This window comes from Mustela putorius, unplaced genomic scaffold, assembly GCF_011764305.1.
Source record: "Mustela putorius furo isolate JIRA1106 unplaced genomic scaffold, ASM1176430v1.1 tig00002160_pilon_pilon_pilon, whole genome shotgun sequence".
NCBI lineage: Eukaryota > Metazoa > Chordata > Mammalia > Carnivora > Mustelidae > Mustela > Mustela putorius.
The window spans coordinates 70,695-214,873 of NW_025421958.1; the positions used below are offsets into that span (position 1 = coordinate 70,695).

At 40.1% G+C, this 144,179-nt stretch overlaps 1 protein-coding gene and 1 pseudogene across 3 annotated transcripts; both read right to left on the reverse strand.

The window, feature by feature from the left end:
* Positions 1-11,190: 11,190 nt before the first annotated feature.
* LOC123394275 (DNA primase large subunit-like) lies at positions 11,191-76,402 on the reverse strand. Of its 3 annotated transcripts, none has more exons than XM_045088027.1 (7): positions 76,290-76,402; positions 75,398-75,559; positions 73,266-73,369; positions 70,480-70,559; positions 68,994-69,114; positions 14,344-14,445; positions 11,191-11,785 (listed from the first exon to the last, which is right to left on the reverse strand). In XM_045088027.1, the coding sequence occupies exons 2-7, from the start codon at positions 75,549-75,551 to the stop codon at positions 11,603-11,605; spliced, it is 744 nt and encodes a 247-aa protein (XP_044943962.1). In that variant the 5' UTR covers positions 75,552-75,559; positions 76,290-76,402; the 3' UTR covers positions 11,191-11,602. The 3 variants fall into 3 exon arrangements, with proteins under 3 accessions (XP_044943962.1, XP_044943961.1, XP_044943963.1); XM_045088026.1 differs by lacking the exon at positions 76,290-76,402 and adding an exon at positions 75,738-75,963; XM_045088028.1 differs by lacking the exons at positions 11,191-11,785; positions 14,344-14,445; positions 76,290-76,402 and adding exons at positions 56,977-57,115; positions 75,738-75,963.
* On the reverse strand, positions 35,833-37,511 carry LOC106003758 (annotated as a pseudogene).
* Positions 76,403-144,179: the final 67,777 nt, after the last annotated feature.

The following is a 144,179-nucleotide window of genomic DNA, read 5'->3' on the forward strand; positions in this document are numbered from 1 at the left end:
AATTGAACACACCTAATACCAAAATCACTTTCTATCCCAAATAGCTCTGTCTCATATCCCTATTGCTAAAACACATATCCAACGGTAACACAAGCAGTTTTATTCAAAATGGTTTCCAAAATAAAAGCCAAGATGCTCTTCAACAGACAAATGGATAAAGATATGGTTCATATATACAATGGAATATTACTCAGCCATCAGAAGGGATGAATACCCAACTTTTGTATCAGCATGGATAGGACTGGAGGAGAGTATGCTCAGTGAAATAAGACAAACAGAAAAAATCAATTATCATAAGGTTTTGCTTACTTGTGGAGCATAAGGAATAACATGGAGGACATTAGGAGAAGGAAAGGAAAAGTGAATTGGGGGAAATCAGAGGGGGAGATGAACCATGAGAGACTGTGGACTCTGAGAAACAAACTGAGGGTTTTGGAGGGGAGAAGGGTGGAGGGATGGGTGAGCCCAGTGGCAGGTATTACAGAGGGCCCGTACTGCATGGAGTACTGGGTGTGATGCACAGACAATGAATCTTGGAACACTGAAAAAAAAAAAAAATTAAATTTTTAAAAAATGGTTTCCAAAATAGATATATACAAGATGATCTACAGAGATAGAGAAAGAAATTAACTATCTATTCCCTTTTTTCTTCTTTTTTAAAACTACTTTCTAATATCTACATCTGTACATTGAAGATGTATGATATTTTAAGTAAGGGAGCACAATCAAAAAGTCTGGAAACCACTAACATATGACTAAAACTCAAACTCATAAGCCTGGTAATATCCACTGTTACAAACTGATCTACTATTCTTCATAGACATTAAATCCAAGCAAAGATACCACTAACCAGTCTCTAAATACAGCCCAGGCATTCCAGCACCCCAATCATTCAGCTCTACTACTCTGCAAACTGTTCATCTCTCCATCTAGCAAATGACTTAAAGCCAAGGTCAACTCCATTCTCAAAATTCCCTCAGTTGAGGTGACACAACTCTCAGGACAATGCCCATTTCAACCTAGTCATTAAGTCTTCAGTGTACATTTTAGCTCTCCCTACTAGATAAAAGGGATTTTGAGGGTCAAAGTTCCGTCTCATAAATGTCCCATCTCCCATCCTAACCTAGGCACTATATAGTAAACCTAATATGTTAAAGAAATGCTTGGTGAATGGACACAATTGTAAGCTGGACATTATAGAAGGTTGAATAAACCACTATCTCACATACCAAGTAACGATCAAGTTCAGGTTAGCATCCTCAGTCAACTAGTGTGTCTCAAAATAGAAGGAGGATGTTTACTTCTTCCCACAAAATGATTCTTTCCATTAGTTTCATGGCTTTCAACTGCAACGTTTTGTTTCCTACAGATCAGTACCATGAGAGAATAAATGGGCCGGTGTCGGATACTAAATATAAAGGTGCAGGTGAAGCATTAGCTGCAGCACTGATTGATTCATTGTAACCGCCTTAAAATGACATTATATAATCAGGAAGAAATATTAGAAAAGACACAGTAATCAATCTAAAACCCAAGAAAAACAAAAATTCTTGTGTAATTACAAATTAAGTAACCATTCAAGAAAATTAATTATATTTAACCACAATTTAACAAACTAAACTGAATACAGCTCTTTAAAAGAGGATAAAAGATTTAAGAGGATTGTAAACTCTTTAGAAACAAAAATTACTTGATCAAGTGCTTATAAAGAACATTTTTCCAAAGTAGCAAAACATGGTGAGCCACAAACTTAACTAGTATTCTAAAAATGTGAAAAGGAAACCCTTTTCAAAAAAAGAAAATCTTTCCTTTCGCTGTGACTTTGAGAAAGGGCTTCTTATTTGCCTGCCATTATTTCTTTGGGAACTTATCAAAGTCCTTCTTTCTATATCTAAATTAGAAGTGTGTAAATAATACTTTCTGAAAGTCTATATTTTTAATTTGTACCAGCACCTTCTAATGATGAATCTCACAAAGAGAAAGTGAAATTAGTCACACTATGCCAGAAAAAAAAAGATAATTTACTTTAAGGAAATTCAGCTACAATTTAAGAAGCTGTTGCATTTTTTTTTTAATAATTAAAAAAAAAAAAACATAGCTTTAAGAAGTCTGTAGAAGATACTGACAAGAAACAGTAAAGACTGAAATCCATCATGGTCTATGCAACATTCCAACACATGTGATCCTTGCAGCCAACTTCCCTAGGAAACGGTCCCCGGTTGTGTTTTAATTCAATCGGGTCGGCCGGCTCCCAGGGGAGGTCTCGCGGCCAGAAGTGGCTAGACCAGGAATGTGGAAGGGATCACATTAGATCAATCAGGAGGAAACCTCACACGGGAGTCTTAAGATTGGCAGCCGTCCTGGCGACTTAGGTGGCTGTCCCGTGCCCAAGAGAGACAATTTTATATAAGAACAGGAATAAAGAGAGGGTATCAAGTTTCTGGGTCTATTGCCATTCCGGCCAGGATACTAACTTACAGCCAAGAGACAGACGCTCTCCTCCCCATAGAGTAGCCACGGGCTAGAGGATTACACCCTGAGCTACTGACATGCAAGTGTTCCAATAAAACCATACCCCTTGAAAAGCCCCTGAAATGAGAGTAAAGGAAGAAAAGAGAAAAAACTCACCAATTTTGCACCGACGCTCAGAGTCCAAATATAAAGACTCACAGCCCTACGTTGGGTGCCATATGATGAAGTTCTAGAACCTAGGTGAGGTTCAGTGGGCTGAGGTCTGGAGCCGATGACCAAGAAAGAATTCTTGAGACATCTTTGGTGCAAAATAATGGTTTATTAAAGCACGGGGACAGGACCCGTGGGCAGGAAGAGCTGCTGCCGAAGCTGTTGCATTTTTTCAAAACAAAGCATATTCTACTGCTTCATGACACAGAGTAAAGGTTGTATGGAAACTCATGCTCAGTTGTGCGCCCTCCTTGGCTCTCCACTGAAGAGCCACTCTCTCCTATGTGATCTCATGTAATCTCATGGCCTCACCTTCTCCTCCCCAGAAATCTAACTTCTAAATCCAACTTCATAGCTGCCATCTCCAATTGGATGACTAATAAAGCACCTCCCACTTGACCTAGTCAAAACAGAACTCTTGGTTTTATTCTACGTACTTCTCTCACAGGCCTCCCCATTTTGGTAAAAGGCATCACCCCCTAATTAGTTATTTAGGACAAAAGTCTAGGCAGTGTAACACAGTGGTCCAGAATACAGACTCCAAGTCCCGATCACATGGATTCAAATATTGCCTCTGCTCCTCTCTACCTATGCAGAGATGTCATAAGCCTCTGAATAGTGACAGCACCCACCTGATACAGTTACCATGAAGATTAATATGCTAATTCATATAAAGCATTTAGAAATGCACCTGGCAAATATTAAATCCAGTTCCAGCTATCATTATGATTATCTATTTCCTCTTTCCTCTCACACCCAGTCTGTCATCACAGCCTCATGCAATCACCCATTTCAAGCCACCATCTAGACAGCAATAAACTTCCCAACTACTTTTCATGTTTCCATTCTTACTTGCCCCTCAAAGTGCTTTACAAGCAGGAGTCACAGTAATCTATTTAAAATATAAATCAGATCATATCACTCCCACATTCAAAACCATCCAGTGGTTTTCTACTGAGTTAAATCAAACTCTCAACCCTGGTTTATCCAAAGTCCTGTATTGAGCAGGCCCATCTTGTACTACCCTCTGCTGCCTCACTACACTCCAGCCACACGGGCCTTTTACATTCTGCAAAAATGCCAAGATTCTCTTCTGCCTGAAACACTTTCCTCTGTATTTGTTCAGCTGGCTCCCTCGTGTTAGATACAATAGTGTTATTATTTATTTCTTTGGTAATTGTCTACCTCCAGTACAATTTGAGATTAAAAAAAAGAAAAAAAACTCATCTATCTCAAGTACTGTGTCTCTAGTACCCAAAACAATATGTGGGTGAACAAAAAGTTATTTAAAAAAATAAACTATTGGGATGCCAATAGTTTATTGGGTGGCTTAGTCCGTTAATTGTTCTGCCTTCGGCTCAGGTCGTGATCCCAGGGTCCTGGGATCAAGTCCCACATTAGGCCCCCTGCTCAGTGGGGAGCCTGCTTCTCCCTCTGCCTGCTCTGCCTGCTGCTACTCCTGCTTATGCCCTCTCTCTGACAAATAAATAAATAAAATCTTTTAAATAAATAAATAAATAAACCATTAACTGGAAATAACTGGCCAAAGCTTCTAAAATTGTTATGTGAGGCAAATAAATACATCTTCCCCTCATTCTTTCCCCTAACTGGTTATCGATTTATTGCAACTCAGCTCCTAATTCAACTTTTTTGCCTGTTCTATAACTGGATCCTAATATAATTTTTAGTATTTCCTCAATTTTTAAAAATCTAAATCCTCAATACTCTAACTCCTTATAAAGATCCAGTTCTCAGTGGGGCCTGGGTGGCTCGGTAAGTTAAAGCCTTTGCTTTCAGCTCGGGTCATGGTCCCAGGGTCCTGGGATCAAGCCCCACATCGGGCTCTCTGCTCAGCAGGGACCCTGCTTCCTCCTCTCTTTCTGCCTGTTTCTCTGCCTACTTGTGATCTGTCTGTCAAATAAATAAATAAAATATTAAAAAAAAAAAAGATCCAGTTCTCATCAAAAGATTCTAAAAATTAAAATTAGAAAACCTGAAATTTAGAGCTCCAGCAATTGCTAGCCAATTACTTAGCCTCTTGGAGCTACATTTTCCTCACTGTATAATGCAGACAGTAGTCCCTGTCTACCTCAGAGGACTGTGGTAAAGGTCCAGTGAGGCAGCAAATAATAAACTCTACACAAGTGGAGGCTATTATAATCTACCAGAGCTCAGTAAAACTTTACCGGGTACTTGCTAGACGTTAAATAACAAATAACAAATTTTAATTAAGACAAGAGCCCCTACTCTCACAGAACTTACATTTTTGTTGAGAGAAAAAAACACATAATGAGCATAACTTCATCATAGTTTGGTATTTTCTTCAGAAGTAAAAAAAGTCATGAAAGTCCAACAGAAACGAAGAACCTGCTCCAGACTGAAGGAGACTAAAAAAACGTAACACATCTGATACAGAATTGAATCCTTCTGAAATTAAGGACATAATTCAACTGTGAAACTGTGAAACTTGAATGAGAACTAAGGATTAGATGGTACTCATGTATTGATGCTAATTTGCTTATTCTCAAAGTTGAACTGTCGTTATACAGGAAAATATCTTTGTTTATAAATGCTCACTTCGGCAGCACATATACTAAAATTGGAACAATATAAAAATTACAACCTATAGTACTGGGGGCAATGAGGCATCAGGTTGGAAACTTATTTTCAGAAGCCTATGGCAAAATGCTATTGTTTACTTGCAACTTTTTTGTAAGTATGTATTTCAAAATTTTAAAACATTATTACAAAGTTACTTTGTTTTCATTTTAAGTAGCATGGAGCCCAATTCATGACTTGAACTCACAACCTTGAGATGAAGACCTAAGCTGAGATCAAGAGTCAGGCGCTTAACCAACTAAGCCACCCAGGCGCCGCTTTTTTTTTTTTTTTTTTTTTTTAGATTTTTTATTTATTTATTTGACAGAGATCACAAACAGGCAGAGAGACAGGCAGAGAGAAAAGCAGAAGCAGGCTCCCCACTGAGCAGAGAGCCCAATGGCAGGGCTCCATCCCAGGACCCTGAGATCATGACCTGAGCCAAAGGCAGAGGCTTAACCCACTGAGCCACCCAGGTGCCCCTTTAAAGTTACTATGGAGGGAGGAAAGAATGAGCAGGAGGGAAAAACGAGAAAAGAATTTCCCAATAGGGTACAAAACTTAAATGAAATTTGATTAAAAAATGAAAGTGTTACTAACATAGGAACTTATATAAAAGTTTATCTTTAATATCCAATTTATAAAGTTTGCTAAAAACTACATATCCTTCTTTGCACATAGATTATTAGAAAGATAAACTGAAGAGCAAATATGCATGTGCTCATTTTTACTGGCACCCAAACAACTTCTCACATTTTTCAGCCACAATTATTATATTATGTGCACAGATTAACAATTAGGAAAGAGAAGGAAAAAGACCAAAATCAGCACAGGAGTGGTACCAATACTCTAGAAGCTTTCTGAAATGCATGATGACATTTTTGTTTTTCGTGGGACCTGGGAGGTCATTCAGTAAATGAGAAATGCCTAATTAGAAATGCCTAATGTCCTAAATGCCTAATTAGAAATGCCTAATGTCCTAAAAAGTATACAGTTGATTCACACAAAGAAGTGCTATCCAAAATGTCAGCAGAGAAAATGGGTGAATAAAACCAGTAGTTTTATTTGCCAACTAGTAGGCAAACATCAGTGTCCATCACAGAGATTTACTGTACTGAAAGACGCTATCTTCATCCGTAAATAGATACGGTTCAAGGTAAGTCACAAACTACTAAAGAAATTATTTAAAAACATTAACTTTGGGGTGCTTGGGTGACTCAGTCGGTTAAGCATCTGCCTTCAACTCAGGGCATGACTCCAGATCCTAGAATGGATTCCTGCATTGGGTTCCCTCTGGTTGTATGTGTGCGCGTGCTCTTTCTTCCTCTCAAATAAAATCTTTTAAAAACTTAAAACATAAGAACATTAACTTTACTGATGATGATTTTTTTAAGTAAAAAATACAGAATTAGGGAAGGAGGAAAAATATTAATAGTAAATACCTATTGTACTGGTGCTTTCATAAAGTGCCTTATTAATAAAACTAGTTAATATTTTAGTCTTCCCAAATACTGAAATAATTGAATTATACATGTTTAAGTAACCCTGGACAGTCAGTAATAAAAATTATTTAAATGAGAAAATATTATAATTTTTAACTCAATTGAAAAGGTTGGCCTATGCTTCTGCTGGTATTAGTATAGCCTAACAAGAGCCATATCACAACTTTGAAGTTCTCTTTTGCTTGGAGTAACACAAAGTTATTTAAAAAAACTAGACTCATTTTAAAAGGCAAAGGTACTACAAAATGTATTTTTATTCAAGTATAGTTAACATACATATTAGTTTCAGGTGTACAATGTAACAACTCAACAATTCTATACATTACTCATCTGGACAAGTGCACTCTTAATCTTCACCTATTTCACCCATCCCCTGCCAGCCTCCCCTCTAGGAACCATCAATTTGTTCTCTGTATTTAAGTCTTTTCGTCTCTTTTTTTCTGTATTTCTTAAATTCCACATGAGTGAAATCATGGCTTTCTCTGACTTATTTCACTTAGCATTATACCCTCTAGATCCATCTATGTTATTATTACAAATGCCAAGATTTCATTCTTTATAGGTAATTTTCTTGTGTATGTGTGTGTGTGCGTACATCTTCTTATCCATTCATCTGTTGATGGACACTTGGATTATTTCCATATTTTGGCTATTATAAGTAATACTGCAATAAATATATGGGTACATATATCTCTTTGCATTAACACGTTAGTATTCTTTGTGTAAATAGCCAGTAGTGGAATTGCTAGGTCATATGATAGTTCTATTTTTAATTTTTTGAGGAACCTCCATACCATTCTCCACAATGACTACACCACCTTGAATTTCCGTAACAGGGCACAGGGGTTCCTTCTTCTCCACATCCTTGCCATTCTGACATATGTGAGATGATAACTCATTGTCATTTTGATTTGCATTTCCTTGATGATGAGTGATGTTGAGCATCTTTTCATGTGTCTTTTGGCTATCTCTAGGTCTTCTTTGGAAAAATGTCTATTCAGACCCTTTGTCCATTTTTTTTATCAGATTTTTTTTTGGTGTTGAGTTGTAGTAAGTTAATACCTTTGGACATTAACTCCTTATGAGATACATCACTTGCAAATACCGTTTCTCATTCAGTAGGCTCTTTTAGTTTTGTTGATGTTTACTTTGCTGTGGAGAAACTTTTTATTTTGATGTATTCCCAACAATTTAATTTTACTTTTGTTTCCCTTGACAAAGGAAACATATCTAGCAAAATGGTCCTATACCTCATGTCCAAGAGACTAATGTCTATGTTTTCTTCCAGGATTTCTATGGCTTCACATTTCACACTTAGGTTCTTAATCTATTTTGAGTTATTATAGTCTAAGAAAGTGGCCCGGTTTCATTCTTTTGCATGTAGCTGTCCAGTTTTCCCAACACCAATTGTTGAGGAGACTTTTTCCCATTGTATATTCTTACCTCCTTTGTCGTAGATTAATTGATCATCAAAAGCATGAATTCATTTCTGGACTCATTCTGTTCGACTGATCTGTTTTATATTTCTATGCCAGAACCATACTGTTTTGATTACTACAGCTTGACACTCTATTTTGAAATTTGAGATTGTGATACCACCAGTTTTGGCTATTTGGGCTCTTCTGTGGTTCCATAAAAATTTTGGAGTTATTTGTTCTAGTTCTCTGAAAAATGCTCTTGGTATTTTGACACGGATTGCACTAAATCTGTAGACTGCTTTGGGTGGTATAGACATTTTAACAATATTGGTCTCCCAATCCACGAACATGAAATATCTTTCCCTTTGTTAGTGTCATCTTCAATTTCTTTCATCATTGTTTTACAGTTTTCAGAGTACAGGTCTTTCACTTCCTGGCTTAAGTTTATTCCTAAGCATTCTATTAGATTTGCACGCTTGGTACTTGATTCAGAACTTCAAGGTTATGTGATGTGGCTCTTTTAAGCTATACTGATTCCAGTCAGAAGTACAGGCCAATCTTTCCTTCAGAGTTAAAAAGGGTAATATTTTCTTGTATAAATAATTTTGATTACTGATTAGGGTTACCAAAATATGTATAATTCAGCTCTATCAGCATTTTGTATACTTATAAACAGAACTGTTTTCTTAATTTCTTCCTGCTACTTCATTATTAGTGTATAAAAATGCAAGATTTGGGGGTGCCTGGGTGGCTCAGTCTCTTAAGTATCTGCCTTCAGCTCAGGTCATGGTCCCAGTGTCCTGGGATGGAGCCCTGCATCAGGTTCCTTGGTCAGTGGAGAGTCTGCTTCTCCATCCCTCCTTCCGACTCCTGCTTATTCTCTCTACCTCTCTGAAGTAAATAAATAAAATCTTAAAAAAAAAAAAAAGAAAGAAAAAAGAAATGCAAAATTCCTATTATTAATTGTGTAATCTGTGACCTTACTGAATTCGTTTGTCAATTCTAGTAGTTTTTAGTGGAGTCTTTCAGATGTTCTATATATATTATGTCATATGCAGATAGTAAAAGTGACTTCTTCCTTACCAATTTGGATCTCTTCCGTCTCTTTTTTCCTATAGGACTACTGTGGCTAGGATTTCCAGTAATGCATTAAATAAAGGCAGGAGAGTGGACATCCTTGTCTTATTCCTGATCTTAAGGTAAAACCTCTCAGTTTTTCACCATGGAGTATGATGTTAGTCTGTAGGTCTTTCATATATGGCCTTTATTGTGTTGAGGTACATTCCCTCTAAACCTATTTTGCTCAGAGTTTTATCATGAATGGACATTGTATTTTGTCAAATGCTTTTTCCACATTTACTGAAATGATCATAAGGCTTTTACCTCCTTGTTGATGAGATTTATCATACTGATCAATTTGTGAATACTGAACCACCCTTGCATCCCTGGAAGGAATCCCACTTTAATGAATTGTTGAATTTAGTTTGTTAATATTTTGTTTAAGATTTTTACAACTGTGTTCAGATACTGGCCTATAGTTCTTTTTTGTAGTACCTTTTAGTATTAGGGTAATGCTGACTTACAGAATGAATCTGGAAGCTTTCTCTCTGCTCCTGTTTTTTGGAATAGTTTGAAAAGAGTATTAACTCTTCTTTAAAATTTGGTAGAATTTGCCTGGAAGCCATCTAATCCTGGACTTTTGTTTGTTGGAAGGTTTTAATCACCAATTCAATTTCATTGCTACTAATCAGTCTGCTCAAATTTTCTTTTTATTACTAATTCAGTTTTGGAAGCTCAAATATTTCTAGGAATTTACTCATTTCTTCTTGGTTGTCCAATTGCCTGGCATATAATTGTCCATAACATTCTTTTATAATCCTTTATATTTCTGTGGTATCAGCAGTTATTTCTCCTCTTTCATTTCTGATTTTTATGAGTCCTTTTTTTTTTTGGATGAGTCTGGGCAAAGGTTTAACAATTTTATTGATCTTTTCAGAGAACCAACTTTTGGCTCCATTGATCTATTCTATTGTTTCTTCAGTCTCTATTTCATTTATTTCTACTCTAATCTTTATTATTTCCTTCCTTCTACTGGCTCCAAGCTTTGGTTCTTTTTCCAGTTCCTTTAGGTGTAAGGTTTGGTTCTTAATTTGTGATTTTCCTTGCTTCTTAAGGTAGGCCTATACTGCTATTATCCTCCCTCTTAGAACCGCTTTTGCTGCATCTCCAAAATTTTGTCATTGTATCTTCATTTGTTTCCAAGTATCTTTTAATTTCCTCTTTGACTTTTCTTGATTGGCCCATTCATCATTTAGAAGTGTGTTATTTAACCTCCATATATTTGTGTTCTTTCCAAAGTTTTCTTGTGACTTGATTTCTAGTTTCATACTATTGTAGTCGCCAAAGATGCATGATATGATTTCAATCTTTGGGAATTTGTTGAAACTTGTTTTGTGGCCCACCATGTGATCTATTCTGAAGAAAGTCCCATGTGCACTTGAAAAGAATGCGTATTCAGCTGTTTGGGGATGGAATGTTCTAAATATATCTCTTAGATCCATCTGGTTCAGTGTGTCAAACAAAGCCACTGTTTCCTTGTTGATTTTCTATCTGGATGGTCAACTCATTAATGTTAAGTAGGGTATTCAAGTCTCCTACCAAAACATGTATTTTTAAGATGTTATCACTTAAGTGTAACTCTTTGAACAAATCCACTGAAAAGCACTCATCATGTTTTGTTTTGTTAAAGATTTTATTTATTTATTTGACATAAAGAGAGAGAAAGAATACATAGGCATGGAGAGCAGCAGGCAGAGAGAGAAAGAATACATAGGCATTGAGAGCAGCAGGCTCCCCACCGAGCAAGAAGCCCCACGTGGGACTCAATCTCCAGACGCTGGGATCATGACCTGAGCTGAAGGCAGACTCTTAACCAACTGAGCCACCCAGGCATCCCTGATCATATTATTTATTCAAACAGCTACTACCACTTTCACTTAGCAATAGGTTGTTTATTGAAGCAGTAGCGTATCAGCATTTTTATAAAGGTTTTCTTCTATATCGCCCTCTACAGATACAAAATACCAATTCAGAACAGAAATCTAGGGACCATATATACCATAGGCAACAACAATTGTGAAGGGCCTCATAAGAAATCCATCTCCAAGGAAAAAAGGCACAACCTTGAAGACACAACTCACAGAAGCCTCTCACAAAATTAATCAGCTCACTATTAGTATTACTATAAGAAAGATAACTAAGGAAACTAACCATGGGCAGTAACAAAAAAAACCTAGTGGCTCTAGAATTACCAATATCATAAGCAATTAAAGTATCATTATAAAAATCATTTCTTAAGAAGTACAGAACAAAACTACCAAAAGTATATAATTGAAAATGTGACTATGCAGAAATAAGGTAAATACAGAAATAAAGTGAAACACTTACTGCCAAAGCCTTGGACAGTTTGGCTCTGAATTCATTCAGGACGATTGCCACAATATCTTTAAGTGGTACATAAGCAAAACCACTTTCCAAATAGACTTTTCTTCCTCGGAATAAATCCAGAGCATCAGCAAAAGGGATCTGAATTCATAGTGAAACAGGGAAAACAAGTCAGTACGTGTCATGAAATCTCCCTAAATCTTCCTAAGTACTAAATCTAAACAAAATTCTTCCTGTAAGAATTTGTCCCAGCAGATCAAAAATAAACAAACAAAAAACCAATATATAATCCTTAAAACTAAATGACAAACATTAGGAAGAAATGACAGTCCAAAAATGTGCTCATTTCAGAGTACATGCTTTGAAAAATAATAATAAGCCAAGTTAGAATGCGTTATTTTTATTCTTAACTCATGAATTTACAAATTATAATCTTTACAATTTTAAACACTCAAGTCAAGCCCACTAAGCATGTTGCATTCCCCTCATATGACATATTCCACAATTTTACTCTGTATCAATTATGTATATACAGTATGTTCGATGACAAAAATTACTAGTAATTCTAAATTTCATCTGTTTCCATTATTTCACTAGAAAAATACATTAGAAAAGTTAATCTCAACACCAAGAAATAAAAATAAAAACTGCTCAGTTCCACTAGTGAAGTATTTACCAGTAAATACCATTTAAAACACAATATTCCACTTGCATTTTTTTTAAATCCTGAGAACTACCCTAAAATTTTATGATATGAGAACACAGTATGAGTAAACTGAAAATCATCCTTACTCTCCAATACAGTTTTTCTTAAATGTGCTAAAAAATTTAGTGAAAGAAATGACCCCCAAATTACCTAGTCACCCAAGTTTTAGAGAAGAGTTAAATCTATATGCCTGGGGCGCCTAGGTGGCTCAGTGGGTTAAGCTTTTACCTTCAGCTCAGGTTATGGTCTCGGGGGTCTTGGGATTGAGCCCCTCGTCCGGCTCCCTGCTCAGCCAGGAGCCTGCTTCCCCCTCTCCCTCTGCCTGCCTCTCTGCCTACCTATGATCTCTTTCTCTGTCAAATAAACAAATAAAATCTTTAAGAAAAATAAAAAATAAATAAATCTATATGCCTAAGAGGCACCTGAAGAGCTCACTTGGTTAAGCATCTAGCTCTTAGTTTCAGTTCAGATCATAATCTCATGGATCATGGGACTGAGGTGAGTTGGGGTCCATGCTTAGCGGGAGTACGCTTGAAGATTCTCTCCCTCTGCCCCCCCCACACACACTCTCTCTCTCTCTCAAATAAATAAATAAATAATATGTTTATATATATGTATTTTATATATATATATAATATATATATCTCTAAGATTTTTCTACATATCCAATAATACCACCCAATAAACATATTATGTTTTTTAAACAAAAAACATATCTATGACTACAACAGAGTCCTAAAGAAGTTCATCACTTAATTGAGAAAAGAAGACAGACACACGTGGAAAGTCAAACTGTTCTGCAGGGTGGTATGTGTATGACACGGCACTACACAGAACATACTGGAGGAGGCGGTTAGAGGGTTTATTTCAATGATCCAGGCAAGAGATGGGGATAATTTGTAAGTAAGAGTTCTAGTCCAGACTCAGTGACTGACCAGACTTATAATTTCTATAGATTTAATGAATGCTTCTAAATTTCAGCAAGGAAGGGGAGAGAGATGGTATAAATGACCCTTAGGTGTTCTTTAGCTCTAATATTCCATGATCCTAGCTTATTAAGGTGGTCACAGTGGAAACAAAAACGCTCAAGGAGAAGCAAAAAAATTATGTGAAGAGAGAGCAATAGGAAATGCTTGGTGTGGGGAGAATAAATATTGATTCCCATACTCTACATCTGGAAAGCTGACTGAATGATGGCCTAAATGGTAGAAACAGGGAAGTCAAAATAGGGAGCTAATGTGGAAGCAGGATTTTAAATTACTGGCACTCACTGACAATAATCAGTACATGCTTTTCAAAGGAAACTGTGGTGTTGCAGCTTTCAAATTTTTGAAATTAATTTCAGCTCCACCCCTTCCCCTTCTGGAATTATTCAATCCAAAAGCTATTCAATGGGTTCAAGCAGAGTAGATATCTGTGCTGAGGAAAAGAGGGCAGCAGAGATGGCCCACTTCAAGATGCCAGAACCTGAGTAGTTGTTAAAGAAGGTTTGTCAGGGGAGAGCAAAAGGGCAGAAAATGCCAGGACCCAAATGGAATAAGGAAGAATCTAGGTGGGGAAAATAGTCCAAGCATGGCATCAGAGCCCAAGAGTGATGAAAAGGCTAGCATGCAGAGCAGTGATCCAGAACAAGGTATTGAAGCCCAGTGGGTGAAGAGTGTCCCTGCAGGGGCAGCTCAGCATGGGGAGTCGAAGCCTATGTATTTTGAGAAGAGTATTCCTTTAAGAGAATGGCCTGCTTTGGTTGGGTCAGAGTCTAGCCTAACCAGTCTAGTCTAACCAAATAAGGTTAGACAGTGTGTAGACTCTGTGGGACAGCCCAGCAGACTGTTGGCACACCCTCAGCGGGGGTGAAGATGAATTCTGCACAGGAGAGGGAGAAGAAGAGGGAGTAGTTACCAGAGGCTATACGATTGGTTTTATTAACTATGTATAAAAAGCTCAGTGGGATATATTTAATAAAACTTAGGATGTATTTTAAAAGTTTACATACCTTATAAACTGACTCCGACTCCCAGTCTACCTTAGATCCACTCAAACTGGGTGATGAAGCAAGAATCTCTGGTTCTCGGAGCTTCTTCTCGTCATCACTTATCTAAAAGGAAATATATTTTATACAATTTAAAAAATTAAAGTTCTTAAAAAAAAGAAATTAAAAATCTACATTCAGTTTCAATAAAATACTTTCCTGTTCTAGTAAGGATTCAATACTTTTATAAAATTTTAAAGTCCTGGTATCTCAAATCATTCCTAATATGAGTAATAACTCATTACTATCATTAAGAGAGCCAAAATATGAAAGAAAATTTAAATTCAATATACATTAAAATTTCTACTCCACCATTTTCTGAGAACATATGATAAACAAACAAAAAAACCCGAAAAGTATTACAACAGGTAATTTTTTTTTTAATATTTATTTATTTGACAGGCAGAGATCACAAGTAGGCAGAGAGGCAGGAAGAAAGAGAGGAGGAAGCAGTCTCCCTGCTGAGCAGAGAGCCCGATGCGGAGCTCGATCCCAGGACTCTGGGATCATGACCTGAGCCAAAGGCAGAGGCTTAACCCACTGAGCCACCCAGGTGCCCCACAATAGGTAATTATAATAAAAACGCAGATTAGGGGTGTCTGGGTGGCTCCATTGTTAAGTGGCTGCCTTCAGCTCAGGTCATGATCCCAGGATCGAGCCCCGTCTCAGGCTCCCTGCTCCATGGGAAGCCTGCTTCTCCCTCTCCCGCTCTCCCTGCTTGTGTTCCCTCTTTCGCTGTGTATCTCTCTATCAAATAAATAAATAAAATCTTTTTAAAAATAAATAAATAAATAAAAATTTAAAAACAAAAAAAACTCAGGTTACCATAGACTAAAAATAGTCTATGAGAGCATAACAGTCTAACTGGGAACATGATTCCAATTCAAGAGTTATATTAATTTATTACAATATATTATTTGCAATTAAAACAATTTCAAATTTAAAACACCAGCTTTTCTAGAAATATCTGTAGATCTACTATCTCAGACTGATTACATCTTTAAAAATAAAAAGATTGATCTGACTAGATAAAAATTTCAAAATTCTAGAGAAAAAAAGATCTGTAAATGAAGATAAAATATAAATCAAATATTGAGGGGAATACTTAGATCATTTAACATCCAGGTTACACTCAATAAGCCCCAAGATAATAGGAGGATATAAGTACTAGTAATCTAAAAGCAAAATACACACAATAATCATGTAAGTGACAATAAAAGTAAATTAAAATTATACTCTTTTATAATTGTTAAGATGATCAGAGAAAAGCTTTGTAGCTTTTCTGATCACTTTTTTTTTTAAGATTTTATTTATTTGACAGAGAGACAGTGAGTAAGGGAACACAAGTAATGAAAGTAGGAGAGGGAGAAGCGGGCTTCCTGCCAAGCAGGGAGCCCAATGCAGGGCTCGATCCTGGGATCATGACCTAGCCAAAGGCAGACACTTGACTGAGCCACCCAGGTGCCCCTTCTGATCACTTTTATAGTCATCTATGTTAGTTAGGATTGGCTAAGTTATGGTGCAATAACAAAGAATTTATAAATTTCAGTGGCTTAACAAAAAATGGTATTTCCTGCTTTTCTCCATGTTCAGGAGGAATGGTGGGGAGGCAGCGGCAGGAGCAGGAATGCTTCACTATCAGTGGTTCTGACCAAGCAACCAGATGCCTGAGGGAGGCTCCAATCTCCTGCATGATAAGCAGAAGGAACAAAAAATGGCAAACTCGTTCTTCTTAAGAGTCATATAGGTCAATTCCACTTACATCTCATTGACAAAAGCGTATCATTTTTTTGCATGCTATCCTCAAAGGAGCAGGAAAGTAATTTTATTACTTGCCCAAAAAGAAGAGAACCCAAATTTACTGGTGAACAGTATCAATGAATACAGCAATCCACTCTTCTAGTCACCAATTTACAGTTCACTCAACTTATGATATAAAATACATTCACTCCTATCAAAAGTGAGACAATCTAAAAGTTCTATACAGTAACGGCATTAATCTCAAAGTTCGGTATCCATGGGTGATGCTTGATAGTCCCTATATAAGAAGGTAAAGCTGCTCATGTCCTCTCCACTTAGACACACACACACAACACCCTCCTCACAAACACTCAATAAATAGTGCTACAATAGGGACAGAATAACCATGGTAAACATTCCTACTTAGAAAGGGGAAGATGGGGTGCTTGGGTGGCTCAGTGAGTTAAGCATCCCATCATTGATTCTAGCTCAGGTCATGATCTCAGGGTCCTGAGACTGAGCTCCACCACTGGGTTTTGAGCTGAGCATGGAGCCTGCTTAAGATTTTTCTCTCTCCCCCTCTCCTGTTGCTCTTCCCCTCTCGCAAGCATGAATTCTCTCTTTTAAAAAAGGAGGGGGTGAAGAATGGGGAGAAGAGTAAATTAAAATAATAATGCAGTATTAGTTTATACCTATTAAAATGCAAAAAGTTCAAAGATTTAGAAAATACAGTGTGTGGAGGGCACTTTGACAATACATATCAAAAGACTTCAAATGAGCAGACCCTAACAATTTCACTTCCAGCATCAATCTGAAGTAACAGGAGAAATACATACATGGGAACAATTTCTTTTCATCACAATGTTATTTACAATAAGAAGAGAAAAAAAAACCCAATGTCCAAGAACAGGTATGTAGGTAAGTAAATTTCAGTAGAACTTTAAGTTTCAGTAAAGCAAGCTATATTATTCAAATCAACCTCTCACAAAAAATCAAAGAAATAACAATGAGAAAAAAAGATTTTTAAAGATTTTATTTATTTGACAGACAGAGATCACAAGCAGGCAGAGAGGCAGACAGAGAGAGAGTGAGGGAGGAAGCAGGCTCCCTGCTGAGCAGAGAGCCTGATGTGGGCCTCGATCCCGGACCCTGATATCATGACCTGAGCCGAAGGCAGAGGCTTAACCCACTAAGCCACCCAGGCGCCCCAACAATGAGAAAATCTTTAAATGCATCTTCTTTAGGGGAAACTGGGTGGCTCAGTTGGAGCCACTCAGGAAACTGGCTGGCTGGGCCTACAGCGCAGGTTATGATTCCAGGGTCCTGGGATCAAGCCCTGCAATGAAGTCCCTACTCAACAGAGAACCTGCTACTCCTTCTCCCTCTGCCCCTCCCCCTGCTCATGATTGCTCTCACTCTCTTTCTCTCAAACAAAATCTTTTAATTAGTAAATAAATAAAAGCATCTTCTTTAAAGCATAGATATATATATATATATATATATATATATATATATATATATACACACACACACACACACACACACTCAAGCTCTGAGTGAGTTTGTATATATGGAGTGGAATCTAACAAGAAATCCTCCTGCTCAAATGTCATCAGTGAAATCCCAAGCCTTGAACTTCTTTTAAGGTGGTCTCTGAATCTAATACCCCCAGACAGCTGGCATAAGCAAACTCATATCCTCTATGAAGAAAAGCACATTCCAGTATGCCTCAAAGGATTCCTGAAAACTCATCTTCAAATACAATGTCAAGCATATTGTATTTTATAACAAGGCTCACAATAAAACATCACTTCATAACTAACAATAAGACTCAAAATATATAGATAATAACTATATTAATATGTATAAAGAAATAAAAGACAAATATGATGGTAGCTGGGGCTCTTGGGTGGCTCAGCTGGTTGACCAACTGCCTTCAGTTTGGGTCATAGTTAGTCTCGGAGTCCTGGAATCAAGCCCTGCATTGGGCTTCCTGCTCAGTGGAAAATCTGCCTCTCTCTCTCTCTCTCTCCCTCTGCCCTTTCCCCCTGCTTGTTCTCAATCCCTCACATAAATAAATAAAATCTTTTTTAAAAAAATGATTTTTAAAAAAGATTTGAGGGGCACCTGGGTGGCGCAGTTAATGGTTAGGCGACTGTCTTCAGCTCAAGTCATAATCCTGGAGTCCCTGGATCAAATCCCACATCAGGCTCCCTGCCCAGCAGGGAGTCTGCTTCTCCAGCTGACCTCTCTCCTCTCATCCTCTCTCTCTCTAATAATAAGAAAAATACTTAAAAAAATAAATAAATAGGGATGCCTGGGTGGCTCAGTGGGTTAAGCCTCTGCCTTCCTTCAGCTCAGGTCATGATCTCAGAGTCCTGGGATAAAGCCCCGCATCAGGCTCTCTGCTCAGCAAGGAGCCTGCTTCCTCCTCTCTCTCTCTGCCTGCCTCTCTGCCTACTTGTGATCTCTGTCAAATAAATAAATAAAATCTTTTATAAATAAATAAAGATTTGAATAGTGGTTGCCTTTTGGAGAGCAGGAACAGGGATTTTCTGTAGCATGAGGAGACTCTCAGGGTTGAAAGTAATGTTCTATATCTTGCCAAGTTTGAGTTGCACACACACATTTGTCAAAATTCATGAATGGTATACTTAAGAGTTGTGCCTTTCATTGTATGTAAGCTTTACCTTAAATAAAGAGAACTGTTAACAAACATTGAACTCTAGCTTTCTTTCTGTGCCAGTAGCACTCTTGCAAACATGGTAAACATTCCTAAAACCTGCTGTACCTTCCGCAAGAACTGTGGTAAGCACCAACTCCACAAAGTGACACAGAAGAAGAAAGGCAAAGATTCTTTTTATGCCCAGGGAAAGCAGCTTTACGATAGGAAGCAGAGTGGGTTAAGTGGGCAGATTTTCCAGAAAAAGGCTAACTACAAAGACTGTGCTGAGGCTTGAATGTGTTGAGCCAAACAGCAGTTCTAAAAGAATGCCAGTAAGTGATGCAAGTGGGAGGAGATAAGAGAAAGGGCCAAGTGATCCAGTTCTAAGCTTCATTCTTTGTTATATATGAAGACAATAAAAGCTTGAGGTTATATTCAAACAAACAAACAAGCATTAAACTCTAGTTAAGGGCATGCAGGCTACAGTATCTGGTGGGAACTGTACCAATTTTGAAAGAGACTTACTCTGAAATGGATAAATACAGTAATGGAAAGTAAGTGATAAAACAAGTACACTAAAATGTAAACTATAGAACCTAGATAGTGAGTACATACAGATATTCACTGTAAGATTCTTTCAACTTTCCCGTATGTTTGGAATTTTTCATATTACAATTTTGGGAACAAAATAACACAATGAAGATACTATTACATACTCACCAGAACTAAAATTCAGTTGGACAACACAGATGAGTGTGTAGAGCAATGGGACTCTCATACTGACAGGAACACCAATTTGTATAAACATTTCAGAAAATCTGGCATTACTTCATAAGTTGAAGGTAAACATATCCCATAACCTGGCAATTAACCCACTGAGCCACCCACATGCCATAAAACATTTTAAAGAAGTAAACAAAAGTGAACTGTGTTGTAATGAAATATAATAGTAAAATGCTTAAAATTATGAATACTTAAGATTACTGTTAAAGAAAGATATCCATGAACACTGTTAGGTAAAAGTAAATTAATACAACTAGGTGAGGACAAATTAAAATAAACCTTTAAGAGATTCCATGTCCGTGTTTGTGTGCCTAAGTTTACGGGTGGCAGAAAAGTTTAGACCGAAGTAAAACTGTGTAACTCTGGATAAAGGGACTACAGATCAGGATGTCTGGGTGGCTCAGTAGGTCAAGCGTCTGCCTTCGGCCAAATCATGGAATCAAGCCCCTCATCGGGCTCCCTGCTCAGCAGAGAGCCTGCTCTCCCTCTCCATCTGCCTGCCACTCTGCCTACTTGTGTGCATTCGTGCACGCTCATTCTCTCTCTCTCTCTCTCTCTCTCTCTCTGTCAAATAAATAAATAAATAAAATCCTTTAAAACAAAAGGGGGAGGACTAGAGATCAATTTTATTTTCTTCCTTACACTTGCACATACTTTATTAAATTTATTCCTTGTGTATTTCATGAATGTTATTCTAATGGTGTTTTTTTATTCCAATTTCTACATGTTCACTGCCTTCTTGCATATCCTTTTTACTTTGTTCTTTTACTTCAAAATTTAAAAAACTGTTGGCGAGGGATGCTGGCTGGCTCAGTTGGTTAAGCATCTGCCTTCAGCTCAGGTCATGGTCCCAGGGTTCTGGGATCGAGTGCTGTATTGGTCTCCCTGCTCAGTGGAGAGGCTGCTTTTCCCTCTCCCTCTGCCTGCCACTCCCCCTGCCTGTGCTCACACACTCACTCTCTCTCTCTCTCTCTGACAAATAAATAAATAAAATCTTTAAGTGGCACTACAGAATCACCACTTTAGGCATGCCTAATGATTTCTATATTTATCCAAATCTGTTAAGGCTAAGACTATTGCTGCTTAACTACTAACATTAGTTAAGCTTCTCTTTCTGTTTATTTCACTGAAAGATAAAAATCCAGCATACTTTGAAAGCCTCCTTGAAAGGAAATCTTACCTAGAAGGGTATTATGTTGCAGAAATCAGGGGGGAAAAAAAAAAAAACCAACACCACTCTGATAGAAGTGAGGCTGGTCCCAAAGCATACCCATCCAACCCAACATCACTCCCTTCCTGCCCTTTTGTGGTCGGTTTCTAAAGAGCACAGGCAGAGAACGCCTACAAAATAGTTAAGTAATTACACAAATCATACTATGAAAAGAATGATGGCAATACTACTGAAATAGAATCACAGGCTGGTGGACAGCTATCCCACCACCATGTAATGGCTTAAAGTATTTGCTCATAAGTGTTATATGAAAGTCGAAATACAGCAGAGAGAAAGGCAGTCTAGTTGTGTCCACCAGATTATTTAAAAAGACAATGGAGGTTGAGACCCAAGCATTACCATCTACTTGTTACACTAGTTGATACTATTTCATTTAATCTGCAGGAGAGTTAGACAAACATGTAACATCAAAAGGAAGTTATCAATTAAAATTTTCACTGCAATTCTTCTTTGGTAATGAACAGGATAAAAACACAGAAACTAAAAATATCACATAACTAGATGTCATGCTATAAGTCTTATAGGTAAAAATTTTAAAGGGTGTCACAGCACAAATTATATATAATCAACACTCATTCTACAGTGTTTTAAGTTGAGGCTTAGCAATAGCAAATATTTTCCTAAGAGGTAATACCAGATTACTCCACTTCAGCATTTGTTTTCTTCATCTATCTCTCTATTTAATTGCCTATCTACCTTTTCCTTTGCACATCATAAGAGAAATCCTTCAAAACGCAAATGCATGACCAGATATATACCACAGAGAAAATCTGAGCAAATGTACCTATAGTTTAGACCAGTTTTAGAGTCAAACTGTAATTCTCACACAGCAACTGATAGAGAAACTCATCAGGGAGACATGAAAGGAGAAGAAATCTTAATGTCTTCTTGAAAGTTTTCATTATTTTTTAAGTGAATTTACAACTGGAAATATAAAAAGATAAATAGAAAATTGGACTTTGAATTTGCCTAATGAACACTTATATGGATTTAAATAAAACCCTAGTATACATGCCTACTCTCCCCACCATTAATGAAAGTAACTATAACTGGTGGCATATTCTTCTTTACCCAAATAGTTTTGACTGAATTGGCTGACAAAACTGAAGTTCAGGTATGTTAATCCATCAGGGCCCTTTTATAATCACTTATTACAGCAACAAAGAAAAAAATATGCATCTTTGAACATACAGACACTTTTCCTAATACTCTTTTGGGTTCCAACTAAACAAATCCCACATCAATATATAATGCTAATACTTCTCCAGGGTAATATAGTATCTCCCCTTTCCCTAAACTCAGCTCAAATATTTGTATTAACAATACCACAGGTAGTTTATAAGCAGTTAACTGCTTGCCTAGTAAATATGAGGGAAGCAGTGGAAGCACACATCACCTTACTGGTCATACAACATAATAAATTATAAGACTTTACTTGTCTAAATAGTCTTTTGCCTTAGAAACAGAGTCAAGACTAACTTTTTTTCTTCGAAAGTTTTTGAAGAAAACTAGAATAATAAAGAATGTAATAAAGGGCACCTGGCTAGCTCAGCTGGTAGAATATGCTACTTTTGATCTTGGGGTCATGAGTTCAAGCCCCACACTGGGTATAGGGCTTACTTAAAAAAAATAGCAATTAGGGGCACCTGGGTGGCTCAGTGGGTTAAAGCCTCTGTCTTCGGCTCAGGTCGTGGTTCCAGGGTCCTGGGATCGAGCCCCACATCGGGCTTTCTGCTCAGCAGGGAGCCTGCTTCCCCCTCTCTCTCTGCCTGCCTCTCTGCCTACTTGTGATCTCTGTCTCTATCAAATAGAGAAATAAAATCTTAAAAAAAAAATAGCAATTAGTTCTTTCACTGAAATGAACTTCCCAGGGATGCCTGGGTGGCACAGTCCATTAAGCGTCTCACTCTTGGTTTCAGCTCAGGTCATGATCTCAAGGTCATGAGATTGAACCCTACATTGGGCCCTGAGCTCAGCATGGAATCTGCTTGAGAATCTTTCCCCTTTCTTTCCCTCCTCTTTGCTCCTCCCCATGCTCACGCTCCCACATGCTCTAAAATAAATAAAATCTTAAATTTTTAATTAAAAAAAAATGTACCCTCCCAAAAACTAGGAAAAAAATTGCCTAGTCTTGATTAGATTAGAAATGACAAATAAAATTCTAAGGAATTCAATGTGTTCCTAAATCATTCACCCAAAAGTAGCCCAGTGCATTCCAAATCACACAATACTCTTATCTAAAATTCAGGTTGTTGCTTGTGTTACAGCCTTTCAGTAAATACTGTTTTTCCCTGGTGAATTTAAAAAGTTCATCCATTTGTCACACACATTCTAAATTGTCATTTATCAATTTAGTTATAACCAAAATTTAAAAGGCCAAAGAAAATTCTCAGTGAAAATATATGATTTTACAAAACTTTATTAATTAGTATAAACTGCTACTGACTTGATTATCTCAAATACCTAAATTGGAGTGCCTGGGTGGCTCAGTTAGTTAAGCGACTGCCTTCAACTCTGGTCATGATCCTAGAGTCCTGGGATCGAACCCCGTACCGCCCTATCTGCTTAGCCGGGGGCCTGCTTCTCCCTCTCTCTCTGCCTGCAGCTCTGCCTACTTGTTCTCTTTCGGTCAAATAAATAAAATCTTTAAAAAAAAAATCTAAAATAACCTTGAGTATTCTCAACATCTTCCTGAAAAGAGGTATATAAGCAAACTGTTCTAAATGGAATCACATTTCCTGAGTAACTTAAATTACTATTCCAGAGATGCTCAACCTTCACTCTGATTAATTTTCAATTAGCAAAGGCCCTGAACATTTGATCTCTGAAGCTCTTCTCTTTCCACCACTATTCACAGTTCCCCACAGCTCAATCCCTATTATGCATACGCAGTCACCAAATAGTCAGTACCTCTATGTTTCAAATGGCATATTGTATAATGGTATATGTCTTTTTGTCAAGCAAAAATTAATGGGCTTTAACAATTTGTGTAAAGCTTTATTTTTATGTCTTATAATTATACTGTTATAATTACACTGTTTTACATGCTGCCTTACTAACAGAATTAAGGACTCGGGCTTTGTGGATCCTTCTCCTTTTGATACTCTCCACCAAACCAGGAAGTGGGAGAGCAATTTCGCTCTGCCGGCACGCCTAAGAGGAGATTAAAATAGAGCTCTGGTGAGGCAAATGCTCCACACAGTAAACAAGTAAGAGGCTGTCTGTGTATACTGCATTGCTATTCACCCTATGCAGACTCCTTCCCTGACAGACAGTTGTACATCCCCCACCTGCTGGACTCATGCATTGCCATGTGACTTGCTTGGGCCAGTGAAATCTAAGTGACATGTGTCACACCCAAGCAAAAACTTCATAAGCATGTGCTTTCCCCAGTTCTCTCCTCCCTCTGCCATAGCAACTAGTGAAATTTCAGATAAAAGCTGCTCGATCAATCTGAGTCACAGCATCAATATGACAGAGCAAGGCTGAAGATGAACCACAGGAGACACAGAGCGTGAACAAGAAACAAACCTTTTTAGTAGTCACGGAGATTTAGGGATCATTTGTTATTACCACCGCACAATCTACCTGACTGGCAGAGTGATCTCTAATGCCCTTTGGATCCCACATTTTGATCAATAAAATATTGAGCACATACTTCTACATGTATTTTTATAAATTACATACATTACTGTATATTATGTATTCATAACATGCCTTACCCCCCACTCCAAAATGTAAAAAGAATGAGATTAAAACTATATGAGCTGAATTATTTATTTCCTTCCCACACTCCCAAATGATCATCTTAAGCACACAACTTTGGAATCACTAGTCTATTACAATGGCCTCTAGAGTAAAGATATAAATAAGGCTTCCCAGAGATCTTATTCATAAACTTCACATCAACAATATTCAAATGTTTATAAATATTTGGCCAGAAGTTTTCTATTTGCATCCACATAGCTTTCTCTCTCTCAGACCCTGGTCCTTAAACAAGGATGTAAATCAGATTTGCAGTGGAGCTTTCCAAAATTAGATTCCTGGTGCCTCCTAATCTCAGAATGAAGCCCAGGTGTGTATTTTTCTTAAAGACCCATCAGTGATTCTGATGTATATTACCAGTCTAAAGAATAAGTCCCAGAGAAACAATGTTTGTTTGTTTTTTTAAACCTTCATTTGTAAGTAATCTCTATAACCAACATGGGGCTCAAACTCACATACCTGAGATCAAGAGTCAGTCACATGCTCTACCAGTCAACTGAGCCAGTGAGGCATTCTTTTTTTAGAAAAGAATCATCTTTTCTAAAATAAATCTATCACATCCTGGAAATACCACTACCAGTTCTAAACTTTGGGTTTTTTTATGTAGAATTCTTTCTAAAAACACTGAGAACTTACGTACACCAAACACCATTTCCAAGATGGGATCCAGCTACAAACAAGCAAAACAGAACAAAACTGCTCTCATGAAGCTTACATTTTAATGAAATAGACAATACACAATAAACAAGAAACTATCAGGCAGCCATTTATGATGAAAATAAAACAAAAGACACGCTGTGAATGGGCGGATTTATACTTTCAGTTGCATGGCCAATCAGTCTCTCTGAAGAAATGGCATTTTAAATGGAAACATGACTGAAAACAAGTCAACCATGCAAAACCTGTGGCAAGAGCATCTCAACCAGAGGAAGGAGCTAGTGCAAAGGTCCTCATAGGTTCTTTTTCCAGGGAGGAAAAGGACTGGCAGGTTGCAATAACAGAAAGAAGGTCAATGGAGAGCAGTGACAGGCAGGATGGTGTGAGAGGTGCTGAGAGGCAGAAAGAGCCCTCAGACCAAGGTGAGATAGACTTTATACTAAGAATTGGTCATTAAACAGACATGTTAAGTACAGGAAAATCAAGATCTGATTTACACTGTAATTTTTTTAAGACCATTTTTGTGCTGAACAGAGAAGGAATGGTAAAATGGACCAGAGAGGAAGAAAGGGAACTAAGGGAAAAGATGATGATGGCCCAAACTAGAGAAGCACTGGTAGAAAAAACAAGTGGACAGATTTGGAATATATTTTGTAGTAACATAGATGGACAGATTATAGATGAAGAGGATAAAGAAAAAGACTCCTAGGTTTAGGTTTTAGCCACTAGGCAGATGGTGATGCCATTTATTAACTGTTTTGTTTGATCCTCATTATCCACTGTTATTTATATGTTACTTCGATACATATTTGTCCTCTGTGTCTTGTTGCAAGTCATCTCAAATCCTTTGTGGAAAGGGGCATGACATCAATACATGTAAATAAATTATTTAAAGTATTAAAAATGAAACACACCTGCACAAGCAGGTAAAAAGACATGTTAACAATTCCAACAATATTAATACAATTATTAATAAAGATTGGTTAATATATCCAGTGTACAGGGGCACCTGGGTGGCTCAGTGGGTTAAGCCTCTGCCTTTGGCTCAGGTCATGATCTCTGAGTCCTGGGATTGAGTCCCGCATCGGGCTCTCTGCTCAGCAGGGAGCCTGCTTCCCCTTCTCTCTTTCTGCCTGCCTCTCCCCCTACTTGTGATCTCTGTCAAATAAATAAATAAAATATTTTTTTTAAAAATCCAGTGTACAATGAAACAATTAAGAATCATTTCTTTTACAATGAAATAAAAAGTGTGTGGATAAAACAAGTAGCGAAGGCAAACATCCTGGTTTTTAATATTGCTATCATGCTTTCCTTTTTTTTTTTTTTTTTTTTTTTTTAATTTGAGAGAAAGGGACAGAGGGCACAAGTTGGGGGGAAGAGCCGAAAGAGAGAGAGAAGAAAACTCCCCACTGAGCAGGGAGCCTGATTTGGGGCTTGATCCCAGGAACCTGAGATCATGACCAGGCTTAACCAACTGAGCCACCCAGGTGCCCAGTATTGCTATCACTATTTCTAGTCAATATTGTTCTACATTGGTAGTAAGTATTAAAATCTATAAAGGGCACTTTGTTTCTCAAATGCGCAGTGACCTATTAATTAACCTTACTGTGGGGTTTAAAAATGGCTGCAAATTCTTTGACATTCCCATTAAGCTCTAAGCATTAAAAACTGAGATCTGTTCGTCCTCCCTTTGATCTGGGCTGGACTATGACTGCTTTGACTAAAAATATGGCATGAGTGATGCCATGACAGTCCCATGCCTGATCTTTGAGAGGACTGATAGCTTCTGCCTTGCTCTCTTGAACTCCTGGGTCACCAAAGAAGTCTAATCTCCTGCCTTCAGGATCACATGAAGAGATCCCAGCAGAGTCCAGCCTTCTAGAAGTCCTCACCTCAATACTGAGTGAGCATGTGAGTAAAGCTGCCTTGGACATCCCTACAACCAAACTAGCTGCCAACCAAATAACCCCAAATGATATCATGTGGGCAGAAAAACTGCCCTGTGGAGTACCCAGTATGAATCCCTATCCCTCAAAATTGTGAAATATTATAAACTGGTTATTGTTTTAGATTTAGATTTTGGTTTTGATTTTAAGTTTTGCTATTAGCTTTTAGAATTGTTACTTTAGATTTGGGGGCAGTTGTTACATAGTAATAAATAAACAGAAAATAAAATAACCAAAAACCTAAAATAAAAGCTTAAAACATGTTTTCTATTTATAATCCAATTCCTTTTTACTTTTTTTTTGTATTTTATTATGTTTTAGCAGTCTCTACACCCAATGTGGGCTTGAACTTACAACCCTGAGATCAAGAGTCGCATGTTCTTCCAACTGAGCCAACCAGGCACCCCTACAATCCAATTCTTAAAACATACTTTCTGCATTTAAATGTATAAAAGAGAGCCATATAATAAGGGGAAAAAATGAAAAATAAATTGTTAATAATCAGTAAGTTTTTAGGAAACAGAGAAAACAGTAAATAAAAGGAAATAATTATCACTGTGTTGCTGTATTAATTTACCAAATTGATAGCATGCTATGTTATGTCACTTAAAAATTCTTTGTCATTTATAATCATTCAAAACATTCAGTTAGAAAGCAAACAATAATTTAATACCCTGAGATTCTAATTAGTATGTTGATATCTCAGTAATTCTGCCAAACTGATCAATGTAAAAATCAATCCTCTGGTTACTTTATTATTGCCTTTTTTTAAAAATAGCATAGGCACATTTTAATATACTAAAATTTATACTAGAGAGAAAGGATTAATTCCTTATACTTATGCTCATTTCTTCTCTTCTACAGGAAAACCTTTCTCCCTTCCTGCCCCCCCCCCCCGCAAAACTGGGTGATGTATACACGAATTCTTCAGTCTCCTAAGTAAATCAAAACAGCAGTAATTCCTGAGCTGGACACAATAGGACCAGAAACTTACAATCTGCCAGGATACATTCCACCCCATCCCACCACATCACACAAATATTTTTTCAGCATCTTCTATGAGCCAGACACAAACTCAAGAGATAACACAAACAAAAGATGCTACCTTATACATTAACTGTATTACCTAACCATAGCAAAACTTAGAAAAGTTGACTCTACTAACTAATCTGAAAGAAGCAGTCAACCACAAGAGGAAAGAGCCTAGTTTCCGGCATGCAATGAAAGAGTGAACGGTCCGTAAGGGCCTAAGTGTCCCCCAAGCCTGATACCTAGCCCTGCTTACGGAAGTTAGACATGGGCAGAATGAAAGGAAGCACACTCACTAAAGTGGAAGAGAGCCAACAAGGTGATCCATCCCTGGAACCTAATTTCAGAATCCACCTCAAACTGTCTGCTCAAACAACTATAGGTAAACTGAGTTGCAAGTCACCAGTGGCACTGCTAGGGCATTGGCTTTGGCTGAAGCTTACAGAACAGCAGTACACAGGGTAGCCAGGCACCTTTTTTTTTTTTTTTTTTTCAGATTTATTTATTTGAGAGAGACGGAAAGCATGTGCCCACAGTGGTGAAGGGCAGAGGGAGAGGAAGAGAATCCAAACAGACTCCACGCTGAGTGCAGAACCTGATCTCACTGACCTGAGATCAGACCTGAGCCAAAACTAAGAGTTGGAGCCAATCGCACCAACCAGACACCCCAGCCAGGCAGCAACTACGGCATTAAGATTTATTGAGAACAGCTTGATGCCCCTAAAAGGCAGGAAACCTAGGAAGCCACATAAGGGCACAGAAGATAGAAAGAGTCACCTTCAATTAACCAATCTCAATTAATCAGTCAATTTCTATCTCTATCTCTCTCATACACACACACACACACACACACACACACACACACACTCCAGTCCTGAACTGGGAAATAGGACTCAGGGGCCAATTTATAGGCTGAGTCATTTCCAGACTGATATGGCCTAGAAAAATGGCAATAACATAGCAAAATACAAAAAACAATGTATAAACAAAATACTGTTTAATTGTTGATACTGAACATTGAAACAGCAATATTAAGAAAATTTATTTAGAAACTCTGCTCTAGGGGCACCTGGGTGGCTCAGTGGTTTAAGCCGCTGCCTTCGGCTCAGGTCATGATCTCGGGGTCCTGGGATGGAGTCCCACATCGGGCTCTCTGCTCGGCGGGGAGCCTGCTTCTCTCTCTCTCTCTCTCTCTCTCTCTCTCTCTCTCTGCCAGCCTCTCTACCTACCTGTAATCTCTCTCTGTCAAATAAATAAATAAAATCTTTAAAAAAAATAAAATAAAATAAAAAATAAAAACTCTGCTCTAGGGGTGCCTGGGTGGCTGTCATTAAGCGTCTGCCTTCAGCTCAGGTCATGATCCCAGGGTTGTGGGATCAAGCCCCGCCATCAGACTCTCTGCTCAGCGGGAAGCCTGCTTCCCCCTCTCCCATTCCCCCTGCTTGTGTTCCCTCTCTCGCTGTGTCTCTGTCAAATAAGTAAATAAAATCTTAAAAAAAAAATTGTTTTGCTCTATTGCTGAGACCTAATATATAAATACTCTACAAAAGACAATAATTTAAGTATAAAAATATGGAACCTTAGAGAAATAAGGCACAGTGAATAAGTCAATTAGGAAAAAGTATATGCATTATTCTATTCCAATCAGGAGGCTAAAAGCCTGGTAGACACCTGGAGTCAAAACTGAAACAAGTTATACCAAAACTATCCAAGAATCTTTTGTTCATTTATTTTCATTTATGTCTTCTCATCCTTACTCTCAGTGGGTACCCCAAAAATAGACCCCTCTAGAGATCTACCAGAGATCCTATAGAGTTATTCTCATTTGATTAAGCTCTATCCACCTCATTCATTTGTATAGTCCCTCTGCTGAACACATTCCAAAATATTTCTACTTTGTCCGATAGTAACCAACCCCCATATGCTCAACCCCTTTCTAAATGCTCCCCTATCTCTGCCACCTCCTGACAACAGAGCTCTATTGTAAATGGACATAAACTCATTCCCCCCTTTTCCCTCTATTGTGGCCAAGTACCTCCCCCCTACAGATGACTGCTCTCCACCATGAACTGCCCCAAATTCATCCAGCCCTTCTGGCACCTCACTATAGTGACCAATCATCCCAGTTTTCCCAGGACTTAAGGGTTTCTCGAAGCCCCAGTCTTTCAGTGTTAAACCTAGGACAGACATTCTCCAAACCCAAACTTTGCCAACATTGTAAAATCCACATTCTTGCCACTGCCCTGACTGACAGATAAATCCATATCCCTCAACACCAGTCTCACAGTCTTTGGAACATTCTGCCCACTCACACTCTATCTTGGCCGCTCACTCTCAAGATCAGAGCCCAGGGGCGCCTGGTTGGCTCAGTGGGTTAAAGCCTCTGCCTTTGGCTCAGGTCATGATCTCAGGGTCCTGGGATCAAGCCCCACATAGGGCTCTTTACTCAGCAGGGAGCCTTCTTCCTCCTCTCTCTCTCTCTGCCTGCCTCTCTGCCTACTTGTAATCTCTATCAAGTTAATAAATAAAATCTTAAAAAAAAAAAAAAGATCAGAGCCCAATTCACAACTACCCCCCACCCCCGGCAACACACATATACTCCCCCCAACCATACCTCCTCACCTTCCCTGCTCACCTCCTCCACATCACCACTACACAGGCTTCTTGGATCAACAAAGTCTCTACCCCGCCTCTGCCTTTAACTTTTCCTGGTTTTAATTTTCGTCCCCAAAAATATTTCATCCTCCAATTCCATTACTCTACATGCACTCCCTATAGCACACCATGGCTTTTATCTCCATGTCTTTACACTTTATTTCCCATATCTGAAATACCCTTCCATATCCTCTGTTACTACTAGAAAATGTCTATATAGCTAACATATTATCTCTACAAAGTCTCCCCAGATTTTCTCAGTAGCAGCTACTTCCTCTTCTGTGCTTGAACATGTGGTATTATACTTATGTACTGTACTATAAGGATTTATATATGTTATCTCCTCTGCTATACAAACATAAACACAAAAAATTGTTATACTTTTTATTAAGCATATTGTTATACTTATTGTTGTTAGCTCTCATCACAATACCTGGTAAAGTGTTTACAAACTGGAATATATAAACTATGGAGGGTGACAAAATTCAACTGAAAAAACAAAGAAAAAGAAGAAAAGGTAAATACTCTGAAAAATATAATGGAACTCTAGAAGACTAAAAATTTATAATCAGAGCATACAATAATTCATCAAATAAATAATAGTTATGCAGCTATTCTACCTTTTAAGGTTTTGTTTATCTATCTGACAGAGAGAGAGAAAAAGAGAGAAAGCACAAGTGCACAAAAGCAGGGGGAACAGCAGGCAGAGGGAGATGAACCAGCAGGCTTCACTGAGCAGAGAACAGACATGGGGGTCAATCCCATGACCCGGGATCATGACCTGAGCAAAAGGCAGCTGCCCAACCAACTGAGCCATCCAAGTGCCCCTTAACCTTTCTTTTTTTTTAAGATTTTATTTATTTATTTGACAGAGAGAGCGAGAGAGCACAAGCATACAGAGCTCGCGAGAGAGAAGTAGGCTCCCACTGAGCACAGAGCCCAATGCAAGGCTCAATCCCAGGACCCGGGGATCATGACCCAAGCCAAAGGCAGTCACTTAACCAACTGAGTCACCCAGATGCCCACGTCCCTTAATCTTAACCCACTGAGCCACCCAGGCGCCCACGTCCCTTAATCTTTTAAAAAAATTAAAACTCATCCAAGTCAGTATTCTGTCTAGACAGAGACTGCAAAGAATAGGGTGATGGGGTAGGGGGGCAAAGCTTGCCGTATCTCCAACATAACAGCAGTAGATGCAGGCTCTTGGGTTCCAGACCTAGCCATCAGGCAGTTTCTAATTAAGTTATTTAGATCATTTTCTAGTGAAAATAATGAAAAATGGTGGATAAACCATTTTTTAAAATTAGTTTACAAGGGGTGCTGAGGTGGCTCAGTCAGTTAAGCATCTGACTCTTCATTTCAGATCAGGTCATTTCAAGATTCAGATCTTGAGGCGGTGAGATCAAGCACTGAGTTGGACTTCATGCTCAGTGCAGAGTCTGCCAGAAATTCTCTCTCTTCCTCAGTCCCTTGCCCCACGTACCCACATGTGAGGTCTCCCTCAAATAAATAAAAGTAAATAACAAATAAAACAAAAATTAGTTTGCAAGAACTAAAAAACTGACAAGACAAGAGGAACTGCCCCTTTCTGAGGGAAATCTAAACCCAGGAGAACCAAAACCAGTTTTGCCATGAAGACATCAGCCAATGGCATCCACTTGTACTTCAGATCCTCAGCCTCAAGGTTAAAGTGACAAAAGATAAGGATAAGAGCCTGCCTAATGTTGGATCCTACAGAAGACCTTCCCTACATTAAACTGGGACCCCAAAGGATGACATCCTCAAGGAACCAATGAACTAAAATTGGCCCTCCATCTCTCCCCAACCACAAAAGAATGAAAAGCAGGCAGTTTCAGCACTGAACAAGTCAGGGAAAGAAAAAAGTAGGAAAAACAAAGTCTTTCAGAAGGTTAGCCACGCCAGGTACACATCCACAGTTTTGATGAGCCAGGAAGCCACATCCTAAATATAATTTTTAAAAAGTCCCTGGGGCGCCTGGGTGGCTCAGTGGGGTAAGCCTCTGCCTTCAGCTCAGGTCATAGTCTCAGGGTCCTGGGATCGAGCCCCGCATCGGGCTCTCTGCTCAGCTGGGAGCCTGCTTCGCTCTCTCTCTCCATCTACCTCTTTGTCTACTTGTGATCTCTCTCTCTGTGTCAGATAAATAAATAAATAAATAAATAAATAAATAAAATCTTTTTTTAAAAAAATCTTTGACAGGAAAAAGCCCCAGAAGCCTGGCAGAAGCCAACAGAGTCTCTCTCAGAGGAGAGCACACTCATTCTGGGAAACCCCTAAAAGAAACTCTATGAGGGCAATAATCAGTTAAAGATAACCAGGCACACAAAGAAACAAAATAGCAGGAGTGAAAAACAAGCACAAACAACAGCAAGAACAGACCACACAAATTTTAAATCTTAGAATTATCAGACACAGATTAAAAAGCAATCTACATTTATGACAACAGCTTTTAAACTGACTGCAAAAATATATATATATATATATATTTAACGGATTTTTTCTTTAAAGATTTATTTGAGACAGAGAAAGAGCAAGCACACAGGGATTGGAGGAGGAGAGGGAGAGAAAGAGTGAATCTCAAACAAACTCCCCGCTCAGTGGAAAGCCCAGCATAGGGCTCAATCTCATGACCCAGAGTTCATGACCTGAGCCAAAACCAAGAACCAGACACTTAACCAAGTGCACCACCCAGGTGCCCCTAACATGGCATATCTTTAAAGGAACCAAACAGAACTTCTAGAATTACAATAACTAAAATTTAAATCCTAATAGCAGCAGGACTGACAAAATGGAATTGAGAAATAAAGTGGGAAATGGTTCAAGAGAAACAATCTATAATTCAAAAGATAAAGAATAAAAAAGAAAATGCAGATATTAGAATGAGATGTGAATGACTAAGAAGATCTAAAATACATTTGATTAGAATCCCAGGCAGAGAAGAAAGAATTGGGACAAGAGCACCAATCCACAGATTCAATAAACCTAGTGAAACTTGAGAAAATAAAAAGAATCCCACTATTCAACAAACAGAACATTTAAATCAAGCAGAAGTGAATCAAAATATCTTAAAGGGAGACCACAAGCAAGATGGCTACCTTTTGTGTTTGGGGTTTTGGGGGTTTTCTTGTTTTTGTTTTTTTAACTTTAAAGATCAGATTTTCTTTTTTTTATTTTTTTTTTTAATTTTTTTAAAGATTTTATTTCTTTATTTGCCAGAGAGAGAGAGAGAGAGCGCCCAGGCAGGCAGAGTGGCAGCAGAGGCAGAGGGAGAGGCAGGCTCCCCGCCAAGCAAGGAGCCCGATGTGGGACTCAATCCCAGGACGCCGGGATCATGACCTGAGCCGAAGGCAGCCGCCTAACCAACTGAGCCATCCAGGCGTCCCAGATTTTCTTTTTTTTAGAAAACAAACAAAAAACCCCACAACTCAAAGAACAGGATTTTACATCTCAAGACAACTCCCAGGTAGTAAGACTACAGTTTACAAATCATTTTCATATAAGATATTTTGTACAAGTTTTACATATATTAAGAAGTAGGAAATAATCACCATTTCTGTTTTAACAGGGGAGGGGGTGGAGACAGGAGAGGGGAGTGGGAAAAAACAGCTTTTTTGGACACAACTATTTGGAAGTAGTATACCTGAAGAAGGCAAACCCTACCTTTTCATCCTCTACAGCGAAGAATTTAAAAAAAAAAAAAACTTTCAGCCTTGGGTATCTCTCTGAAAGCCACTTCCTGGCTACTGGCCAATCCAAACCAATTATTTAAAGTTACTTCACATGATTTTTATGTCTACTGGGTAAGTCACTCAGTATGCTCACTGTTGCAGCACTCATAAACCAACATGTCTGCAGGCCCAAGCAGGGTCTAACCTAGGACTGATGGGAGAAGGGCTTGTAACCAAGAGACTAAGGTGTCATTTCTTTGCAGGTACCAATGACACCCATAAGAATACAGTCTACTAGGCTAACAGTACAAAAGTGCACATAAAAACACACAAGTTTTGCTAATGTGCTTCAAGAGAAACAAGGACCTTGTTAAACAGTTCTCTCCATTATCATTTGTTCTCTCTCAAGGGACATTAAAACAAACAAACCAACCAACCCACAAATTGGTGGAGGCCATATTATAAATCCAAACACTGGTGTGGGATTTCAGTGGAGAGAAGGAAACGTGTAAAAACAAAAACAAAAGCCCCAAAACATGGCTGTAAGAACAGCTCACAATTTACCTGTCCCTATTTATCAACACTCTCTCACTACCTAAGACCATTAATTCCAGAGTTTTCTGACATATAAAAGTATAAAAGGGGTCAAAGAAGTAGAATAGGAATGGACCAAAGGAGTAAGAGTCAAAAGACATACGAAAAGGCCAAGATCTCCCAGAGAAAAGCAGTGATTTCTCATTTGCTTCTGCTCCCTGGGGCTGATAAACAATGCCTAGATCAGGTATGTGATTTAAATAGAAACTGCTTTTTGGGGAGGTAATAGCAAGGAGAAGCATGAGGAACATAAGACCAGGAAAAGAGTCTAATAAAGCTTCAAGATCTCAACAATTCAAAATTTCAGAACTTTCAGAAGGGATACTATTTAACAAAGGACAAAACTCTTTCTTCTAAAATAGACTCAGGAATTCCCATGACACCTAAGTACTTCCTGCTCCAGTGTTCACCATTGGTCATACCATTTCCCCCTACCACTCATGCAAAATAATTTGTCACCTCCCTACAGCTTCTTTTCAAACCACGATTCTCCCACTTATTTTGGTGACCAAACACTCTTGTTCAATAGATGCACTCCCCACTACCCCCCTAAGGGGTAAAAATTAAGGAATCCCCCAGGCTGGTCCCAGGAACTCCTAATTAAATAAAAAAAGGGGCAGGCAGCCTCCTGGAGATTTATTTAAAAAAAAAAAAAAAAAAAACCAACTTCAGAAACTAAACCTACCTTTCCAAGGATGGAAAATGTATTCAGATGTTTAAGAATTCATATATGCCACAAGAGGACAAAAAAAAATTAAAAGGTAGAAATCTTACACTCTTCCTTAAAGCCTGCCCTACTGCCCAACCAGATTCCAGACACTGCCATCACCGCCATGCCATTTTACTAAATGGAGCCCCCCACCCACACTAATCACACCTGCAACTGCATGTCATAAAAATGCACAACTTTTCCATGAAAAGCTATACATCTCTTTCTCTCAGGCTATACTGGCAATTCTCCAGTTAGTTCAATATTTTAAAGGCTGAGTAGTATGCAAAACAATTTCATTCCATTTCCCTTTTTTAGGTGTTTTTTTGTTGTTGTTGTTGTTGTTGTTTTCCAAAGAAAGGTGGGTTTTATTGTCTTGTCTGGATAAAGGTTTGATTTGCTCTTGAATACTCCAGGGTGAAGAGACTTGGAGAAAGCACAAGATGCAGAGGTCTATTTGGTATAATCTTCCTCGTTCTCATCTTCACCCCCAATGGAGATAGCAGCATACTTCCTTACAGAACTGAACTTGGAAGATGGATTTTCTTCAGGTTTCTTTGTTTGGCTCAGGTGATTCTTTTTTTTTGATCCTTTTCTGCCAACTTTCTTATCTGATGCCTTCAAGTGGTCTTTGTTCCCTCCACCTCCTGGACAGCAGCTGGAGCTCCCACTTTGGCCCTTTAGGACACTTACCCCATCTACTTCATTTTCATCTTTCCTTACTGTTCCTTCCTTAAATGGTTGAGCCAGAACCACTTCCCCCCCACCACCACCACTTGTGGGTATTGGTGCTGTGTGTCTGAGCTCTGAGACAGAGCAGGAGGATTAGGCCTTCCAAACACCCAAGCACTGTCCTTTGGTAAAGTGGCTTTAGAGGCTGTTGAGGTTTGGGAGGCTTATAAGTTGGAGAGGGACACTCTTCTTCCTTATTGAGTGTTTCATTTTCTAGAGACTTCCTCTCTCTCCCCTGCATTTCTGCCAGCTGTAGCTGAGGTCCCAGTCTGTGATGGCTCACTTCCTGTCCAGGATTATTCTGTTCCTGAATTTCTTCACTTCACGAGCTTGAGTGTCTACCCCGAGGCCATTGTTCCTGTTCTGGCTCATCCAGAAGGCCCTTCACTTTCTTCCACTCCTCCTGTAGCCACTCTTCTATTTCTCAATCTTTAGCAGCTGTGTTGACAGAGCTTCCCCCTCCAAAGACAGAGGTTGCTCTGATAGACTGGTGCTAGCATAGGAATCATCTTCCTTAGGAGTACTCCAAGGCTTTAGATTCAGTTTGCCTTTTTTTAGAGGGAGGGGAAAGTGGAGGAGGACCTCTATCGTTATGCCTGTAGTTATCCTTAGAGTAATCCTCTTTGGAGCTCCATGAGCGATCATCTCATCTATCATACCCATCTTCATAGCTGTCCCCACCTCCTCTGTAGTCGTCATCCATACGGTACCCCACTACCAAATGGTCTTCTGTCACCGTCTATTCTGGAATCATAGTCTCTGTCATAACCTCTGCTCCTTCAGTCCTCATAGAGATCCCAGCCCCCAAACAGATCCATGGTATGTCAGTGTGGGATATCACGACAGGAGGGTGACTATCTTATACTCAGAGAGGCTACAGCTAGACGATCAGCTGACTTCTCAACAGCAAAAATGGAAGCCAGAAGACAGAAGAATTATATATATTAAACATGTGAGGGGCGCCTGGGTGGCTCAGTGGGTTAAAGCCTCTGCCTTCGGCTCAGGTCATGATCCCAGGGTCCTGGGATCAAGCCCTGAATCAGGCTCTCTGCTCAGCGGGGAGCCTGCTTCCTCCCCGCTGTGAGGGGAGGTGATTTCTCTGCCAAGTAAATAAATTAATAATTTTTTTTTTAATGTGAAAAGAAAGTACCTACCTTAAAATCTTTAAAGAAAAAGAAAAGGCTGTCTGGCTAAGTCAGTAGAGCAAGCAACTCTTTATCTCAGAGTTATAAGGTTGTAAGTTGGAGCCCCACACTGGGTGTAACAATTACTTAAAAATAAAATCTTGAAAGAAAGAACCTGACAACCTAAAATTCTACATCCAGCAAAAATACCTTTCAGTAAAGAATGCAATCTCCTTTCTTGCTTTTTGGTTTTTGTGACAATGCTTAAAAGGTAAAAGAAGTATAGAAATAAAAACCTTAAAGAACTGTACTTCACCTCAAACTAATGCAACATAAGAGCTGGACATTTATGGAAAGATGAACATTTAATGATGTTCTGTATGTCTCCCTGATACACACAAAACTTTTTTTATTAATTGGTTATTTATATAATTGTGTCATGATTACCCAACAGATAAGAAGACCCAAGGGTCAGGTACCATTTATCTGCTTCGTTGGATATCCTTCCTACACATAGTCATAATCACTCTATGCCCAATTTTGGAAATATTTACTGACTGCTGAGACAGTCAACATTTCAAGACAGAGCTCCTATGATCATATTTCATTTCACCCAAACATATTTGGAATTTTATTTCCGTAGTTTAACATAAAATCAGATTAACAATTCTTCTGATTTTACATTATCAAATATTTTGGAGCAAAACTGGAATGAACAGTAAGTACACTTTCAGCTTTCAAACTACCACAACGTGAAGTTTTTTTCCCACTCCCCAGTTTCCCTATGAACTAAGTTAATCAAGTCTTCGAAATTTGCAACTGTTTCTTTAATTCCAAACTATTTATTTCAAGCACCCAGTTAATTGGCAGAATGCCTATTTCTTCACACAGCTTTCTATTACTGAGCTTCAAATTTTCTTCTTTATGACATCTCCCTTATGTTATCTTCTGCAATAACCTTTTGGTGCACAATTAAAGGCCTCCCAAACCCAATCTTTGTTGAGGCTCCAACTGGCAAATGTCTTCCAAAAAAACAAAAGAAAGTAATTTTCCTTTCCCATTTTTACAATGTAGCCCAGTAGAAAACTGCTCAACTTAACTTGGCTCTAAGTTTTTAAACTATGTAGCACTTTGGACATTTTAAAGATGAATGGAAGAGAGGAAGCCAAACTCTAATTCATGAAAGATACGATGATAACTGAATCTTCCCAAATTAAGCAGCTAATAGCAGATTACAAAAATATGGCTTACTTAGCTGGGGAAGAAAGTCTGAAGCTTTCTCAAGAGTCAGTATGGACTCAGGGTATGTGGCTGCCTCAGTCAGAAGAGCATTCTACTCTTGATCTTGGGGTTGTGAGTTCAAGCCCCATGTTGGGTGTAGAGACTATTTAAATAAATAAATAAACTTTTTTTTTTTTAAAAGTCAGTATGGACCAATGATGCAGCTATGTTTATCCAAGCAAATGGAGAATGAAACGAGCAGAAAAAAATAAAGTCAGAAAAAGAATGTGATTTGTTACCATTTTCTCTTATAGGCCATAGGAAATCAAGTCTTATCATTAATTTTACATTTCCATCATACTATTTGAAATTCAAACAATGAGAATACTAGCTATTGTTTGTGCCTTGGATAAAGAGAAAGGAGGTATTTATTTCAGGAGATGTTTAAATATACAGGTTTGCAACTGAAAATATTAGAAAACAATTTTATGGCCTTGACAAAGGTTTCCTATCTGTTGACCCAGTTCAACATTTTCAGTTCCTCAGAAAATTATTCAAACTTTTGATGGTGTAGTTGGCACAATACCCCACCCACCAGAATATATCTGCTACCTCCTTTCTGCCTTATCTTTTAAGACTCAGTTCAAATACTGTCAGCTCAATGATGCCTTTCTAAATTAATCCAGTCTGTAGCAATATCCTGCTTACTTTTTCATAACTCTTAGAGACTATATCAAACTTTCTGGCATGTGATTATTTTGCCTTGTTCTCTGTTTCATGAAAAGTCTCTTTCTACTTTCTCAAACTAAAAACGTTACAAATCCTCCATAACGCAGAACATAATGCTGGATAAATATAAAGCATTATCAAACATTAAGTATAAAGTACTATGAAGGACACCAATAGCTCCAGATATTCTGTGTCATGTGTACTTGGGAGCAGAATTCTGGTAGTTAGGGACTGAGCTTAAAGATACATCTGCACAGCAAGCACACTTTCTATAAACCATGTGTTAATCTGGGTACCTCAGTAGGGAAGAGGCTGGTAGATTCAAGTCCCTCCAAGCCACTTCCTAACGATGACAGGGAGTTAGTAAGTGTTCCCAACATCTTATACATTTACCCTCCATTAAGGTAGAAAGAGCCTACTTAGCCATTTGTCTTACTTCAAAGTCCATCAAGAGCTCCCTTCCCTTGCCTATACTCCTTTCTCAATTTACAGTTCTATCTCAAATTCCATTCCTAAAACAGTCAAGCGTTTCAGCTGCACTTAAAATACGGATTCAAATACCGGAAGAAGCCATGATACCACCTAGAAGGGCTGGTGTTATTCAGGGACATCCAGTTCTGAGGGGAACACCAGATGTGAGGGGAAGCAGTGCTAGCTGCACTACTCAGAGGCCCCTTTGTACGTCATCAAGTCACAGCCCTCCTCCTACTCCTCTCCAGCAGAAACATGAAAAAAAGAGCTCATTTCTGCCTTGAAGAACAGATAATCATGTGAACCTCACCATAACAGCCCTCAATCTTATAATATTGTAATTATGTATTTTATCCATATTGTAGTGTAACAGCTTCTTCCAAAGCTAAACTCCTACCCCACCTAAATGTAGCCATTTTCATTCCATGTGCTCAAAATTGCAAAAAGAGAAAACACTGAATTCATCCATTCTAGAGCCATTATGTTGTTCTCAGTAATGATCCTGACATTGATCTCTTAAAATACCACTTGGTTCCTTATCTATATCTTCCCTGCTACTGTTAACTTCAAGTTACCAAAAAAGAAAAAAAGGCAAAATTATTACTTCTATTTTATAGAAATAAATAAAAGCAGCCTTGGGAAACGTATATGAGAATCATCTTGTTCACTTTGTTTCTTGCCTCCAGTAAGACTGTTACAACCCAAAAGTGATACAGCTTAAGGAATCCAGAAAGCTAAGCAGCAAATTCAAACCGCTCCTCAAATGGCCATGTATGTACTACATTTATCCTTGACTCTCCCATTCCTTAAGCAAAGTGTTATAATAGCAGTAATGTGTCTGCCAACACAAAAAAGGTTTTATTAGGCCTCAAATGTCCTGCTTCCCTGGACTTATGAAATAAGTTTTTTAATCCATTTTCAGTTTTTCAATAAGAAATCATTTCCACAGATTCTCCATATGAATTAAAATTTCTCCCTTAACTACCATAATCCAAACTCCACATACTGAGAGCCAGAATAAACCATTAAATGCTGAAAATTAAAAAGAAAATAGAAATCTGCAAATGTTTCAAAACAGCACACAAAAAACAAAAATCAAGAAGCCTGTATGGTACGGTGTCAATAGTAACTCATAACTGCTTTTACTCACTTATTTATAACCCTTTCTAATTAAGAAAGTGCTTTAAATTCCCCATAGCACCTACACAGGGCCCTAACCATATCTCTTAGTTCACCATCTCTTGGCTGAATTGAGTATAGCAAGCAAAAAGGACTATCCGCAATCTATGCTACTAATTGAAGTCATTAATTTGGACTACTGTAAATTTTGTCAAATTCGTGAGAGGTAACACTGTATAAAAACATTAACTACCAGGGCGCGTGGGTGGCTCAGTGGGTTAAAGCCTCTGCCTTCGGCTCAGGTCGTGATCTCAGGGTCCTGGGATCGAGCCCCGCATTGGGCTCTGCTCAGCAAGGAGCCTGCATCTCTCTCTCTCTCTCTCTCTCTCTCTCTCTCTGCTCTCTGCCTCTCTGCCTACTTGTGATCTGTCAAATAAATAAATTTTAAAAAAAAAATTAACTACCTTATACCTTCTTACCTCTCTTTCCCAGGTTCTGAAATATAAAAAAGTATCTCTGAAAATAAAGAAGATCTCAAAGGATTCTGAGACTCCTGGCAAGTTTCAGAAATGCAGCAAGCCTCTCTTCAAAGTTAAAAAGCCATAAACTTCTCAGCTAACTCTATTGAAGCAGCTTCACCAAAGTTCTAAAAAGTGGAAAGCATTTATCAAGAATGTTTCCATTTCTCTCTCTTCTGAGTAATCCGAGCTCCCTCAGAGTTACCTTCTCTAGTTATCAAATTATCTGAATTTCATTTTCCATATTACCATGTTTCATAGTCTTTCCAAATCATGGCATAGTTGTTGAAACTATTTAGGATACACTGTTTTGGCTTCTGTTCAAATTTAAGAAGTCAGAAGCTCCAGGGGCGCCTGGGTGGCTCAGTGGTTTAAGCCTCTGCCTTCGGCTTGGGTCATGGTCTCAGGGTCCTGGGATCGAGCCCCACGTCGGGCTCTCTGCTCAGCGGGGAGCCTGCTTCCCCCTCTCTCTCTACCTACTTGTGATCTCTATCAAATAAATAAATAAATAAATCTTAAAAAAAAAAAAAAAAAAAAGAAGTCAGAAGCTCCAGCTTAGCTACCATTTCCAGTTATGTATCACTGCATAATAAATTACCCCTAAAACTTAGCAGCTTAAAGCAACAACCATTTTCTTTTCTCCGATTTTGTTGGTCAGAAATTCAGAAAGCATACAGCCAGCAATTCATCTGTTCCATGTGGCATCAAATGACATCCCTTGTGGTCTTAAGCTGATGAACAGACTGAAGAGTCCAAGATGGCCCCACTCACCTGCCTGGGACCTTGGTAGAGATGGCTAAATGGCCAGGCTCCACTGGGAATGTCCAGGAGTGCTGAGACACGGCCTCTCCAGTATGACAGTTGCTAGTGTATGCCAGCCTTCAGAACAGACCTCTCTAGCAAGTACATTTCAGCAAGTCTAGTCAGATCTTACATGACATCTCAGGAGTCCCAAAGAAAGTATGTCAGACAGAGGAAGTGGAAGCTGCGAGTTTCTTAAGGTCTGCACCCAGAAACAGGTACAGTGTCACTTCCACCAAATTCTATTGGTCTAAGTAGTTACAACACTCACAGCATTCCATTACCCTTTATCCATTACACAATAAATTGTTTTAATCTTCTGAGAATTAGAAAACAAGTGAATTCAAAGGAACCTTCTTTTCTACCCTTTGAATCCAGATATAAAAAATATGTATTATCAGGGACTGTCCAGTTGTCAGTCTAGCAACTATCTCTACACACCCCTAAAACCACTCATACTACATAAAAAGAATCAGACCAAAATCTGCACTTTTTTGTTTTAATAAAACTCCAGTATTCCAAATTCTATTTTTTTTTCCTAAAGATTTTATTTATTTATTTGTCAGAGAAAGAGCAGAAGCACGGAGAGCTACAGGCAGAACAGGCAGTGCAGGCAGAGGGAGAAACAGGCTCCTCACTGAACAAGGAGCGCAATGTGGGACTTGATCCCAGGACCCTGGGATCATGACCTGAGCCAAACGCAGACGCTTACCCTACTGAGCCATCCAGGCATCCCACCAGTATTCCAACTTCTATTGGCTTATCTATTAGCTTATCCAAATATCTATTAGCTTACCTATTAGCTAAATTATATTAGCTAACCACAACTGAGGTTCCTATATTTTTTATTATACATGTATGTATAGCAATAAGTTTTTTCCTTCCAAGATTTTATTTAAATTCACATTAACATATAGTGAAATATTAGTTTCAGGAGTAGAATTTAGTGATTCATCACTTACATACAACACCCAGTGTTCATCACAAGTGCCCTCCTTAATTCCCAACAGTTCATTTTTGCCCTTGCTTCCCTTGCCTTTGGTGATGTTTCTAGGAAGAAGTCACCGTGGATGCCTGTGTTCTCCTCTAGGATTTTGATGGATTCCTGTCTCACATTTAAGTCTTTCATCCATTTTGAATTTATTTTTGTGTATGGTTTAAGAAAGTAGTCCAGTTCTATTCTTCTGCATGTGGCTGTCCAACTTCCCCAGCACCATTTGTGGAAGAAACTGTCTTTTTCTATTGGATATTCTTTCCTGCTTTGCCGAAAATTGGTTGACCATACAATTGAGGGTCCATTTCCAGGTCCTCTATTCTGCTCCATTGCTCTGTGTCTGTTTTTGTGCTAGTACCATACTATCTTGATGATTACAGCACTGGAATACAGTTTGAAGTTTGGAATTACAGTACCCCCAGCTTTGGTTTTCCTTTTCAACCTTCCTTTGGCTATTCAGGATCTTTTCTGGTTCCAAACAAATTTTAGGATTGTTTGTTCTAGCTCTGTAGAAAATGCTGGTGGTATTTTGATAGAGATTGCACTGGATGTAAAAATTGCTTTGGGTAGTAGAGACATTTTACCAGTATTTGTTCCTCCAATCCATGAGCATGGAACACTTTCCCATTTCTTTGTGTCTTCCTCAATTTCTTTCCTAAGTGTTCTATAGTTTTCAGATTACCAATCTTTTACCTCTTTGGTCAGACTTATTCCTAGGTATTTTATGGGTTTTGGTGCATGTAGCAATCATTTTCAAATGACTGAAAGGGATATTAGGGGTAAAAACCCAATGTTCTCTATGTACACCATCTTTTGCAAATCTCACAAAGAAGCCAGAATGTAACAAACAAAAATAATAATAGTTAAAATTTACTTTGTGCTTACTTACTATCTGCTAGGCAGTGTTTTAAGTACTTAACATGTATTAGCTTTATTGAAGCCATCTAACCTTATGAGATAGTATTATTAGGTTTTCTATTTTTCAGATGAGAAAACCAAATTGCATGGGGAAGAAAAAAAAAACCACTACTAAGTGACAGCACCAGTATTCAACCCCAGGTAGTATGGCACCAGTGCATTCTACCCCTAGGGCCGTATGACATATAGATTATCCCCACTTAGACATCATGCTACCTCATCCTACCAGACTTTGACCTGGGTACAGGTCAAAGCAGGATTGTATGTATGCACCTCAGATCCTCTATCCTAATACCCTGCCTGCAATGAAAAACCCCAAACATTTCCTGTTACTGGGCCTTTTGTATCTGACTCAAATTAGGAATAGTGTCTGCCTTGGTTTCTCCACTCTTAACCCTATGTCAGCCACAGACACTTGAATGGACTGTAAATGGTTTTATATCTTCGCACACACTGAGAAAAAGACAAGCCAGCAAGAATAAAAGGCTGGGAGCATGGATCCAAATTGTTCCTCAGTTAGTGAACTAAGATGCTGCCCCCACCGCTTCCTGGAGTTAACACTGACCCATGCCTACCAACAGTTTCCTGCCACATCTCTCAGATTTGTAAGAGGAAGTTTTGGTCACCTCTGAGGAACCTAGTATACTGATCTACAATACACCTGAATATGTCTATGCATGGTTTAAACATATATGCACGGCATTGTCTTGGCTCCCTTGCAGTGCCCTTTTCCTTCCTAGAAGAAGGCAAAAAGGGCCAGGAAAAACATCAGAGACCCAAAGGACCAACAAAGGTAAGACCAGACAATCTAATGAGCTCAGTACAAAAGGCAAAGTTCAACTCTTAAACTTAGAAAATACTGAAATGCCTAATAACACGGTATACACCAAGTCTCTGATGCACAGCATTTGTGAATTATCCAGCCTTGCATTACACTGAAAGTAAACAGATAACTATTGGTATTTGTTATTCCTTAAATTTATGTCTTAATTAGTTTGACAAGTTGATTTTAAATAATGAAAGCCATCTCTGAAAGGTCCATTTAGACTTGTGTAGATAATCAGCATCTGCCTCTAATCAAACTGAGATGATTAGCAAATTAAACCCTTTAATTAGCATTTTGCATAATTTAGCCAAATTATGCTTCTTAGGTCTAAGAAGGTGAAACAGGGTGAATTTATCAGTAGATATTCCTTTAAATCTTTATTAATTATCAAATTTTACCACATATACAGTAAAAATAAAGACATACAAATTAAAATCAGCCTAGTTGGCTAAAACCTAACACTTCACACAACATTTAAGCTAATTATGTCATTTGGGGCAAATTAACACAATACTCAGAAGAGAAGAAAAATATTTCATTTCAATTTTCTCCATCAACTACCTCAGAGGTCAACTTACCAAACTATATTCAAACAGCATTTTTTAAGAAGGAAGGAAAAAGCAAGCATCTCTCTGCTGCCATTCAGTACTGCAGAAGCCAAGGTTAATTTCACTACTCATTCAATCATACAGTTCTCAAGAAAAGCACTCACAAAAAGGTAAGCAACCTGTCAATTTTCTTTGTTAGACAGAAAGAGACCACAGGACAATATAGTAGCAAAGATGCCATCACAAAAAAACAAGATAAGCCATTAATTTTAGCTACAAGCAATACATTCTCTGACACACAGAGTGATGCTTTTTTTTTTTTTTAAAGTATCTCCACTCTCAACTGACCAAAACACCCCATTAGCCATCAACGGTACCAATTTCCAGGGTTTGATAAACAAGTCAGGTAATAAATAGCAAGAGCTTAAAAAACAGTGGAGGAAGCGTATATCTTTTCTAACATACATCAAACCCCAGCTTCTGATGAAGACATGGTCTTGGAAATAGCCCCTCTGTTCTAGAATTAATCCTCTTACCAAAAAGAGGCAGTGAAATTTCAAAGTAGACTTTTCTCATGACTAAAGATAACAACCTACTGAAAACTTCAAATAAATTATCTTTCTTCTGCTATGAATACTACCCAAACTGTAGCTCTTCGTGTGTGTGTCTGTGTGTGTGTGTCTGTGTGTGTGTGTGCATGTGGGTGTGTGCCTGTGTGTCAAAGGGAGTGATAAATATAAAGAAAAAAATAATGTCAAGCTTATATTAAAAAAGGGTCACTCAAATAAATTGTAATTCATTTTAAAGAATATACAACACACCAAATGAAAACTGGCACAGAATAAACAAGAAGCTATCCTTTCCAAATCCAAATTGCAATCTATTTGTATGCAGGTCCTACTGCATCCCTGAACAACCTGTATTTGGAGAGCCCAAACAATAGCTCTGATGTACACTAATCAACCAAATAGTACCAAAATTGTTTCTTTAAGGACTTACTCGAGTGGCAATATTTTTAATATAATTTAGTGTTTTGCATCTACAGGCACTCAGAAAATATTAGTCGGTTCACTGACTGGAAAAATCAAGCCTACATTCCAGAGACTGTTCTTTTGGTATTTCATAGCAGGTCTCAGGGAAAGCATCCACAGTCTAATTTGGCTCTGAAGTGACATGATATATATCCAGCCAAAAATACTTACTTCTCTTAACCCTTGAAGTATCAATAGGGCAACTAAAATCAAATGTAAAAAAGTTAAAACTCTAGGAACATAAATGCTCAACCTTTAGTCTTATTCACTTGCTATTTAACAAACCCCACTAGCCACTTAATATTAAAGCAGAAGGAAGAGACACATAAACACCTGCAAAGCATGAACTTCAATTCATTTCACTACTTTTTTCCCTTCTAAACAGTCTGATATAAGTTTAAGTACAGTGCTTTGGCTCCCCCAAATGACACTTCTAGAGCATAATCCTGTCACAGAGAAAAGAAACAGAAGCTAAATAAATACAGCTGGATTCCTTGTATCCCATCTTCATTGGAAGAAACTTGTCCCTAGATTCAGTTTTAGTATCATCCCTCATCTACTCCACTTTCAGTAAATAAACAAAAATATTACATATTCAACCAAGAGTTTATCTCCGAGTCCCAAAAGGTGAAAGAATTATATAACTAACAAACAGGAAAAAGATGAAGGTAAAAGTATTGTACCAAAGTTTGCGTCACAGAGGTATTAACAGTCAAAAAAAAGGGGGGGGGGGACACATTTTTATTAAAAATGCCTTAAAGTAATTAACCACAAAGACTAGTTCCAAGATTACAACTAACCAGACCTTCAAACACCAAAAAGTTCTATTTCGAGAAATAAAAAATGTCACTGCCAATAAAAAAAATCACTGTTTAATTTTAAACATTCAATATAACTTTCAGAGTTAGAGTCCACTGTTTTCATATGCATAACCAAAGTGCTTACTAAATAATAAAATGGCTAGCCATTAGTGTTCACAATGTGCCAAGCAGTGTGCAATTTAGATAGATAATTTCTTTTAGTTTCACAACAATTCTATGAGGAATATACTATGATATTCTCTACCTCACTTCTCTTACCTTACTCATGAAGAAAATAAGGCACTGAAAAGTTAGGTAACTTACCCAGGGTCATAAAAAAATCCATTATGAGATTAATTCTCCCCCATTTTCTCACTCATACACTTTCCCTTAGCAATCTTCTTTTCCACAGATTCAAATACTACTGTTACATATTTTGATTATGTACTTTCAACCATGATCTCTTGAACGCAGCCTAGTATGTTGAACTGTCCACAGCCTATCCCCACCAGCCCACCAGCACTCATAAGCAGTATGCTCACAACAAAATATACCACCCTATCCACAAAACATACTCCTATTTCTATATTCCCTACCATTACTAAGACACTATTCTTTATCTACCAAACAGCCTGGAGTCCTATTCATTTCACACTCCATTACGTCATCCAACCTTCAGGCTCTGTCCATATCTATCATATTGGCCCACTTCTTTCCATTGTCACAGCCACTACTGTAATTCAGACCCTCATTCAGTCCTTCATTCGGTCAAATCTTCCTTGGTGTTAACACAGAAATTGGCAATATCTCAACAGAACTCTGCTATAAGTCTCAACATTCTATTACTTGTCAATCTTTTTTTCTTTTAACTTTCAATTTTTTTTAGCTTTCATTTTAAAATAATTATGGACTCACAAATTGCAAAAAACAGTACAGAGAGTTTCCTTGTACCCTTCAGGGTCCCTCAATGGTTATATGTTACATAACTAGAGTACAAAACCTAAACCAGGACAAATGATACTGGTACAGTGCATGAGTACAGTTCCATGCCATTTCACCACATCTGTAGATATGTGAAACAACCACAATTGAGAGGAATTATTTTTACTCTGAGGGTCTTAGTGTTAATTAATCTCATCAAGGCTTTAACAGACTCATTCTCATGGTCAGCTAGCAGGGAGGTCCACTATTACCTGACGTAATATGTCCAATATTACCTGACAATCTTAAATCTCAACTTGGGTCTCAACTCTAGACTTCCTTATTCACTCAGCCACTGTGCTTCTCTTTTACCATACTAAATTAAAACATGTCAGTACCCTCCTCAAAAAGTCAGCAATTACCTCTTGCCCTTATCCTATCTCACTAACCTTCCCTCCCTCTCTTCCCCACAATTTTTTTTTAAAGATTTTACTCATTTATTTGATACAGAGAGTGAGAGAGCACAAGCAGAGGGAACAGCAAGTGGAGAGAGAGGGAGAAACAGGTTCCACGCTGAGAAGAGAGCCCGATGCAGGGTTCGATCCCCAGACCCTGGGATCATGACCTGAGTGGAAAGCAGACACTTAATCAACTGAGCCACCCAGTGCCCCTTCCCCATAATCTAACTACAAGCTTCCTTCTCATTAAAAATGTATAACCAAAACCAGATCAATGTGGGGGAATATGTGAATGTACTTCCTTGAAATTCATAAAGCCATTAAAATAATGCCAAATGAACAGAGTATATGATATCTAGAAGATCTCACAGGAGTAGGGGTTAGGAAAAATAGAATGACAAAACTATGAGTGTTCAAGCTGGAAAGAAGAAAGAGTACCATACCACATGAAGGAAGAGCAGGCTGCTGTTTCTAGGGGGGGAAAAAGGCAGGTTCCAAGGCCCTCTATTACCAACCAGTCCTCAGAACAGAGTTCCAACAGTTGGTAAGCCCCCACAAAGATGCAAAAGAAAGAGATCACCTTAATCCACCCATTCTATCCCTTAGGTTTATCTTCAGAACCTGTAAGCCGACAAGGCAATAAATTTTATAGGTCCCTAGGTCCAAAGGCAAAGTTCTCTCAACAGTTTGGTGCTTGGAATTCCTCTATTGTTTATATACATCATCATCCCCATGTATTAAAATATAAATAAATAAATTTAAAAATTAGAATTCTTCTTACGATTAATATTCCTCAAGTCTTACTATCTTAAGTCACCATAAATACATAATTTCTAGGAATTATTTCTATACATAAGTGATCCAAAGACCAGAAACCTCACTAGATGAACAGCACAATCTCAGGAAAAAAAGCACCTTCACTATATGTTCTATGATGATATCTCCAAAGGAAATAGAAAGAACTGAATGTCCTACCCCAGGCCCACCAAATGATCTATGAGCAGCCAGCCAGTCTTAACTCTCCCAATCTGAGAAGTTTGCTTGCCCTCTTACACTAGGATACTAGCAAACTCTACATCCACAATAATGAAGAGTTTTGAACTCTGTTTATAAAGCAGACTAAAAAGAAGTATTATTTTGATGCCACTTTTGACTGTCTCCATGTGTTATACTCACAGTTGTTGTGCATACTGGAACTACACAATACAGAGGGTTTAAGAAGATTATTTTTTACAAATAATAGGAAGACATCCAGATATAACCTTAGTAATGGAAATAGTAAGTCTGGGATGACAGTTACTTTAGTGTTAGTAAAGAGTTAGTAAACAGTCTGTTTTTTAAAAAGGGGTAATTCGGGACGCCTGGGTGGCTCAGTCAATTAAGCCGCTGCCTTCAGCTCAGGCCATAATCCCAGGGTTCTGGGATCGAGTCCCGTATTGGGCTCCTTGCTCCACAGGGAGCCTGCTTCTCTCTCCGCCTCTGCCTGCCACGCTTCCTGTTTGCACGTGCTCTCTCTTTCTCTCTCTCTCACAAGTAAATAAATAAATAAAATCTTTTTTTTTAAAAAGGGGGGAGGGGTAATTCCATAACTAAAATATAAAAGAAACAGAAAAGCAATCTAAAACAAAATAATACTAACAAACATAAAGAATCACATATAATGTATTAAATGTCATAATCAAGGGGCACCTAGGTGGCTCAGTCAGTTAAGCGTCTAACTCTTGGTTTCGGTTCAGGTCATGATCTCAGGGTCATGAGACTGAGCCCTGCATCCACTTCTGTGCTTAGTGCACAGTCTGCTGGAGATTCTCTCTTCCTCTCTCAGTGCTCCTGCCCCCATTCACATGGACGCACTCTCTCAAATAAACCTTTTTTTAAAAATGTCATAATCAAGTGGTTAAATACTGTACCCACTCCTAGAAACTTTGTGAATGCAATATCCACCAATGTAGACTGGTATAGTGTGTGTGTGTTGGTGCCTCAAATGCCCCATCTTTTCCAAAAACGTGAACTTACAGAAACATACAGAACAAAATAAAGTATAATTATCCATCAATTCACACAGTAGTTTCATTCCAGGAACTATCAGGGTACACAAAAACCATGGGGGAAAAAACATTTTATGTATATTTATAAAACAGTGTTTGGGTCTAGATTCAGGTCATTAAAACAGGCTTGTGATTTTTTTTTTTACCCCACATAAATTTTTAAAAGGAAAAAGAAAAATCAAAAAGGACATGGAAAAATTCATTGTTGTACAGAACTATCCAGTGCATTGCAGACACTCCAGCATCCCCATTTCCTGTCTATTAAATGCTTGTAAAACACACCAGTCATTGTTAAAACCATCAGCAATACACCACAAAGATGTCCAAAGTACAGGAAGTAGTCCCTGAAGTCCAGAACCCCTAAATGAACCAAGGAGTTATCCTAAAAGGCCCAGTCTGAAACAACCAGTGGACCTCTCTCCAAAGAAGGTGCTCCTCCTTTCTCCTAAGCCAAAAACAAAACCAAATCAAGGCTGTAATTTCCTTTTTTTTTTTTTTTTTTAAAGATTTTAGTTATTTGTTTGACAGAGAGAGATTACAAGTAGGCAGAGAGGCAGGCAGAGAGAGAGGAGGAAGCAGGCTCCCCGCTGAGCAGAGAGCCCGATGTGGGACTCGATCCCAGGACCCTGAGATCATGACCTGAGCCGAAGGCAGCGGCTTAACCCACTGAGCCACCCAGGCACCCCTGTAATTTCCTTTTTATCATACTATTATTATTAGTAGTAGCATAAAGTCTACTTTGGAATTTTAGTTTCCACTGACATTTGAATATCACATGAGTCTACTGTTGAACATGAACTAAAACATACAATGTGACTAAAAAGATATTAAAAAAAAAAAAAAAGTACCAGAGAAAATCAACATAGGGTATAGAAAAGCCATGGTTGAGATAATAGCCCTTCAACAATGGAGCTGTGTAAATATAGTGTTTTCCTTAGAGGTAGCACACATATTATATTGGGAAAACTAGTTATGGCATATTTAATATATTGTGTTTCCATTTCTGCCAGGAACTGTCAGCTAAAATAAAACATCCTCGTAAAATTACAGTTAATGCTTTAATTTCCTACATTAATGTAAATCTCTAATCTCACACCTGTGTTTGCATATCCCTTTTGATGGGCACTGTCACCTTAAATGTCAGCATCTATTCCACATCATTTCAGTGTAGTTAAGGACTAGCTGGGAGGAAATGTGCTCATATATTTAGTAACATGCTTTGCAATAAACACATTTCAAAAATCTACAGATTGGATTTTTAGTTCCAGTTCCATCATTTAACTCTGGAGAGGTTACTTCACCTCTCTAACCTTTCCTCGTGGAGCTGCTGTCTGGATTAATTTATATAATCCATTTAAAGCATTTAGCTTAGTGCCCAGCATTCAGTAAACACATAACAAAAGTTAGCTATTTAGTGACAAACTTCTCTCCTCTGTCTCCTCAGATCACTGTGGACACCCAAAGCTTAAGAAGCCCACTGCTCATTTAGGTATCAACAAGTATTACTTCCTCGGGGAACAACATTCATACAGAGGTGACAGTCTCTGTATCAACTAAAAAAAAAAAACTGGAAAATATATGCTTACTAGGCTCCAATATGGACAACAGAAGGATTCTCTTGCCCAAAAGCGTCAAGCGACACTGAAACTGGGAGAGCACACTTCAAGCAGAGCTAAACAAGAGAAAAAGCCAGACAGCTGGCGGGTATCAATAGCTGGAGTATGGCACCAAGAATCTGAAAGCCAAGGAGGTTAGCAATCAGTGGAACTAGGGAGTAAAGAGCATAAAGAGAGCGTAACTACTTCATCTCTGTCTTCTGAGGGGTAGGGAGTGGCAGGATGGTTATACTAATGGGGCCTGGGCTAACTGCAACTATTTCCTCCTGCCTTTGTAACTCAACCTTAGCCACTCAATGACTAGAACACATAATGGTTTTTTCCTGCAACTCCATCAGGCTTCCACATCCCTGGTTCTTATTCTCATCCCAAAGACCTAGGATAAGGCACTATGATCTAGGCTCTGAATTAGCCCATGACAGGACTAGTTCAATTAAAAAGGATTTAATGTTCAGGGAGGACGGGGCAGCAGGAGACAAGAAAAAGGATGGTTATAGGTTGAAAAAATAAAGTACACATTTGAAAAGTCAGTATATGCTCTTTTTTTGGAAGACCTTCAGAAAACATCACTAACACTTCACAATGTAATGTTTAACGAAAAGAATATCAGAATACTAAAGATATATTTAGTAAATTAATTTCATTCTTTTAGGATCTAAATAGTAACATATATATAATATTATTAGGTGAGAAACTTCAGCTAAGTTACAGTCATACTTTCTCAAGGGCAAAGTCAGAGACATGAAGTCATCATCAATAAGAATACAAAGACTTCTATATTCAAAAGCTATACGAAAACTTTAAAAAACAAAAATGACTCTCGTAAGTTATTTGAAATTTTTTGCATATGTTAATTTTAGCCTTCAAGGGTAATTCAGCTTGAAGTTTCACATTTAGTCATAGCATCTCTAGGTTTAAACTATCTTATAATGAGCAAAATCTAATTTTGTAGCTTGATAAGGAAAATCCAAATTCTGTGAACTTCTAAAATATTGCCACAAAAGACCATCTACTATGGCATATTTTTACAATTATATGCATAAATGGTGAGTCCTCAATTAAGTAAAAGAATTCAATGAACCTTTCCTCACTCTCCAAATATAATACTAGAGCTGCACAAAAATATATATGAAACAATATAAAGTTAGCTTCCATAATTATTTGATGTCAAAAACAACATGAAGATAAGTGTACTGTTTATGGAGTGTGCTTACAGAAAAAAAAGCCCTATTAATGCTTTCACTTACATCATTTGAAAAGAAGTTAAAAGTATGCATTGTAACAGAAACACATAAAGAGCTCTGTGTAAATCATAAATTTTCCTATAAAGAATGGAGAACAAATTGAACTCTGCTAACCAGCATAATCCCTCAAATTCAGTTCAAAAGCAAAAGCTCATTTCATATACAACATATATATATGCGTGTGTGTGTGTATATATATATATATACATATATATATACTTATTACCTAATATTTAACCCTGAGAAAAAGTAAGTATTCCATGTTACTGTACTCATCTTAAAGATTACTTTGTTTATATAAGATAAATAGAGGTAAATCCTTTGAACTGACTACTATTTTCTCTGGAAATTGACTTGTTTACTCAACATTCAGCACCACGTTTGAATCCATCAGGCAATTCAACTCAAAACTGCCCACTTCAAATTCTTGGAATATAAAATTATCTACAGGGTGCCTGCGTGGCTCAGTCAATTGAGCACCTGACTCTTGGTTTTGGCTTAGGTCATGATCTGACAGGTCGTGAAACTGAGCCCTACATCGGGCTCCACGCTCAGTGGGGAGTCTGCTTGGAGATTCTTTCCCTTTGCCCTCCCCCTGTGCTCTTTCTCTCAAATAAATAAATCATAAAAAATAAACAAATAAATAAAATAAAACAAATAAATGATGTAAGGTTTACTTCGCCACTCTGAAAATAAACTTGAACCTTCATCTGATCATTAATCCTTTCTCCTTCAGTTCCTTTAAGTCGAAATTCCAACAAGAGTTAATGGTATGAGCTTACCATCCCACTTCACTCTTCTCCAAGCCCCTTTCCACTCCTGTCATAGTCAATGGCTTGTCAGATGCCCAAGAAAAGCTTCCATGCTCATCAAACACATGTTCCCCAGTGTGTTCCACTAGATATCCATTCTGACATCCGCAGGTCCTGTCTCAGCTGTAACATTAGACTCCCCATTGGCTGAAATTTATTCTGCATCAAAGGGAAAATTGAGGGGCGCCTGGGTGGCTCAGTGGGTTTAAGCCTCTGCCTTCGGCTCAGGTCATGATCCCAGGGTCCTGGGATAGAGCCCCACATCAGGCTCTCTGCTCAGCAGGAAGCCCGTTTCCTCCTCTCTAGGTCTGCCTGCTTCTCTGCCTACTTGTGTTCTCTGTCTGTCAAATAAATAAATAAAATCTTTTAAAAAAAAAAAATTTTTTTAAGGGAAAATTGAAGGTACGCATTTCTAGATTTTGCAAGCACATTAAAACTGCTTTGCAACTTATTAATAGGCTTATAATAATTTACAATAATATCCCAGAGGACAGCTACAAAATGAGTCATATATATCAAATGAATGGCATTTTCCTATCTTATGTAATAAGAGTTGACCACAATAATGAATGCACAATCCAAAAGAGCTACAACAACCCAAACTAGATCAACCAGCTATGAAAACAATATAATAAAGGCCAAAATGATCAGAAAATCATGACTACCTCAAGGCCAACTTGCAAATAACTAAGAAATAATAATGTACAAGTGAACCCCCAAAACCATTTTAAACTTCAACATATAAAACTATTAAATCAATGCAAAATCAATGTTCCAATGTTAACTAGAGAAAAGTACCCAGAAGTTCCTAATAAATTCACATAATTGACATTTCCAATAACAAATGACAAATTAAACATTAACTCATGATCACCAAAAAGGAGTAAGCCAAAAATAACATGAAATTATTTCTAAGATAGAAGAATAAGACTTCAAACTTCAAGGGATAAGAAACAAATTTTAAATATCAGATTCAGGATAAGGAAAATTATTTTAAAATAGGTAAAAATAAGCAATCTGAAGTTTTACAAGTACTTATTTTCAGTGAGCCAGGTAATAAGGTTACCAACCACAATGCCTTCACTCAAAAACCCTCCCTTCCGGGGCGCCTGGGTGGCTCAGTGGGTTAAGCTGCTGCCTTCGGCTCAGGTCATGATCTCAGGGTCCTGGGATCGAGTCCCGCATCGGGCTCTCTGCTCAGCAGGGAGCCTGCTTCCTTCTCTCTCTCTCTCTCTGCCTGCCTCTGAGTGTACTTGTAATTTCTCTCTGTCAAATAAATAAATAAAATCTTTAAAAAAAAAAAAAAAAAACCCTCCCTTCCTGAACATATTTGACAACTGAACAACACTATTTCTATTTAATATGCAGTGGATTTCACATTTGTGATACACAGAATACACTGGACATCTTTTAAGACACTTACCTTCACTGTCCCTGCCACTCTGGGCTATTTGGATGAAAAGCATCCTGACATTAAATCCACTGGTATTTCAAATCAGGTAAAAAATATTTTTTGACTGTCCTAAGAAGATTTTTTAAAACATCAAGGTAAATTATAAACAGCTATCAGACTGTGAACTCCAAGAGCACAGAGAACCTTTGTCTGCGAGGATGACACATGTCAAAGCCTGACCTTTGCCTAACTGGTAAACTGAGAAATCGTTAATAGTATATTTGACCTTACTCATTCACCTTTAATGTGACACAAGGTTAAGTCAATCAATTCAGCAATGAGATCCAAAATACCCACCAAAGACAGCATTTCTAATCCTTCCTAGAAATTTCAGATTTAAAATACAAATTATTTACACATAAAGCCAAGAATGAAAAATAAGTTTTTCCTTTCTGAATAATTCACATTAAAGTTTTATGTTATATATCTTAAAGATTCAGGAGCTCCTCTCCACTAAAAACCCAAACACAGACTACAAAAGCCAAATTTTCAAAACACGGCCAGAACAAGAAACACAATGGAAGAATCCCAGTCTGATAACTGGCCTCATTCACCTCCTTCAAAATTCTATTCAATAAAACTACATCAACTATGGCAAAAAACAAAAAAATTTAAGAAAAAAAACCTTGCAAAGAAATTATTTTTCTGTACATATTTCTCCATCAAGTAAACACAATGCAATTTAGTTGTAACACTGCATCTCCTTCTAACATAAAAATACATTTATTTTACAGAAAGAGATTGACATAAAAGTCAATGCATCTGGGTGCCTGGGTGGCTCAGTTGGTAGAGCCTGTGACTTGATTTCAGGGTTGTAAGTTCAAGTCCCACACTAGGTGTAAAGATTACTTAAAAATAATGTCCATTCTGACATCTGCAGGTCTTGTCTCAGCTGTAAATAGTAAAAAAAAAAAGTCATTGCATCTTTAATGAATCTGAAAGATAAATGTATACAAATATAGAGTCCAGGTAGACTCTAAGATGTACGCCAGCAACCCAGCTTCTGTAACATGTAAGCCAAGATGGCCTTGTGTCTCTACTCCCCACTATTTCCCTCTGCTTCAACTTATGCGGAAGGCTCTATTACTCATCAGAGACAAGCTTTTACTATAAATACTAATAACTTTACCCTAGCTCTTGCTTTCCCGAGTCTAAAAGCATCACTGACATCTGTTTGAGCACAACAGTTCCAAATGCAAACCAAATATTCCAATCAAAGTGAAGAAGAAAAATATGCATATTCCCATTAATTAAATGGTAAAAGTTGGGAAATGGGAAGGAAGAGCCACAGGGAGCTATAGTCAAGCTAATCAAAAACACCTGAATTCAAGTGCCTCGTTTACTAGTATCAGTTGCCATGAGTATACCAGAAAAAGGCAAAAGGTTTCAGCCAGTAAAGTGGTACAATCTATCACAGAAATGGGTTTTCTGCCAAGCCCCTGCAAAACTCTCTTTTCTTTCCTCCATGACTCAGATCAGCTACAAATACTTGATCCAGTTTTATATTCCACACTGTTTATTTCAAAAACAAAAAAATTTTTTATACTCTGTACACCTCCAACCAAAGTTCTGATCAACCCCCTAGGAGGACTACTCACATCCTATCCCCCAACTATGAATCACTGAACTAAAAAAACAAAAAGTCACACAAGAAGCCAAAAGTTACTATTCCTTTTAGAAACTGCATAGGATCCCCAGTAACATGCAAATGCAGGCATTAATCTTCCCTACATTCAATTTTCCAATCTTATCCGTATTTCTACATCTTACTTTAATACATGTTTATTATAATGCACGTCAAGGGGCACCTGGGTGGCTCAGTGGGTTAAGCCTCTGCCTTTGCCTCAGGTCATGATCTCAGGGTCCTGGGATCAAGCCCCACATCCTGCTCTCTGCTCAGCAGGAAGCCTGCTTCCCTTCCTCTCTCTCTGCCTGCCTCTCGGCCTACTTGTGATCTGTCTCTGTCAAATAAATAAATAAAATCTTAAAACAAACAAAACAATGCACCTAAAATGACCTGCAGAATGAAACAGAATATAAATACAGTAATTATAGCAGACTGGATGTAACCAGAATAGTATTAATAGCCAATCATGACTGCCAAGACACTTGTTAAAAGTATGTCTGTATGTGCCATAAATTCCACTCTCCTATAATAATAAGACCCAAAATAGATTTTAAGTTCGTTTCTAATCCCAGTTAGCTAACAAATAGTGTTATATTAATTTCAGGGGTATAACATAGTGATGCAACACTTCCATACATCCCCTGGTGCTCATAACCTCAAGTGCATTCCTAATCCCCATCACCTATTCAATCTACCCCCCCCACCCACCCACCTCCCCTCTGGTAACCATCAGTTTGTTCTCTATGGTTAAGCCTCTCTTTTTTCTTTCCCTTTACTCATGCTGTGTTCCTTAAATTACACACGAGTGAAATCATATGGTATTTGTCTTTCTGTGACTTATTTCACTTAGCGTAATACTCTCTAGTTCCATCCAAGTCATTACAAATGTCAAGGTTTCATTCTCCTTGTTGGCTAAACAATATTCCATTGCATATATATACCACATCTTCTTTACTCATTCATCTATTGATGGACACTTGGATTGCTTCCATAGTTTGGCTATTGTAAATAATGTTGCAACAAACAAAGGAGTACATTTATCCTTTTGAATTAGTGTTTTTGTATTCTTTGGGTTAATACCTTGTAGTGTGACTGCTGGATCACATAGGCTTGTTCTATTAACTTTTTTTTTTTTTTTTTTTTTTTTATTTATTTATTTGACAGAGAGAAATCACAAGCAGGCAGAGAGGCAGGCAGAGAGAGAGAGAGGAGGAAGCAGGCTCCCTGCCGAGCAGAGAGCCCGACGCGGGACTCGATCCCAGGACCCCGAGATCATGACCCGAGCCGAAGGCAGCGGCTCAACCACTGAGCCACCCAGGCGCCCCCTATTAACTTTTTGAGGTACCTCCATACTGTTTTCCTGAGTGGCTGCGCAAGTTTGCATTCCCACCAACAGTGCAAAAAGGCTCCCCTTTCTCCACAGCCACAGCCTCACCAACACTTGCTGTTTCTCGTGTTTTTGATTTTAGCCATTCTGACAGGTATGAGGTGACATCTCATTGTAGTTTTGACCTGCATTCCCCTGATGGTAAGTGATGAAGAACATTTTTTCATGTGTCTGTTGGCCATCTGTACGTTGTTGTTTTTTTTTAAGAGAAATGTCTGTTCATTCTTCTGCCCATTTTTAATTAGATTATCAGGGGGGTGCTGTTCAGTTTTGTTTTGTTCTGTTTTTAAAGATTTTATTTCAGAGAGAGAGAGAGAGAGATCACAAGAAGGCAGAGAGGCAGCAGGAGGAAGCTCAGCAGGGCTCGATCCCAGGACCCCGAGATCATGGCCTGAGGCAAAGACAGAGGCTTAACCTACTGAGCCACTCAGGTGCCCCAGTGCTGTTCAGTTTTATAAGTTCTTTATATACTTTGGATACTAACCTTTTATCAGATATGTCATTTGCAATTATCTTCTTCCATTCCACAGATTGCCTCTTAGTTTTGTTGACTGTTTCCTTCACTGTACAGGAGCTTTTTATTTTGATGTGTAATTTATTTTTGTTTTTGTTTGTCTTGTCTCAGGAGGCATATCTAGAAAAAAAAGTTCCTACGACCTATGTAAAAAAACTTAGTGCCTGTGTTCTCTTCTAGGATTTTTATAAGGTTCAGAACTCCAAAACAGTTTTAATTGCAGCAAAAACATATCAAATCTAATTAACCCCACACTTCTGCAAATACAGACATTTGCTGCCTCTACATCTACCACAATATTACTAGTTAATACACGTGCCAGGCACAATACTAAGAACTCTATATACTCTTTTTTTTAAGATTTCATTTATTTAGAGAGAGAGAGAGAACATGAGTAGGGGGGCAGGAGCAGAGGCATAAGCAGACTTTCCGCTGAGCAGGGAGCCTAAAACAGGGCTCAAACCCAGGACCTTGAGATCATGACCAGAAGGCAGCCACTTAACTGACTGAACCATCCAGGCACCCCTACTCTAATTTAAAACTCAGGAATCTGTGGTGAGGATTAAGAGTATCCTGATTTTTTTTTAAGATTTTTTTTTTTTTTAAGGGGAGAGAGAGAGAGAACAGGAACAGGGGAAGGAGCAAAGGGAATGGAGAGGGAGGGGTTAAAAAATCTCAAGCATACTCCATGCTGAACACGGAGCCCAACGAAGGGCTCAATCTCATAACGCTGATATCAAAAGTCACACATTCAACCGAATGAGCCACCCAAGCACTCCAGGATTATCCTTATTTTAAAAATGAGGAAACGAGTACAGATTAGGAAATCTACTCAAAATCACAAAGCTGTCAAGTAGGGGACTGAATTTTAGGTTACCTATTAAGTCAAAAGTTAGCCTATTACTGTTTAATGGATGCTGACACAAGACAAAGACTCCTACATTAGAGACAAAGATATTTTATTACTCCTCTATCACAAGAAGCAGCAAGAGACCAACATTGTGTCATCCTTACAGTCAAGTTCTTTGGGGGACAACATGACATATTCCAGATGAATGGTCAAGTAGAATGGGTTTGCACTACAGCAAGGAACACTGAGAAACAATCACTTTTACAGCAAGCAGTAAGCAAGTCTCCTCGATATATCAGGAAGGTTATTACTTCATCCCTCAAGGCTGCTTGTCAAAAACACAGCTGTGAGAAATGGACTGGGTGAAGAGTAGTCATGACCGTATTTTCTTGACATACCAAGCAAGACATGTAGGATCAGAAGGGGGAAGTTCCAACAGTAATATGCATCAGACAGGGAATTCAAACTCCACAAATACAACACCAGAGTCTGGACTATTAACCACTATTAACAAATCACATTCAAAAACATTATTGATGGGGTGCCTGGGTGGCTCAGTTGGTTAAGCGTCTGCCTTCGGCTCAGGTCATGATCCCAGGGTCCTGGGATCAAGCCCCACATCGGGCTCTCTGCTAGGCAGGGAGTCTGCTTCTCCCTCCCTTGCTCCCCCTGCTTGTACTATCTGCGAAACAGATAAAATCTTTAAAAAAAAACTTTATTGTTGTTGTTCCCCTAATTTAAAACTATAATTACTGAGATCATTGAGAACTCTCACTAAATATGGCAAACTGAATATAAATATTTATTTCCATTACCTCCACAACAAAATGAAAATGACAATAATGATATAAAAAGAATATAAACCACCAACGACAAACAAAATAGTGGAAGAGGGAGTTTAACGTGTTTTTGGAAAGAGGATGAGAATGTGCTAACTGATCGAAAGGAGAACAGGACACCACAATTTAAATCCATAAAGATACTGAAAAGAGAGCTGGTATTATCTCATTATTCATAATTCATTATCATGAATTAGATGCACCAAACACAAAAAATGAAGAATGAAGAAAAAGAGAGAGAGAAATAAATCACCATAGTAAACAGTGGGCTCCTGGCTCTCTGATACAAGAATGTTGCTATTAAGACATAAATCACTGTGGAAAGAGATTGGAGGCTTCCTTTGACATATTAACTTTGGCAGGGATCATCAACCAATTATTTTTTAGAAAATAAGTGAATAACACCCAATAGTAAATAAGTATCTCATACACTTCCATGTACAAAATATAAACCCCAATCTTCCAGTCCACTTTTTAGTATCTCTATATTAAACATAAACAGAAAGCCAAAGATCATTAGACACTTAAGAAAAATATTGAGGGGCGCCTGGGTGGCTCAGTAGGTTAAAGCCTCTGCCTTCGGCTCAGGTCATGGTCTCAGGGTCCTGAAATTGAGCCCCCTGTCAGGCTCTTTGCTCAGTGGGGAGTCTGCTCCCCCACTCTTCTCTGCCTGCCTCTCTGCCTACTTGTGATCTCTGTCTGTCAAATAAATAAATAAACCTTAAAAAAAAAAAAAATTGAAGAGGTGCCTGGGTAGCTCAGTGGATTAAGCATCTGACTTCAGGGTTCCAGGATCAAGCCCCGAGTCAGGCTCCCCACTCAGTGGGAAGTCTGCTTATCCCTCTCCCTCTGCCCTTCCCATGCTTGTGCACACACTCTCTCAGGGGCACCTGAGTGGCTGGTTAAGCCTCTGCCTTTGGCTCAGGTCATGATCTCAGGGTCCTGGGATCAAGCCCCACCATCGGGCTCTCTGCTCGGCGGGGAGCCTGCTTCTCCTTCTCTCTCTGCCTGCTTCTCTGCCTACTTGTGATCTCTGTCTGTCAAATAAATAAATAAAATCTTTTTTTAAAAAAGGATTTTAAGGAAATACTATGAATGAATGTATACATCAATTAGATAATTCAGATGAATGGAGAAATTCCTAGAAAACACAAACTACCAAAACTGACTCAGGAAGAAATAGAAAATTTGGAAAGATCTATAATAAGAGTAAATCGGTAACTTTAAAACACCCCGCAGAATGCAAGCTAGTGCAACCACTCTGGAAAACAGCATGGAGGTTCCTCAAAAAGTTGAAAATAGAGCTACCCTACGACCCAGCAATTGCACTACTGGGTATTTACCCTAAAGATACAAACATAGGGGGCGCCTGGGTGGCTCAGCAGGTTAAAGCCTCTGCCTTCAGCCCAGGTCATGATCCCAGGGTCCTGGGATCGAGCCCCGCATCGGGCTCTCTGCTCAGTGCAGAGCCTGCTTCTCTCTCTCTCTCTCTGCCTGCCTCTCTGCCTACTTGTGTTCTCTGTCAAATAAATAAATAAAACCTTAAAAAAAAAAAAAGATACAAACATAGTGATGCAAAGGGACACATGCACCTGAATGTTTATAGCAGCAATGTCCACAATAGCCAAACTATGGAAAGAACCTAGATGTCCATTAACAGATGAATGGATAAAGAAAATGTGATATATATATATATATATATATATATATATATATACACACACAATGGAATACTATGCAGCCATCAAAAGAAATGAAATCTTGCCCTTTGTGACAACGTGGATGGAACTAGAGTATTATGCTTAGCGAAATAAGTCAATCGGAGAAAGACAACTGTCATATGATCTCCCTGATATGAGGAAGTGGAGCTGCAACGTGGGGGGGTGGGGGGGGCAGGAAAAGAATAAATGAAACAAGATGGGATCAGGAGGGAGACAAACCATAAGAAACTCAATCTCACAAAACAAACTGAGGGTTGCCAGGGGGAGGGAGAGGATGGTGGGGTCAGGGACACTGAGGAGAGTATGGGCTATGGTGAGTGCTATGAAGTGTGTAAACCTGGCGATTCACAGACCTATACCCCTGGGGCTAATAATACATTACATGTTTATTAGAAAAATAAAAAATAATAAATAATAAGTAAATTAATTAATTTAATTAAATAAAAAAAACAAAACACCCCACAAAGAGATGCCTAAGCTCAGACAGATTCCCCGGTTAAATTCTACCAACTGTTTAAAGAAAAATTAACACTAATCCTTCACAATCCCATCCAAAAAAAAAAAAAAAAAACCATCACCCAGAAAAGCAGGACACACTTCACACTTCCCAACCTCTTCTAAGACCAAGATTACCTGATACCAAATCTAGACAATGACATCACAAGAAAACTACAGACTAACATCCCTTACCAATAAATACAAATATCCTCCAAAAAATACTAGCAAATCAAATTCAGCAACATATAAAAAGGATCATACAGGGGTACCTGGGTGGCGCGGTGTGGAGTCTGCTGGAGATTCTGTCTCTCCCTCCCCTCCCCCCTTGGTGCATGTGTGCTCACTCTCTCTCAAATCAATCAATCATACAGTATAACCAAGAGGGATTTATCCCAGGACTATCCATCAAGGTCAGGACCAAAAATCAATTAATGTAACTCATCATACTAATAAAATCATACAATCACCTCAACAAGTGCAAAAAAAAGCACACGACAAAATCCAAACTCTTTCATGATGAGAATGCTCAAATAAAATTTGAAGGAAATTTGCTCAATCTGAAGAAAAGACATCTGTAAAAAACATATACCTAATATCACAGATCACAGTGAAAGACTGAATGCTTTCCCCCTAAAATCAGGAACAAGACAAAGATATCCACTACTGCCACTTCTATTCAACATTGTACTAGAGATTCTAGAAGGGAAATTAGTCAAAAATAAAGAAATAAAAGGCATCCATATTGGAAAGTAATGAGTAAGATTTGTCTCTATTTGTGAGACATAATCTCCTAAGGAATCCACTAAAACCTCTTAGTATTAAGAGTTCCATTAGGTTGCAGGATATAAGATCAATATACAAAAATCAATTGAACTTTTATACATTAGGATAAACATTCCAAAAATAAAGAAATAACTCCACTTACAGTGACATTAAAGAATAAAATACTTCACATCCATTAGGATGGCTACATTCAAAAATAAATAACAGCAATTGTGGGTGAGAATATGGAGAAAGGAAAACCATCATATACCAGTAAGATATAAAATGGTGCAGCCCTAGTGTAGTAAACACCCACACCCTCTAGTGGGTATTTACCCCAAAGATACAGATGTAGTGAAAAGAAGGGCCATATGTTCATAGCAACAATGTCCACAATAGCTAAACTGTGGAAAGAGCTGAAATGCCCTTTGACAGACAAATGAATAAGAAGTTATGGTCCATATATACAATGGAATATTACACAGCCATCAGAAATGATGAATACCCAACTTTTCTATGAGCATGGTTGGGACTGGAGGATATTATGCTGAGTAAAATAAGTCAAGCAGAGAAAGTCAATTATATGGTTTCACTTACTTGCGGAACATAAGGAATAACATGGAGGACATTAGAAGAAGGAAAGGAAAAGTGAATTGGGATAAATTGGAGGGGGAGACAAACCATGAGAGAGACTGTGGACTCTTGAGAAACAAACTGAGGGTTTCAGCGGTGAGGGGTGGAGGAGGGATGGGTGAGCCTGGTGGTGGGTATTAAGGAGGGCATGTATTGCATGGAGCAGTGGGTGTTGTACATAAACAATGAATCTTGGAACACTGCATCATAAAGTAATGATGTATTTTATGGTGACTAACAACACAATAAAAAAAAAAAAAAATTACCTAGAAAGAAGATAGAGGAAGAAAAGCCTGAAATGCCAATAAAAATGTTCAGATGCATCAAATATTAAACCAAATATTTTGCCTGAAAAAAAATAAAATAAAACCGTGCATCCACTTTGAAAAAGTCTGGCAGTTCCTCAAAAGTTTAAACACAGAATTACCCGATGACCTAGTAATTCCATTTCCAAATACCTATCTAAAGTAAAAAGATATCCACACAAAAACCTGTACATAAATATTCACTACAACATTATTCCTTTTTTTTCTTTTTAAAGATTTTATTTATTTATTTGAGAGAGAGAGAGACAGTGAGAGAGAGCATGAGCGAGGAGAAGGTCAGAGGGAGAAGACTCCCCATGGAGCTGGGAGCCTGATGCGGGACCCGATCCTGGAACTCCAGGATCATGACCAGAGCTGAAGGCAGTCGTCCAACCAACTGAGCCACCCAGGCACCCCTACAACATTATTCCTAATAGCCAAAATGTAGAAACAATCCAAAAGTCCATCAACCTGTTAAACAGAGAAATAGTACTTGACAATAAAAAAGAAGTACTGATTTTTGCTACAACGTGGATGAAACTTTAAAATATTGTGTTACCAGGCTCTCTGTTCAGCAGGGAGCCTGCTTCCCTTCCTCTCTCTCTGCCTGCCGCTCTACCTAGTTGTGATCTATGTCTGTCAAATAAATAAATAAAATTTAAAAAAAAAAATAAAATAAAATAAAAAAATAAATAAAACATTGTGCTAAGTAAAGCATTATTCACAATGGCCAAGATACAAAAGCAACCCACGTATTCATCCACAGATGAATGGATAAAAAAGATGTGGTATATATATACACAATGGAATATTACTCAACCATAAAAAAAATGCAATCTTTTCCTTTGCAACAACATGGATGGACCTAGAAGATATAATGCTAAGTGAAATAAGTCAATCAGAGAAAGACAAATACTATACGATTTCATTCATATGTGTGGGATTTAAGAAAAGGAACAACAAAAAAGAGGCAAACCAAAAAACAGATTCACATATAGAGAACAAACTGGTGGTTGCCAGAGGGGAGGTAGGTGGGAAGATGGGTGAAATACATAAGGGGATTAAGAATACATTTTTTTGTGATAAGCACTGAGAATTGTACAAAAATATATACTGAAAATAGGGGCACCTGGGTGGCTCAATGGGTTAAAGCCTCTGCCTTCGGCTCAGGTTATGATCCCAGGGTCCTGGGATCAAGCTCTAGGATCACCAGGGAGCCTGTTTCCTCCTCTCTCTCTGCCTGTCTCTCTGCCTACTTGTGATCTCTGTCTAGCAAATCAATTTTTAAAATCTTCAAAAAAAATTAAAAATATGTGTATATATATACTTTAATTTCTAAAAAAAATTATGCTAAGTGAAAAATAAAAAAAGGGGGTACCTGGCTCAGTTGGTTGAGTGACTGCCTTCAGCTCAGTTCATGATCCCAGAGTCCCAGGATCAAGTCCTACTTTGGGCTCCCTGCTCAGCAGGGAGTCTATTTTTCCCTCTGACCCTCCTCACTCTCATGCTCTCTCAAACAAATAAATAAAATCTTTTAAAAAAAAAATTATGCTAAGTGAAAGAAACCAGTAACAAGACCACAAGTTACACAGAATTCCATTTATGTAAATATACAGAATAGGCAAATTCAGAGACAGAAAGCAGATTAGTGGTTTCCAAGGGATGAGAGGGAGAAATGAAAAGGGACTACTAATGTGTAGGATAATGAAATGTTCTCAGATTCTTTTCTAAGGTAATGAAATGTTCTAAAATCAGATAGTGGGGATGGTTGTACAATTCTGTGATTTTACTAAAAACCAATAAATTGTACGTTTTATTTTTTTCCCTTCCCCTAAGTTGTACATTTTAAAAGGGTGAATTTCAAGGTATGTGAATGCTATCTCAATAAAGGTATTATAAAATATTATACCTGTGATCTCACTTACATGTGGAATCTAAAAAAACCAAATGCACAGAAGCAGAGAACAGAATGGTAACTGCCAGGAGCTGGGAGGAGGGGGGTGATGAGACAGTGGTCAAAAAGTACAAGCTTCCAGTAGCATAATACCACAATGACTATAGTTAACAACACTGTATTATACAATTAAAAGTTGCCGTGAGAATAAATTTTAAATGTTCTCACCATAACTACGACAAAATGGTAATTATGTGAGGTGAAGGATGTGTTAATTAGTCTTATTGTAGTAAACACTTCACAATATATACGTGTATGAAATGATCACCTTGGACTCCTAAAACTTACACAATGCTATACCTCAATTATGTCTCAACAGAGCTGAGGAAAAAAAGACATACTGTATGATACTATTTATATATATAAGTTCAAAAACAGGAAGACTTTAAGATATAAGAAGTTAGATAGTGGCTAATTTTAGGTGGGAGACAGGAGGTATTGACTAAGAGGAGGCACAAAGTGCGCAGGTGATAGCAATATTCCATTTAACTTTGGTAATCATCACTGTGATACTTTATAGAGCTATACAATTATGATCAATTATATGATTAGTTATGATCAGCTATACAGTTATGAAAAGTATACACTACACCCTTCTGTACAGAATTAAATTGTAAAGTTTTAAAAAAAAATACGGTTTTTGGTTAAAAAAAAAATTATACTTGGCAGTACACTGAAACACTTTAAAATAAAAAATAGAGATTTTAGAGGCGCCTGGGTGGCTCAGTTAATTAAGTGTCTACCTTCAGCTCTGGTCATGATCCCAGAGTCCTAGGATCGAGCCCCTCTTGGGGCTTCCTGCTCAGCGGGAAGTCTGCTTCTCCCTCTCTCCCTGCCCCTCTCCCTGCTCATGTTTTCTCTCTTTCTCTTTAATAAATAATCTTAAAAAAAAAAAAAAGAATTAAAAATATCCTCTCAAGGACACATCTCTATTCATTTCTATCCATCTATCCATTTACTTATTTATAAGTAGGCTCCATGCCCAGCACCCAGCATAGAACCTAATGTGGGGACTGAACTCACAACCCTGTGATCAACACCTGAGCTGAGATCAAGAGTCAGATACTTAATGGACTGAGCCACCCAAGCACCGCTCTGTTTTCTTTAACATATTATTAGCTTTAAATTTTTGGCCTAGAAGACTGTGGTAAAGATGAACTTTTCTGGGGGCGCCTGGGTGGCTCAGTAGGTTAAAGCCTCTGCCTTTGGCTCAGGTCATGATCTCAGGGTCCTGGGATCGAGGCCCTCATCTGGCTCTTTGCTCAGCAAGGGAGCCTGCTTCCCCCTCCCTGGCACTCTGCTCAGTTGGAAGCCTGCTCCCCTCCCCTCTTTTGCTGCCTCTCTGCCTACTTGTGCTCTCTCTCTCTGTCAAATAAATAAATAAAATCTTTAAAAAAAAAAATGAACCTTTATAAACTAATTTTTTTGCGTGCTTTCATAAGTCACATATTTAACAAAGTTACTAAACGTGACACTTCAGTACTAAGGAGTCCCCTTTCTTCTAGTCATGGAGAGGGAAGGGGTCATTGTTGTGCAAAACCAACAGATATGCTTTCAGGCAGGTACTTCAGAAGAAAATGTAAAGAGAAAGAATTCCACACATTAATACTCATACCTAAGGTTAACAGGAAGGGATGAATGATGAAAACAATTTGAAAATGCATACAAAACTATACTTACAGCCTCAAAGTGCAAATGGCTATCCTTTAAGAAATTCTGAATTTTGTCCTTGGGTAAAATACTGAAACGAAATCGAAGGAGATCCATTTCTTGTTGAATGAACCAGCGTCTAAGATCCTCACTGAAATGGTCACAAGAAATGGTAATCATAAATGAAAAGCCCAATGATTATTTTAAAAGTCCACTGATTATTAAATCCAAGAAATATTTATGAACTAAAACTCAAACACAAGCAAGATGCCAAAAGACAGAAGCTAAAAGCATACAAGCGCTGTATTATGATAAACAGCATAGATACAGACCACAATCTACCAGGAATGTGCTGAGCATGGGGAGAGGTATTATGAATATAAAATTAAAAGAACTAAATAAAGAATACCTTAAGCCTAGCTGATTATCAAATAATATAAAATAGTTCATTGTATTTAACTGCAAAATAGTCATTTACATCAGAAAATGGGATATTCCTTCAGTCTAAGGTGGGTTTCATCAATACCAAATAAACACCAATTTTTTTTTTATTTTTTTAAAACACCAAATTTTTTAAAGGTAACTTTATCTCTGAATAGATTATGATCAGAGAAACTCTGAAATTAAACTTTGCTTATAGCTTTATAAGCTTACAAAATTTAATTGTGAAAGTATACCTCAATTTTTTAAAAGCCAACATACAAATACATTAATTCATAAAATATACAAAGGACATTATTGTTGTCACAAAATAATTATACTACTGCATGTAAAATATAACACAGACTGTCAGCAATTTATTTACTGCATAAACTACATAAAATGTCCATGCTTTTTTACAAAAGAAAAACTCCAGGACCAAACACAGTCAATAAGTTCTCAGTTATAATCTGGTGATAGTAAACAGTTTCAAGATCCTCACTGGATAAGCCTTTCAGTAGAAAGAAACAGGAAAAAAAACTTACAATGAGTATGTTATTTAGCCAAAATTAATACAGGAAAAAAAACACAAAGTTGAAAAAAAAAAAAGGCAACTAACTCCTTCTCCCTCTGGGTGGCACTATATTATAACAAACCAACTAGCAAAGGAGATGGCCACCCTTAATCTAATGGCCACTAACCCATACATCTCAATTTCAAAAAATCTGTACCAAGTACATGTTTGAGTTACTATTTCTTAGAAATAGTCCCACTATTTTTTTCTGGGAAAACAGAAGCAAAAGTCCTTCTTATTGAAATCCCCTCCAATTTCAAATCCCAAGTTTTGGGAAAGAACCTGTCCCATGAAGCTAACAAGTGTTTCAACAGGCAAACTTTACAACAGAATTTTTTTCAATTTTTTTAGAAAACAACTGGCTTCAAATAATTCACTGCAATGTGTTCAAATCATGAATTGCCAGTTTCTGATGTTATTCTGAGTTTTTCAATGTTCAGTACAATACATGTCAGTTTCCCATGTACCAATTTACAACTCAAGATGTCAGATTCAACTGTGAGAGCGTAAATGTGTACTCACGACTGGCAATAAGCAAGGCGTAAAATAAAGTGAGAAATATGATCTTTCCTTCGTGGTTCATATTCATTCTCTAAGCTTTCCTAAAAATAATGAAACATGGATAAGATAAACGCATTAGAATGATAAGAGGTATAAAGAAACACAGAGTCAGCATAAGCCAATGGTAAAGTAAAAATTTCGAAAACAAATTTCATAAATATGCTTTCCAAGATAATTACCATTTTATGTAAGGTAGCAATCAAGTGAGATTGAGAACTAAACTGACATCAACAAAACCTCCCAGATTTGGACTCCTCTTCTCTTCCTATCAACTTCCCTCTTAACTTCCTTTCTTACACACCCCATACCCAGGGCTCTCGCCTCTTCAACCACCTCTTGCATCAGCCCTCAACTGCTTTCATTTAACCATTTGTCAAAACTTAGATTTTTAAATAAATCTATAGCTACACTCTACAGTCCTATTTCCAAAACACTGAGAACCTCTGGGAAAAAAATACACCATTATTGAGAATATGGAATATTAAAAATTGACAATCTCTAAAATGAACTTGACTTTTACAAGCACTAGGGAATCCTTATGCAAGCTCAACACAGTAAGAGCAAACAGGTCTTGAGCACTTACGAGGTCCCAGGCACTGTTATAAGCATTTTTAATCTTATTAACCCATTTAATCCTTTGAAAAAAATCTCTTAGTAGTAAGAGATTAGTAAAAGATAGTAAGCACTACTATATCGCTATTTTAAAAATGAGGAAACTGAGGCACAGGAATGTCATATAATTTTTCCAGGGTAACAATACTTATAAGCAATAAAACAGGGATCTGACTCATAATCATCTTTCCTCACTCTTAGAAAAGCTGTTTCACAGTCTTCACTAGTTGACCCAAGCTCCCTACCACACCACCTACCCTTCTCTCTCAACAGATAACTTCACCTACTTTACAGAAATTAAAGGCCACAGGCCAACTTTTGCAGCTCCAGGCTTCTGCATCCACACTGTACTACCTTCCCTTCCATCTCTGTGGACAAAAGATCTCTCCCTCCTCCTACATAAACTAATCCCTAAACCTAAGCCATGCAACCCTTCTGCTCTTACCCCCTAATGATCTTGCTTAATCAAATGCTCTCTCAAAGTGTCTTCAAATTCCCTCTTCTTTGTCTTCCAGATTTCTTCCCTCAGCTTATAAGCATGTTCAAGTATCTCCTGTTGCGTATGCATGACTTCTCTTTTCCCTATACATTTTTCTGTATTCAGACCTGCCTCTCCCTGTCTTTTCAGCTAGCCATCTTAAAACAGTACATATCCCATACCCACCTCTCTCCCCCAAACACTGCCATCACTGGCTTCTGCCTCTATCTACAAGGCCCAACCAAGCTAATAAATCCAATGGATTCTATGCAATTCATCTTTTATGAGCCTAACCTTCTGAAATTAAGTAGTTAAGGGTAACATGAGGGAGACAAAATGTCCAGATTTGAATCTTGGCTCTACCATCTACTGTCTTTCTTATAAGCCTGGGCCAGTTACGTAGCTCATCAATAACTCCATTCCCTTATCTAAATATAGGGGTGACGATAGTATCTGTCTCATAAGACTGTTAACTGAATTACACAGGTTAATATATGTAGTGTGCTTAAACTGGGATACAGTAAGCATAATATGAAAGCTTGTTATAATATGAATGCTGTTAATTGCTATGGTATTGCTATCATGATCATTACATCAACTCCAGCCTTCCTTGGCTACCATGCCATTATTATCTCCGCTGATCTCCGACCTCTCCGGCAACTCCTTCTCAATCTACTTCTCAGACTCTCCCAATTCTACTTCACTTTAAACATTGGTATTCTTCACATCCTGTCTGCCATCATCTTCTCACTCAAATATTTTCCTCCTCCTGATGATACCAACTTTCTTCTTAAATCCAAACCTCTACTCCAGAGGTCTCCTGAGTACAACCTGTATGCATATCCAACTATCCACTAGGCCCTTCCATGAGCACCCAAATTCATGTCTAGAACTCAACATCTTTCTAAGATTTGCTTCTCCTCCTGTAGATCATCTCTCAAACTACTATCACCATCCACCTAGTTGTCCTAACCAGAAACCTCGGTGTCATTCCTAACTCTTCTCTCCCTTCTCCCTGCAATCAGTCACTAAAATCTTTTCCTCCAACCTTCTTCAGAGTATCTCTTAATATCAGTCCCCTTTTCCCCATTCAATTCATTCTCATCATTTTCAAGCTGACTGGTTTTCCTCCTACCAGACATGGCCCACTCAATCTGCTGTTGGCAGCTATCTTCCCAAAATAAAAATCTGATCACATCTATCAGATTCAGTTCCAGCACTACCTGGAACCGGGATGCCTTCCCAAACCTCCACAGTGTGAGCTGGGTAATTATATGTGCTCTTGGAGTTCCTAGAGCAAACATCTAACAGCACCCCTAATGCTGTGGTGCCCAGGGTACGTCTGGCAATGTCTGGAGATATCTACTGGGCAGAAGCCAGAGACGCTATTGAGCATCCTACAATGCAGAGAACACTCCCTACACCAAGGAATTATCAGACCCAAATGTCAGTAGTCCTGAGGTTGAGAAACCCTGCTGTTTTATAATCACTATAAGCCAATCACCCCTAGTGGACTGCAGATATCCCTTTGGGCAGAGTCTATGCTACATTAGTCTTTTTAAAAGCCCTGTGCCTAATAACAGATCTTTTCCACAACCAAAACTCACTATATAAATATATACAAACTGAAGAACATCTCTTTCCCACTTTTACTTACTCTGAAGGAAAACTTGAGCCTTCTTATCTCACTCTCCAACTTACTCTGGTATGGCTCAGTTCCTTTCACATAGCTCACACCAAGATTTTCAACTGCTTTTAGCACTAGAAAATATTTTAAAAACAGAAGAAAACAACATATGAATGCAAGAAAATTTTTAAAAACTAAGTCCCAAGACAAACTCTTTCTTTGAATAGCAATCCCATAATTACTTTTTTTTTGAACTTCTTGTTTTTTTTTTTTTTTTTACTTTTAATTTTTTATTTTTTATAAACATATATTTTTATCCCCAGGGGTACAGGTCTGTCAATCACCAGGTTTACACACTTCACAGCACTCACCAAAGCACATACCCTCCCCAATGTCCATAATCCCACCCCCTTCTCCCAAACCCCCTCCCCCCAGCAACCCTCAGTTTGTTTTAAACCATAATTACTTATTTTTAAAAGATGACAAACTATAATGGCTTTACTTTCTGCAAGTACACTATATAAATTATATAAATTTATAGGAAAAAAATCTCCATCCATGTGCAGAATATATCCATGTCCCATAACATAATCTAATACCAGGGATTCTGAGGAAGAGGGATGGGGGATCATCACTGCTGTACTGAGCCACCACTGTTGAGGAATTCAAGTGTGTTGGTACGAAAAGAAAATTGAGCACCCTTGTTTGCATCCCTCATGTGGAACTGTCAGTTTGCTTCATTTGCTCAGCATACACGCAACACAAAAAATAGCCTTTCCTTTACTGATGAAGTAGAAAAGGAGAAGACAAAAGCAAAAAAGCAGAACCTTTCAACAATTCAAGTGAACTGTCCTGAATAGATCCACACAACTGTTCAAAGGTTCCCAACGTACCTTGTCATTCCTTCCGCAGGTGAACTCTACTCCCATCATTATGAAAAGCATTTTTATAATTCAAGAATGAAAACCTTCTAAAATGAATCCTGAGCGTAAACCCATGCCCCACAAGCACCTCACTATGGTATCCCAAACTAAACTCATTCTCTTCCCCTCCATCCTACCCCTCTTCTGGCCATCCCCATCTCCACTAGCAAAGTTTCTAACCACTAGATCATCCAGTTTCAGCCACTCCCACCTGCCCTCTCACTCCTCACATCCAAACAGTTACCAAATCCTTCAGGAATACCTCCTTAGTATCACTTAAATGGCTCCCTTCCTATCCCTGACACTGTTACCGACTTAGCTCAGGGCCCTCACCATCTCACTCCTTAAGTGCCTAATGTAAGGGGCACTTTTCAATCACCTTAATCTCTATGAAGTACCTGACACTGCTAAGCTTCCTAAAACCTTCTTCTCCTGTGTCTTCACTCTTCATTCATCAGCTCTGAGAGCTCCCTCTCTGTATTGTCACTCGGCTCTTCTAAAAGTGACTAACAGTATCGTACCTTACCTTCTGATTTTCCCACAAGGATATCCTAGAACATAAATTCAGAAGACACTGCTATTATTTGTTTCCGTTTATGCCTAGCTTATTTCTCTCTTTCACCAGCACTCAGACGATAAGTAGGCCCGCAATACTTACACCCAGATATTACACCACTAGCTTGGCACAAAATGCCCTTGGTTATCCATTCTTCTCCACCTAACCTAAACTTGTCCTTGTCACTGTTCCTCAAATATAACATTCTCTCTCATGCCTCCAAGCCTCTGTACAGTCCACTTTCTCAGCTTGAAAAAAATTTTACTTTTCTTTTTTTGAGAAATTTCTACTCATCCTTCAAAGTCCAGATTACATTTCAACTTCTCTACGGAGTCTTAATCAGTCTGAGTCACTCCCACCTCTTTCAAGAGCACTACTATTAACCTCTAGTAAGACACTTAAAATACTAAATTACAGTTATTATTTTGGACGTCTGTATCTATGTCCTAGAATACAGCTTCAACGAATGTGAGAATTACATTATTCATCTGAAAATCCCCACCCAACCTAGAATATAGTGGCATTCAATAAATATATACTGTACAACAAATAAAATAACAAGCCCTCAATATATACATTTCTTGAATGAATTGAATGAAGGAAATAAATTACCCTCATTCATTCCCCCAAAGTGTAAGTGAAGTTGTCAAGAACATACAAACTCTAATACAAGTATCGCTCACATTTAACTCTATCGATAGCCAAGCTTTCAAATTCGATCAACGATATGCTTTCAGAAGGTGGCTCCAAGTAAAACTGAAGGCTATGAGGGTAGCAAACATTCCTTTGGTCACCTGTCAACCTCAGTCTTTTCCAATTTGCTCGAGAAAACTGCATCTCGTTACCTTGGAAGGAAACATAAAATGGTTAAAATAATGGCAAAGCAGAGTTGAAAACCACAAACAAGTACAAAACATAACTTCACATACATAGGAAAAAACTGAAGGGCATGCATAAAATGTTAACCGCGGTCGTCCCTGGGTAATAGGTCCTTCTGTATACTCCAGAGTTTCTACAACACACCTGTAACAATTCGGTCAGGAGAGTGGGGGCGGGGTGTGCAAGGTGAAATGCAGGTGGTGGTCAAAACGTCCAAGAACAGGAACGTGAGGCTACGCTGCCTGTTCACTATAGGTCTGTGTGCCACCGCCCTCGGACCTCTGCAGCCCCAAGAGTTAAGATGAGACGTTATACGGGCTGCCATCGTGAATTCGGAGCAAAGCGCGGTAGGTTCTGGTTTCCAGAGAAGAGGCTTAAGGGACTCACGTCCCAACTCATGACCCTGGGAAGCAGAACACGTCTTTCCAATTCAATCTTTCCGAACTCTGTAAGAAGCATCTACAAGCTCCTTATAAAAATCAGCCCCCTCGATCCTACCGGAGCCCTTCGGCGAAGCTTCCCGCTCCACTCGCCGGCCCCAGCATCCCAGCCCCAACCAATCAAAATCTGAAACCCCCTCTCCGCCGTGTCATCCTTGGGCTCCCACCGCTGGTAAAGTGCTCTCCCTTCTTTCCCCACTGCCAAGCTCCACACCACGACCACTGTCCGTCCCAAAGCCGCAGGAGGTTCTCTTACCTGCAACCACACAAAATACGAACCACACAAACCCCCGACCGGCACTTTCCTCAGATGGCGGGAGAGTTCATACGGGATCGGAAACGGAAGTGACGGGGCCTCAGAGCCCGCCCCCCGAGCGTCCCGCCGGCCCAGGCCGCCCTGCGCATGCTCCGTGAGGCGTTCCTGGGTTCTGGAGCGAGTTTAGTCGGCTTTGCCGGCTTAAAATTTTTAAAAATACGCTCTTGTGTGTTTCCAAATTATAAACTGCACCTCCTGTGTGTGCCGTCGGTAGCTTTTGATGATTGAAACTGGGGTCCTGAAAGGCTAGCGGCAGAAATGTCCACGCTCCGAAGAGTATGGAGCTTTAACCCAGAGGGCTAGACCGACTCCTCTGAAGCTAGCGGAGGAATGGAGAAATGGGCGTTTAAAGGAGCTCCTTTCGCACCCGGCTCACTAACAGGGGCTCTCTTTTCTTGTTTAATCTCTCACCGACCCTATAAGATAGGTTGTATTACCCCCATTTTACAGATGAGAAAATAGAAGCTAAAAAATGAATGGTAGTTTGTCCACCTATGCACAGTACATCTTGTTTTTTCCCTAAGGGACGGCAAGCCCCGTAAAGACAGACTCTACCCTCAGTTCTCCCCCGCCCACGCCCCGCAAGATAACGAACTAGAATGCATGAACGCACACACGCAGAAATCACTCCGGGGCCTACAAAAGTTAGAAGAGATTAGGCTCAGGGAGCAAGTAAGAGCCCATCAGAAGAGGTGGGTCAGAAGCACACGAACTCCGACTCGACAGAGCTGTAGGGTTTTTAAGAGCTGGAAAAAAGCTTCATCTGTGGCCTCTAGGAGGCGTGCCTTACTAAAGTGGCTGGGGAAAGATCTAGTAAAGGTAATCAGCAATTTGAAATGAAATATTCAAATTTTTAGAAATACAAAACATATGGAAGCAATACCAAACTTACAAGCATCCCATCATGAATCACACCGGCTAGCACTGACTTTGTATCGGGACGTGTTCTAAGTGATTTCCCTATCAAGTCATTTTAATCTCATAACTTTATGAGATAGGTTATATTATTAACCCATTTTACAGATCAGGAAACCGCAGAACAGGGAAAGAAGTTACTTCAAAGATCACCCAAGTGACAGAGCCAGGTTCAAAGTGAGGGAGACTGTCTCCAAGCACCAGTGCTAATCAGCATACAATACTAATGCCACGTTATGACAGCAGCGCCTCACTTTCTTTCCTCTCTGTATCAAACAACATAATTAACATAACCTGGTATAAAGAAGACACCTGAAAGCATGAGAACTGCCTGAAAAAACCTGGAGCACAGATGATAACATTTACATGAATATTTGTCTGATCTCTGGATAGGGAACAAATGCAAATAAACTGCAAAGAAATCTAAGGATTTGACTATAAAAATGTAAAATTGGGCATCTAAAAAAAATGACAAAATTGGGGTGTCTGGGTGGCTCAGTCGTTGGGCTTCTGTCTTCGGCTCGGGTCATGATCCCAGGCTCCCTGCATCAGACTCCCTGCTCGGTGGGAAGCCTGCTTCTCCCTCTCCCATTCTCCCTGCTTGTGTTCCCTCTCTTGCTGTTGTCTTTCTCTGTCAAATAAAATCTTTTTAAAAAATTTTTTTAAATGACAAAATTTTTGCAGTCATCACACAAGGGGAAAGATTTACCATAACTAATACCATCAAAATGTAAAGAGCTTTGTAAGTTAATTAGAAAAAATACTGACGCAGATTGAAAAATGGTAAAAGAACAGCAATAAATAACCAATGATAAAATGTGGGGAAAAAATTTATCACTGGCAGCAAAAAAATTTTCTCCTACAAAATTGGCAAAGATTTTACATTGAAAATACTCAGTGCTGGGCAAAGTCCAGTACAATGACCTCATACAGGAATTGATTGTGGTGCTACAAGTCCGGAGTACAATATAGTAATGTGTGTTGTGAGCCCTGAAAGAATTCATACAGTTTGACAAAAAAGTCACATATATGAATCTGTTCAGAAACGGACACAAAAATTTGTGTTCAAAGAACTTTATTACACCACATGTAGAGTGAAAACCCAGAAAAAAGAATAAATAAATGGTAGTATAGTCATACCATGACACATTACACAGCCATTCAGAATACATGTTTTTGAAGAATACTGACTTGTAAAAATGCTCAGGATACTATCAACAGAAGAATACATAAAACCACATATGCCATATGAGCCCGATTTTGTAAAAACATTACCTAATTGACAACAGTCATTTTTAAACTACCTTTCCTAGTAAATAAAATTTTAGAAAATTTGGAAAATGTCAAATGAAAAATCCACTTATGATGCTGCTATCTGCTTATACTGTCACTCAGGGACAAACACTGCAAACATTTTGTTTTAAGCAATAAAACTTCATGTTTGATGAGAAAGAATGAAAGATGATTTTGACATGCCAAAACAGTTTTCTGCAATGCTTCTCACTTCCACAAGGAGGCTGCCCTCTGCAACTCTTTCTCCCTCCACTTGTGCACCTAACCCCAAACTCCCCTACTCCTACAATCTGGGCAGATTGTAGCCTTTGCAATCAAAATTTGAGGTGCAAGGCAGCCACTCTGAGCTATATCTAGTTTTTATTTAAATTTTTTAGCTTTGTCCTCAGTCCAGTCTTAAATTTGCCCACCTTTAAGGGTCAATACCCATTTTTCTACAATAGTCGATATCTTCTAAATAATTTTTTGGACTATTAAGAAAAAATTAGTCTACTACAATATAAAACTGCTCTATGTTAGTGGCAACTAAGCCACTGGCAGTGAGGCAGACTATAGGGGCATTTTATGGTATTTTTTTTTAAGATTTTATTTTATTTTATTTGACAGAGAGAGAGATCACAAGTAGGCAGAGTCAGGCAGAGAGAGAAGGGGAAGCAGGCTCCCTGCTGAGCAGAGAGACCGATGCGCGAGGCTTGATCCCAGGACACTGAGATCATGACCTGAGCCGAAGGCAGCGGCTTAATCCACTGAGCCACCCAGGCGCCCCTTATGGTATTTTTAAAGTTCTGTTTTAATCATTCAAAAACATCTGAAGGCTTTCCACAGCGTGGCCCGAAGATTTAATGACTTTATTGTCTTGCCCTTCAGCCTATGCTCTGAAATACCAACTCTTTCCCAAAAGGCCTTGCACTTCCCTGTCTTATATCTCTCTTTGTGGTGATGCCTCCACTTCAAAAGCCCTAACCAACCCTCCTGTAAGAATTCTACCTATCATTCAAGTATTCAGCTGCTGCCTTCCTCCATCCTCTACAGCCTTTGCTTATGCCACCTGGGCTGCTCCTCACTTAAACCACCATGTTCCTTGTAATTCTATATAGTGTAATTCTTCTTCTAGTCATAGCCCTACACTACAGAGGTTAATCTTCTGAGAACATGAACCACAGAATGATCTGATGAACACACTCCTCAGAATACCCTCCCTTGGTCATCACCTCACCATGAAGAGTGTTTTCTGTATTCAGAGGCAACTGTAATATACATCTACACATCTACACATCTACCAATGATGCACAACGTTATACATTTCAGTAACTGTATTTGGTAAGTCACGCGAGCTCTTTTGTATATTTATTTCATCAAAAAGAATTAACACAATGCTCAGCCATGGCAACCAAGATGCATATAAATTATAGACCTCAACCTCACAATCCGGGGGAGGAAAAACACATATAAACATACAACTTTTACTTCCATTATACCATAAACATCTCAAAAACAGGAACCAGTAGGTCATTCATCTTTGTAACCCCAGTGTATGGCACTCCAGGGGCCGCCAACAAATATTTACTGTACTGAATTAATGTAAAATATGAAAGGTATATTTTTAAAAAAACTGATGGGTTCAGCCTGCCATACAACAGATGGTTTGAATCAAAGGTTTGAATCCAACATATAAAACTTCAAGTCCTCATCTGAAAACTCCATACACATTCGTTCCAAAATGAGTTGGCTCCCCAGCTTAGCCTATAATAAGCACAGAGTACCATCTCTGACAAAATTTCCATGAATCATCACTGCTCACGTGGGTACCTTTCTGGACATGACCCAGCTAAAGGCGGACTGCCTCATAGGGCATTCACTCTTAGATGACTCCACAGCTCTAAGAGTTCTGTCCTGTAGTATGTCACCTTTACAACTAAAATTTTAGTTGCTGTGCTTGCTAAGACAAAGTGAGTGTTCGTTCTTCTCCTGTGCAGGGTGTGCTGCCCTAAAAATCAAAGGTGTGGTACATTTCCTTACACAGTGAGGACTCCATAAACTCTAGGTCCAGCCAGCATTGCTTGCCATGGAAAGCAAAGACAGAAGGGATTTCCAGCAGGAGAGCCAACCCAGAAAATACCACACAGCCAACACTGATCCCTCCACCCTTTCGTTTTCACTGACCACCTCTGGGACATGGCAAGGAAAAAAACCTAAAGGAGCACTCTGTTCTTTCTCCCTTCAGATTGCTTTTATTCATTTAGCATCAAGAAGCGAGAGAATTAGAGAAAAAGCATATTTGTAAGGGGAAGTACAGGAGGGGAAGATGACCCTTTCACATATCAACCTTATATGATTTGGGTTGTTTTGTTTTGTTTTCCTTAATCCCCTTCTATTTTTATTTTTTATTAATATATAATGTATTATTTGCCCCAGGGGTACAGGTCGGTGAATCATCAAGCTTACACACTTCACAGCACTCACCATAGCACTTAACCTCCCCAATGTCCATAACCCAACCACCTTCTCCATACCCTCCTCACCCCAGCAACCCTCAGTTTGTTTTGTGAGATTAAGAGTCCTTTACGTTTTGTCTCCCTCCCGATACCATCTTGCTTCATTTTTTTCTTCCCTACTCCCTAAGTCCCCTACTTTGCCTCTCAAATTCCTATCAGGGAGATCATATGATAATTATCTTTCTCTGATTGACTTATTTCGCTCAGCATAATACCCTCTAGTTCCATCCACATCATTGCAAATGGCAAGATTTCATTTCTTTTGATGGCTGTATAGTATTCCATTGTGTATATATTTACCACCTCTTCTTTATCCATTCATCTGTTGATGGAACATCTAGGTTCTTTCCGTAATTTGGCTATTGCAGACATTACTGCTATGAACATTCAGGGGAGCATGCCCCTTCGGATCATTACATCCGTATCCTTAGGATAAATACCCAGTAGTGTGATTGCTGGGTTGTAGGGTAGCTCTATTTTCAACTTTTTGAGGAAGCTCCATGCTGTTTTCCAGTGGCTGCATCAGCCTGCATTCCCACCAACAGTGTAGGAAGGTTCCCCTTTCTCTGCAACCTCGCCAACATCTGTCATTTCCTGACTTGTTAATTTCAGCCATTCTGACTGGTGTGAAGTGGTATCTCATTGTGGTTTTGATTTGTATTTCCCTGATGCTGAGTAATGTTGAGCACTTTTTCATGTGTCTATTGGCCATCTGGATGTCTTCTTTGTAGAAATGTCTGTTCATATCTTCTGCCCATTTCTTGATTAGATCATTTTTCTTTAGGTGTTGAGTTTGATAAGTTCTTTATAGATTTTGGATACTAGCCCTTTATCTGATATGTCACTTGCAAATATCTTCTCCCATTCTGTCAGTTGTCTTTTGGTTTTGTTGACTGTTTCCAACCTTATATGATTTGTTTTAGAAATACTAACTCAGTACCTACTGAGTGCCAGGCAATGTCTTCTGTGTTAGGGACACAAAAGTGATGAAACAACCAAAATCCCTGCCCTCATAATCCTTTCTTCTAGTGGGAAAGAGAGACAACAAACAAGAGAAGTATATACATCATTATTTAATACATTTATACATTTAATAATTATATATGTACTTGCTAAGAAGAAAGAAAAAAGCACAATAAGAGGATATAAAGTTTTTAGTGGAGGCTCCAGAATTTTAGAAAGGGTAGCCAGGAAAGACTAGCTATGGACATGATCATGAAGCAGAGACCAGAAGAAAATTAGGGATTTAGTTACGTGCATCTTTAGGAGAATAGAAGTTCAGAAAGATGGTATGGTATATCATAGTTCCTTTGTATTTAAAACAATGTGAAACTGGGCCAGAAATAGATCAACCAAAGAAACAGAAAAGAGAAGCAGAAATGGACCCACACCTATGAAGAAACTTGGTATACAAACATCTACTGTATAGCCTGATGCAGAGAAAATGGACAGCTCTAAATGGTGCTGGGGCAACCAGCTATCTATATGGGAGAAAATGTGTTTCCTACCTCCCACTATAAACAAAACCCAGTTCCAGATGGTTCAATGACTTAAATGTGGAAGGCAAAATTTTAAGAATTTAGAGAAAATATAAGGATGGTCTTAATATAGCAAAGACTTTCTTAAACAAGACATTATGAAAAAGCACAGCTTTTTCACAGCACAGCACACCACTCTGGAGATGAATGGTGGTGATAGTTGTACAACTATGTAAATATATTTAATGCCACTCAACTGTACACTAAAAAATGGTTAAAATTGTAAGCTTTACATTATGTCTATTTAACACAATTTTTTTAAAAAGTACATGGCTAGGGGCACCTGCGTGGCTCAGTGGGTTAGAGCCTCTGCCTTCGGCTCATGTCATGGTCTCAGGGTCCTGGGATCGAGCCCTTATCAGGCTCTCTGCTCAGCAGGGAGCCTTCCCCCCCCCCCCCCACCCCCCCACCCCGCCTCTCTGCCTACTTGTGATCTCTGTCAAATAAATAAATAAAATCTTTTTTAAAAAAATTAAGAACTTGTTAAAAACACATAAAAATACATTTTTAAAATCACTGTCAAATTGGGAAAAGAAACTTATAAAATATAATTAACCTAGGATTAGTGTCAGAATAGAATCAATAGAAAAAAGAATGCCAGGACCCTGGGATCATGACCTGAGCCAAAGGCAGGGGGTTTAACCCACTGAGCCACCCAAGTGCCCCCAATTCTGTCTTTCAATTAGTCTCTTTTGAGCATGCCATCTCTCACTGAATATAATTCAGCCTTTATATAAAAGCTAAAAAAAATAAAGAAATAATACGTTGTTCAGGGATATATACTGAAGGTGCAAAATTATCCACAAAACAAGACACAGTGTGGCATCTGGCTGGCTCAGTCAGAAGAGCTTGAGACTCTTGATCTCAGGGTCATAAGTTGGAGCCCCACTCTGGGCATAGACATAACTTTTCTTTATTTTTTTTTTTAGAGATTACTTAAACACAAAACTTAAAAAAAAAAAAAAGAAAAGAAAAGAAAGCAAGCTAGAGAGTGACCCATATCAAATTCAAGATAGTGGTTAACTGGGGCGCCTGGGTGGCTCAGTCAGTTGGGCATCCAACTCTTGATTTCAGCTCAGGTCATGATCTCAGGGTCATAAGATCAAGCCCTGTGTCTGGCTCACACTCAGTGAGGAGTCTTCTTGACATTTTCTCCCTCTTCTTCTGCCCCTCCCCCCCAACTGCTCATGCACTCTCCCTAATAAATCTTAAAAAGAAAAAGATAGCGGTTAACTAAGAGTGGGAAAGAGGAGGACGCACTGTTTGGGTACAAGGGGCTTTGAAGGTTCTCGTCCTATTCAAGTGCTTATGCTCTACCAGGGGTACATGTATGTTCCTTTAGTCTTCTACTTTAAGCAATACATATATGTAGAGGGGCAATTTTAAAAGAAAAGGAATAAACACAGCATGGAGAGAGCCTAAGAAATACGGAAGTAAAATCTTCCCACACATAGTGTCCCATTGGGAAATGTTTGCAATTGTTTTACTTCTATTTCTTCTCCCCCTCCACCCAGCATCTCATCCTCACTTCCTATCCTTCCAAGACTCTTAGACCTTCTCTTCTCTCACCCTGTTGGACCCAAGACAGATCTGACATTGTGACAGGGACTGAGATTTCCAAGCACGGACCTATGAAGGCTTGGTGGGAAGTCCCTGCTACCTCCATCTATAGGCCTGAAGCCAGGAGCTCACTCTTGACAACACAGTTTCTCTTGTTTTCCTCATCTGTGAACCATGCAGGTGCCAAGGTCCAGGTACTTTTAACTGAGAGCCACCACCGCCTAAATTCTCACCCTCGCTTGCCAGTGTCATCTACTCCTTGCTCTAATAAGCTGGTAGCAGGGGTTGCCTGAGCCTGCCCTGAAGTTCATCCTGCCTGGGGCTTTTCACCACCCAGATATTTCGAGGTTGAATGTACTAACGTGGCCCTCCCTCTGGAGTAGCATAGTAGGAGTTCAGCACAACATCCTGAATCCCGGTCTGGGGCTAAAGACGGAGACATGGAAGGGATAGGAACTATGTGGGATTTAATCCAATACCTCTGCTTTGAGTTTATCCATATGGCGAGTGAGTGGAGAGGTGAATGAGGGGTGCAAAATGAATTTCATGAAAACATCCAGTAAAACTGTTTGCTCTTGGTGCTATTTATAAATATAGAAGACTAATAATAAATAACAGGAAAAAAATCTGACCTTGGTTGAGCCACATGGAAATAACTTTGGAAACTAGAATTTATGAGCTCTACTTATCATTTATAGGTAATCCTATGTACCATAACTTTAGGCACTTCATTGCTGTGTCAGATTAATTTTTGGCAGAATTTATTTTATTACAGTGTTAATTATTTATGCCAGCTCAGGGTATCCGAAGACTCTAAGAAATACCCATTTCTGGGGACCTGGGTGGCTCAGTCAGTTAAGCATTCACCTCCTGGTTTTGGTTTTGTCATGATCTCAGGGTGATCAGATTGAGTCCTGCCTTGGGCTCCACACTCAGCACAGAGTCCACTTGAGATTCTGTCTCTCCCTCTCCCTCTGCCTGGCCCGGTCATGCATTCTTCCTCTCTCTTGAAATAAATAAATCTTAAAAAAAAAAAAAAAAAAAAAAAAAGGCGGGGGGGAGAAATATATCTTTTAAGTAAGCACACAACCCAATTTGGTACCTCACAAATTCTACAACAGTAGAATGTCTCTATTGTTCTTTCCCTAACTTTTTAAATAAAGATTTTATTTATTTGACAGACAGAGATCACAACTAAGCAGAAAGGGGGGGGGGGGGGGGGGCGGGGAGCAGGCTCCCTGCCAAGCAGAGAGCCCAATGCAGGGCTTGATCCCAGGACCCTGAGATCGTGACCTCAGTCGAAGGCAGAGGCTTAACCCACTGAGCCACCCAGGCACCCCTCCCTACTTAAATTAAGTGGACTGGAATCCTCTGTGCTAGACCCATCCACTTAGAATTACCTTATTTGTGTTCAAAGGAATTGAACTAAAGAATGGGAACATAAGAATCCAAGTCACCAAAAACTATCCTCAAATATAATTTAGCCTTATGCTCTATAATTAATAGCATTTTCCAATACACTGTCCATATAACCTGCTAAAGTAAACTGCTGAGTTCACGTCAATTTAACAAGATCTCAGCAACATGGTTTTTCTTTGCATTCAAACCACTCTGAATATTTAAACTTTAATACTGAGACTAGTTATAAAACCATGAGCTCCTTGAGACCAGGCCAACTATCTTGTTCGGTTTTTGTTTTTTTTTTAAGATTTTATTTATTTGACAGAGAGAGATCACAAGTAGGCAGAGAGGCAGGCAGAGAGAGAGGAGGAAGCAGGGTCCCTGCTGAGCAGAGAGCCCCATGCGGGACTCGATCCCAGGACCCCAAGATCATGACCTGAGCCGAAGGCAGCGGCTTAACCCACTGAGCCACCCAGGCGCCCCTCTTGTTCGGTTTTGTACTCCTGTCTCTGCCACCATTCCTGGCACGGACGGCTATCCCATAGCTGTCTGCTGAACTGAACTGAACTCTTCTGTATTTATCCCTAATTCCAGATGGGCCCTCATACGCTCGATGACGTAATCCTTCACAGAAGATGTGTTTTTACTCCAGATTTTGGCTTTCCCATTGAAATTCCTGATGAAAATATTTTCTCTTAGTTGGCTGAATTTTGGAAACTGAAGTAGGTGTAAATATGATCCTGCTGTGATGCCAAGATTTAGTTCCAGCTTGATTAACTGACTGGTAATCCAGTCTAAAAGTTAACGTTCTCGGCTAGATAATGATTTTAACATTTCAGAAAAATGGAAATAACGAAGTAAAAAAATAAATCTTTGACTCATCTGAACACTTGAGGATCAATGTTCAGGGTTATCCAAAGTAAAGAGAGGGAAAGGGACCTTCCTAGCACCTGTGGAATCACATCATCCCCATGTCCTTCTCTTTGAACAATAAAACACAATCTGTCATCAAGGTCCCAAGTGGTTAAAAACATCATCCATCTAGAAGGAACATGATCTTTCCCTATGAGGTTACATGTTTTAGGGTCAGCGGCCCAGAAGCAATGTACTATGTACTTGGGACTCTACCCTACGCGGGCTTCACACCTGCCACTCTCTTTCCAGGCCTCTCCATCCCGAGGCCCCGGGCAGTGGGCTCGAAAATCACATATCCAGCCTCTTTCCCAGGGACTTCTTTGCACCCAATCCACACCCACTGCCTCCTCTCCTAACCCCCACAAAGGCCCAGCCACACAGGCAACTCTTAGAACCAAGTCAGTTTTCCGCAGAGTACATTTTTTAAGGAATTAGGGTGTTTTGTGCTTTTTCCAGTGGAGCAGGTGTTTTCCTGAAAACTCTGTGTAATGACCTTAACTGTGGGAATCTTCTATTTACTATGAAGGGTTAATCCAAACATTGTTATATTATAAAAAATATTAATTCCAGGGGCACCTGGGTGGCTTAGTGGGTTAAGCCTCTGCCGTTGGCTCAGGTCATGATCTCAGGGTCCTGGGATTGAGCCCCGCATCTGGCTTTCTGCTCAGCAGGGAGCTTGTTTCCCCCTCTCTCTCTCCCTCTCTGCCTACTTGTGACCCCCCCCCTCTCTGTGTCAAATAAATAAATAAAATCTTTTAAAAATATATTAATTCCAAACTTTTCCAACTCTATTTGTTTCCTAAAAATAATGGCATTTGTGGACACATAATAGTTTTCAAAGCAATTTTACTTATATGCTCTAAACCAGGATTTCTCAAATCAGTTAAATCTCTGGGGTTCCTTCTTTCAACTATGATTTCCATTTTTCCTTCTATTCTCTATAAGCTTAAAAGTTTTAAAAAGAGCATATCCTGGGTCATCTGGAAGACTATATGTTATTTCCAAAGAGAGCTAGATGACTTCGGTGCCTACCACTGCACATGACACAATCACACTGGTGTCACAGGGTTGTCTGAAATGACACAGTTTGCCTTGCTGTGTATTGGTCAACATGTCTAGCTTCTCCAAGATTATTAACAGCTTCTAAAGTCAAAATGTCAATCATCATCTTGCAAGACATTCTCAAGAATAAGCCTTAGGTTTCTTAAAATATTTAATAGTCAAGACTTGATTTGCTTTTGTGAAAACAAACCAGTGTAGAAAATAAAGTATACCACGGGAAATACAATAGAGGTGAACTTAAACATGAAAAGCATTCATTGGAGCCAAATAAGATAAATGATGCTTTGGTTCAGTAAACAAAGATTTTATAGTAGTTGGAATAGAGATTTGTGGTAGTACAGTTGTGTTTTCACAGGACTCACAATTAAAAAAAGATTTAGTGGCTCCAAATAACCTGCTCAACCCATCCCTCCAGTTCTCAGTTGAAACTGTAAGTAGAAATATTGCTCTGATTCTGCCTTTGTACGTTCGAACTTTTAACAGAGTATAAACAGTATATATAAAGTAAATATACAATGAAGGATTTTCAGTGAATGGTATTTTCAAACTTTTCTCTCTTGCATTTTTTAGGGAATAATTAACTTTTTTAAGATTTTATTTATTTCTTTGACAGACAGAGATCACAAGTAGACAGAGAGGCAGGCAGAGAGAGAGAGAGAGAGGGAAGCAGGCTCCCCGCTGAGCAGAGAGCCCGATGCAGGACTGGATCCCAAGACCCTGAGATCATGACCTGATCCGAAGGCAGAGGCTTAACCCACTGAGCCACCCAGGTGCCCCGGGAATAATTAACTTGATTGCTCCTCCAATTGTAGCGGTTAAAAACAGAGTATTTTTTAAATTTTTATTTCTATTACTTTTTTAAGATTTTATTTATTTGACAGAAAGAGAGAAAGAAGGAGAGAGCACAAGCAGGAGCAGAAGACGACGATGAAGCAGGCCCCCCACTGAGCAGGAAGCCAGATGCGGGGCTTGATCCCAGGATCCCTGGCATCACGACCTGAGCACAAGGCAGACCAACTGAGCCATCCAGGTGTCCCCAAATTCACTCTTTTTTAAATAAAGAAATAAAAAAGCAACTATGGCAATGACAATCATTCAGATGATGATTCACCAGGCTCAAAATAAAAAATATCAAGTAAAACAGTGACAAAATATTTGCATTATTAACCTTAACATGTGCTTTTTAATTTCAGCAAAAGGTCATCCAGCAAAAAATATTGTCAATTGGAATTATACTGTCCTTACAATTTTGAGTTTAATATGTAAATGCACTTAGGTTTTATATGGGTGTCTAAGCTACACACATATAAAAATTATCACAATTACAGTGACATCAGAATGATCTACATCAACTCTGGGATCCTTGATAATTTTCTTCCTCTTAAAGACTTCTTTGGGTTACTCGAATTTGAGAAATACTAGTCTAATCATGAAATAGATTAACAGTAAACCTTTTATTTTTTTTAAGATTTTATTTATTTAACAGAGAGAGATCACAAGCAGGCAGAGAGACAGGCAGAGAGAGAGGAGGAAGCAGGCTCCCCGCTGAGCAAAGAGCCCGATGCGGGGCTTGATCCCAGGACCCTGGGATCATGACCTGAGCTGAAGGCAGAGGCTTTAACCTACTGAGCCATCCAGGTGCCCCCCAACAGTAAACCTTTTGATTTATAATGCTACTCAGGATAAATGTTATCCATGGAAACCTAAAACAGTTTCTGACAAATTTAGTAATTTAAAACCAATTTAAATCAAAATTTTAAATTTAAAAAATCAATTATTACTTTGTTTCAATTATTATTTTATTTGAACTGGAAATAATGGATTTTTATGACATTGACAGAGTCAATTCCAGAATATACTGGCTTAGGGACAGAAGTACTAGCCCTTTCGGAGTATTTATTTTGTGGGAGATAAACAATATTATTAAAAAGCACTCTTCCAAATGGCTCAAGGCTATTTAGAACATCAACTAACCCTAATATATTTCTAAAATATTAAGAAAAATGTGTTTTAGTAGTTGTATCTTTTGAGAAATAAAGATAGTACTTTCATCACTAAGACATTTTAAATACTTTATCTTAGTCATTTGTGCATAAGCCAAGCAAAAATTTTCATCTCTCTGCTGGACACATAATTTTTAATGAACTATTTAAAATTCAACAGCTGCTTTGAAATCAATGAAACACATGGAAAAGTGCTAGAGAAAATTGAAAAGCCAAAAATATTTGCTAATGACTCAAAGATATACTTAATGAAGCACTTAAAGATTCAAAAACTAAATAACCTGGAATGAAATATATATATAATGAAAAGTATTTATATGAAATTAAAAATATGTTTAGGGGCGCCTGGGTGGCTCAGTGGGTTGGGCCGCTGCCTTCGGCTCAGGTCATGATCTCAGAGTCCTGGGATCGAGTCCCGCATCGGGCTCTCTGCTCAGCGGAGGGCCTGCTGCCCTCTCTCTCTCTGCCTGCCTCTCTATCTACTTGTGATTTCTCTCTGTCAAATAAATAAATAAAATCTTAAAAAAAAAAAAAAACCTTTAAAAATATGTTTATATATATTCTTTTATATATATTCAAATGGAATTCTGTTCAAAAAACTAAGTATTTAGCACATACTCATGCTTAAAGGATTTTTTCCCTAAAAAATTGTATGTTCTCATGAAAGAAGCCCCAGGTAGGGCCACATTTCATATCTAATGTTTCAAATTTGGAAATGAAATCAGTTCAAATTTGGAAGTAAGAATCTTGTGACCTCTAAGGTCGGGACTGAAAGTTCTACTTTAGGTTTTGAACTTCCAGCCAGTAACTAGGATTGTCGTCTGACGTATCTGTCCTAGAAGATAGGTACCATGGAGAAGACAAAGGAAAATAGAACCAGAGTTGCATCAGGATTCAGTCTTACTACATTTCATAATTTAATAAAAGGGCATTTTTACTGAAAGTCGCTGGACTACAAACAAAGAGGCAACCCACAGAATGGGAGAAGATATTTGAAAATGATATTACAAAGGGCTGATATCCACGATCTATAAAGAACTCCTCAAACTCAACACACAAAAAACATATAATCATGTCAAAAAGTGGGCAGAAGACATGAACAAATGCTAACAATTGTTCATGGCTACAGACAAATGAAAAATGGCTAACAGACACATGAAAAAATATTCATCATCATTAGCCATCAGGGAGATTCAAATCAAAACCACATTGAGATGCCACGTTACACCAATTAGAATGACCAAAATGCACAAGACAGTAAACAACAAGTGTTGGAGGGGATGTGGAGAAAGGGGAGACCTCTTACACTGTTGGGAAGGCAAGCTGGTGCAGCCACTTTGTTTTCCAAGTGTGGATATTCCTTAAGAAATTAAAAATAGAGGGGCACCTGGGTGGCTCAGTGGGTTGTGCCTCTGCCTTCGGCTCAGGTCATGATCTCAGGGTCCTGGGATGGAGCCCAGCATCAGGCTCTCTGCTCAGCAGGGAGTCTGCTTCCCCCTCTCTCTCTGCCTACTACTCTGCCTACTTGTGATCTTTCTCTGTCAAAAAAACAAATAAAATCTTTTAAAAAAAGAAAGAAAGAAAGAAAAATTAATTTGGCGCCTGGGTGGCTCAGTGGATTAAGCTGCCGCCTTCGGCTCAGGTCATGATCTCGGGGTCCTGGGATCAAGTCCCACATCGGGCTCTCTGCTAGGCAGGGAACCTGCTTCCCTCTCTCTCTCTGTCTGCCTTTCTGCCTACTCGTGATCTCTATCAAATAAATAAATAAAATCTTAAAAAAAAAAGAAATTAAAAATAGAGCCACCCTATGACCCTGCAATTGCACTACTGGGTATTTATCCCAAAGATACCCCAGCATTCATACCAGCAATGGCCGCAGTTGCCAAACTGTGGAAAGAGCTAAGATGCCCTTCAACAGATGAATGGATAAAGAAGATGTGGTCCATAAATACAGTGGAGTATTATGCCTCCATTAGAAAGGAGCAGATTATGCTGAGTGAAATAAGTCAAGCAGAGAGACTCAATTATCATATGGTTTCACTTACCTGTGGAGCGTAAGGAATAACACAGAGAAAATTAGAAGAAGGAGAGAAGGGAGTTGGGGGAAATCGGAGTGGGGAGACGATCCATGGCAGACTGTGGACTCTGAGAAACAAACTGTGGGTTTTGGAGGGGAGGGGTTTGGGGGGTTAGGGGGTTGGGAGGGCCTGGTGGTGGGTATTAAGGAGGGCACGTATTGCATGGAGTGCAGGGTGTGGTGCATAAACAATGAATCTTGGAACACTGAAAAATAAATTAAATAAGTAAAACAAATTTAAAAAATAAAACAAACAAATGTGTTATCTGGGAAGACTTTCCCAAAAAAAAGAAAGTTGCTGGAAGAGCACACTTTTAGAATATAAAACAATCCGGGATGCCTGGGTGGCTCTGTTGGTTGGGTATCTGTCTTCAGCTCAGGTCATGATCCCAGGGCGCAGGGATCAAGTCCTGCATCCAGCTCCCTGCTCAGCAGGGAGCTTGCTTCTCCCTCTGCCTGTTCTGTCTGCCACTCCCCCTGCTTGCATGCTCTCTCTCTCTGACAAATAAATAAATAAAATCTTTTAAAAAGTAAAATAATAGAAAACAATCCCTCCCAACACTGTATTGACTAACCTTTCTAAACCACATGGTCCTTACTTTTCCCATTTTGCTGCAGGCTGGCCCCACACAAGCAATGGTTTTAGGATTGGTGCTTGGAAGTCATCGTGCTAGACTAAAATGTTCAAAGTGATAAAATTCTGTGTGTCTTGTATCCCATCTTCTCCTCCAGTCCACTCCACACTTGGCATCCAACCAACTTGTTAAATGAGCCAATGAATAAATAGACAGATACACATTTCTTCAGGAGTCCAATGAAGAGCTGAGCCTAAGTCCTTTGCAGTTAATTAAAGGGAAGCAACAGGGAAGGCTGAAGATGGGCCAGGCCCCTTGTAGGTTTGGGAACAAAGAAGAGAGCTGAAAATCTGTTTTCCACCTCTCCTCTCCCATGTTCCCTGATTTACTGTTCAGTTATCTTACTGAAGCCAGACATATGTTTCTAAAGTTGAACCTTGCTGGAGGGGATGGCCTCAGAGCTGTCCGGGTTTAGTTTATTCTGCAGGCCCTGAAAGTGGTAGCACAGCAGGTGGGTCTCTCTCTTCTGCAAATCCACAGAAGGGTTGATGCCCTTTTTCTATTTCATTTTGATTTCATCTTAGAAGATGTGTGTTTCACAAGAAACAACACGTGCTGGCAAGGATGCAGAGAAAGGGGAACTCTCTTGCACTGTTGGTGGGAATGCAAACTGGGGAAGCCACTGTGGAAAAAGTATGGAGGTTCCTCAAAAAGTTAAAATAGAACTCCCCTACAAACCTGCAACTACACTGCTAGGTATTGGCCCAAAGAATACAAAAATACTAATTTTAGGGGATACATGCATCTTAATAGTTACAGCAGCATTATTATCAACAATAGCCAAACTATGGTAAGAGTCCAAATTCCATCAACAGCTGAATGGATAAAGAAGATGTGGTATAGAGCTACAATGGAATATTACTCAGCCATCAAAAAGAATGAAATCTTGCCATTTGCAATGGCATGGATAGAGCTAGAGAGTATAATGCTAAGAAAATAAGTCAATAAGAGAAAGACAAACACCACATGATTTTACTCATGTGTGAAATTCAAGAAACAAAACAAATGAACATGGGGTGGGGGGAGAGGCAAACCAAGAGAGACTTTAACCATAGGAACAAACCGATGATTACCAGAGGGGAGGTGGGTAGGGGTTGGGTGAAATAGGTGATGGGAATTAAGAAGGGCATTTGGATGAGAATAAAGTGTTGTAGGTAAGTGTTGAATCACTCAGTTCTATACCTGAAACTAGTATTACACTGTATGTAAACCAAATGGAATTTAAATAAAAGCTTAAGAAAAAAAAAGAACTGGCAGGTGACAAATGGGACATGGGAGAATAGGACAGGGGAGGCAGGGATGAGAATGCAGAAACAAAATGATTCAGATTTGTTTTGGTTTTTTTTTTTTTTTTTGTTTTTTTACTTTACCTGTGTTTTATTTCAAAATGCATTTTCTGTACATTATTTTTAACTTCTGCAGCAGTAAATCACTTTGGGCTTCACTTTTTTTTTTTTAAGATTGATTGACTGATTTGACAGAGAGAGAAAGAACAAAGCAGGGGGAGTGGCGAGGGAAAAGAAGGCTCCCCGCTGAGCAGGGAGCCTGATGCAGGACTTGACCCCAGAACCATGACTGGAGCCAAAGGCAGACGCTTAATTAACTGAGCCACCCAGGCATCCCAGGCTTGATTTACCACCTTACACAAATGAAAATAACAGAACAAAACTCACAATTTTTACCAAATACTTCTCAGAACTTGGAGGGAGAGAATGAAGGGGAATCCACTCCTTTACACAAGAGCCCACTCTTCCAGCAGTTAAAACTTTCCTCTCCGGGGTGATACTTAACTCCTCTCACATCTGTCTCTAGCCCTGCTTCCTAGGGCCAAGCCCCTACGTGTCCTGCAGGCCAGTCGGCCTAAGCCAGTTTACACACCTCCTTCTCACTTCTTCCGCCTTGTCATTCTGTTAGCATGGGGTACCAGTCTGCAAAATGGTATTTTTTTTTAATGATGCCTAAATTTTTTTAATTTTCACTTTGAAATAATTCAGACTTATAAAAATGTACAAAGTAGCACCAAAAATTACCTACCAAGCTTCATCAGCTGACCCCAAAGATAGTATCCCACGGATGTCTTTGTCGTGGAGGATACCAGGGTATATTTGGCTGCCATGTTTCTGTGTCTCCTTTGTTTGAGACAGCTCCCAAGCCTTCCCTTGCCCTTTGTGTCCTTGACACTTCTGAAGAACGCTAGCCAGTTCTGTAGACTGTCCATGCTTCCTCAAGATGAATCCACATTGTACAATTTGGGCAGGAGTATGTCCTTACAGGAGAAGATGTTGTGCCAGTTCCTCCATTCTTCCCACCCAGACTTAGGTTATTTCCATCTGGGGTTGGGGAAGATGTTTTGCTCTTATGTTGGGGAACCAAGCAATCGATGGGAGACGTGTAGCAAGAAGGGATGCACTCAATTCTGCAAATGAGGAGTCAAGGTGCTGCAGACCTGTTCACGTGGAGATAAACACATGGGCAATTGGGACTTGCCTGTCGTTCAGAAGATATTGGAAGCAGTACTTCGGTCCTTGCCTGGAAATTTTGTACTTCGTTTTATCCCCTCCTTGCACTCTCTTATTATTTCCCTAAAATCAGTCAGTTCATTAAGAACAAAGCTAGAGACTATGATTCTAACTCATTAAATCACTATATGCTATTACCCAGAAATAGTCTTTTCTCATGGCAAACATTTCCTTTGCAAGAAGAGAAATTAAGGATTCTTTTTAATGTAACTAATGTAGACTAATTCAATCCAAAATAAAATAGCGTTTTGGTGCTGGCTAAACCTCCACGCCCTGGATCAGACATTCCCTATATGAACTGTTATTTTTATAAAATCCAACTCTTACTGATAAAAGATAATCTTATTTCAAAATATAGATGCATTTGATATGTGGAAATAATTATTGGCACCAAAAATGTTGGCAGCATTTCCTCTCACCAGCTGGTGGGAGAGACAAAAAAAAAAAAACCACAACAACCAAAAAAACCCACTTAAATGAATGATTTATGGGTAAAGTAAAACTGGAATTCTAATTGTTTAAAACAAAAAAATGTAACTTCGCTTTTCTAATTATGAAATATATCTTTATTATAAAAATCAGTATAAAATATGACAAAGTAAAAAAACTCTAACACTCTACCACTTAGAAATAAGTACTATCAGGTTTCTTCGGTATTTCCTTCCATGTATTTTTAATGGATATACATAAATGCTTAAAGTTTATTTATATGTGTTTTTATATACATTTAAATATGCTTATATAGGGGTGCCTGGGTGGCTCAGTGGGTTAAAGTCTCTGCCTTTGGCTCAGGTCATGATCTTGGGGTCCTGGGATCAAGTCCCACATCCGGTTCTCTGCTCAGCGGGGAGCCTGCTTCTCCGTCCTCCTCTGCCTGCCTCTCTGCCTACTTGTGATCTGTCAAATAAATAAATAAATCTTTTTAAAAAATATGCTTATATATAAATATATATAAACATTCATATTGCATAAACTCTTTTCAGCCTATAATGCTTTAATAGTTACAATTTATTTGTACTCATTCTTTGTTTTGCGCCATTCACATATGGAAAAGGGAGACTGAATGGTTGAGCAGTGTTAAAGGGAGTGACTTATTTTTACTCTTTGTGACATCATTTTTTTTTTTTTTTAAGATTTACTTACTTATTGAGAGAATGCACGCATCTGTGGGAGAGGGCAGGAGAGGGAGGGAATCTCAAGTAGATTCCCCACTGAGTGTGGCGTCAGATGCAATGTTTGACAGAGGGTTCAATCTCATGACCCTGAGACCTTGACCTAAGCTGAAATCACCAGTTGGACATTTAACCAACTGAGCCACCCTGGAGACCCTCTTTGTGACATCATTTTAGCTAGGCATACCAATACCATGTACATGTATTATGTGAGCAATGAAAAACAAAAACTATTCAAAATCAGAACACAGACTACATTTTTAACTTTTAACAACGCACACTTAAACTGTCTGATTAATAGTTTTTCGACCTGTACAGAACCCAGACACGTCGGCCAAAAGTCAGATTCTAAGGCTGCACTTGGCAATACTGCGGTCAAGTACAGCTGGTTTCTCTTATCTGAAACTCTGAACATGAAGGAAAATAAATTTCCCCACAGGCTTTTTAATGGCCATTAGCTGAAATATTGTCCTAAACGGAATTTTTACTTTTGGATTCAAGTCTCTTTATCTTCTGACTTTTGTTACTTCAGAGAAAAGTTGCCCATGCCCCTCTTATCTTTGAGAAATGAACTCCACGGTTCTTTATAGGCAGGGCCACTGATGGGGAGGGTGACACTATGATTTGTTATCCAAATAAGTACACTTCTACTGGGGGTGGGGGGCTAAAATTATTCAGGGATAACAAAGGTAAACCAGATCCATCCCATATGAAGTACCTTGAATAATCACTCTACTTACAAGGCTTTTCAACTACTGTGATTTTTAGGGGACAGGTTTTTTAATTTCAGTATTTTTGAAACAACAACTAGATGCTGTAGGAAGCAGAAAAAAAATGTATGACCCATGATCTGGGCCCTCAAGAAGATTACCAGGAACTTGGGAAGACAGGACCAGTGACAATGAAGGACACAATATGGCAATTGTCAAGGCCAGTCACAACAACTAACACCAAATATTGCTTTCTTAGTGCCCTACAAATGTCTCACATTATCTATTTTTCTGCCTAACATTCAAGTGAAATTAAATATTACTCACCTTAGGGTTGAAGCTGAAAAAAGTCATAGGATTCTCCCAAAGTCACAAACTAGTAAAAGACTGAGACTAAACCAAAAAATTCTAACATGACCCTAGGTTAATCCTCAGTATCTGCCACTTGTATATATGATATACTATATGGATAAGCACCAATTTGATTTTAGGGGATAGTCAGTATTAGCTCAGCATTTTATACTACATGTCTGTAAGAACAGAACGGACATATAGATTAAGAAGTGGAGACTAAGGAAGTCAAGGACATATGCCAAAGTCCGAAGAATAAGTCAGATGATAGAGGCCAGCAAGAAGGCAAGGGCCTGGCTGGCTCAGTCAAAAAAGCATCCAACTCTTTGGTCTTGGAGTCATGAGCTCAAGCCCCCCGTTAGGTTTAGAGATGACTATAAAAAATAAATAAACTATAAAATTAAAAGAAAGAAAAGAAGGCATAAGGAAAAAAAAAAAAAGAAGGCAAGGCATATAGTTACATGTCTCGATCCACAAATTACTAGGCCTTGCAAAAGAGAAGGGGCACTTCCAAGGGAGGCAACAATCTGACATGGTCAAACTGTCAATCATTCAGTATGAGTTGCAGTATCAGCATATAATAGGACTGTATCATAAAAGAAAAATCAGATACCAAGATCTGTATGTAGAGAGAAATGTGTTGCGATGATTAAATAAGAATCAACATTGAATGGACCAGAGTTAACAGCGATGCTGATAAAGGGAGAGCAAGCAAGCAAAACAAATATTTCATGATGATTAAAGGGTTTGAAAGTGTTGGAAAAGACACCTCCAAACATACATGCCTGAGAAAATGCTGGTAAGTAAAGAAATATGGAGGAGCACTGGGAAAGCCAGGTAAATAAAGTATATTAATTAAAAAAAAGAAGAAGAAGAGACCTCATTTTACCTTAATCACCTCTTTAAGGACCGGATTTCCAAATACAGTCACATCCCAAGGAAGTTGGGAGTTAGGATTTCAGCATTTAAATTTTGGAAGGACATAATTCAGCCCATCACAGGAAGAGATGGTGGAGGCAGGGATGGGGGTTTGTGGCTATTTTAATTTTACTCTTATGTAAATTGAAGTGAGATTAGATTTTTTTTAAAGATTTTTATTTATTTATTTGACAGAGAGAGATCGCAAGTAAACAGAGAGGCAGGCAGAGAGAGACAGAGAGGAGGGAAGCAGGCTCCCTTCTGAGCAGAGAGCCCGATGTGGGGCTCGATCCCAGGACTCTGGGATCATGACCCGAGCCAGAAAGCAGAGGCTTTAACCCACTGAGCCATCCAGGTGCCCAAGATTTTTTTTTTTTTCTTCTTTTCAAAGATTTTATTTATTTATTTGACAGAGAGAGATCACAAGTAGGTAGAAAGGCAGGCAGAGAGAGAGAGGAGGAGGAAACAGGCTCCCTGCCGAGCAGAGAGCCCGATGTGGGACTCGATCCCAGGACCCTGAGATCATGACCTGAGCCGAAGGCAGCGGCTTAACCCACTGAGCCACCCAGGCGCCCTACATTCTAAAAGATATTAGATAAAGCTTTAAGACTACGTATTTAACATGTAATAGCAAGATATCATGCTGTACACTGCACCCTTTGTAAAAATGAAGAATATACAGTCCTACTCTCAAAAATGTACAATATAGTGAGAAATACACACACACACACACACACACACCTGTCACTTGGTCCTCCCCTAAGATGGGACAAATAAGTACCAAGAGTGTCTTTTTTTTTTTTTTTAAGATTTTATTTATTTATTTATTTGACAAAGAGAGAGATCACAAGCTGGCAGAGAGGCAGGCAGAGAGAGAAGAGGAAGCAGGCTCCCTGAGGAGCAGAGAGCCCGATGCGGGGCTCAATCCCAGGACCCTGAGATCATGACCTGAGCAGAAGGCAGTGGCTTAACCCACTGAGCCACCCAGGCACCCTCAAGGGTGTCTTTTAAAGGAAGTCACTTCTTGGGGCACCTGGGTGGCTCAGTGGGTTAAGCCTCTACCTTCGGCTCAGGTCATGATCTCAGGTCATGATCTCAGGGTCCTGGGATCGAGTCCCAAATCGGCTCTCTGCTGGGTGGGGACCCTGCTGCTTCCTCTCTCTCTGCCTGCTTGTGATTTCTGTCAAATAAATAAATAAAATCTTTTTAAAAAAATAAATAAAGGAAGGAAGTCACATCAGATGGTGAAAAGGAAAAAGCAGAGGGTCTAGGAATGAGGCTTGGGATAGTCTCGTCTATCATTAGTAGTGGCTTTTGCCAGTACTTGATGTTTTCCTTGGATAATCTATGAGGACCAAGTGACTTAACTGAGTACTTGAGAACTGATCATAAATCATTTAGTGTTGGCTTTGAGCAAAGCCAGTAACTGTTGGATCAGACTCAGGGTTTAAACTGGTCAAGATCATGCAGACACTGAGTTTTATTACTTTTTTAAAACATAAGGAGAGGGCGCCTGGGTGGCTCAGTGGGTTAAGCCGCTGCCTTCGGCTCAGGTCATGATCTCAGGGTCCTGGGATCGAGTCCCACATAGGGCTCTCTGCTCAGCAGGGAGCCTGTTTCCTCCTCTCTCTCTCTCTCTGCCTGCCTCTCTGCCTACTTGTGGTCTCTCTCTGTCAAATAAATAAATAAAATCTTTAAAAAAAAAAAAAAAAAAAAACATAAGGAGAAACACCTGGAGACCACTTGTAACTATCTTGGGGAAGGGGCACCTGGGTGGCTCAGTCCATTAAGCATCTGCTTTGGTTTGGCTTAAGTCATGATCCCAGGGTCCTGGGATGAGTCCCACATCAGATCCCCAGCTCAGTGAGGAGCCTCCTTTTCCCTCTCCTGCTCCCCATGCTTGTGCACTCATTCTCACTCAAATAAATAAATAAAATCTAAAAAAAAAAAAAGCTATCTTAGGGAGTGAGGATTTATTGGAAGTAGTGCTGGAAGCTGCTGCCATGTGCAGGCTACGCTGTGGGGTCTTGAAAGTTCCATCTGTGAGGAAAAGCATAATAGAGTTTTATACATAAAATGGCCACAAACATGTAAAAAGTTATGTACCAAATATATCCATATATTGGACACAGTTACCTCTGTGAGGTGGAATTAAAGGTTGCTTTTATGTTTTCATTTTACACCCTTCTATAACCTCCAGATTTTCTTCAGTGAGAATTTTTAAATCTCATAAGACAAAATACAAAAATTAAAGAAAAAAGCAAAGAAACAAAACCCCTTTTAAATGTTCACTGCCTTGGGGTGCCTGGGTGGCTCAGTGGGTTAAGCCTCTGCCTTCGGCTCAGGTCATGGTCTCAGGGTCCTGGGATCAAGACCCGCATCAGGCTCTCTGCTCAGCGGGGAGCCTGCTTTCCCCTCTCTCTCTCTCTGTCTACTTGTGATCTCTCTTTCTCTGTCAAATAAATAAATAAAATCTTTAAAAAAAAATGCTCACTGCCTTACTCCAGATCCCCTGATGTCTCTGTGGAGCATTGAGGGTACCATCCAGACTTCTCAGCACAGCAGATGAGGGGCCTCCTGACGTCTGGGCTCTGCCCTCCTCTGCAGCCTCATCTCTTGCCTCCTTCCCTTCTGGTCATCTGGAACCACATACAGGCCCCCAGCTTATCTCAGCCATGTAGGATGTCCTCAGTGTGGAGAGCCCTTTCCCAAATCCTCCCCTGATTCAGGGCTACTCCCCTAGCATTCAGCTCAGGACTTCCCTGCCATTCAGTCAACCCATACAGCCAGAGTACCATACTTTGCCTGCTTTTAGCATTTATCTTCCATTCATCTGTCTCACTCCCTTGTCTGTGAGCTCTGTGAGGACAAGAACTCTTGTCATTTTCCACCTTGATCCTAGCACAGTGCTGGCACAGAGTAGGGCCTCAGACCTTACTTACTTCCATTCAGTACATTCATTAAATGCCCTCCTGCCCAGAGCAACCCACCTTCTGCTAAGCCCCTATATGCAAAGAGAAACTCGCCTCAATCTAGTCATACAGTTCTCCAAAAAGGGGGTGGCTTGGGGTGCCTGCGTGGCTCAGTGGGTTAAGCCTCTGGCTTCAGCTCAGGTCATGATCTCAGGGTCCTGGGATCGAGCCTGGCATCAGGCTCTTTGCTCAGCAGGGGGGTCTGCTTCCTCGCCCCCGGCCCCTGCTGTCTCGCTGCCTGCCTCTCTGCCTACTTGTAATCTCTGTCAAAAAATAAAATCTTTTAAAAAATAAAATAAAATATTTTTTAAAGAGGGGTGCGGGGGGTGCATCCTGCCTGGTGTGGACTGACCCAGCAGTCCTGAATTCCTGAAAATTCTCCCCAGGGCACTGCAGTTACTGACCCACAAAAGTTCAAAACGGTGAGAGCAACTTCTCTAGTAGTACCTTAAGCTATTTTCCCGACAGCTTATAAGCAATCTATCCATGTGGGAATTGAAACAGGGCGAAGCAGGGATTTCCCACTCCTCCCACACTGAGGGAATGCAGTTTCCAGAAGTTTAAAAAGAGAGGGACCAGTCAAGTAAGCAGTAAAATTTTCCAAATATAATGTGTGGCTTCCACCCTACAAAACCTTTACAGGCTCAAGTTCCTCTTGAGACAGGACTTAGAGACATGATTTTATTTTATTCTATTTATTTAAAAGATTTTATGTATTTATTTGACACGAAGAAAGAAACAGCAAGAGAGGGAACACAGCAGGGGAAGTGGGAGAGGGGGAAGCAGCTCCCTGATGAGCAGAGAGCCCAATGCAGGCCTCGATCCCAGGACCCTGGGATCATGACATGAGCTGAAGGCAGATACTTAACAACTGAGCCACCCAGGCGCCCCTAGAGACATGATTTTAAAGCCAAACCTCTAGTACCATGCCCTCAGTGAGCTGGGTTTAGGTTTCACAGACCATAATGTCACCCCTTTGAGCAGCTGAACAAACACTCTAAGCAGTCACAAGCAAGTGCCTTTAATGGATGCTCAGGCCATGCTCCTAGGGTCTGGCCCAGGCCCCGCACATACCAGGCAAGCAGTAAGCACAAAACTAATCACTCAATGAATACATACTATCTTTGCTTGTGTTCTTATTTGCTTCATTGTATCAATGTCATTATCACTTGGGGAGGGGCCAAATATTCCACAGAGTTCCAGAACAATGCTGAGGAAATAGGTCTCCTCGTGTGTATCGCGGTTCCTAACTAGGCCCCCTCTCCACCCGCTGCACACCCTCTCCCACCTCCTTCATGGGTCCCTTCCCAGCTGAAGCCACTCCCTCACCCACAGCTCCTCTTTTCCCTACAGTCCCCTTCAACCCTTGGAAAACTCGGAGAGGAAAATAAGAACACAGACACGTTTCATCCATCTATAGTATTATGTCTCTCAGAATGTCAGATATTTATATGTTATTGTCAACAAGATATTTTGGAGACATAGCTCTTGTCCAAACAATATGGTTACAAATTAGAGTATAAAGAATTTATTAAATATCTTTTTTTCCATTTTATTTCTTTTCAGTGTTCCAATATTTTTGATACAATAGCTTATTATTCAAAATAAGACAGTATTGAGGCAATGGAATGAATTTCTAATAATGACACACGGTGTTAGGAGAGCAGACAACAGGGTAAGGGGACAGGTTTGGAGAACAGACTCTTCCCAGTGCCCTAGAACACAGAGCTCCACCTGTCCACAGGCAGAATCTTTCATTCACGCGGGTAACCCACACTGACTCTGAATTCCGTCATGGTCCCAAGACCATCAACTCCATGGCCAAGAAGAAGCCAACTCCCAACACTCCCCACCACTTCTGTTCCCAAGGTCATTTGTGCGTTCCTCCAACACACTGAGCTGCAAATGTCTCAGTGCATATGTGGCTCTCCCCAAGCTCCTTGAAGGCAAAGATTCACTCCATAGCCCCAGCATCCTGCAGAGGGTACCATCTGGGAAGTGTTCAGTGCATATCTGTAGGATGAATAAACCCCTCTCCTTCCCTGGGTGCCTTGCTGGGAAGTTCCACACTAACGGGCTGGACACAGAAAGACTGCTTGCCAGAGACCTGGACTCCATGAAGGCAGAAATTTGGCTGTTTTGTCCACTGCTGTGCCCTTGAACAGTGCGGAGCACATACACTAAACAAATATATTTTGATAAATGAATGAATTAATCTGCTCCATTTGAAAGGGTGCTTTCCTGTCCTATTTCACCTGATGTCATTAGCAGTCACACAATCCAACCTCAGAATTACCGTCTCAGGGGCACCTGGGTGGCTCAGTGAGTTAGGCCTCTGCCTTTGGCTCAGGTCATGGTCTGAGGGTCCTGGGATCGAGCCCCACATTGGGCTCTCTGCTCAGCGGGGACCCTGTTTCCCCCTCTTTCTCTGCCTGCCTCTCTGCCTACTTGTGATCTCTTTTTCTGTCAAATAAATAAAATTTAAAAAAAAAAAAAAGGAATCATCCTCTCAGTATTTCTTTTTGTACTAAGTCTCTGTGGAGGTGACTTTTTTTTTTTTTTTTAGGTTTTATTTATTTAAGTAATCTCTACAGCCAATGTAGGACTGGAACTCACAACCCCAAGATCAAGAGTCACATGCTCTTCCAAGGGAGCCAGCCAGGGCGGTGACCAGTTGCCTACAATCATGTATCTCCTGCAACTCACTAGCCTGTCCGTTCCCATTCCTGCTCCTTAGTTGTCTTCTTCCCCTCTACCTCTTCCTCTCCTGTTCTCCCTCTTGGTTCTCCTCTTCCTCCTCATCTTCCCCACCTTCTCCCATTCTTCTTTTAATCATTTGAGACAAGCAAAAAAAGTATATTGTGATGATGTCTCCACCATCATTCAGCTCACAAACCATGATATTATAGTTATAATTAAGGTCCCTGTATATGTGTCCCCAACCCATGCTCTTCCCTTAAAGTTACTACTGTCCTTCACTCTTATATGTCTATATGTGTGTGTGTATGTATATACATATATACAGTATTGTTTGACAGTATTTTTTAACTTTTTATTCATTTTATCATACTCAAGTATACCACCAGTGAGACTTGCTTGTTTTCATTTGGAAACATGGAGTTCTAGAGTTCCTTATCACTGCTGTGTTACAGAGTATTCCATTGTATAAATGTATCACAGTTGATTCATTCATTCTGTGATGAATTGATGTGTGGATGGTTTTCAGTGTTTGCTGTTATGACAACTGCTGCTATGGGCATTTATGTCCCCTTTTAGGCAAGAGTGAAGGGGGATTCCATTTGGTCCTTGGGTATAAAGTCCAGGGTGCTTTTTCATGAGGACCCCAGCAGAGCTAGCCACCTCACATCCAGGGCCTAAGTAGCTCAGGAGCAGGAACTATATTGGGTTGGCAGTGAGAGCAAAGAAAACACATTAAAGTTACCATCTTTCCAGAACCTCAGCCCTCCGTCCAAAATCTGACTTTGTAATAGCACCGCACTGTCCTGATAGAAGATGTTCCTCTAGCTGCCTGGCAGTCCAAGAGCAGGACTGGAGAAAGCAATATAAGGATTGATCCAGGACCATATTAAATGTTAACAACAGAAAAGCAAAACATATATATTTTTAAATTGTGCCTGGAGGGTGGGGCACCTGGTAGGCTCAATCGGTAAAGCATGAGATCCTTTTTTTTTTTAAGAATTTATTTATCTATTTGACAGGCAGAAATCACAAGTAGGCAGAGAGAGCAGAGGAAGCAGGCTCCCCGCTGAGCAGAGAGCCCAATGCAGAGTTCAATCCCAGGACCCTGGGATCATGACCTGAGCCAAAGGCAGAGGCTTTAACCCACTGAGCCACCCAGGCGCCCCAAGCATGAGATTCTTAATCTTGGGGTTGTGAGTTCCAGTCCCACACTGGGTACAGAGATTACTTTAAAAAAAAAAAAATAAGAGATAGATAGATAGATAGATACAGATAGACAGATGATAGATAAATCGTGCCTGAGGGAATCTGAAACCATCAGCAGTAATGGCATGTCCTTTTTACTCTAGCCTTGCTTCCTTGCCTCAGCAATTGGCATTTCATTCTGCTTACCTTTTTCCCCTTCTTTCCCCCAAATCATTGCTTTTACAGAGTTACCAACCCACATCTTATCCATTTTGGAGATGATATTGAAAGACTGTACAAATGAGATTCTTCACAATGTTGGTGGCCAAAAGACATGATAATATAAATTAAGATCTTCATAAATGCCCCAGAACCCAGTGTATTACAATTATTCTTAAAGCTCAATAGAAAAAAATAGTGAATGAAATTCGCTTTCTTACCAACAATGTTAACCTTGACTTTGAGGTAGCATTTCTTTCACCCTTTATGCACAGACATTTTGATGTCACATTATATTTTTTAAAAGCCATGTTATCTCAATGTATGAAAACTTCATATCCTGAGGCTCAAATCGTAGATATGTTCTGCCTTTTGGTTCTAACATTTAATATCCTTATATCCTACTAAATAGAGGTCATGGAATTTCATACAGTAATGTGAGCACCACCTAGTGGGCACTCTGGCTACATTCCTGATTTGAAGGAAACCCTAATAGTTTCCCCAGACCAAAGAGGAACAGGAGCCAGCAAGTGCCCCCACCCACTGAAGTGGCAATTTACATAATTCATACAACCTTTCACCCGCCCCCAACACTTCAAAAATGTTCATAGGGCTATTCTAAATCTCACTGAAATTGCAAAGCCAGAAACAAGAGCTGTTATTCTCTTAAAGCCCAAACAACACTGCAGAGCCGAAAACCATTTTGCTCCTGCTTCCTTATGTTCAACTCCTATAGCTCCATAGCCCCTCTTCACACAACACCTAATTCTGTGTGTCTCTCAGATCTCTTCTATGATACAGTTCAACATAATCTCCCTTTCTGCATTTTTCAGTAGCTGGGCTTCCTATTTGTTTCCATTTCTAGCCTTTTTTTTTTTTTTTTTTTTTAATTTATTTGACAGACAGAGACCACAAGCAGGCAGAGAAGCAGGCAGAGAGGAGGGAGGAAGCAGGATCCCTGCTGAGCACAGAGCCCATCGTGGGCTCAATCCCAGGACCCTGGGATCATGACCTGAGCCGAAGGCGGAGGCCCAACCCACTGAGCCACCCAAGGCGCACCCATTTCTAGCCTTTAATTCACAACCTTCTCATGCTCAATTTTTTTAATCACCTCTGGTTGCCTAAGCTATTATTGATTCAAACAGCATATTCCAATCTAATTAAAGAGAATAGCTAATAATCCATGCTTTAAACAATTAGCAAGCCATTTTTATTAGTATATCAAAGGTAATTCAAAAACATTCAGTGCCCATTAAAATAAATAAGAAATTAAATTATTAATGTAAGAAATAATTTTTTTTCCTCAGAATTTTATTTATTTGTTAGAGAACACGCAGAGAGAGCAGCAGGCAGAGGGAGAGGGAAAAGCAGGTAAGAAGCCCGACGTGGGGCTTGAAGCCAGGACCCTGGGATCATGTCCCAAGCTGAAGGCAGAGGCTTAACCGACTGAGCCACCCAGGCATCCTTATAAGAAATAATTCTTAAATTATATGAAGTATGGATGGCTTAGCATATGTCAAAAGTTCAGAAATAACAGAAGTAAAATCAGTAAATCATTAAAGTAATAATTAGTAAAAGTTCACAGTGCATACACCAAAAAGACAGTTTGTAAATCAGGAACATGGAATGAGGCTCATTGTTAAATAGCGCTATCAAGTAGCTCATACAGTGAGAAAGCAGTGCCTGTTTATTCTTCACAGTGACTGGTTATAATATTAGAATTTCCCTTTTTTCTTTTTTTCTTTTTCTTTTTTTTTTTCCCCCCCCTTTAGAGAGAGAGAGAACACAACTGGGCAGGGGCAGAAGGAAAAGAGAAAGAATGAAGCGCTCACTTCAGAGCCCAACCTGGAGCTTGATCTCACAATCCTGAGGTCATGACTTGAGCTGAAATCAAGAATAGGACACTAAACCAACTAAGCCACCCAGATGCCCCAGTTAACCACTATCTTGAATTTTGAAATTATAGGAGGGATTCTTATATCATGGTGAAAAAGCAGTGACTGTCAACATTTCTGCCATTAATGAGTCTATAATGGTGTGAAAGAAACATGTCAGATATGTTAAAATAAAAAAACAGAGACCAGCATTGAATATTCCATTAGCAGACAAAACCAGCGTAGTCATATTAACAAAGCTTAACTTAGTGTATTTTTTTCTTTTTTTTTTTTTTAATTTACTTGACAGAGATCACAAGTAGGCAGAGAGGCAGGCAGAGAGAAAGAAAGGAAAGCAGTCTCCCTGCTGAGCAGAGAGCCCGATGCAGGGCTCAATCCCAGAACCCTGGGATCATGACCTGAGCCAAAGGCAGCGGCTTAACCCACTGAGCCACCCAGGCGCCCCAACTTAGTGTATTTTTCAAGACTAATTTGACCTGAGTCATTTCTTGTTTATACCATTGGAAAGCACAAGCAAAACTTAAACCTGTTTCCCAAGGTCGATATGTCCTGCCATTTAAGAAAATTCTAATATTGGAGGGTACCTTGGTGCCTCAGCTGATTAATCTGCCTTTGGATTAAGTCATCATTCCAGAGTCCTGGAATCAAGACCCGGCTTAGCAGGGAGTCTGCTTCTCTGCCCTTCCCCTGGCTCTGGCTCTTGCGCGCGCTCTCTCTCTCTCTCTCTCTCTCAACTAAATAAATAAAATATTTTTAAAAAGAAAGATAGGAAGTTAGGAAGAAAGGAAGGGAGGGAGAGAGAGAGGAAAAAGAGAGGGAGGGAGGGAGGAAAGAAAGCAAACCACCTGGGTGGCTCATTTGGGGGCTTGGGGAAAAAACTAAAGATCCCAATCCACATGATTATCATGAGAATTAAATGAGATAATGCACTGACCCTCACAAGCAGTCCATAATACTTTTCAGACAGCTTGGATACAAACTTTCATTTGCCTCTCTGTAGTTTCCTCCCACTGACTCTGCTTTTACCTCAATTTCTGCCTTTCGGTTTCCAGGGATACAAAGACCCAAAGCCTCTAACTTCTGACCTCACACCTTCTGACCCACTACTTAACTAAATTTTCATTTCTCCAGCTGAAGTCTCTGTATTTCTGCCAAGCAAGGTTTATAGCAATGCTTCCCAAACTTTATTCATGTGGTTAAAACACACAGAAAGTGAAGGGTGCCTGGGAGGCTCAGATGGTTAAGCGTCTGTCTTTGGCTCTGGTCATGACCCCAGGGTCCTGGGATCAAGTCCCAGATTGGGCTCTCTGCTCAGCAGGGAGCCTGCTTCCTCCTCTCTCTCTTCCTGCCTCTCTGCCTACTTGTGATCTCTGTCTGTCAAATAAATAAATAAAATCTTTAAAAAAAAAAAATAAAAATAAATAAAATAAATTGATGGTAAGTGATAAGATATGTACAGTTTTGAGCTAAATGGAGGACCTTGCTTAAAGCCAACATGTTCTGAAATCTCTCAGAGGGTTGAGTGGGATTGAGCCCCGTCCCCCACTACAGTGACCTACTTATCAAGTCACCCTTAATGACACTCCTTTCTTGCCAGTCTTACTTTCCCACTCCTTGATCATGCTTGCTGGGGTCACATCCCAAAGAAACTACTTGCACCCAAATTCTTATCACATTGTAGTAGATAATATTTTTTAAATTGGCAAAATAGTAATAAAAATAGTATCCAAGCAAAGTGAGCCTTTGTGTATCAAGCTCTGCTCCAAAGCAACTATCAACAAATAATGTAAAACCATGTCTTGATTCATTCATGAGAGTAGTTGCTTAAATTCTGTAATTCACTTTGCATCTGGAAGCACTGTATTTTTTTGCAGATTTGTATCAGGACACTTGTCTTTCATGGCTAAGGAGCTATGCCACAAAACCTTTAATGACTTCCAAAGCCACGTCTTTACCAGTAAATATCAGTAAAAGTGAAAAATATCTAGATTTACTGAGTATTTAATATATGTTAGTATTTTGTACCATTCCACTAATCAATGCAACAGCTTTATGTTGTTTTCGCCTTCCACAAATGCAAAAATTGAGGCTTACAGAGATTGGTTCCAAACTGGCACCCATCAAAACTTTGGGAGAAATTTTTGAACTAGCAATGAAGAGAAATTGTGGCAGAATAAACTATTTTTATCCTATAAGGTATTATTTCAATAAAGTCAACATATAGCCTCAACTAAAGTGAAAGATCGGGGCAAGTAACCAAATAATTCAATGGAATTCATAAAGAACATTTTTTCTTTCAAAGATTTTACTTTTAAGTAATCTACACCCACTGTGGGCCTCAAACTTACAACCTCAAGACTGAGAGTCACATATTCTACCAACTGAACCAGCCAGGCACCCCTCTGAGGAACGTTTCTGGGGTGAATCATCTACGTAGTTGAATCAAATCTGTGCTCTATGTTATATGCTTCAATAACTTCAGACTTTTCTACACAAATGGTCACTGTGGTCAGTCCCCATAATTATGCAACCGTGGCTGCAAAAATTATCACGGTGATTACTAGATTAGACAGAACTAAAAGTTCTGATTTTTAGGGCTGACATTACTGGCATTTAAGTGAAATGAGTTTATCCTTGACTTTGTAAGGTCTTCTGGGTTTGTTTTCTACAGATGGAATTTGCACCAAAAGCTAAATACATCGAAATAGTCCTGAGCATATGGCGAAGTTTTTGTGTTGAGATGTTCATCTGCCCACATGAAACCACTGTTGTCTTCCAAGAAAACTCTGGTTCCTGGGTTTATTTATACTGACCACATTAAGCTATTTGATATTTAAAGTAAAATGGAAATTCTGATCCATTCTACTCAAAAAATCTGCAAACTGCAGATTTTGTTTTGTGGTGTCTCATTTATTTAAGCTCCTTATAAAAGTCCTGAGGATGAAAATTAGTTAGGTTTCTGGCCATTCTTTTTTTTTTTTTTTTAATACTCCTTTTCTTATAATTTAAAAATCAAAATATGTGACTTAATTCTACTTTCGTAAGAGTGGACAAGAAGCCCATTTCCTGTTCATGATGAGCTGACCATATTCTGACAGGACACTAAGGAAGAACTGGATGACATACTGGCAGGAGAAAGGCAACTGGAAAAAAAAAGTGTACTCGTATTAGGAAAATGAGTCAGTGTCTAGGAACCAACTGCATTCAGCAGAAAAAATTTGCTCCAAATGAGCAAACTGAAAATGCTTCAAGAGAAGCTGCATAATGAATATATCTGGAGCTGTCAGGCACAAAATGCTTCATAAAGAATTCTGTTTAACTGCAATGATATCAATTTCTGGAACATCTCTAGAATAGATAGATTTTCAAAAGGTAGAATACATATGGGGCACCTGGATACCTCAGTCATCAAGGGTCCTACTCTTGTTTTTGTTTTTAAGATGAGTGTACTTTAAAAAAAAAAAAAAAACAAAGATTTTATTTGAGAGAGAGAGAACACAAGCAGAGGGAGCAGCCCCAGGAGAGGGAGAAGCAGACTCCCTGCTGAGCAGGGGAGCTTGATCCCAGGACCCTGAGGTCATGACAAGAGCTGAAGACAGATGCTTTACTGACTAAGCTACCCAAGCACCCCCGACTCTTGATTTCAGCTCAGGTCATGATCTCAGGGTCATGAGGTCAGGGTCATGAGCCCTATGTAGGGCTCCCTGATAACCAGAGTCTGCTGGAGATTCTTTCCCTCCTCCTCCTCCTCCAGCTCTGCTCCACCACACTCCCCCCTGCTCAGGCTCTCTAAAATGAATAAATTAAATCTAAAAAAAAAAAAAACAAAAAACACTAGAATACATAAATCAAATCACTAATGCATTCAGGACTTTTCTTTGGAACAGCAAAGTCTGCATGCCTAAATGTGTTCTAGTAAGGGGTCGAATGTCTACCCCAAACCAAAGTCACACACAAAAAATTTCTTGGGAGGAATAAAATTACAACAGGACATGCCAATACAGCAAACAAGCAACAGATGCATCAGAGAGAATTTATATTAAAGAATCTGAAAAAGATCACCAAAAAAATCAAGATTTCTCTTCCTTTTTAGCTTAATTAAAGTCATATTATCCCTTTCCTCCCCAGTAAAAGATGAAGAAAGAAAAGGTTAACACCCAAAACTTCTTGACATTGAAAATGCTACAAAATGGCTTGAACATTTATTTGCCCAGATGGCTTAGTAAAGAGGCCAACTCGGGTCTTTACCAGAGATTAAGTTGCTTCTCATGGTCACCAGGTCAAATGCAGAGCCAAGACCATTAAGATTGTAACTGACATTATTCACAGTGGCATTTGAGAGCATTTATAGCATTGTACAGCTTAAAACTGCCTTTTTTTTTTTTTAAGATTTTATTTATTTATTTGACAGAGATCAGAAGCAGGCAGAGAGGCAGGCAGAGAGAGAGAGGAGGAAGCAGGCTCCCTGCTGAGCAGAAAGCCCGATGTGGGGCTCCATCCCAGGACCCTGAGATCCTAACCTGAGCTGAAGGCAGAGGCTTTAGCCCACTGAGCCACCCACGTGCCCCTTACAACTGCTTTTGTATACATTAATTACGTTATCCTCACAACAATCCTATCAAGCAGGTGATGCGTATTACTTACTTTCCCATTTTATAAAACAGACCAGAGTCCCAGTCTCCAGATAACCCAGCTTTCTGTCTTCCACTTATTAGTCTCAATCCTTAAATTCTGCTTCCTTGAAAGATTTCGAGTGTTTTAACAAGCTCAGATCACCCCTCGCCATGTTAGTATCAAAAACACTGCCTCTGTTCACTGATTTACTCAAAGACAAGAAGATGGGGCTGGCTCTGTCATTATATTCTGTGAAATAATCAGCGGAGTATGTAAGATGATGAGTGCTCTAGAACCCAAGAAAAAGAAAATCAATGTAATAAATCAGGGGACCAAAAGAAAGGCCCATCACTCCCCTGATGACAACCAGTTACCAGGCCAGAAAATTAGCAAGTGAAACCCATGGTTTGGGCATCATCACAAATGTACTAAAGAGGGCTCTGGGCACCAGATCGCCCTGCACAGCAGGAAACATTAAAATACTTCCATAGCAACTGTAACTAAGGACATCAGCAGGATGCTGAAAATGCAAAAGAAAGAAAAAAAAGAGAGACAGACACATACACAGGACAACCAAGATTGTATCCCTGGTAGAGTGAAGCCCACTATTCACTCTCCGAAAACATAAATATTTCACCTCTGAGGCAGGCTGAAACCATCCTCTTGATCCATATTCTCTCAAGAAAAGATATCAGCCAAAGGGCCAAAAACACAAGAAACTCAAAACTGCACATACTGAGCAGGCAGCGGCTTGCTCAGGTCTAATGGACTGGTCGTGAGTCAGGAAAGAAACTCAAGCATTTAGGAACTACCAAACCTATTATGGCCAGGCAGGTACTGGCAGGAACACAAAAGTGAATCAGACATACATTCTTGGGGGACCTGAGTGGCTCAGTCGGCTAAGCGTCTACCTTCAGCTCAGGTCTTGATCCCAGGGGTCCTGGGATCAAGCCCCACAAGAGGCTCCCTGATCAGCAGGGAGTCTGCTTCTCCCTCTCCTGGGGCTGCACTCCCTGCTTATGTGCTCTCTCTCTCCATCAAATAAGTAAAATCGGGAGGGGGGGGGGGAAGAAAAGAAAAGAAAAAGAAATACATTCTGTCCTTGGAGTGTTCAATGTTGTGAGGGAAGATAAAAGAAAAATTGCGAAAAATTGCAATACAGGCTCAGGTCATGAACCCAGGATCCTGGGATCAAGTCCCAAATCAGGCTCCCTGCCCCATCTGCTTCTCTCTCTCCCTCTGCCTCCCACTCCTCCTGTTTTTGTTCTCTCTCTCACACTCTCTCAAATAAATAAAATCTTTAATTAAAAAAATTATTACACAATCAACTAGAATGTAAGACATAAAAAAATGAAAATTGGTATTAGAGTTCAGATTATTGGAGGATGTTGTGGATTGAATTGTGTCCCCCCCAAAATTGGTATGTTGAAATCCTAACCCCCAGGACTTCAGAATGTGATCTTTTTTGGAACTAGGGTCTTTGCAAATATCAAGTTAAAATGAGGTCATCAGGGTGGGGCCTAATGCAGGGCTGATGTCCTTCATTCAGAGAGAGAAGAGCTTGTAAAAACCAAGGCAAACCAGGAAGGTGGGAGCAGACAGCAGTGACGCAGCCACAGGCCAAGATACATACATGGAGGTTTGCCGAGAGCCACCAGAAGCTTCGCAGGGGCAAGGAGTCATTCTTTCCAGGAGCCAACAGAAACGGGATGGCTCTGCTGACAACTGGATTTCAGAACAGTGAGGGAGAAATTTCTGTTGTTATAAACCGCTGTGGTTTTTGCTACTTGGTAACCACAGCCCTAGGAAAGAATGCAGAGGGAGAGAGGACTTCATACTCAACAGATTACAGCAGGCTTCTTGCAAGCAATGCATCTAAATGCGACCTTGAAGAACCTGTAGTATAGGATTGGTAGGAAATGGGGTTTCCTATTTATATAATAATAGCGTCGACCCTTTATTAAGACTTCATTCTGCACCAGTTTTATACTGGGAATGATTTCTGCATAACTCGCGTGGCCACTGGCTCATCAAGGACCCACACACACACCTCCCCCTCCCTAATCGACTCCCACTGTTCCATCCCACAATGGCTGCTGTGTACAGAAGCTTCAGTTTAGTAAACGGAAAAGGAAGGAGGGCTTGGGGTTTGGCGAGAGATGTGGAAGGGAGGGAGAGAAAGGGAAGAGATGGCAAAGCATCTACTCCCCTTCTAGCCTGGCCATGATCTCCCTCCAGAAGAGACGGCGGAAACAAGTTCCAGAACCTCTCTGAGCTGTTTTGTTCTCATGTGAAACTAGGTGAGAAACTAGTCAAAGAAACTCTGAGAGGCTCTGTATGTTTGGGACTGAGACAGCTCAGAGGCAGGGGAACGCCATTCTCCCGTCCTCTCCACAGGGAGGCCTCCCAGGGACTAGACCCTTTGGGAGCTCTGAGGGTCAACAACTCCGGCATGGACAGTGTTCTGATGATGGACAGTGGCCCTGGGAAAACATCAGCTTTGGCAAAGCCTCAGCAATAGCCTTGCAAGCAAATGCTGGACATTTGCAATTGCAAAAGAGAGATAGGTTAGCGTGGGAATTTCTTTGAGAACTTCTAGAAATAACTGAAGATACTCTGCATGGATTTCTTCCAGTCAAATAGGATGGGGATCCACACCACAAAAATTGGAATATAAAAATAAAATGTGAGGTAAATATCCAGTAGTGCAATTGCTGGGTCGTAGGGTAGCTCTCTTTTCAACTTTCTGAGAAAACTCCCCACTGTTTATCCCAAAGATATAAATGTAGTGATCCAAAGGGGAACCTGCACCCCAATGTTTATAGTAATATCTACAATAGCCAAACTATGGAGAGAGTCCAGATGTCCATGGACAGATGAATGAAGATGTAGTGTGTGTTCACACACACACACACACACACAGGAATATTACTCATCCATCAAAAAGAATGAAATCTTACCATCTGCAATGACGTGGATGGAACTAGAGGGAATTAGGCTAAGTGAAATAAGTTAGTCAGAGAGAGACAATTATCATATGACCTCACTCATATGTAGAACTTAAGAAACAAAACAGAGGATCAAAGCAGAAGAGAGGAAAAAATAAAAGACGAAATCAGAGAGGGGAAAAAACCTTGTTTATTTATTTATATTTCAGAGAAAATGAATGTGAGACTGAGAACACAAGTGGGGTGAAGGGCAGAGGCAGAAGCGGACTCCTCACTGAGCAGGGAGCCCGATGTGGGACTCAATCCCAAACCCTTAGGATCATGATCTGAGCCAAAGGCAGATGCTTAACCAATTGAGCCACCCAGGTAACCCCATAAGAGACTCTTTTTTTTTTTTTTAAGATTTTTATTTATTTATTTGCTAGACAGAGAGAGAGATCACAAGTAGGCAGAGAGGCAGGCAGAGAGAGAGGGGGAAGCAGGCTCCCCACTGAGCAGAGAGCCCTATGTGGGGCTCAATTCCAGGACCCTGAGATCATGACCTGAGCTGAAGGCAGAGGCTTAAACCACTGAGCCACCCAGGCACTCCCCGCCCCCCCAATAAGAGACTCTTAATCACAGGAAAGAAACTGAGAGTTGCCAGAGGGGAGAGGAGTAGGGGGATGGGGTAACTGGGTGATGGACATTGGGAAGGGCATGTGATGTAACGAGCACTGGGTATTACAGAAGACTGATGAATCACTGAACTCTACCTCTGAAACTAATAATACATTATAAGTTAATTAACTGAATTTAAATGTTTAAAAATGTTAAAAAGAAAAGAATGTGAGAACTTGTTCGGTGACAGTAGGCTTATGAGGCCTGGAATATACCAGTCAGGCACAGATTTTATTTAATCCAAGTGACAGCCATCTTTATCCCCATCTTGCAGGCAAGAAAACTGAGGCTAAGTTAAATAACTTCCCCAGTCAGTAACCCAGTCGGTATACAACTGAGTCAAAAATAAAACCACGTCTGTCAATAGGCCACGCTTTTCCCACTAGGCCACACTGCTGATCTAAATAGAGGGGCAAAGCAAACCACTTGCAAGGAGTTGGAAAATGAATACAGTAGGTCAGGGTATGGAAACAGAACACAATTGTTCAAATGAACAGACGTTCATAAAGATACAACTGAGCTAGCTATGGGCAGAACAAAGAGACTCAACAGGAGATAATAAGATACCCAGAAGCCACTGCACCCCCAATGAGTCCTAGTGAGTCTGGAAGCCATGCAGAAGAGGCCCGCCAGCGGGATCTCCAACAGGGAGAGAGAGTGGCAAGGGTAGTGGGAGGAGGGCAGGGGATTGTCAGAGAACAATCTGACCTTTCCAATAATCTGACCTCGCCCCTCCCAATCTCTTGCCTGTGTCCGCAAAATGGAAACCGGCTACCAAGGGAGCCTGGATGAGGCCAGTGTCAGGATCAGAGACTCAGAAGTGGCAGAGAAGGAAGACGTTTCCATGGAGAGGAGGCAAGTTGAGGACATAGGCTCCTCGGGGCCTGCTTTGCCCTTGGATCCATTCCTTACCCTCCTCTGCCATCTTCTGTATCATGAGGATTTTCTTTCCCAGCTTCCTTGCTCTCTGGTTTTGGCATCAGTTCAGCCAACAGGAGGCTCTGAAGGAATACTGGGAGCAAACAGGGAGAAGCCGGGCCATTTCGCCCCGTCTCTTCCTGCTCCAGCGACCCTCTCATCTGCGGACCCAGCTCTCACAGCAAGCCCTGCTGCGGTTCCAGCTTCCGCGTGGTGATCCTTGATCCTACGGCCTCTTCATCTTTAGGCAGTGGTAGGAGCAGGGGTGGTGTACTGTCCCACTCTAGGCTTCTCAGTCCTGCCATCTCCCATGTATCCTGTTCCTTGTACTAAATTCTGTTCTTAAAATATAAAATTCTGACCTGACCTTCGGCTCAGGTCATGATCTCAGGGTCCTGGGATCGAGTCCCGCATCGGGCTCTCTGTTCAACAGGGAACCTGCTTCTCCCTCTCTCTGCCTGCCTCTTTGCCTACTTGTGATCTCTGTCAAATAAATAAATAAAATCTTTTAAAAAATAAGGAATTAGGACACCTGGGTGGCTCAGTCGGTTAACCGTCTGCCTTTGGCTCAGGTCATGATCTCGGGGACCTGGGATCAAGACCCACCTCGGCCCCCCTGCTCAGCGGGGAGTGTGCGTCTCCCTCTCCGCTCTCCTCCCCCTCACTCACCTTCTCTTTCTCTCTCTCTCCCCCAAATAAAATATTTTAAAAAATAAAATATCAAAAATATTTCCTAGACCCTGTCTACTACAGGAAACACACATTAGAAAACCTCAACCTTCCCACAGGAAACAGCAGGAAAATGAACATAAACACAACTTGTAGATCACAAGTATTGAGTATGTTTTTGTTGCACTATCACTGATCTGAGTCTGTTTCTCCCTCTTCCGGGGGCCTCCAGCCCGTCAACCACCAGCGCTCTGATCTGCTCTCTGGCCCTGCCGGCCCTTCCTCAGACCCCCGGAGCCGTGGCTACATGGATACCGCCGTGTAGCCATGGTTACAGCCATGTAACCAATATTCTATTTAGAACTCTTCATTTCCTGGGGCCGCAGAGGGCTCAGTCTGTTAAATGTCTGACTCTTGAGCTCAGCTCAGGTCTTGATCTCAGGATCATGTGTTCACTCCCTGCACTGGGACAACAACAACAACAAAACCCTCCTAATTTCCTCACTGAATTGCCCTTCTGTAGTATGTTATCAAGACCCATCCCTGTCGCACCTGGGTGGCTCAGTCAGTTAACCATCCGCCCTCGGCTCAGGTCATGATCCCAGAGTCCTGGGACGGAATCCCACAGCTTCAGGCTCCCACTCTCCCTCTCCTCCCCGCTCATTATCTCTCTCTCAAATAAATAAATAAAATCTTGGCAGAAAATACCCATCTCTGAGTAGAGCAAATTCTCTACTTTCTCAGTTCCTGCTTTTTTCTGCAGAAACACTGTGTAGCCAAATGTTTCTTCTGTTGGGATGTGCATGTGCTCTGTTCAGTATATCCACAGCATCCATTTCCACTCATCCCATGCCCATACCTTTCCCTGGAGTCCCTCAAACTTACTAAGGTTCCCATCAGTTTAAAAATGATGCAAAGGAAATCTACTAAGAACCAGGGACCAAAAATAAATTTATGACAACATGCCATAATTTCATACATGGAATTATTTTTAAGATAGGGAAGGGGCTGGGGTGCCTGGGTAGCTCAGTGGGTTAAAGCCTCTGCCTTCAGCTCAGGTCATGGTCTCAGGGTCCTGGGATTGAGCCCCACATCAGGCTCTCTGCTCAGTGGGAAACCTGCTTCCTCCTCCTCTCTCTCTCTCTCTCTTCTCTCTCTCGGTCTGCCTCTCCACATACTTGTGATCTCTGTCTGATAAAAAAAAAAAAAAAAAAAAAAAGATAGGGAAGGGTTTATTTATAAAAATGAAATAAACTGCTGACATATAAAATCCTGACATGGACGAAAATCAATGTTATTAAGACATTTATCCATAAAACAACTCACTGCATTTTTACCGTTAGAATACTGAACTTCCACCAAAAATTTGGAATTTTATTCAATCTACAAAATTTCCATTTGCCCACAACTCTTCAGGATCATCAGCCTTTGCAAACTGAGTTCCATCTCAAAAACAACTCTAGGGGTGCCTGGGTGGCTCAGAGTAAGCCTCTGCCTTGGGCTCAGGTCATGATCTCAGGGTCCTAGGATCGAGCTCTGCATTGGGCTCTCTGCTCAGTGGAGAGCCTGTTTCCCCCTCTCTCTGCCTGCCTCTCTGCCTACTTGTGATCTCTCTGTCAAATAATAAGTAAAATCTTTAAAAAAAAAAAAAACAGTTCAAGGTCCAGTATTAATGGTTTAAGTACACATTAGTCATTTCAGACAGGGATTGTTTTCTCCAATACATACTTTTGTTCTACTCTGGAATGCAGTTCAGTCTAGTTGTTAAATGCAAAGGTGTGATAAATGGCACTGTTGGTCCCAGATTTCCTATATTCTATCCATACGGTTTGCCACCGTCTTTGAAAATCCTCCTGTGTTGAAGGTTAGGTTTGCAAGTGGTTAACTCCTGAGGCATGCTCTTGGAAACAGCACTTTTAACAGAGCAAGGGAAGCAAGACGGGGTAAGGGAGAAAAATGGGACCAAGTCAGTTGCAGCCAAGGCCTCAGCCAAACCCACGGGAGGCTCAGGAGCTGGGATGGCCCTTGGGAAATGTTTTGAATTGAGGAGAGGGGTTGGGTCTCTGTACTGTCACACCTGACCAGTGAATGCATGTGGGTGGCCTACGGGGGCACCCTTGAACCAAACAGTTCCCGGCAGGCAGTGGGGATGGGAGATCCTAGCTGAGGGTGAAAGTGGGTAGATAGGAGTGTTAGGGGGCCTTAGCTGCGAGGCATCTTCAGCAATAAATATTCCTAGCTTCTGAGGGGAATAAGTTCTGAAGTGGGATCAGGAGGTACACCATAGCATCTACTCTATCCCACTGAAGTAGAGTGTATCTCTTTGCTTCCTGACCTTGGGTTCAGCCTGGTGACATACCTTGGCTAACTGAACGAGGCAAAAGTGAATATACCAATCTCAAGAGTTGGCCTTAAGAGACCTTGCATTTTTCCAATTTCCTTCTTATCCACATCCAGGCTAACCTGCTGGTCTCAGGAGGAAGATGAGAGAGGCACACAGAGCAGAACCATCCCAGCCAGCAACCCAGGCAAGCAAAACTTAAACACCCAAGATGGCCTGCAGACACTATAGAAATGAGTGCTTGCTTCTGTAGGATGTGCTTTGTTTCGCATCGATAGCAAGTCAATGTAACAGCTCCGTTGTCAATATAACAGACTCCGACCCATCCGTCAGATCTGGTTCAGTATCTGATACTTTGATGATTAACTTTATGTATCAACTTGACTGGCTACACAGTACCCAAATTTACATTACTTCTGGATGTGTCTGCAAGGGTATTTCTGGTAGATTAGCCTTTGAATCCGCTCTGTAAAGCCGATTGCCCGCCCCAATGTGAGCAGTCATCATTCAATCTATGGAAGGCCTGAATGAAACAAAAGGCAGAGGAGGAAGGATATACATACCTCCCACTGGTTCCTTCTTTCTGGAACACCCTGACCAATACACTGACCTCCCTGTGACTGAAATAATTTCCCCAATCTTTTCTTGCATGCTTCAAGCTCACCCTTGATATAGACACAGTATCTGCCCTCTAATGTTGTTGTGTTTAGCATGGTACACAGCAACTCAGAAGCACTCGATCACTGTAAAACATAGTCGTATTCGTATGCTTTAATTGTAGGTGCAAAAATCACGAGCCTAGAAGATGTTTGTGGGTGAAGGAGGGTAGCAAGGGAAGGTGCAGTTCCTACTGCTCTCCAAACCCCTAGACTGCGCATACCCTGCCCTCTGCCCTTCAAATATTTAGGTTCTGGCAGCGGAGGAGGGGGCAGAGCTGAGCCCAGCCATGTCACTGGGGAATTGCAGGATCTGCCCTCCAATTCCTGGACTGTCAAGCCAAAGATGCTATCAGATGGAAGAGGCAAGACAGGGCATCTGGGTGGCTCAGTGATTAAGCCTCTGCCTTCGGCTCAGGTCATGATCTCAGCATCCTGGGATGGAGCCCCACATCGGGCTCTCTGCTCAGCGGGGAGTCTGCTTCCCCTTCTTTCTGCCTGCCTCTCTGCCTACTTGTGATCTCTGTGTCGAATAAATAAAATCTTTAAAAATAAATAAATAAATAAAATGGAAGAGGCAAGAGAGAACAGAGGACAGGTGCCTTCTAGTCCTATACTGGTCCTTTCTTGGGGCTTCCAGGCTCTGGAGCGTTCTTCTTCATGCAGAACACGGTGGTCTGTTACACCAGGAAAAGCCTATGGGGCCCTTATGGGGTAGCCACTCCAAACGCTGCTGTAGGCAGGGAGTCTGTGCTCACTGAAATTCAACTGCCAAGTTTTGGCAGGGTGCTTTACTCTTCCCTCTTCCTTTTTAAACTGACAAGGAAAAATAAAGTGCAGAAATAATGTTAACCAAATAAAGAGACGCTATGGGTTTTTTTTAAACCTCATCTGCGTCAGAAAATTCATTCCCCAATGAGCCATAACCAGATGAGACTGCACATTTCCTAAGTCTTACAAGAGAAAGCTTTAATTACAGACTTCATGTTTTATGACCAGCTGAGTCCAAGCCAGTCCCAAAGGGAGCTGAGCCTGAAATTCCTCACATCTATGCCCCCAAAATCTTAACTATCAGCTTGCTCTTCCCAACCATGAGGTTTTTTCATTTTAAACACAAGTGAAACTGAGACTCATTTCCCTTCATTTCCCAAATTCCTAAAACAGCTACTCTTTGTTTTTAATGGTGCTGCAAAAAAAGGAAAGAGAAAAGAGAACAGCACATTCCTGAAACATTACGAAAGACCAACAGAAAAGAAGCAAGTGTAGCCCACTGCAGCGAATCCTGGGGAAGGGCTTCTAGAACTCTGGCACCAAGCCACCTTAACAAAAAGAGGAGAACAAAAGAATTGCCCTGGGGGACACCTGGAAGCATAAATAAAAATGGAAAGAGCTAACATTAATGAGAGTTCACTCTGTTCCAGCCACTGCTCTGACATTTAACACGCGCTCGTCATTCATTCCCATGATAACCCCATAAGGCAGGTGATCCTATTATTCCCATTTTATAGATCAGGAAATGGAGACTCAAAGAGGTTAAGCCACTTGCCCAAGGACACACAGCTAGAAAAAGGTGGAGGTGGGACTCAAAGTTTTGCTCTAAAACCTGTAGTTTCAACCATAAGTGGCCAACAGTAGTCTACCACCAGCTTGAAATGTCATTAAAGGTTCACTGTAAAATGCATGTGGGTATTTCATTCTATTCAATAATATCTTCACATTTGCTTTAAGATAAAAATTTCTTTCAAAGATGTTCACTGACCTTTTTTCTATGTCCTACTTTTCTTGAAGCAAATCTTCAACCACGTTTGATGCTCCAGGAAGGCAGACAGTATTTAGAGTGGCAGGGTCAGGGTGAGACGCACTGGCTGGCCTAGGGCAGCTCCCTTGCCCAAGAAAATAAAAAAATTTTATTGTATCAGTCAGAATTAATTTGTCCAATTAACCGTATTTATAAGAGAGAGGGTTAACTTCTTCCCCAGTGTCAAGGCACCTGATTCTGAAGGGTTGTGGGTAAAATGGATCAAACAACACAGATAACTGAGTCATTTAGCAGAAAACGAGACAAACACATCAGTGTGATAGATGAAGTTCACCATGGCTAAACTCAAAATAAGCATAAGGCCTGACATAAGGCAGAGCATCTTATGAGCAGGATTATTTTTAGCTTGGACTGAGATATAAAGATATGTGAGAGAGAAAGGGGGAGGAAATGTGTGTGTGTGTGTGTGTGTGTGTGTGTGTATAAGTGGGGGAGAAAAAATTTGGAGAAGGAGCAAAAAATCTGCTTTTTTTAGAAAAGATAATGAAATTGGGGTGTCTACATGGCTCAGTTGGAAGAGCATGCAACTCTTGATGTTGGGGCCATGAGTTTCAGCCCCACAGGGGGGGGCAGAAATTATGAAAATAAATTTTTTAAAACTTAGGGGGAAAAAAGACAAGATAATGCAATTTAATGGGGGAAAGAAGTACAGGAATTAGAGTCAATTCAACCATGAATGAAAGAGAGCATTATATGTGATAATCATAGTGAAACTTATTTTATCAAATTTAAGACACCACCAATGAGAAGATTCACTCACTCTCTTTTTTTTTTTTTTAATTTATTTACTTGACAGAGAGAGGGAGAGAGAGAGCGCAAGCAGGGAGAGGCAGAGGGAGAAGCAGACTCCCGGCTGAGCAAGGAGCCTGATATGGGATTTGATCCCAGAACCCTGGGATCTTGACCTGAGCCAAAGGCAGACACCCAACAACTGAGCCACCACCCAGGTGCCCCTCACTCACTCTTGAAATCGGTATGATACCATATGTGAGCTAACTAGAATTTAAATAAAAATTTGAAAGTTTTAAAAAAATTTTTTAAAAAGATTAAAAACTTTTAAAAAAGTTTTTAAAAAAGATTCATTCAACTATTCTTTTAAAATGTCATCTGAGAACTGATGAACTCCAATAATTCTTTGAGTCTCATCTGCAAAACAAAGGTAACACCTACTACAGCCTTTGCAGGGCAGTGGTGAGGAATAAATGAGGGGACATACGCCTGACATACGGTAGGGCCTTGGGAAATATAAGTATTATTTCTACCACTTTTTGCCAAAAGCAACCTTCTTCGCCAAAATACTTTTATTTTTATTGCAAAAGTTTACATTGTAAAGGGGAGCATTTACCTAACTACAAATGAAAACAATAGGCCGACGGATAAAGCGAGACAGTATTTATCCTCCCCAGATTTTTCCATATTTACACAACAAATGTATGTGCATACTGACGCACACACATAGGTGATCGATTGCTTTTTAAAATTTATTCATCTGAGAGGCGCCTCGGTGGCTCAGTCGGTTGGGCGCAGACTCGAGATTTCAGCAGAGGTCGTGATCACAGGGTCCCGGGATAGAGCCTGCTATCCTGCCCTTGCCCAGAGGGGAGTCTGCTTGAGGATTCTCTCTCTCTCTCCTTCTGTCCCTCCCCCTGCTCAGATACACTCTCTCTTTCTAAAATAAATAAATCTTTAAAAATAAATTTTAAAATATTCGTTTGAGCACCCTGAAGGTTTTTCACACCACATAATGGACAGAGAATCATCCTAAAGGAGACACAACTCATTAATTCTCTTTCTAAAACCTGCTAGGTTCTATCAGTGAAACTAATATAAATTACATCATCCCTAACTTAAAGACCATTAGAGTCTAGTGCTGTCTGATTCCTAATTGTATCCTCCATGACAGACCTGAAGATTTTTTTCCAATCAACTGTAACTGGATGTACTCTCTATATGGTCATGGATTTCTCTCTTACACTTCTAACCATAGTTCAATTCTTCTTGTTTCTATCTTATCACCTCAGCCAGTGCCCTGAAAAACAGAAATGACAGTTTGTGACAATGACAATGGCACTGATCACTGGAAAGATAAGACAGCAAATAAATTAAGAGTCATTCTCGTGATCAATGGTGGGTTTCAGGCTGTAGAGAGACTGGCTAGAAGCTAAGCAAGGAATCAAAGATGAATTAAATAAAGGAATCAGGGTGATCAAGCTCTCCTTGTGTTCAAAGAGTCAGGGGAATAGCAGGGCGAGGCAAGAACTCTGTGCAGGGGGCGCCTGGGTGGCTCAGTGGATTAAGCCGCTGCCTTCAGCTCAGGTCATGATCTCGGGGTCCTGAGATTGAGTCCCGCATCGGGCTCTCTGCTCAGCGGGGAGCCTGCTTCCCTCTCTCTCTCTCTCTCTGCCTGCCTCTCCATCTACTTGTGATTTCTCTCTGTCAAATAAATAAATAAAATCTTCAAAAAAAAAAAAAAAAAGAACTCTGTGCAGGAGTTAGGGTTACAGAGAAGAAAGGTACAAATCACATCGTATGTGGTGGACAAGGTCAGAACAGGAACAAGCTTCAGGCTGTAACTCTCCAAGTGGGTAACAGGAATGAGATTTAAGAGATGAAGGGAAAATCTGTGGACCTGAAGAGGTAAAGACATTCTGGAAGCTCGGATGCTGGAGGGTCCCACGGTTGCTGACAGTCCTCAGACAACCTCAGGAGCTAGAGTAGCAGGAAGACAGTGGAGCATCTGTCATGGGAAAACTCGTCTTCCTCCTTCTGTGAGGAAAACCCAGCTCCTCCCTGTGTTTCTTTTCTAGGAGTCTCCTTTACTTTTACCCAGAACACTTCACGTCTGGTCTCTTCTGGATGTGTGGAGGTTTTCCTCCATACCGAGCAATTCTCCGGGACACGAGCTGGGTATCTTACAATTTACTCAGTTCTATCCAGAAATAGGGTCACATCCCAGAGCTTAAGGCCTTTGTCTCACAGGATTGCTCCTCACCTGCAAAACACACACGTCAGATGCCAGCTGTAAGCTCAAGCTATCACCTGAGCTTCTGACCAACTGGCTATAGACTAGAGGTTCCAAAGACCCCCATTTTGGGTTTAATTTGCTAGAGAAGCTCACAGAACTCTGGTAAACTTAGGTTTACCAGTTTATTAAAGGATATGGAAGGATACAGATGAAGAGTCAGATGAAGAGATACTTAGGGGGAGAAGGTCTGGTAGCATTCCTACTGCAGGAGCTTCAGACCCCTGGAGTCGAGGTATGTCACCCGGTGTTGAGGTGTGACCCCCTGGAAGCTCCCTGAACGCCACACCACTGGGATGTTAAAGACGCTTCCTCATGTAAGCATGATCCGTTATTTACTGTTTCTAACCCCTCTTCCCCTCTCTGGAGGAAGGGGGGGGTCCTGAAAATTTTAATGTTGGGTTGATCTTTCTGGGGACCCCTGGAAGGTCCCTGAACCCCCATACCGCTGGGACGTTATGGATGCTTCCTCATGTAAGCATGACCCATTATTTACTGTTTCTAACCCCTCTTCCCTCTCTGGAGGAGGGAGTCCTGAAAATTTTAATGTTGAGTTGATCTTTCTGGGGACCATCCCATCTTGGGAGCCATCCAGGAGCTCACCCAGAGTAAAGTTAATAGAACAGAAGATGCTCTTCATGCTCTTATTGTTTAGGAATTTACAAGGGTTTTAGGAGACTTATGCCAGAGATGGAGGTCGCAGACAAATATTAGAACAAGAGATGTTCCTAGTGTTCTTATCATTTAGAAAATTACAAGGGTTGTAGGAGCTCCAGGGACAGAGACCAATACATATTTTTTCCATTATCTCAGCGCCCTAAGATCTTCTGAGAGTGTGTGTATGGGGTGACTGGAATGTTAGTAGACAAGAGCTACAAGAGAGTGCACAGTAGAGTGTAATGTCAAGGGGATCGAAGGAAGACGAACACTTTCACCAGAGTCAGAGAGTCACAATTTCCAACAGTGATTCTCAGAGTGTAGGTCCTAGACCAGCCATACAGGCACCACCCAGGAACCTGTTAGAAATGCAAACTCCAGGCTCCCCTTCAGACCCACTGAATCAGAAACAGAGAATGCGCTCAGAAACCTGCATTTTAACAGGCCTATGAGTGACACTGGGGCTTGCTAGAGTTTGACCACTGCTGGTTCACCAGGCGCCACGAAGTTGAATGACAGGTCCACACCTGCTCATTAACCATCACAACCGTTTCTTTTATTATTATTATATTATGTTAGTCACCATACAGTACATCATTAGTTTTTGATGTGTGTTCCATGATTCTTTGTTTGCATATAACACCCAGTGCTCCATGCAATCCGTGCCCTCCTGAATCCCCACCACCAGAAGAAACCCTCCTCCCACTCCCCATCCCCTCTGAAACCCTCAATTTGTTTCCCACACAACCGTTCCTTTGGTCATCTGTGGAGTTTAGATTTCAGTGAAAGCCACAACCTAGAGGGAGCATTATGGAGAAAAGCTGGGAGTAAAGAGTTTATTTACAAGGGAACAAGGGTTCCTGATGCAGCCCTGAATGTTGACTCTCTTCCCTCCTATCCTAAGCCCTAGAGTGGGCTCAGCCATCTTGACAGAAATTGGGGACAGGAGTATATAAGGGGCAAGCTGAATTAATAACTGTAGTAGCAGTATTTTTTATAATTATAATATTATAATACATAACTATATACATACACACAATAATAATGTTAATAATTACATATAATTAGTAACTATTAATCTGATTGCAATCATAAGGCAGCAGGCAGATAAGCTCCATGGTCTCCCGGTGCTGAATGTGGAGCAAATGTTTGCACACTCATAGTTATCAGATGGAGCAGATGTTGGCCACACAGACTAACGATTCTTCAGTTTATCTTTCAACTAACCAAATCAGTCCAGCAGCCTATCAACCAGCCCACAGTGCCCAAAAAGCACTTAAGTTCATGTAGTTAAAAACTCTCTGATGTTAACGCGAAGTCTTATACTCATAGTCTTCTCCTTTGCTGGGAAACGAGCCCCTCCCAAAACCACCATTGAGATCATTCTTCGAATGAAGCTCACTACACCACAGGTGGCTTCACCCCTAACTACTGTTAACAACATTTGCATGTTGTTTCTCTGAGGAGACTGAGGAGGGGATCCTGAAATCCAGACACCTGAGAGCGCGCCTGCGGAGTTCAATCACAGTTGGACCCTCTCCTCTCCTGACTAAACTTCAGCTTTGTTCTTGGCTCTCTGCACTTGAGTCACAGAAAGGGAAACACTAGACAACCTCATCCTCTTTGTCTGGTCTCTTACTTCTGGTGTGCCCCCTGAAGTAACCGATCTCACATATTCTATTTCTAGTAATTACTAAAACAAATACATTTCTTTCAATAAAAGAGATCGTCTTTCTGATCAGGACGACAGAGCAGACAAAGCAGGAAGGCAGGCGTCCATCATGAGACGAGCCGGGAACGAAGAGGTACCGAGTTGCCATGGGAATGCCAGTTTATTGTTTATTATAGATTAATTTACTTAGGAGTGTCAGTACTGTTGTGGTTAAAGCAAGAGCTTGGAAACTTAGACTCGAGTTCCAGAATTAGATAAGCTAGTCATTAGCTGTGTGACTGTAGAAATAACAGGATCTTGGGCCTATTATTATTCAACATAATAGTAAAGATTAAATGATAATGCATATAAATGTGCCTAGGGGAGTTCCCTGGACTCAGTGAACCTCAATAAGTGGTAGCCTGGAGCTTGCATTTCTTTTTTTAATATTTTATTTTTAAGTAATCTCTACACCCAATGTGGGGCTCAAACTCACAACCCCGAGATCAAGAGTCACACACTCCACCAACGGAGCCAGCCCAGCACCCAAGGAGTTTGCCCTTCTTATGAATAAACTACACCATCCCTTAGAAACAATGCACAATACAGAAGCAAATAATAATTGAATACTTCTTGCCTTCTATAAACATAAAAATATTCCTGAGAAGAGACATATTACTAAGTCTTTGAATAGGATTCAGGGAAGAACATAGTTAGCACTATGTTGTGATGAACCTAAAGGGAGAAGAAGACATAGTCTTCACCCTCAGTGGGGCAAGACATAGAATTTTTATTTTTTTTAAAGATTTTATTTATTTATTTGACAGAGAGAGATCACAAGTAGACAGAGAGGCAGGCAGAGAGAGAGGGAAGCAGGCTCCCTGCTGAGCAGAGCCCGATGCGGGACTTGATTCCAGCACCCTGAGATCATGACCTGAGCCGAAGACAGCGGCTTAACCCACTGAGCCACCCAGGTGCCCCTGGAATTTTTTTTTTTTTAAACTTAATTTTTTTTAGAGGAGTTGGAGGTTGATAGGCCACCTGAGTGGCTTTGTAGGTTAAACATCTGACTCTTGACTGCTGCTCAGGTCATGATCTCAGAGTCATGGGATCAAGCCCCACACTGGGCTCCAGAACTAAGTGCAGAGCCTGCTAGTCCCTATCCCTCAGCTACTCCCCACCATCCCTTCCCCAAATCAATCAATCAATCAATACTTTTTAAAAACAATTTTTAGGTGTACAACAAAATCGAGAGGTAGGTACAGATATTTCCAGTATACTCCCTGCCCCCCTGCATGCATGGCCTCGCCCATTACCAATCTCACTCACATAAATGACACATTCTTTACCAACGGTGAACCTACATAGATACATCACAACTACTTAAAGTCTGTAGCCTACTTCACAGTTAGCTCACTCTTGGTGTTGTCCATTCTATGGATTTAGACAAAAGCATAATGACATATATCCATTATTAAAATACCATACAGAAGATTCTCACTGTCCTAAGAAATTTTCTATGCTCTGCCTATTCCTATTTCCCTTTTCTGATCCCTGGCCAGGGATCATGGCTTTGTAGTCATGGCTTTGTCTTTTCCAGAATTTTCTATAGTTGGAACCATATAGTATGTAGCCTTTTCACAGTGGTTTCTTGCACTTAGTAATATGCATTTATGTTTCATGAATTTTCATGGCTTGATAGCTCATTTCTTCCTAGCACCACTGTGTGGATGTACCATAATTTACCCATTCACCTACTTAAGGTCAACTTGGTTGCTTCCAAGTTTTGGCAATTATGAATAAAACTTCTATAAACATTTATAAGCAGGTTTTTGTCCAGACATTCATGTTCAACTCCTTTGGGTAAAAACCAAGAAGCACAACAGTTGGATTCTATGTTAAGAGTGTGTTTAGTTTTGTAAGACATTCCCCCAAGTGTCTTCCATGATGGCTATACCATTTTATATTCCCACCAGCAACGGATGAGATTTCCTGTTGCTTCACATCTTTGCCAGTATTTAGAGTTACAGATGTTCTAGATTTTGACCCTTGTAATAGCATCTCATGGTTGTTTTAATTTGCAGTTCCCTGATGACCTATAACATGGAGCATCTTTCCATGTGCTTATTTGCCACCTGTGTATCTTCTTTGGTGACATGTCTGTTAAAGCCATTGGCTCTTTTTAATTGAGTTGTTTGTTTTATTACTGCTGAGTTTTGAGTCCTTTGTATATTTTGGATAACAGACTTTTTTCAGATATGTCTTTTACAAATATTTTCTCCCACTCTGTGGCTTGTCTTCTAATTCTCTTGATAAAGTCTTTCACAGAGCAGAAATTTTTAACTTTAATCAAGCCCAATTTCTCAATTATTAATTTCATGGCTTGTGCCTTTGATGTTATATTTTTAAAAGCATTACTATACCTAAGGCCATCTAGGTATTTTCCTAGGTTATCTTCTAGGGGTTTATAATTTTGCATTTTACATTTAGGATTCATCTTGAGTTAATTTTTGTGAAGGCTGTACGGCAAAACATGGAATTTTAAAAGCTAAAGATTCATCCTATTCAACTGTATAAGAAAGTTAAGGGTCACTTGATTGGGTGGATTAAGTCATGTAGGATTTGGACCCCGGGAATAATTATTAAGGAGTGGCATTAATTAAGGACCTTTTCCTAGCAGAGGTGAAATTTGAAGGAAGTTCCTAATTGAAATATTAGGAGGGAAGTTGATAGCTAGTATAAATAACCTGAATTGCGGGAACTCCAAAAAACAGACCATGTTTACTCTGAAAAGAATGAAGAAAGAGGAATGAGTATTTTCTTCAAATATGTAAAGATCTACCTTATGAAGTAAAAATGGCTCGCTGGGGATGCCTGGGTGGCTCAGTTGGTTAAGCAGCTGCCTTCGGCTCAGGTCATGATCCCAGCGTCCTGGGATCGAGTCCCACATCGGGCTCCTTGCTCAGCAGGGAGCCTGCTTCTCCCTCTGCCTCTGCCTGCCATTCTGTCTGCCTGTGCTCGCTCTCTCCCCCCTCCCTCTCTCTCTGATAAATAAATAAAATCTTTAAAAAATAATAATAATAATAAATAAAAAATAAAAATGGCTCGCTAAATAACACCTAGTTGGATGGTATCTGCCTGACTCATTTCCCCTTCTGTGTAAATGGTCCCAATCCACCAAAATGACCACAGCACCCATGTTTGAAGGTTGGTTATGTCCTTAGCTCAGTTGACCTTACCCAAGAAAGCATCTAATCCAAGCTGGGCATTCAAGATTCTCTCTTCTGAAAGTCTGAGATGGGTCCAGTAGAAGAGCTGAACACCTAGGAGATGAGCGACCCACTAAAAGGAAATGACCCGAACTCCTGACTGTTGCAGCGGAGCACTCCCTTACCAAAATGCATTAGACTGTGAGCCAGCAAGAAAGAAGCCTTTACTGGGGCACCTGGGTGGCCCACTTAACCATCACCCTTTGGCTCAGGTCATGGTTTCAGCGTCCCGGATCCCCCAGCCTCACATTGGGCTCTCTGCTCTGCGGGGAGTCTGCTTCTCCCTCTCTGTGTGTGCACTCTCTCCCTCAAGGTCTCTCAAATAAATAAATAAATAAATAAATAAGCATTTTTTAAAAAAGAAGAAGAAAAGAAAAAGAAAGAAGCTTTTATTGTGTTAGGCCACTAATATTTAGGGGTTGTAACCACGGGTCACCTACATTGACTAACATAGAAAGCTAAGACTATATCACCCGAAAAATATCCCTTCAAATCTTAGATTCCTTAATGAAAGTTAAGATTTTTAAAAATCTCATCTGTAGATGACATGCAAGATGGATCCAATGGAAAGAGAAAATGGAAGCAGAGAGATTAGCTATAAACCTAACACAAAAATTAAGAATCTAAATAATCACATCACTGTCATGAGAGGCTTTCCTTGACTCCTCGATCTAAATTAGATCTCCCTCCCCATGATTATCTTTCATCCTCCCCTCAATTTTTTCTTCCATAGTATTTACTACAAATTACTATTTAACTTGCAATTACAGGTCTCTGTAGGTGTTTATTTAAAGTCAATCTGTCTCCCTGGATTGTAAGTATCATGAGGAAAGTGACCATGTCTCTCTTTCACTTCACTTTTTTTTTTTTTTAAGATTTTATTTATTTATTTGACAGAGAGAGAGAGAGAGAGAACACAAGCAGGGGGAGTGGGAGAGGGAGAAGCGGAATCCCCCTGAGCAGAGAGCCCAACATGGGGCAATCCAGGATCCCAGGATCATGACCTGAGCTGAAGGCAGACACCTAACAACTGAGCCACCCAGGCGCCCCTCACTTCACTTTTTATACCCAAATCCCAACATAGTAAATAGTCAATAAATATTTACTGATTTAAGTATCTGATTAAGTCCCAGGTATCTACTCTGAAACATTGGAGAAATGTTCCACGGTGTCTGAGTCAGGATTCACATATTGAAGAAACAGCAATATTTGTACTAATAACTAAACATTAGGGAGTATCAACTGTCTGGTGCAGTGGGCAGCACACCAGAGTAGGTCAATCAATAAATACTAATTCCATTCCTTCAATTCTCAAGACTTATGCCCCAAACCACCACATGAATCATCTGCTCCAGTGGAACTTACAATGAAACAAGATGGACTTGGGGGCACCTGGGTGGCTCAGTCATTAAGCATCTGCCTTCAGCTCAGGTCTACCTCAGGGTCCTGGGATGGAGCCCTGCATCCAGCTCCCTGCTGACGGGAAGTCTGCTTCTCCCTCTCCCACTCCCCCTGCTTCTGTTCCCTCTCTCGTCATGTCTCTGTCAAATAAATAAATAAAATCTTAAAAAAAAAAAAAAGAAAAGAAAGATGGACTTGTACATCTGGTCTTCCTAATAACAGGGAGGATGTAATAACAGCAGGATGGAATAACTTCCAGAGTGTCAGAGTGTCATAGAACAACACTCCTCAACGGTAACCAATAGTCCTTTTAAAGCCCCTTAGTCTAGGTTCTCAAACTCAGCGTGCCAGCTCCAATCTTGGCCCAACCTTGTGGCTGCAAGACTTTGGCCAGCATATTAACCTGGGTGAGTATGCCTGATCACTCATTAGAGAACCTCTATCCCATCTCGGCAAACATGACCCTCCTCCGACCAGACAGACTTGTGCTATTTTTTTAAGATTAATTTATTTATTTGACACAGAGAGAAGTCACAAGGAGGCAGAGAGACGGGCAGAGAGAGAGGGAGAAGCAGGCTCCCCTCTCAGCAGAGAGCCTGATGTGGGGCTTGATCCCAGGACCCTGAGATCATGACCCAAGCTAAAGGCAGAGGCTTAACCTACTGAGCCACCCAGGTACCCCAATTTGTGCTATTCTTACTCTCACTTTAAGACAGTCTAGCTTCTAGACAAGTTGCCCAACTAGAAAAGGACTCCTTTCTTTCACAGATGACCCATTTTTCGTAAGAAAGGATAATTGTTCAGCAAATATATGGGGAAAATAGGCTCTTTGGAAAAGCAGAAGAGGAGAGGAAAAGACAGTTTAGATTTCCCCCAGAATATTTCACTCCTTACAAAATATTTCCCGAAATCCAGGCATGTCATACCCAAGCTGTAAATGTTTTGAGAGGACAATTTTTTAAAAATTTGTTGCAATTGTTATTCCAGCCTTTCAGATTCGCATTTCGTAATTGTCCTTTGATCACTGTTGACAGAGTCTGTTTTCCAGTGTATTACTGCTGGCTTGAAAAAAGTAGGCGAGGTGAGTGGTAGCCATCAGTTCCACAAGAACAACATGCTGAGCAAATTGACATAAACGTTATTTGATGAATTCTGGTATTTTCTAAGTAATAACTTCAGGATATTGAACAGAAATCACTAACCCATTGTGAGGCATCTTTTGAAATACTGTATTCCAGCTCAAATGGCTAGTAAATGAAAGTTAAAGAAGTACAAGATTGAACCTCACACTGCAAGCTAAGGACAATTAGGTAAGTTAATAGGTGTGATTTATCTCTCTCTATGGATAGCAAAATGAATTTGAAAAGTGCTTTGTAACCCAAAGAGCTTGGCTCCAGTTCAGACTGCTCCTACCATCTGTTTCTGATGTTAATTTGCTGAGTCCCTGGGTACTAGTCTCTCCTGACCAACTCTCTGCAGTTACAGTTCCAGGCCGTGTGTAACTACACCGGGGTCCTTGTGGTTCTGCCACAGGAGGTACGATCCACAATTTGGATAGGCCACTTGACATGTAGGATTTACACAGTACAGAATTTTATGTACATTTCTGAATTCCCCGTGAAAGACCCCCTTCCTCCTTGGTAAAGGGTTGTTTTAGCAACCTGATGTCCCCACAGCACCCCCTCTCCCCTTGCTGAAGGCTTGATTGTCCCCATAGCCGGATGGCAACACATACCAGGATGTCTATTGTTTGTGATCACCCGGTCTGTCAAGAGAAAAGACAAATGAGGAATAGAGTGTACCTGGGACTTTCCAGAGTGCTGAGCCAAGGCCCACCAGAACAAACCGTTGTGTCCTTGCCTTAAACCCAATGCCTGACAATGCTTGATTTAAGTTGACCAATCAGATCCCTGTAACCAAGCATCTGCTTCTGTAAACTCTCTTCCCGCCACCCCAACCTTGCCCTATATAATCTGCTCCCCAATTTAGTTCGGCGCGCTCAGCCCACAAAGGCTGATGCGTCCGCAGGCGCCTGTGTAACCAATAAACCTCTTGCAATTTGCATCCAGTGGAGGCGTGCTGTTTGATTCTTGGGTGCGGCACCAGGGTCTTTCACCCGCTTGGTCTCATTCTGACCCTTGGCCCCTGTAATGGATCCAATTATTTTTTGGTTAAATTCAGAATTCCCAAGCATAAATTGAATGACATACTATGTTGACTTAATGTTAACGCACCCGGTATCTTGTTTTTTTGTTTTGTTTTGGTTTTTGGTTTTTTGGTTTTGTTTTTTGGTTTTTTTTAGAGGGGGGAGGTGGGGAGGTGCAGGGAGAGGAAGAGGGAGACTCTTAAGCAGGCTCCACATGCAGCTCGGAGATCAAGACCTGACCCAAAATCAAGAGTGAGATGCCTGACCCAGTGAGCCACTCAGGCACCCCCTACTTTTCCTTTAATCTCTCTATTCTCTAAAAATTTCAGAAATAATCTCATGCTAACCCACTGGCTAGGGCTACAAATACATTCAAAGTGACAGGATTTATTTTTTAAAAGCTCAAATAGAGGCTTCCATGGCTAGGGAAAATCCTTTCAGTCACACAGAAAGGACTTAGGTTTCTAGGCCATGTCCAAAGAAAAGCCCCAAGATTCTTTAAATCACTACTTAAAAAAATTTAGTATCCAGGGCGCCTGGGTAGCTCAGTGGGTTAAAGCCTCTGCCTTTAGCTCAGGTCATGATCCCAGGATTCTGGGTTCGAGCCCTACATCAGGCTCTCTGCTCAGCGGGGAGCCTGCTTCCTCCTCTCTCTGCCTGCTGCTCTGCCTACTTATGATCTCTGTCTGTCAAATAAATAAATAAAATCTTTTTTAAAAAAAAGTTTAAAAATAAAAAATTAAAAAAAAATTTTAGGGGACGCCCGGGTGGCTCAGTTGGTTGGACGACTGCTTTTGGCTCAGGTCATGATCCTGGAGTCCCAGGATCGAGTCCTGCATTGGGCTCCCAGCTCCGCGGGGAGTCTGCTTCTCCGACTCTGACCTTCTCCTCGCTCATGCTCTCTCTCACTGCCTCTCTTTCAAATAAATAAAATCTTAAAAAAAAAAATTTAGTATCCAAATGACATCCTAAGATATAATTTTGATAGTCCTGTGAAATACTCTCTCATACAGACCAAGAGCATAGCTAACGTTTTCATTTCATCTGCAGCAGCTAAAAATGTGAATTTATGCTATTCCAAAAATTCTTGCTAGGTCTCATTGGTTTCATTGACATTTATAGGGTGCTCAAAATATACCAAAAATAATTCTGCTCTGAATAAGCCTCAATTCGAACACTGTCATTTATTTCATAATACTTCTCTATCTTCCTTCAAAGCTTACTCACTGATGGATATTATTAAGCACTTTTCATATTCCTAACAGTATGTGTGGTATGAAACACAGCCTTGAAATCTGACAGGTTCTAAAACTCATTACACTCTATCCAAGCCATAGAAGCTGCGGATAATCTTTCTCCCCACTCCTTTTTTTTTAAAATTAACATAAAATGAAGCAGTGGATAATTTTTTTTTTTTTTAAAGATTTTATTTATTTATTTGACAGAGAGAAATCACAAGTAGATGTGGGGCAGGCAGAGAGAGAGAGAGGGAAGCAGGCTCCCCGCTGAGCAGAGAGCCCGATGCGGGACTCAATCCCAGAACCCTGAGATCATGACCTGAGCCGAAGGCAGCGGCTTAACCCACTGAGCCACCCAGGCACCCCAAGCAGTGGATAATCTTACGCAACTCAATCAATGTCATTCCTGGATGATGGCAGAGGAGGAGGGCTGGCTTAAAAAGGGCTTTACTTTTCCAGCAAAGTGGGAGAGATGATGGATACCCTAGGTCCAAGCAAGCAAGAACTCCTATCCAGAGATGTCAACCAGATAAGAAGGAGCACATGATCATAAAAGATGATGCAGAAACTAGCAGGTGAGAGAATCAGTAGGAATGGTCACCTGGGTACACACCTGCCTAGCACTCCTTGAAATGGGGGAGCTGCCCCTTCCTGCTGCAGCCTAACAGTCCCTGCCAAGGCTTCTTCTCCTCTCCCCATCTTCAGCCCCCCACCCCCAACCTGAGCACCGTTATGGATTCTGAAACAGACTGCGTAAATCACAGTGCTCATACATTAGGGTTAACTGTGTCCCTGACTTCTGGGCTGGGCTTCTGGACACCAACCTATCTTGAACTCCTGCTTCTACCCCATCGTAGGAACAAGGTATCAGACAGGTGAGTAGAGACTAGAGAGGGGGAGTTGTAGGTAAGATTTGGGCCAGAAGAGGACTGAGCCAGTCCCTTCTTCACGTCAAGGCCTCTCTCCATCTGTATCTCATCAACAGCTGCGGAAGCTGAGAAACCAGCAAACCTAGAATAGTATTATTTCTGCTAAAGCAGCCATGTTCTCCTGGCCTCCTGGAGAGAGAAAAATCAAATGATTTCCTTTGTTTTTCACTTGAAGATATAAGAAGTTATAGGAACAACAACAACCACAACAAAATATAATGAACAGAAAGGGTTGATGCCTTTAAAACACAGACCAAGAAAACTCGTACTGAAATAAATTTCCAGGCCCAAGATGGAGCTGCTCCCGCCAGGATGCAGTGTCAGGAAATGGCCACTTAAACAACTTCTGTGTCCCTGTAAATGCTCCCCTTAAGCAGAAGGGCAGGATATCCAGTCAGTCAATCCCCAAACCCAAGCCACACCTTGGGCCTTCTCACCCCCACGTGGCCCTACGTGGCTCCAGCCAACCAGATATTTTTATCTGTCTCTTTCTTCTATATTCTATAAAAGCTTCTAGTCTTCTGCCCTATTTGGCAGCTCCCCAAACAGAGACTGTCCACTCCATGAAGTGTCAAACCAAGTTTGTTTGTATCACCAAATTTGTCTTCTTTAACCATTGTTTAAGCTCTGTGATACCCTTTCACTCATAAATGACCTAGAGAACAGGTAACACAGGTTTTTGTACCACAATTTAACATTGACACAAGTTACGAGGGAAAAAAAGGCATAGAAAATAAAAACTTATTTCTAAAGCAATTAAGATTTTTTACAGTATTATATAAAGAGACAAATATAGATGCGACACAGTAAGTGAGCAACCCCTACAATGATAAGACTCTTCAGACACAAAACCAGTACTAGATTTTGTATGTTTTTTATGACACTAGCAATAATATTCCCGTCTTTCTCAATAGTTCAAAAATTATAATTAGGAATGAAAAATTCAGTGTTGTGGAGTACCTGGGTGGCTTAGTCAAACACCTGCCTTCTGCTCGGGTCATGATCTCAGGGTCCTGGAATGGAGCCCTGCATCGGTCTCTCTGCTCAGCGAGGAGCCTGCTTCCTCCTCCCTCCCTTTCTCTCTCTGCCTGCCTCTCTGCCTACTTGTGATCTCTGTCTGTCAAATAAATAAATAAAATCTTAAAAAAAAAAAATTTAGTCTGGAAAGCAGGGAGGGGTCGTCCTCTCTGTAAGGGCGGGCCCCAATCGGTCTGTTTGACGTCTGTTTGACGGTCGGTTTGATTCTTGCTGCTTAACGCGAAATAAAGCTTTGCTTGACCTTCAAGTTGTATCAGTCTCGGTCCTTTGACCATGGACCCATTAGTGGGGGACCCAACACTAGGATCAAGGCCTGTGTCAGGGTCCCTGCTCAGCCTGGTTCTTCCTCTCCCTACTGCTTGTGTTCCCTCTCACTATCTCCTCTCTCTCTCAAATAAATAAAATCTTTTAAAAAAAAAGTCAGCTGCTCCAGCAAGCCACCCAGGTACCCCAATGCTCTTAAGAACTCTAGTAACAGTTGCATCAGCAGATCTCAAAACTTTAAATTATAAAAATATAAGTGATCTTGCATTTGCCAAGTGTGACTGGCATTACTTCCAATAAAGTTGCCAGAAGTATAAATTTTAATGAGTTTAATAAATATATTGGTGGGGTCCCTGATCAAAGGAGCGAGACTGATACAAAGCAAAGGTCAAGCAAAGCTTTATTTCGTGCCAGCACCGAAAATCAAACCGATCCGCCAGGGCCGTCTGTTAGGGAGAGAGCGACAACGCCCAGCTTCACAGACTAGCTTTTATAGAGCAAAGGCCAGTGGTTGAGCCTGGCTAATGAGATTATCTCTACCTGGCCTGACTCGTGTCGTTGCATTCTGTGCTCTTATCTCCACCTGACCTGGCCCGTCCTTGTATTTGGGCTCTAATATCAGGGATTGGCCGACCATATTTTACTGACATCCCAGACTTACTCTTAAGTAAGTTCCCCTGGGGGTGGGGGGTGGGCAGGGTCAGTTTAAGTTTTACTGCATAAACAACAAAATGGCTGTTTAACCGAGATGGAGTCATTCTGGCTAAGGAGTCCCCTACAATATTTGCATAAAAATGAGTGAGAAAAGCCTAATGAACAATCAAAATAGCACATTAATCAAACATTATGTATTGCATTAATAAAATTATGACATCAAAAATATTATTTAGAAATTTCCTGGTTATGTACTTAGTTATCACTATTTTCCCAGTCACTTTTCATAAGCAATATAAGCACTTTTTTTAAAGGAAAAAGTTTTATGTTTTAATTCCTTTAATGCCACATTTTCCTAGCTCTTAGCACAAGGGATTCCACAGTTTCATTTTGCTCTGGGCCCTGCCAGTTACGTAGCCAGCCTGGAGGTAGAATTAGACCAAAGAATTGGACCTTTCACAATTTAATTTTCCACATCCCAGAACTAAGGGAGTAACTTTTTTTTTTTTTTTTAAGAGATGGAGCCAAAAAGCCTTCATAGTGTCTCTAAAGTTACATCAGAAGAATGGACTAAAACACCCACTCTGCTTATTCATAATTCCATTTTTAGTGGCCTTACTCATACCTCTGGTTAAAAAGAAACACAAACTAGGAGCAGCTGGGTGGCTCAGTCAGTTAAGCATCCAACTCTGGATTACAGCTCAGGTAGTGATCTCAGGGTCCTGAGATTGAGCCCTGCCTTGGGCTCTGCACTCGGTAGGGAGTCTCTCCCTCTGCCCCTTTCCCTGCTCTCTCTCCCTCTCTAAAATAAATAAACAAATCTTTAAAACTACAAACTACAAACTAATATTCAAAATATGAAAAATAATCCAAGACAACTATGCTTTGGCTTCCAAAGATATTATCACATTTAATTATTTAATTCAACAAAGTATTTACTCAATGTCACTCTCAAAAATGTGTGAAATAAAAGGTAAAGTTAAAAATTAGTTAGGAGGGGGCTCCTGGGTGGCTCAGTGGTGGCTAGTTGGGGAAGCAGGCTCCTCTCTGAGCAAAGAGCCCGATGCGGGGCTCAATCCCAGGACCCTGAGGTCATGACCTGAGCTGAAGGCAGAGGCTTAACCCACTGAGCCACCCAGGCACCCCAAAAAATAAAATCTTAAAAAAAAGAAAATTTGGAGGCATTCTTGGATGGCTCAATTGGTAGGGCATGTGACTCTTGATCTTGGGGTTGTGAGTTCCAGTCCCATATTGGGTCTAGAACTTACTCAAAAATAGATAAATACTTAGGATGTAGAGGTCAAGATTTAGGATGGTATATGAGATAGTTAGATATGAGAAACCACAGGAGTTTCTACTTTAATTTCAACTTTTTTTTTTAAAGACTATTTATTATTTGACAGAGAGAGACACAGTGAGAGAGGGAATACAAGCAGGGGGAGTGGGAGAAGGAGAAGCAGGCTTCCTGCTGCTCAGGGAGCTGGAGGTGGGGCTCCACCCCAGGACCCTGGGATCATGACCTGAACTTGAAGGCAAACGCTTAACAACTGAGCCACCCAGGGCTCAGTGGGAGAGGGAAAGGTAGGCTTCCCACCAAGCAGGAACACTGATATGGGGCTCCATCCCAGGACCCTGAGCTCATGACCTGAGCTGAAGGCAGACGTCCAACTACTGAGCGACCCACATGCCCCAAGCTCCAACTCTTGATTTTAGCTGAGGTCATGAGCTCAGGGTCCTGGGATGGAGCCCCATGGAGCTCTCTGCTCATGAGGAGCCGGCTTATCTCTCCCTTTCCTTCCGCCACTTCCCCCCCACACCTCCCCCACTCTCTCTCAAATAAATCTTTAAATTAAGCACTGTGATTTCTAGGATCCAACCTAAAAAAGGAAAGAGAGGTAATTATAAACACTTCTTTGAAGGCATGGTAGATAATTAGTTTCAAATTTGTAGTAGCAAAAATTGGCAATGAATAATTATTCCTTGGATCTCCTATTACTTAGTTCATTTACTGGTACTTGACAGTTAAGAAGGGGCACCTGGATGGCTCAGTCATTAAGCGTCTGCCTTTGGCTCAGGTCATGATCCCAGATTACTCGGATAGAGCCCCGCATCGGGCTCCATGCTCAGAGGGAAGCCTGCTTCTCCTTCTCCCACTCCCCCTGCTTGTGTTCCCTCTCTCGCTATGTTGCTCTCTGTCAAATAAATAAATAAAATCTTTGGGGGGAAAAAAAAAAGAGGGAGAGATGTTTAACTAACTGAGCCACCCAGGTGCCACTGCAGTGCTTAATTTAAAGTTCTATCATTGAAGGGCCCCTGGCTGGCTCAGTGGGTTAAAGCCTCTGTCTTTGGCTCAGGTTATGATCTCAGGGTCCTGGAATCAAGCCCCCAGTGGGGCTGTCTGCTCAGCGGGGAGCCTGCTTCCTCCTCTCTATCTGCTTACTTTTCTGCCGCTTGTGATCTCTGGCTGTCAAATAAATAAAATCTTTAAAAAAATAAATAAAGTTCTATCTGGTCATCCCATTAATTTGATACAATTACTGCTCTCTTTCTGTTTCTTTGTTTCCACTTTTGTTTTAATGGTGTTAATCTGTATATGACATGAAGCTTGGATGTATATAGAGGGACTAATTTCTTCATCACTTCCTGACCACAGTGGTTGGACAAGGTGAGTCAGCCTGAGCCAACCAAATGTTCTCTACTGTGAGTATGAATCCAGAGAGATTTTAAAGAGTTTGAAGAGCAGAACAAGGATGTGGCATTGTTCGATATGGTTGTTTACAAAAACAACGTGGGGGTGGGGGGTGGCTTGGTTGACTAAACACCTGCCTACATCTCAGGTCATGATTCCAGGGTCCTCGGATAGAACCTGCTTCTCCCGCTCCCTTTGCCCTTCTCCCGACTCATGCTCTCTGTATCTCAAATAAATGAAATCTTTAAAAATTTTTTTAAAAACCATTTAGAAAAAAGAAAAAGGCACAAAAGAGCTAACAAAAGGACACACTAACCTCTGATGTTGTTTGTCTTTCCATTTCGGGAAGATTATCATCATGTCTGGTCACCAGATAGGCCGCCATAAACTGACGGGCTAGATTTTTGCCGTCTAAACATAAACTGAGAACAATACTCTGAAAATATTCAACGACGGAATCAATAACTTGTTATTAGCATTAACAACTAGCAAAAAAAATGCTATTATTATGACCAAAATAAGGATAGTCATTGGGAAATTTTCTTTCCGATGCCTGAACACTCTTCCATTTGAAAAAGAACAGCTCATTTGTTATTACTTATATTTTTCCCCCTAAATCAAAAGTTGATTCATAGCAGTAAGGAACACTGTATTTACCTAAATGAAATGCACAAGAGAACTAATTTTCTGAAGATGTCTTCCTTATTTTTTGCATTTGAATGATTTGAGATCTGGAGACTTGCTGACCCTGGAGAAATTGCCCTTCCCAAGGCTAGCCAATCCCTAGAGATAGTAAGTCTACAGTCTGCCCCTCAAGCTAACCTTTCAAAGTGCAAAGCAACCAATCCAGGGCCCTCATCCCCAACTCCCTCCCCTAACAGCTCCCACACTCAGGGCGATGATCCACCCACCCTAATTACCCCAGGGCCAGCTACCACACAATGAAGGACAGCTCCTGTGTACCAGCACCCACTGAAATTCTTTAAACTAACAAATCCTACACCTGCTTACCCTGCCCAGCCTGTTTCTTCCCGTAGAAACCACAATAAGGGCTTTTAATCACATTTTCCCCCTACTCTGTCTGCCTCCTGACTGACACAGGTGCTTCCTGGTTCCCCCACCCCTGGTGGCATAGCATGCCCCTTCCTCTAAGAGGGATCTATGAGTGTAACAAACTATTTTCTATGGCGTTCATCTCCTACTCTATTGGCCTAGCCATACCTACATAATATTAAAACCTATATTCTACAGGCACCTTGATGGCTCAATAGGTCTGCCTTTAGCTCAGGTCCTGATCCCAGAGTGCAGGGATCAGGATGGAGCTCTGCGTGCTCAGGGGGGAGTCTGTCACTTCCTTTCCGGTCCGCCTGCTCATGCTCTCTCTCACTCTCTCACTCTTTCTTTTTTTCTCAAATAAATAAAATCTTTTAATAAACTAAAACCTATATTCTAAAACATTTCTGAAAATGTCCACTGTGGTTTCTCCTTACTTAATAGGATATTGGAGTTGCAGGCACTATAAATAAGTAATCGAGTTCAATCTGGTTCCCCTATTCATTCTATTCCAAGGCAAACAAGGGCACTGGTTAAGTTTAATAATATGATACAAGGGGGCCTGTGGTTGTTCATCTGTCATGGCATGCTTTCCTTGCTAAATCCAGATGTGGCCCCAGGACCTCCTGACTGGAACACTCCAGACAGCTTCTATCAGATCTGTCTTAAAGAGATGAACCTATTTACCACCTATGGACCAGCCCTGCTAGAAGAAAGGCCCAAAGGAGACACAGGACTTCTTTCTACTACTTTAGTCCCCTTTGTGGTATGTCTACATCTCCTTCCTCCTCCTTCATAAAGCAGGGTATGTGGTGGGGAAAAGAAAGTTAATGGAGAAAAATAGATTTTTACTGTTATTTCTTGAGGGTCCATGGTACATGAAGCTTAATATTTCAGTATCTAAGTATATGATTACAGATTGTTTAAAAAAAACACACAACATTCAACTGAGTTTTTAAATTTTTTTCAATTTTATTGAAATATAATTGACATATCCAAATCTTTTCTTCTTTTAAGTAAACTGTATGTCCAACATGGGGCTCAAACTCATGACTCCAAGATCAAGAGTGGCATGCTCTACCAACTGAGCCAGCCAGGTGCCCCAACTGAATGATTCATGAATCAAGCAGCATCCAATTTGTAGAGAGAAAGGAGCTCCAAAGAGCTGTATGGAATGAAAGACTTTCATAGGCAGGAGGGAGTAGAGAAAAGGAAGTTATCCTAGGCAAAGAAGCAGATTGGTTAATGCAAGATTACCTTTCTTTAGGGGGAGGCAGGGGTCTGTCAGGGAGACTATGTAACTAGTGCTAATCAGGTGATTCCTGAGTGACTGATTTAAGATTCCATTTCTGGGAGAGCTGAAATTGTAAGTCAAGGTTTGGTGACATGGGGCTTAGCATAAATGATGTCATTTGGGATCTGTTGTCTTGTCTTTAACAATATAATGTGCATGTACTACATTTAAAGTTAGAAAAAAATTAAAAACAAATAAAATAAATCTGTTTATTACATAACATGAAGACTTGATAAGCTATTAAAGAATGCAGTCATGGGGTGTCTGGGTGCCTCTGCCTTCGGCTCAGGTCATGATCCCAGGGTTCTGGGATCGAGCCCCACTAGGCTCCCTGCTTGGCAGGAAGCCTGCTTCTCCCTTTTCCACTTCCCCTGGTTGTGTTTCCTCTCTCACTGTGTCTCTCTCTGTCAAATGAATAAATAAAATTAAAAAAAAAAAAAAAAGAATTCAGCCATAACACAATACACACAAATTTTTCAAAGTACAGTTCTGTGAATATATTTTCTCTTCCTTATGGTTTTCTTAATAACATTTTCTTTCCTTTCTTACTTTAAGAATACAGTATATAATACATCTAGCATATAAAATCTGTGTCAACTGTTTTTTATCAGAAGGCCTCTGGTCAACAGTAAGCTCTTAGTAGTTAAGTTTTGGGGGAGTCAAAACATGGATTTTCTACTGCATGTAGGGTTGGCTCCCCAACCCGCATATTATTGAAGGATCAACTGTATTTTTGGAGATTCATCTACTATGTGCTAGGCCCCTTACCATACTGGGATAAAACTGTGAGTCACAAAAGATCCTTCTCCTTAGGGTACTTATAGTCTAGTGGGTGAGAATAATAAAATAAAAGGATTATACAAATACATGTAAAATGCAACCTCAAAAAACGCTTAGAAGAAAAGAATGTAATTGGGAAGATTAGGGAAGTCAAGAAAGGTTTTCTTAGGTGATTGAGGTATCTGTGTTTCCCCATTATAGTAGCTAGATTCAAATGATATAGAAAGGAGTAGCTTGTGACTCTACCACTGGGTGCCTCATTGTGCACATTCAGTGTTAAAACAGAGGGGTTGTTGTTGTTGTTGTTTTAAGATTACTTATTTATTTATTTGACAGACAGATCACAAGTAGGCAGTGAGGCAGGCAGAGGTGGTGGGTGGGGGGAAGCAGGCTCCCTACTGAGCAGAGAGCCCGATGCGGGGCTCGATCCCAGGATCCCAGGATCATGACCTTAGCCGAAGGCAGAGGCTTTAACCCACTAAGCCACCCAGGCGCTCCTAAAACAGAGTTTTTAAAAAATATTTCATTTATTTATTTGAGAGAGAGCAGAGCTAGAGAGAGGCATGAGTGGGGCAGGGGCAGAGGAAG

Coding starts and splice junctions, on each gene's coding strand:
- LOC123394275 (XM_045088026.1), bottom strand. CDS start 75,918: ATGGCAGCCCGTATAACGTCTCATCTTAACTCTTGGGGCTGCAGAGGT. Junction 75,560..75,737: donor TCCTGACCGAATTGTTACAG/GTGTGTTGTAGA, acceptor TTTCCTTCCAAG/GTAACGAGATGCAGTTTTCT. Junction 69,115..70,479: donor CGCCTTGCTTATTGCCAGTC/GTGAGTACACAT, acceptor TGACCATTTCAG/TGAGGATCTTAGACGCTGGT.